Below are 142,687 nucleotides of genomic sequence, written 5' to 3'. Positions count from 1 at the left end.
GGACAGTGGTGGCTACCTTTTAGAGGCCGAGTGCCCAAACTGCAACCCAAAAGTCACTTATCTATCGCAAAGTGGCAACAGCAATTTAAACTACATACAAACGTTTTAACGCATACATGAACATTATGGAAAATCCAAGCTGAAAATAAACTCTGAAGATAAACAATTTCATCCATCCTACTCCTGAAAAATGTATATTTTTTTTAGAACCTCCCAGTTTTATTTTCCGTAGCTTTTCCATGGTCTCGCAGTTCGCAATCATGTGAGCCCCAACAAGACAAATTCAGCAATCATGAGGCCCCCAACAAGACAAATTCAGCAATCATGAGGCCCCCAACAAGGCACATTCAGCAATCATGAGGCCCCCAACAAGACAAATTCAGCAATCATGAGGCCCCCAACAAATCATGAGGCTCCCAACAAGACAAAATCAGCAATCTTGAGGCCCCCAACAAGACAAATTCAGCAATCGTGATGCCCCCAACAAATCATGAGGCCCCCAACAAGACAAATTCAGCAATCATGAGGCCCCCAACACTACAAATTCAGCAGTCATGAGGCACATAAATAGAGAGCATTTCACATAAATAGGCAGAAGATAGTGACAGGTGCCCCCCCAGTAAGTGACAGGTGCCCCCCCCCCCCCAGTTAGATAGTGACAGGTGTCCCTCCAGTTAGAGAGTGACAGGTGCCCCCCCAGTTAGAGAGTGACAGGTGCCCCCCCCCCCCAGTTAGAGAGTGACTGGTGCCCCCCCTCCCAGTTAGAGAGTGACTGGTGCCCCCCCCAGTTAGAGAGTGACTGGTGCCCCCCCCCCAGTTAGAGAGTGACTGGTGCCCCCCCAGTTAGTGACTGGTGCCCCCCTAGTTAGAGAGTGACAGGTGCCCCCTCCCAGTTAGAGAGTGACTGGTGCCCCCCCAATTAGAGAGTGACAGGTGCCCCCCCAGTTAGAGAGTGACTGGTGCCCCCCCCCCAGTTAGAGAGTGACTGGCGCCCCCAGTTAGAGAGTGACAGGTGCCCCCCCCAGTTAGATAGTGACAGATGCCCCCCCCAGTTAGATAGTGACAGGTGCCCCCCAAGTTAGATAGTGACAGGTGCCCCCCAAGTTAGATAGTGACAGGTGCCCCCCAAGTTAGATAGTGACAGGTGCCCCCCAAGTTAGATAGTGACAGTTGCCCCCCAGTAAGAGAGTGACAGGTGCCCCCCAGTAAGAGAGTGACAGGTGCCCCCCAGTTAGAGAGTGACTGGTGCCCCCGAGTTAGAGAGTGACTGGTGCCCCCCAGTTTGAGAGTGACAGGTGTCCCCCCAGTTAGAGAGTGACAGGTGCCCCCCCCCCCCCCCCAGTTAGAGAGTGACAGGTGCCACCCAGTAAGAGAGTGACAGGTGCCCCCCAAGTTAGATAGTGACAGGTGCCCCCCAGGTAGAGAGTGACAGGTGCCCTCCAAGTTAGATAGGTGTCCGCCTTACCTCATTGCAGCGCTGCCCGCCAATGCCTTCTCCTCTGTCCCCGCTGGGCTAGCGCTGCCTCACAGCTCAGACCTCACAGATCGCGGCGACTGAAACAAGCAGAGCGCGCGCATAACACCCGCGCGGCAGAACGTCGCATGCGGAAGGGACTTATTTCACTTCCGCATGTGACGTACTCCGTGCGGGTAATATGCGCACTCAGTCGCCGCGATCTGTGAGGTCTGAGCTAGTGAGCTGTGAGGCAGCGCAGCGGGGACACAGGAGAAGCCACACAAGAGGGAGCAGGCATGGCGCCCATAGCGCACGCCATGCCTGCATCTCGGGAAGAGGAGCGGGCCGCAACAGGAGGCCTGGCGGGCCGCCAGTTGGACAGCGCTGCCCTAGATAATGGCTTCAAACAGAGGCCTCAGGCAAATTAACCAAAGGCTGCAACTATGGAACAATGACCACCTAGCTTTTTTTGTACTGCGTTGAACTGCACAAGAGTAGTTGGAACAGAGCCGGGCTGAGGCAGAGGCGAGAGAGTGCAGTGGAAGAGGGGGCGCACAACTCACTCAGCTATCATTCCCCTATTGTGTATGAAGCAGAGAGAAATAAGAAAAGGGGATACATGGCAGTGACTGAAAGCCATATAACTGGAGATTAAGGTGTTGGGGGCCCTGGAGCACCTTTTAGTCTAATAGCAATCAGTGTGTGATGGCTGGGGTGGGAGGGGTGTAGGGGCGCACTTTGGTGTCTCAGCCTTGGGTGCTGGAGGACCTTGTCCCAGCTCTAGTTGGAAACAGCAGTTTCATTGATTTTCAATCAGATTATGAGATTTCTGCAGACGAATTCTCTGCTATAATCATGCTATAAACTGTTCCAATGCATGCTTGAGCAGTACAGGTGAATGACTGCCCCACATGATAACTTGAGGAATTAATGTTTCCAGAGTCTAATCACACATGACTATGCTGAGCCGGGTTAAGACCACACAGGGCCACAAGCAGAGCAATAAATTTGGGGGCCCCTTCCTCAGCCACCCTGTTGAAAGGATGCCCCTCCAATATAGGTGGCCGGATGTCCCCCTACTATAGGTAGTATCCAGATGTCCCCCAAGAATAGATAGCAAGACAACCCCCAGGAAAGGTAGCTAGATGTTCCCCCAGTATAGGTAGCCAAGTGACGTCCCACTATAGGTAGCCAGATGACCTCCCAGTATATATAGCCAGTTGTCAAGCCCCAGTATAGGTAGCTAGATGTCAACAGATGTATGGTCACTTTAATTCCCCAAGGTTCATCCCCCCCCCCCCCCCCACAAACACACACTTATGTACTCCCCTTCACCACCATCTCTACTAATCCCTCAAATATGCCCCTCTTCCATCTCGGATATCCCCTCCCTCTTTATCAGACCACCCTCAGTCAGGTAACACATCTTTACTGACCTCCCTCCTGGCACCATGATCCCTGCCTCGCTAATGCTAATTTCCAAAACTTTTGGTACCCCTCCCTCCATCACTGTTTTCACTCCAATCCCCCTGGTCCCCCCCCCCCCCCCCCTTAACATCCATGCCTTTTTGGTGGCCAGTGGCAGTGCATCACTGCCTGCACACAACCCACTTTATTATAATGAAACCCTATAGGCACCATCCATACTCAGTACCGACAGGTGGAAAAGCCATTATGATCCAATCATAGTGAAAGAATCTGCCTGTAACAATTGATGCATGCTTTAGAGTATGGTTTCTAATAACAAGATTGGAGAAGGAAGAAGGCAAAGCAGGCGGTTTTGGTCCACGGCGCTCAGCACCGGCTACCCAAACCAGGAGCCCCATAGCAGCAATAATATGCTGTGCGGGGCGCGCAAGGAAAATTCGGGCTCCGGTGATCGCCATACCCCAAATTACACCTCCCTTGTGACGACTTGGAGGGGGAATAGTATTTAAAGCCACCGGGAGTTTAGTGGCAGCAGGAAGAGCCGTCAGTTCTGCGCTCCCGGCGCCCAACTCACCTGCAGCGTACAAATACTAAGGGCTCAGAAACACTATAAGCGATTTTCTGAGCACTTTTAGCCATCAGAGCTTTCTGAGAGCTTTTAAAAAAAACATTCAAATTGACTTACATTAAATCATGGTAAAATTGCGATTGCGGTAAAATCCCTCAGAAAAGTGCTTATAGTGTGTCTGAGCCCTTATGCAGAGAAGGGAAGAAATGGTAAGGAGAGAAAAGCTGAAAGAGGGCTGGTGCACACCAGAGTGGTTCTGAAGCAGTTTTTAAAATGCTCGCAGGAGGTAAACCGCTTGGCTAATGAAAGTGAATGGGATGGTGCACACCAGAACAGCTCGTTTTTATTCCACAAAACGTAAACTCAGGGGCTGCAGCATTTTTTAGATTTCTGAGGCGTTTCTGCCTCAATGTTAAAGTATAGGAAAGTGGAAAACTGCTCTGAAAAACGCCAGATCAGAGCGGTTTTCCAGGCGTTTTTCTTACAGAAGCTGTTCAGTAACAGCTTTTACTGTAACAATATTTGTAATCTGCTACACAAAAACGCTCCAAAAAACGCTAGGCATATTTAGAAAACGTCTCCTAAACATGCCTAGAATCGCTCTGAAATCTGCTTCAAAAACCTCTAGCGTTTTGCAGATCTCACCAGGATTGCACTTTTATTTAGCTTTCCTGTATGACAAGAAGACACAGCCAGCCAGCACTAGGGAAAGCTGGAAATAAAGGTTAATGAGGGAGGGCTGGTGCACACTAAAAGCGATTTGAAAAACGCTTGGCTAATGTTACCCTATGAGGGTGTTCCCACAGCAGCGTTGTGATTTTTTCAAAGTCGTAAGCATGCTGCATGTAGCATTTTTTGGAGCAATTCATTCAAAAATCGCTCTGAAAACCGCTTCACAAAATCGCACTCGGAAATTGCTAGTAATTGCTATTGTGATTTTGCATTGCACTAGCCCAGAGGAGGAGTGGAGAGAAATTGAGAATAACCTGAGATGGAGCAGAGAGCTTATCTGTATTGCAGTCTCACATCACACAGAGGCTACTTGCCTGTAATAGGACTCCTGTCCCTGCTGATCTCTCTCACACAAGACAGAAAGCAGCCCTCCTGGAGTCTAGAGACTGTCAAAAACTTTTCAACTTGCTTAACACCTTATCAGCACATGCAGCCAGTCATTATCACAATGGGGAAAGACCAGACAGATTTTTGCCCACAGACATTCCAGGCAAGCTCTGCATCATGCTATGTATATTTACCAGCTTGCCTGTTCTCTAATTGCACTTTTATCAGCTACCCTAGTGTTTCACATTGCCTTACAACAACAAACCTGAATACACCAGGCATTGACCAAGCCCTATATCACTGAATGAAATCTCTATTACATCTATTACAGGGGGCTGTAATAGATATTTTGCTCCTCTCTGCTCACACTCTGCAAATAATGCCACAGTGTCAAACTATTAGGGCTCTTTTCCACTATGAAATGCGATCGCGATTGCGATTGCGTTTCAATTTCCACCATGCGATTGAGCTACTATACTCATTATAGTACAGCTTAATTGCATACAAAACGCGGCAGAACGACAATTGCGCTTTGACCAAAATCGCATCGCAATCGAATCGCACTAATGGAAATTGCTGCTGCAGTTTCCATTAGTTTAATGTACCTTGCGATTTGCGATCAGAATCAAATCGCAAATCGCAGGCTAGTGGAAAAAGGCCCTTACTATGTGTCAAAACATTTTTATTAGTGGAGAACGCTGGACAGAGATCACACAAATAACATTAGTCATTCCAGACCCCAGCCTGTGTCTGACAGGTAAACTAAGGAGGGGAGGGGAATATCCAGGAGGAAACACTGTATGGCCAAGTGCACACCAGAGCGGTTCGGCAGCGTTTTTTGATCCGTTTGCGGATGTGGAAATGCTTGGGTAATGTATTTCAATGGACTGGTGCACACCAGAGCGGGAGGCGTTTTGCAGAAACGCATACTCCCGGGCTGCTGCAGATTTTGGATCGTGGAGGCGTTTCTGCCTCCAATGTTAAGTATAGGAAAACCGCAAACCGCTCTGAAAAACGGCACTTCAGAGCGGTTTTTCAGGCGTTTTTGTTACAGTAGCTTTTCAGTAACAGCTTTACTGTAACAATACCTGAACTCTACTACACCAAAAACGCTTCACAAAACCGCAAAATGCTAGGAGAAACGCTACAGAAAAATAAGAAAAAGCGTTTCAAAATCTGCTAGCATTTTACGGATCTGCTAGCGGTTTTCGTCGTGCACCAGGTCAAAGTGTCTTATTATCTGTTACAGAGAGAAAACCTGAACGGACCATAAAGAGTTACATCAACAGGGGCAATAAATCTTTATTGGAGCTGCTGGGGCCCTGACCTTTCACTAGATCAAAGCAGCTGCCTGTGTTGCCTGTTGGATAATCCGGCTCTGTGACTATGCTGACAACCCAAGGCACAACAAGTCACGTTTATGTAGGAAACGAGCTACTATTTAAAGAATGAAATTCTTTTGAAATGCCACTTTAAAATGTCACAGAAAACGCATGCGAGTTGCCCCAAGCTCAAGGAAACATAGTAAACAAACATTATCACCGTTGCTGCTAAATAATAGTGAATTGAGCAATAGGAAGACAGAACATCAATGAAGCTCCACCAATTGTGGATGGAGAGCTTTAAAGAGACATGAAGTCTCCTAAAATTCAGCTTTTTATTCCAAAAACCTCTGTAACATTATTGCCCTAACTAAAACGCTGCATCCCTGCGGCTAAACTCTAACTAAATCCCCCCTAACTCCCCTCCGACTTTCTTGGTCGTGGATTTTGCTGCTCCGGGAGGCAGAGCTTTCAGCTGAAGCTCTGCCTCCATGCGGGTCTATCAGCGCGTATCTCCGCCTCTGAATGAAGACTGAGAGGGGCGGGCGGAGGCGGCGATCCGACGCGTGTAGAGGCAGAGCTGCAGCTGAAAGCGCTGCCTCTCATGGAAGCACTCCCCGCAGTGCAGGAGAGGACTGGGACCTTTAGGCCTGGGGGGAAAACACAAACTAGAGGCCCTCGTTCATGGCAGCCTCAGCCCAAATGGCGTCACACATGCGCCCCTCTTTCTATATGCCGCTAGTCACATGGGGTGCCCATACGGAAATACAGCAAGGACACTTGCAGGACAGCATGACAGGTAAAGTATAAATGCTCAGGCATTGGGGGTCACATAATACATTTGGAGGGATGACAGCCAGGGGTTTCCGTTGTGTCCGTTGTCTGTGAGTATCGCACGCGGTTACCGCTGCACACTGGATCAACCACATCAGCCTCAGATTCCCCAGCACTCAAATTCAACCAATTTCTGCCCGAAAACAGTCAAATCGTTGATTAGGCATGTTTGTGGCAGTACCGATTTTCATCCAATTGGATAGTAATTATCAAAACAGTTGAGTCAACAGATGTATGGCCACCTTAATTCCCCAAGACTCACCCACCACACACACACACGCACACACTTATATCCAAAGAGGGACTGGATTGTCCCTTCAAAAGAGGGACAATTGGGAGATATGATGGTGAGAGAGCAGACAATTTTTTTCCCATGGACCCTCCAGGCAAGCCTCTGCTCTGCATCATGCTGTGTATATTTACTACCTTTCCCACCCTCTAATTGCTAATTAGGCTTTTATTTTCCTCAGTCAGCCTAGTGGTTTACATTGTCTTATACAAAAACCTGAATGCAGCAGGCCATGCACCAGCCCTAAATCATTAAATGAGAGCCAGCCTGGGGGAAAATCTCCCCCCTTCCCCCCTAGCCAGTCCTCCCCTGCCGCAGTGTGCCCCGGGGAGTTTGAGGGTATTTAGTTAGTGTTCAGCCACGGGGATGCAGCGTTTTAGTTAGGGCATTAATGTTAACCACTTTCCCCACCACTACAGTATATCTACGTCAGCTGTGGCACTCTCCAAGCCACAGCGACGTAGATATACTGACCTGCCTTAAGCCCTTTTGTGCAGGGACAGGTGCGCTTCAGAGCGCACCCCCCGGCACTGTCGGTTGCCTTACTAATTGGCGAAAGGGAACATGTTCCCTTGTAGCCAATTAGTGACCCCCCCCGCGGATGAACGATCACCGCTGTAACAAACAGCGTGATCCTTCATCTCCCCCTCCTCCGTGCACAGATGGCTAAAAAAAATGTAAATAAAGCTGCCTCTCTCACCTTTCCTAGTTCCAGCGATGAGCCTGCATCCTGAGCATCCGATCCTAGCTCTGAACTCAGCCGCGTATTGCCAGTGACCCGGGTCCCGGCTTGATGACGTCATCAAGCCGGGACCCGGGTCACCGGCAATACACGGCTGAGTTCAGAGCTGGGATCGGATGCTCAGGCTGCAGGCTCATCGCTGGAACGAGGTAAGGTGAGAGAGGCAGCTTTATTTACATTTTTTTTAGCTATCTGTGCACGGAGGGGCTGCCTGATGGGGGGGGGGGGACATCTGGCTATCCACACTGGGGGGGGGGAGGGGGGTTTGGGGATGCAAACAACTGCCAGGCATCTGGGTAACTGAGGGGGATGACATCTGACAATGGGGGATCATTTGATTATCTGGGGGGGGGGAGGTAACCTAATACTGGGGGCACATCTGGCTATAATTGGTGGGGGGGGCAATTCTGGGGGCACATATGGCTATAATGGGGGAAATTTTATCCTGGGTACACAACTGCCTATAATGAGGGGTGCCAATCCTGGCGGCGTTACTGTCTCTCTGTACTGGGGGGTGGTAGATACATGGGACACATCTGACTATACGGGGGGGTGCTGATATTGGGGTCACATCTGGCTAAACTGGGAAGGTTAGGCTGATACTCGGGGCACATCTGACTATATTAGGGGGGACATTAACTGGTGGAATGGTTTTATCACTGTGGCACTTTTTATTTTTAAACTGGAATTGTTAAAAACTGAGAAATAATGCATTTTTTAAATTTTTGTTCCCTTTTTTCAATTAAAATGCCTAGAAAACAAAATTGTTCTTGGGACTAAATACCCCCCATTGAAAGCCTGGTTTGTCTTGAAAAAAACGATATATAGATCATTTAGGTGTAGTGAGTAGGGATAAAGTTATTGCTGATTGAATAGGGACACCGCTAAAGCGTCAAAACTGCTCTGGTCAATAAGGGGAAAACAAGGTCTGGATGCGAAGTGGTTAAAGAGGACTTTGCAAAAAAAATGGTTGAATTTTAGGAGACTTAAGAGTCTCTTTAAGGTGCACACACACACACCCTCTCTCTCTCGCAAAAGTGAGTACACCTCTTATTGCCCCCCCCCCCCCCCCCCCCTTCCCCCATGAAAACATCCCCCTGGTGCCTGTGCTCTTTACATGTCCGCCAGAGAAATTCATGGACTCCGAGATTGTAAAAAACTGCCCTCGGGCACGGAGGGACTCTTTACACTTGGGGGATAACGCCTGGGGTCCATCGGTCATCACAATATCCAACACCATTACCACTACACACCATTTCAAGCACCTGAGATTTTCCAGCATGCTCAATTGGCCCTTTGAATGAATTTTGGTCCAAAATCTGTTAAAACAGCAATCAGGCGGACATGTTAGTTAGGGCAGACATGGCGTAGCACCAATTTTCCTCAAATTCTATACAATTTACAAATTGGAAGGTTGATTGGTCTGCCAAAATCGCCTGATATAGGGCCACCTTAAGTTCTACATGGCACCTCATGGCAGATAACTCTCTGAAGATCTTAAAAAAGCATTGTTGCTCTACATAAGGATGGCCTAGGCAATAAGAAGTTTGCCAACATCCTGAAACAGAGCTGCAGCAGGGTCGCCAAGACCATAATGTGGTTTACCGAGACAAGTGCACGTGCTCAGCATCCTATCCAGAGGTTGTCTTTTTGAAATAGACAAGAGTGCTGGCAGCAAGCTGCAGAAGTTGAAGTGGTGGTAGGTCAAGCTGTCAGTGCGATGACTATACTCCACACACTGTATCAAATTGGTCTGCTTGGCTGTCATCCCAGAAGGAAGCATCTTCTAAAGATGATGCACAAGAAAACCTGTATGTAGTTTGCTGAGGACATAGAGCACTGGAACCTTATCCTATGGTCTGATGAGACTATGATAAATATATTTGGTTCAGATGGTGTCAAGTGTTTGTGGTGGGGACTGAGGAGTACAAGGACAAGTGTATCTTACCAAGCGTGGTAGTGGGAATGTCATGGTTTGAGGCTGCATGTGTTTTGCCAACAGTGGGGAGCTACAGTTCATTGAGGGAACCATAAAACGTGTACTGTGACAAACTTAAGCAGAGTATGATCCTCTCCCTTTGGAAATGGCCACAGGGCAGTGTTTCAACATAACAATCCCCTACACACCCCCAAGATGACCACTGCCTTGCTAAAGAAACGGAGGGCAAAGGTGCTAGACTGCCCAAGCACGTCTCCAGAACTAAACCCTATTGAGCATCTAAGGGGCATCCTCAAACATAAGGTAGAGGAGCATAAGTTCTCCAATGCCTGGTACACACCATGCAATTTCCCATCAGATCTACGGGTCAAATCGATAATTTCCAACAGGTCTTTCTGATTGATTTTTCGATCACTTCTGTGCAAATTGATCAGAAAAATGATTGGAAAACAGATAGAACCATTTGGAAATTATCGATTTGCCCCGTCAATCTGATGGGAAATTGCACGGTTATGTACCAGGCATAACATTCATCATACATTGCAGCAGAAGCCTGTGAAGCTCTAGTTAACTCCATGCCCAAAGGCATTAAGGCAGTGCTGGAAAATAATGGTGGGCTCACAGAATATTCACATTTTGGGCACAATTTTGGAATTTTTCACTTAGGGGCTTACTCACTTTTGTTGCCAGTGGTTTAGACATTAATGGCTGTGTGTTGAGTTTTTTTTTGTGATACAGCAAATTTCCTCCCACGAATACTTTTATTATGTTTTGTTACTGGTGCTGTGACTAGCACACAGCACCATCCTTCCCACTCCTGTGCCCCCCTTCTGCTCAGTTGTAATCTTTGACTGAGCCAGAACGTTGAATATGTGAGTGGAGGAAGTGGCAGTTCTTCCTACCCTCTGCCCGTCCATAATTTAGCCCCCTCCACTCCCCACTATAGTTCCCCTTATTATTCTCTGCACAAAGCGCGCAAGGGAGCTGTGCTGTGTGCGGGCTTGTGGTATTTGAGGTCGGATATCCTTCCGACCTCAATTAACTGCGTGCTGTGTGTTGAGTTTCATATGGGGAACTACAACGGCGAGTTGAAGGGGTGAGGCTAATGGCCCATACTCACGGGCTACAATTGTCGCCTGTGAGTATAAGGCGTTGCATGGGCGCGCACCCCGAACCGTCGCTCGTCGCTGATTTCGCCAGGCGATTGGCACGGTCAATCGCCTGGCAACAGTTGCCGCCGCAACTCCGCCGCAACTGTCGCTAGTCCGCGTGAGTATGCGGACTAGCGACAGCAACAAGCAGGGAATACCTTGCACTTCCGGCGGGGGGAAGATCAACAGTGACAGCTTCCGCCGCATAAGTTGCCAGGTCCCTCCGCCGTGTGTATGCGGAGGGACCTGGCGACGAGCTGTCGCCGGCCTGTCGCGCAAACGCTCCCGTGTGCTAGCGACAGGCCACAAATGTTGCCCGTGAGTATGGGGCATAAGGACTGGCAGAAGGGAGGAAGAGCTGCCACTTCCTCCCCCGCACATATGTATTGTCAGAATGGGGCCGCAGGGGGCGCTGGAGGTGGGAGGATGGTGCTGTGTGCTAGTCACACAGCACCAGCAGCAAAATATATTAAAAGTATGGGGGACCAGGTCAGGGCTACTTTAAATGAACTGGTTGTTGGCTGAGGCTGCCGGTGGCATCCATCTCTGCCAAGAATCTAGTGTGTCTACAGCCTCCCTGATGCATCGCCAAGAGATCTGGCATACCACATCATCTTGGCTGAGCACATTGTTTCACATTGTACTCCTCCCACTCAAGCCAGCTCCATTAAGCGCAATGCAGTTATCCCTCCTTGCATATCCTAGCAAGAGGAATGCTACTCAAGACTATGTGCAGCATGCGGCTCAAAATCTATCACCCTAGAGATCAAGTTCTGAACCCGGCAGGTGTAAGTGTCTCTTCACACATGATCTCTAGGGTCATTTTTACCACCTAAACTACTTAACCCATTGTTTTCAGTCTAAAACAAATATAAATGTACATGAAGAGCAGGGAAAGTATATCAACAAGGCACCTAAAGCAAACATGCATTTCAAAGTGGAGATATGTAAATCGTCCTTTGTTTTTTGGCATTAGCCTATCATGAAATGTCTACAATTGTCTTTACTGGAATGTCAGCGGTTGGTGGACAAATACTTTATATGTCCCCCACTTACTTATTTATTATAGCTTTGTCACAGTTCCCTCACTCAGCTTTTCTATAGCCATTGTCCTCAATTCATAAAGCTTTACTGCATGCGGTAATGCTAAAAACAGCAGACTTTCCCGAGCACTTAGCAACGTGTCAATTCATAAAGGCTGTTACCGCATGAAAAGCTACAAATACCGACCAGGGAGATAAATTACCGACTTGGCTGTAGTTACCTCCCCAACACATGTCAGTAAATTGTCAGCAAATGTCAATTCACAAAACCTTCAACAAGCAGTAAGCCTGACAATAGTTACCGACACCTTGTGAGGTCTTAATAAGTTACCGACAGCTCTGGTAAGGTGTTAGCAATGCAAAGAAGTGCAGGGAACCGAAGTCTGTGTGAGCCATCTGTGCAGAGAGCTGTCTGTGTTCTTAGCTGGTTTCAGACCTTCCTATCTGGCAGAACACAGCAAGTATGTCTGAGCACACACTACTCTAATCCAGTGCCACTTGCCTATGGAGTTCCACAGGGTTCTGTACTATCACCATTACTCTTTGCAGTTTACATGCTCCCACTGGGAAAAATAATCCAGAACTATGGCCTAGGATACCATTGTTATGCAGATGACACACAACTGTATCTGTCCTTCAAGCCTGGCACCCAAGACCCATCAGCATCCATAAATGCGTGTCTAGTGGATTTACAAAATTGGATGAACACCAGCTGGCTGAGGCTAAACTCTGACAAAACAGAGGTGTTGGTGGTAGGTGGTCCACACATGATGGATAAAGTTCAAAACGCTCACCACCTCAAACTAGCAATTGGGGGAGATACTGTACAGTATAAAGACTCTGTGCGAAACCTTGGGGTGATCCTGGATGGAAATCTAAAACTCAGACAGCAGGTATCAACTGTCGTCAAGTCTTCCGTCTTCCATCTAAGAAATATAGCGAAAATCAAACACCTTATCCCAGCTGAAGACCTACCTGCCCTGGTTCATGCATTTGTATCCTCCCGCCTAGACTACTGCAACGCCCTGTTCATCGGATCTACAGATAAGGTTCTGCGCCCCTTACAGCTAGTACAGAATGCTGCAGCCAGACTCCTAGCCAATGCCCCCCGCAGCTCACACATCACCCCAGTACTGCAAACTCTTCACTGGTTGACAGTAAAATGGAGAATCAATTTTAAGATTTGCCTGCTGACATTCAAGGTTCTACACCACATGGGACCCAAATACATAGCGGATCTATTGGAACTTTATGCCCCTCCACGCACCCTCCGCTCTGCCAACAAGATGTAGCTGGTTGTTCCCAGGATACACTTAACATTTGGTGCTCGGGCCTTTTCCTATGCAGCCTCTACTCTATGGAACTCACTTCCACAATCAGTACGAGAGGCTCCTTCTCTGGACAGCTTTAAAAAAAGGCTATAAACTCACCTCTTTTCCATAGCCTTTGAGACTGCATAATGCAGGATCACAGCGCTTTGAGTCCCCAGGGAGAAAAGCGCTATATAAATATTATTGTTATTGTCGTTGTTGTGCGAGTCATCTGTGCAAAGAGTCGTCTGTGTGAGTCATATGTGCAGGGAAAGTCTGTGTGAGTCATCTGTGCAGGGAAAGTCTGTGTGAGTTATCTGTGCAGAGAGCCATCTGTGTGATGCAAACCTGATCCTGGGAGCACCCACTTATGGGCTCAAGTTTTCAAGTGTGTGCCTTGATCCTCACCCCTGTACCATGGGGTCTCTATCCAAGTATTCAGCAAAGGATCGGCACCATACCCAGTATTAATAGCTCAAATACTTTATTTAATCATTAAAAAGACCAGCTGGTCTTTTTAATGATTAAATAAAGTATTTGAGCTATTAATACTGGGTGTGGTGCCGAGCCATCTGTGTGAGTCATCTGTGCAGGGCAAAAGAGAGATATCGCCACACTGCTGTACTCTACCGCTCAATGGGCTGCGGTAATTTACAGACCTTCAAAGGCAGCTGGGAAAATCTTTATGAATTAGCACACAGACCGGGAAAATACCGAGTGCGGTATTTTCCCTCCCAGATTTTTTTTATCGCACTGCTTTTTTATGAATGGAGGCCATTGTATGCAATCTGCCACTTCAGATAGGCAAGAGCATGGAGGAGATACTGGTAGACTGCTTATAAAGCCCCATACACACTGGGGAATATCTGATGCCCAGCAGGGATCCGGGACTCAATCCCTTCGAGCGACAGTGCACTACCACTGCTGTACAGACCTGTACAGACGTATTACCAGGCTAGCAATGGGTATGTTGCTATGGAAGGAGGCAGAGGAAGGACAAGCGGCACAATTATTTATTTAAGTATTTATATAGCGCCAACATATTATGCAGCGCTGTACAGAGTATATTGTCTTGTCACTAACTATCCCTCAGAGGGGCTCACAATCTAATCCCTATCATAATCATACAATAGGTGTCTATGTATGTATTGTGTAGTGCATGTATCATAGTCTAGGGCCATTTTTTTAGGGTGAAGCCAATTAACTTATCTGTATGTTTTTGGAATGTGGGAGGAAACCAGAGTGCCCAGGGTAAACCCACACAGACACAGGGAGAACATACAAACTCAGATGTTGACCTGCCTTGGATTGGAATCAGGGACCCAGCGCTGCAAGAGAAGAGTGCTAACCACTATGAGAAAGAAAAAAGCGATTCTCCAAAGTCTTCCCTGTGGCCTTCTTCCTCACCGTTCCAGAGCTGAGACCTCCACAAGCCCTTCAACAAGGGCTTGTCAACGGAGCTGTCCGCACTGCGCAGACAGCTTGCACCTGCACACAAGCACGGAGCAAAATGGGCTTGACTTTTTCCACTCGGCCCTAATGGTGGCTCCATGCTACTGCATAGGTGCAAGGAACTTTGGGGATCCCAGTGCTGGAACTAATGCACGGGGGAAGCATCTTGAGGATCCTGAGGCCTCCCTCTACTGAGCTCTGAATTAAAATTAAATTTGGACTTACCTGGGGCTTCCTCCAGCCCCTGTAGTCCCTTCCATGGTCCTGGTCTCGGCTCCGGTAAACCGCCACGCACGCTGCACAGCACCACGTCGGCCGGCACAAGAGGCATGTGCAGGAATGAACCGGGCATGCACAGTTCTCTTGCGCCGGCTGGAGTGATGACGCTCATCATGCACGGGGGGGGGGCCACGCATGGGCGGCTTCAGCCAATGTTGCTGGATTACCATAGCTGGGACCAGGACCATGGAGGGGAAGACGCCGGGGGACTTCACGGGCTACAGGGGGCTGGAGGAAGCCCCAGTTAAGTCCAAATTTCATTTTTGTTCAGAGCTCAGGGTCCCTTTAGGTATCCACATTTTTTTACCTAACGATCTCCCAAGATTACCTTAATATCTGACATGAATTGCCAGTTTATTGAGTGGTAAATGGACAATTCCATTGTGTAATGCTGCCCCATAAAGCAGGAATGCCAACTGTTGCTAGTTATCACTGTGTTTGTACTGGAAAGCAGAGCTCCTCAGGTACCACAATTAGAACATTTTTATATTTACAAATTTACATATCTAGAATCAGAAATAAACACCACATAAGCATCACCACTCAACTATCATAGGATACACAAAATTGTATTATATTCAATAATAAAAAAAAACTGTATTATTAAAAAAGTATCATAAAACTTGTTGCCTCCTATCCACCATATACCTGTATAATATGTCAATTTAATAATTACGGTATATGCACTGTCCCGCAGGTGTAAAGCTGTAATGAGCTAGTAAAGAACTAGAATTAAGGATCATGCATGGATCAAATTTACCCGAGTTCATATAAAGTCAAATATGCTCATAGAATTCATATGTATCTCCAGAAAGGTGCAAGTGCAAAATACATACAGAAACAAACAATTAATTCATGTGAAAAACAAAAGTAAATAAACCTTGCCTGTAGAGTTGTAGTTGGAGTCGGAGTCGGAGTTATTTTGGGTACCTGGAGACTGAGTAATTTTGTGTACCTGGAGTCGGAGTAGGGAACAAAATGCACCCGCTCTGATGATTCTTAATAAAATTCAAGTTCTTTTCAATACATTTCACTAATTACAAGAAAAAATATGTTAAAATGTTCTATTTCTCAAATAATAGACACCATAAATAACATATATATATATATACACCTACATATACAGTAATAGTAGTGCTTAGTCCACAAAAAATGAAATACTTGTGCTGCTGCAATAAAGCAGACACTGCATTTATAAAATCAGATAAGCATATCTGATTGTTACTGTACTGGGTGGGCCATTTATATGGATACACCTTAATAAAATGGAAATGGTTGGTGATATTAACTTCCTGTTTGTGGCACATTAGTATATGTGAGGGGGGAAACTTTTCAAGATGGGTGGTGACCATGGCGGCCATTTTGAAATCGGCCACTTTGAATGGAACTTTTGTTTTTTCAATAGGAAGAGGGTCATGTGACACATCAAACCTAATGGGAATTTCACAAGAAAAACAATGGTGTGCTTGGTTTTAATGTAACTTTATTCTTTCATGAGTTATTTACAAGTTTCTGACCACTGATAAAATGTGTTTAATGTACTGCCCATTGTGTTGGCTTGTCAATGCAACCCTCTTCTCCCACTCTTCACACACTGATAGCAACACCGCAGGAGAAATGCTAGCACAGGCTTCCAGTATCCATAGTTTCAAGTGCTGCACATTTCGTATCTTCACTACTGTAGGAGTAAAGCCCATATATGAAGTTGTGTCACTAGCGGGCATGGTCAAGGAGATGCAAAAATTCTCCATTGATGCAGGTTTATGCAAATTTTGTATGCAGATTTATTCACTCCCTTTGCTCATGAAATCAGTTAATTTGATATGTTGTTCAATTTGGAGTTATACAGTAGTACTATACTCTAAGTATGCACTCCCTGCAGAGCTGTTGTGAATCCACTGAGAATGTTGTGCACATTGAATACAGAGGTGTTGTCTATTACCCGCAAACCTGCTTCAGACTGTGCATGAAGAATGTGTAATAGAGGAAGAATGCCCTCATTCTCCAGCAGAGCGGCCATTAACGGTACAATTTTTAAATCAGATGCGATCTTTTAATGCACTTTTCACACTGGTAAGTAATCAAAAGGTAATTATCGATTGTTCCCATAAACAGGTCAATTAGGGCATTTTCTCTCTTCAGATATGATCGTAAAATCCAACTTTCGGATTACATTTTCTGTTCCAATCGACCAAAGAATCGTATTACATCGATTTTCAAAACACTCTGGGCAGTTTTCTGTACAATTCGTTCATAAAAAGTGTGTTGAAAGATTGCATGCTAAAAAAATTGTACTGTTAATGGGCACCTTAAGATGTACCCACAGTTAGACTGCCTAGTGCCCAATCAATGTTCTTTGTTCTTGTCTGTACCCTCTCCACGTACTCTTACCAAGGACTAGTTTTGATTTCTATTGAGCAGCTACTCTCCAGCTATATCCAAAGTTAAGTTAAAGTGCATCTCTGGTGTAAATAAAAACAGAGGTACATTAATGCTTAATAGAATGTCCCAACACATTGTCCGTATAATAAGAGTCGCTGGAAACCCGTATCAGCTGGGTTGTGATGCATAGATCTGCCCCCTTGCAGAAAATGGACCTGGTCTTTTCTATATCACATATAGAACAGGTAGAGGCCTTTTTCTGCAAGGTGGCAGGTCTACAAGCTGGAGCCCAGCAGATATGAGGCTCCTGTGAATCTTATTATTCAGACAACATACTGACAGACAGCATAGATATGAAATCACAGAAGGGAGACTTGGGCGCAGGATATAGCAGCTATATGGCTTACCCTGCTCCTGCAGGCGGCGATAATTACTATTCCCTCTCCAGGTCCGCGTGGATGGTGGGGGAAAGATGTAATTTGGCTTCCAGCTATTGCTGACGGCCGAATTACAGTGTTTTAAAAGTAACTTCAGCTCTGTCCGCTAACAGCGCCGAAGTTACTCACTGTGCGCTGCTATAGCCGTAATACCTATTATGGTCTATGGTGGTGCCGGCTGCGCCCAAATCTCCTGCGCTGTTATTACAGCGCTCGTGACATACAATATTCACAATGGCAATGACAGGCCAGGATGGCTTAAATGGGAGTGTTAGCTTCCTGGCTAGGAGCTTTTTGTTCCCAAAAGCAGATACCATCTTAATATAGCAATAAAATTCCTAAGCATTGGCAATGATGAGATGCCTTTTATGTTACCTACTTTCAATAAACAAGATTATAATATCCAAATTAGAGCAGTCAGAGTCGAGGAGTCGGAGTTGTTGGAATCCTAAACTGAGGAGAAAACCACTTCCCTATACAGAAAAAAATTGCAGGAAAATCGCCTTGGAAAACGCCAGTGTGAATAGGGCCTCAGAAACAATGGCAGTGCAGAGATTCAGTGCTTACAAACAGCATTTGAGCCAGCAGCAGAGGGCAGTAAACGCAATGAAAAAGTATTTGCTCCTAATCTTATATGCCACAATTTAGATCCAGACATGATTCCATTTCATCATGCCTGGAAAAAAAAAACATTGAATTCTTCATACAGTCTTATGCTGGAAATGTTCCCATCACTCCCCGTAGCTGGAACAGCTATTTGGATAGTCATGAAATGCCTTTTGGATTGCTCAAGAACTCCACTGGCATCTGACTTGCTTCTGTTACTCTTACACAGGCTCAGGTGGAGAATAACCAGGTTCTTTCATTAAGGCCTCTTTCACATGATACGCTGAAAAACTGATGCATTTTAACTTTCCATAGCAGTACACTGTGAAAAAGGTTTCAGTTAAAACCAGGGCCGGGCCGAGGCAGAGGCGAGAGAGGCTCCAGCAGGAGGGCGCAGTGCAGGAGGGGGCGCACAACTCACTCAGCTATCATTCCCCTATTGTGTTTTAAGAAGAGAGAGATAAGAAAAGAGGATACATGGCAGTGACTGCAAGCCAGATAACTAGAGATTAAGGTGTTTGGCGGCCCTTGGGCACCTCTTAGTCCAATAGCAATCAGCGTGTGAGGGCTGGGGTGTGATGGATGGAGGGGCGCACTTTGGTGTCTCAGCCTTGGGTGCTGGAGGACCTTGTCCCGGCTCTGGTTAAAACACGTATAGTGGGAACTGAGCCGTAGGAAATCATGGGCATTACTTTGAAAATCAGTTGTCTTTTCAGTTATAACAGAGCAACTGATCTAGAAGTTGATTCAGCAAGTTGCGTTAATGCAGCAGCACAAGGTAAAAATCAGCGCATCCACGCTACGCAGAGTCCTTCCTGCGCTTCTAAGCTACACACACTCCTTTAATTTGCTAGGATGCTGTCCTGGAGACAGCCCTGGGAAATGCCCAATAGTTAGAGAAGAAACTTCGATTCCAATGATGGTCAGCTGTCACAATTACCTGACAACTGGCACTCATAGTTTATTAGAATACAGGTAGTCCCCGACTTACAAACTACCCACCGATACGAATGGCATGGATTCTGTGGGAACAAGACAAAAATTTTTTTTTCTCAATTTGGACTTGTAGTTTTTGAGAAAATTGATTCTAAAAAAATTCAGAGAAAAAATGGCTTTTAAACTTCTATAAGCAGGTACAGGGGGCCGAGGTCACACAGAGGGGGGCACTGGAGGTACAGGGGACAGAAATGGCAGAGTGTTCCGACTTTAGAACAGATTCAGGTTAAGAACGAACCTACAGTCCCTATCTCGTTCGTTAACCGGGGACTACCTGTACAGTATGTCTTTAAGCCAGTGCCTCAATCTCCTAAAGTCTGGCACACACATCCAATTTTGATTGGCCAATTTTTTGAAACACGAGGGCCAACAGTTTAGAACATACTATGAACAGATTGTGCAGGTAAGCTCTCATACCACATGGAGGTGGTAATACTGGCCAATTATCATCCAATGAAAACTGAATGTGTACGCACCATTACTGGCAGGCAACTAGCTTCTCCCCAATTGTGACTGTCACTGGAGGGAAGTCTCATTTGTATTTTATTTTCATTCTATCCTTTCCTTTTCTTGATTCGAAATCTGTTCTTAACCAGATAGCACTAAACTGAAAAATCACAGAAAGCCATGATGAAGACAAATTGTGTCCAGAGATCTTCAAGTATCATCAGTGTGGATATGATGGGTGATCTGGCAAGCCTGGAGTGGATAAATCAGCAATTATATGTTGGTTTTTATTTACAATTCTTACCTTGGTGAATACTTTGGTGGAGGACGATAATAAAAGGGATGACCGATATGTGAAGTCTGCTTTTTTTTTTCTTTTAGGCTGGATTCACACTCTGTGTGTGGTCTAATGTATGCATTATAATACATGTTCCACAATGGACCCTGTGTGTGTAAACACACAATATTTCAAAGCCTGACCAACCTCTGTGCAGTGTGCACACACACACACACACACACACACACACACACACACACACACACACACACACACACACACTTTATCAAGCAACACACTGCATACAGCAAATTAAAGTGCCCATACATCATTGGACTTGGCAGCTGATCGACCATTTGAATCTATAATTACTATAGAATCGGATGAAAATTGGTGCCGCTAAAAGCATGCCCGATCGACAATACGACCAATTTCGAACCGAAATTAGTTGCATTAATCGATTGGACATACTAGTAAATCTCCAAGTGACATGCTAGATCGGGTGTGCGGCAGTAACAGCGTGCGATATCCGGACAAGCGATGAATGTGACGGAACCCACGGCGCTGACCCCCATGCCTGTCCGCTGTTGCCCATCCGTCTTCTGCTTCCTCCATTTGATTTCACACACCGATGCTGCATTGCACGTGATGTGTTCGTGATGTCACCCGCACCACGCGCTATACACCACCGGCGCATGAGGTGCAAATGGAGTAAGCGGAAGACAGATGGGCACAATGCGGATGGGCTATAGCGGACAGGTATAAGCCGGCACGCTTGGGGGCCACATTTACACAGCGACAATGTCACAAGGCCGATTCCCAGGCCTGTGGTGTATGGGCAGCTGACAGATCTCTCTTTGACCAGATTCAATCAGAGAGAGTTGTCTCTTGATGGAATCTGCCCATCACCGCTAGATGTAGGGGCACCTTTAGGATAATGCAATCAGTTACATTAACATTCTCTTATTAATTTAAGAATGTGCTGTTGAGTTTACTTGGGCTTTAATGGTGACCTGGAACAAGCCTGCGCAGTCAGAAGCCCTGGCCAGCATGCCTATGCTAGGTCCTGAGTTCTCATTACATGGCACCTGTAGACCAAGGGGTACATTGCCTATGATCGGGGGTACTTGAAACTGTCCTAGTCAATATATTATAGTAACTTTTCAGATTAAATCTGAATCCTAATTATGGAGTACTCCTAACAAATCTAAATTAATCAAGGGGTACTTGAGATGTTACTCAAGGTAAGGGGTACTTTGTTAATGCAGTCATTAATAAAGGGGTGCATGCTATAAGAATGATGAGAAGCACAGATTTCCTAGCTATTTCATTGCATATGTAAAATAACAACCATGTAAAAAAAATCCCAATCTCTGGCGACTGTGATTAGCGATTGCTAGTGGAAAAGGGCACTAAGGGACTCACAGGAGCTGTTTTAGCAGTGATTTGGAATCGCTAGACTAATGAAAGGCAATTGGGGTGATTGCACAGAACCGATTGCGATTTCCCCAAATGCAGAGATTTTACTACCCAGAAGTGCGCACGCACGCACGCACACACACACACGCACACACAGAGACACACACACACACAGAGACACACACACACACGCACACACAGAGACACACACACACACACACACACACAGAGACACAGACACACACACTGGCTACATGTTAACTGCAGTGCTTTTCCAGCGCTGCACTTCAATCTTTTGCAAACTTTCTGCATGCTGTATTTTTTCTCTGTGTGCAATTGGCCTGTTAGCCATTTTCAATACCCACTAAAAACATATTCATTTTAAATGGAGAAAATCGCTCTTGCATTGCAGCATGTTTGTGATGCGGATCACTATTTTCATTGAGAAAAAAGCCCCAATGCAGACTATCAAACTTTTTGACAAACTTATTTTGGGATGAAAATACATTACTACAAAAAAGTATCTACTAAAGAGCGACGACTTGTAAGTGTAGTGAGAATGGGGCCCTCACACAGCCTCTTGTAGCAATTAAAATTGATGGTATACTTTATCAAACTAGGAAAATCAAGTTACACTCCACAAACATAATACAATGTGGCAAAAAATAAATTTATTTACCTGGAAACAGTAATGGCTCACAAAATATAGATTACTCATGGTGCAAATCAGAATATTCCATAAAAGTTCTTACAATGCATGTGGAGTAAGATTCATAGCCTAGATTTACCGGTTTGTGTACAATCCAAGGATTCATGAATAAGGTTATTGCAAGTCCTAATATAATCATGTACAGACCAGTCACAAAGACTGAGACCTTTCCTTACTTGCTTTACATGAGCAGACATCTGCCAGCCAAACATAGTCAATACACTAACACTATTTCTTCTGACCTTTTAAGGAAAAAAGATTGGGGCTAAGAGACCCTGAAATGCCACTCAGTCATGCATTATGTACATAAATGTCTTCTCTAAGTTTTACTTAAAGGACACGTCTTAGGAATAAAACAAAAAGGAAATCTACTTACCGGAGGCTTCCTCCAGCCCCTGGCACGATCTGTCCCTTGCCGCAGCTCTGGTGGCCCAAGGTCCCCTCCGTTGGAGATGCTGATCTCTCCAGGTCGGCATCTTCTGCACCGCTCGTGACTGCGCTAACATGGTCTGGTGCGTTCTGTGTCAGCGAGGGACATATCAGCTGCCAGGGGCTGGAGGAAGCCCCAGGTAGGTAGATCGTTTTTCCCCCCTCACACTTGTTTTTTAAAATCATCACAATAAAAAACCTTTGCTCTACATGAACACGTTTATTGAGTTACTCAGCCTACACGCGTGAGAGGATAGTCGCCCAACGCTGTCATGTTGTCAGAACAGGTAATTAGCTCACTTCTGCAGACCATCTGCCAAATACACGAGTTGATTTTAGCAGAAGGTGAAGTGATCGTGCAAGTCGCTAAACTGGGCAGTCACTATTGTCTGTAAGCTGCATTACCCGATCACTAAAAAACAAGTAACTTTGCGTCTTCGTGCTCAGATGCAACTACATAGGGGGCTGCCTGTCCACCGCCCACTGCCTGCGCAGAGCACTAGCAAGAACCTGGCCGGTGGATGGGAGCAGCTGATAGCGGTGAATTAAGCTGCTCGTGGAAAAGAGGCTGTCTTCCTTATTCAGCCAGCTAAAAATGTTCTTGAAATTCAATCAAGCATGGTGAAACCTGCTGCTCTGTCTGGCCTCTGTGCTAATCTTCTCTTCCACGTCTAGTCTAATAAGTCATGCTGTGTGCAGTTCTCTGCTCTTCAGGCTTTTCAGGAGAGACAGTACAAACCACAGAGTAGCTGTCTTGGCACAAAGCGAGCAGACAGCATGACATCAGGAGGTGGAGTTGTGTCAGGGGAAGAGATGGTCAATGAGAGGTTAATAATTCCAGCTTGCAAGCACGTTTCAAGCAAATAGTCTGCAACTTGGAATTGGGCCCATCATTACTTCATGCTAATTTTAACTGACCAACTTCTAAGCGGCACAGTTTGCATAAAATGTGCATGTACATCAGAAATATTTGCATCTTACTGACCATCTCCATCAATCTGGATTGCTTTGAACTCAGTAGGTGGCTGGCTGTGACTGAATGCATCCTAGAACATGTTGCGCTGCACTTGTGTATTGTGTTGCACACAAGGCATAAGTAATATTCTTCTCAATGAGGCCAGTTTAAACAGTGTGACACTGGCAAGATTTCTTTAAATTCAAACTACAGACATCTTTGGTGGTATGTACAGTAAGTAAGAAATGGCCCTCCACAGGAGTCAATGGAAATAGTCTACAAATGCCTGCTAGAAAACGCCAGTCACAGCTTATAAAAGCCTGCAAGGTCACAGAATAGCGGCAAAACACCAGTCAGTATCTGACAATGCCAGTCACAGCCAGCCAAAAGCATTAGTCAGAACCAAGCAACTCCTGCTACAGCACTTATCCAACCACAGTTACCAAAGGGCTGCCAGGGTAAATGTGCTCTCAATAACCATTGGAGAGGCTTGAAGTGTTCCTCTTAACACTTAAGTTACAGCACTAATTTGTAAAGTAGACTCTTGGGTAAAGCTAAGGGACAGAACACCTTGTCATACATATTTCATTGAAGCCAAGCACCAATTATAAGATTTAGTATCACATGCTCAGGTTAAAGTTTAGTGCGACGTCAAGGCAGTTGAATGTGAAGAGAAGATGTTTCCGGTGAAGCATTACAGAGTTCAGTTGAGAAAGAGTAACAGGAAATCCAACTGCCCATCCCTACACTATGCACATGTACATTGAATAGTCCAAATAGATTTCCAAGAGTACAAAATTTGATGACTGAGCAACGATAAATAGATCTGTACATCTTCTATTGGTCAGGACTATCAGCTGAGCTCTTGGGTGCCTTTGAGACTTGATTTCTGCTTCTTCTTTTCTCTCTGTCCAATAGCACGGAAGAGCTTCTTTCTGGCCTCCTTCTGTCTTTTCAGCTTGTCCTCTTCCTCCTTCTGCTTGCTGCGCAGGAACTGCTTCCTCTGCTGTTTGTTCTTTGTCTTGGCCTTCTGTCTCTTGTAGTTGTTCACTGTGCCCAAAGCAGTGAGGAGGGCAGATATCTACGGGAAATGGTACCATTAGTGTTTTTTAGGAGAATAATGTCATGTTTAACTTAGATAGGTCTACAGCTACAGTACTAAGGCCTGGTTCACATTGGCACAAAAATTACAATGGAGCTGAACACATCGCTCCATTAGAACAGATCCGCTTGGCCCGTTCCGCCAAACGGACCGCAAGTTTCTTAGTATTTGGTAGCAACAGCTATCCTCAGTATTAGGGAGCCAGAGTAGCACCCAAGTATTAGGTACTGTAGCTAGAGGTGCCCCCGGCAGAAGGGTGATCTGGGCAGTGGAATTGCGAGACCCGGGTGAGTAACCTCTCATTTACACTCTACTCGAAACACTGCATAGGGTAAGGGGGGCACTTGAGGATGGGAGTGAGACGCCTATCCATCATCATGGCGCCTGCAGGCATATGTGCCTTATGGTAAATCCGGCCCAGAGGACTATGGTTGGTTGCTTTGAGCAACTTGCTACTATTCATGCTAAACAAACATGATCATTGTGCCTTCAGGATCTCACAACTAAAACTTTGGGTTTAGTCAGACATTCTATCCCTCAGTAAAAATGCAGCTTCATAACCACTGGTACAGCTGTTAGAAGAAATGAGTATAGTTTTACTGTCTATCTTTGATACAAGCCTGTCAGGACAGAATGGCAAATAGCTGACATGTACTGTATTTGAACAGTGTATTCAGACATTTGCCAACATTCAGAACCCAGGTTGTCAAGTAAATAGCATAAGGAGGGTTTCGTTTCGGTGATAACTAAGTAGTAGAAATTTACAGACGGGGGAATCTTTTTTAAACACAGTATAATAATGATGAGACGTGATGTATCAAACAAGAATGCCCCCTACCTTCCGTTCATGAGGTTCTTTTATAACAGCAGGCCGTAGTTTGTCCTTTGTCACCTTGGCCTTCTTCTCCATCATTTTCGGCTTACTCTTAAATGGCAGAGCTTTCTGCAGAGCTTTTGGAATGTGGAGTGGATTGAAGTGTCTTTCCTTTCTCACAACAGGCTGGAAAAGAAGCAGAATCGCGTTGCTTGTTTAGATAAACCATTTTTGTGCTGGTAATATTTTTGGATAGTATAAAATGTTTGTGTACCTTGTAGCGGGAATCTTTGCGCTGTTTCTGTTTGATGCCGAGCTCATAGCGGAGCTGTCCTACAGTCTTCATGCCAGTCCAGCTCTCTTTCTGCCCCACAGGCTTCAGCAGGGAGGTGACCGGATTATAGAAGGTGGGCACAGAGACTGGGAACCAGGTGCGCAGGAACACGATATCTGATTGAAGAAAAAGCAGTGGTTTATAGTGACTCTCTTATCTGCCAAAAGCATTGATGATCCATTCCCTGCAAGGGGTGGCATTATGAACGTCTGTGGAGGACACATGCTTTTCTGTTAACTCATCAATCACTTCTTGCCAAAAACACAATGCTGCAATACATAGGCAGCACCAGGGCAATCATACGCGAATCAGTTAATAGCGCGGCCAAATACCACTATTTAGCGGGTGGCCCTGAATAGCTGCAGGGGGGTATTGCCCCGGGGAGAGGTTATTATTCTTCCAGGGAAAGGGGAGGGGGTTATTAGCTTCCGGGGGAGGGTTATTAGCTGCCCGGGGGAGAGAGTCATTAGTTGCCAAGGGAAAGGGGGGTTGTTATTAGTTGTGTTTGCAACAGGGAGAGGTTATTAGTTGTCCAGGGAAAAGGAGGGCGTTTATTAGTTGCCCTGGGAGGAGGGTTCTTTATGAAAGTAGGGAGAGGTTAGGTCATAGTGAAATATCAGCAAGTACAGTATTGCCGATATTTCACTATAAATCTGATAAATCTACCGATATTCTACTACCACAATTAAATTGTTATTTACCGGGATCTTTTTGTATTTAACGTCGCACCCAAATTAGCGCGCAGCTTTTTCAAATGCATCACATCCCTCAAGTGGGATCACACGTATTGCATTACATTATAAAGAGCTTTTCAATTCACAAACACACAGAAAAGTGCTCCTCGTGGGTTCCAGACCTAACTGAGTATTAAACATGTTTAAAGCGAACCTTGCACTTGTCCAAAAATATCTGGCACTTTCCATAATCTGATTAAAGTTAGTTTTGGGAATTTACCGGCCTTTAAACTACCTGAAAGCTTGAGAGAAATTATTAATGAAAAGTATGAAAAATGGACTATACAATTGATGATGAAATGAAAGTGCTAAAAACTAAAATTTGTGCCCAAATAAAAATGTCACAATGTAAGATTTTGCAATTGGTTCTAATAATAGGTTTGAATAAAAGTATGTTAAAGCTATCCGCGCTTGCATTAATTTGCACAGGGAAATCACGTTACCCTCAGTAGGAGTACATGGTATGTACAGTGCTGCAACTCACCACTCATAAGGAGCTTGTCTTCAAATGTCGCTCTAAACGCCCCCTCAGGAGTTCGCAGAGCTTTCTTGATTTGTCCCCGAATACCACTGACCGTGCGCACGGCGGCGCCCTCAAATTTAGCCACTTCTAGGACCGAAGAGAACATCCCCTAGTGACAAAAATCAACACACATTTTTTTTTTAAAATACAAAAATTATAATAGAGAACTGCTACGAACCCTGAAAGATTATTATAAGGAAAACAGGTTTGATGAAAAGTGTTTGTAAAAAAAAACAACAGATTCTGAAGATTCAGATGTGTCACCTACCATAGACTGTCAACACCTGCTGGCCATCTATGGGAATTACACATGCTTTTTTTATGCAGTGTGGAATTAAGGTTTTTTTTTTTTACAGTACAAATGATTGAAGAAAGCATCAATAATCATACACAGACTGTGCAAACTGATGTACATATAAATACACAGTCACAACAAGATATCCTACGAGCAAGACATTTTCCAACTGGACAGAATCTTAAGGGGATACTGAGCAGCTTTGGAAAAAAAAAAAACAACACAATTTGTTTGTACTTACCTGGGGCTTTCCTCCAGCCCACCGTAGGCCGTGAGGTCCCCCGACATCCCCAGCCGCACGTGCTACGAATCATCACGGCAGCTGGCAGAATTGGAGAACCGCACATGCGCAGGACTGACACCGGCCGCTGTGATGACGCGTAGCGTGCGTGGCAGGGACTCGTACTGGCGACTTCAGGCGGAATTCACCGATTAATGGAGCTACCTGTGGGACCGAGAGAGGAGCCAGGACAACGCCGGGGGACCTCGCGGCATACAGTGGGCTGGAGGAAGCCCCAGGTAAGTATAAATTGTGTTTTTTTTAAAGCTGCTTAGTATCCCTTATAATCTACATCTAAGAAAATAATCCTTCAAAAATTATGTCATTTGTCATGTTACCCAATAATTAGACCTATCCCTACAATTACATAGGAGAAAAGAGATGCACAAACATCCATGAGGCATAAAATCTGGTACAATAAAGTACCGGATTTTATGTCTAACAAATGTCTGCGGATCATCTCATTTCTCCTCACAGAACTCTGCTAGGCATACCGGATCCTGCACCTGTGAGTGACACAGTAAGCGTTACAAGCTTTGTTCTTTCACCTACAATTACACAAGTGGAAATCAAATTTTTAAACTAACATGAATCGCGGTAGAAAAAGTCCTGAACGAACGCATGTGTCAGTACTGAAAAGCATTACGTACGATTTCACATTGCAGGAAATCCCAGTCTTAGAAATCCCTAACTTAACACATTCTGAAGATGACATGTGTGTCTCAGGGAGAAGAACCCACTGAGACTATTATTGTATGCAAAGAGATTTAAGCTCTCAAATCAGAATGGAAGAATTTGTTCCTGGAAAGCAAGAAACATCCGCAGGGAAGGAGCAACCTTTTCTTACCAATACCAGTCATCTGTAGGTCATACATGTACCTCATATGCAACATACACGCTTGTAGTAACTGTAGTCTAGAAAGGTCACTCTATGGAGAGGGGAGGGGGAGGGGTACTGCACTGCAGGGACAATTGTAGAACAACAATGGGGGTCAGTTGTTCGTGATACAACACTACAAGTCACCATCATTGGATGGCCATATCATCTTTCCGTAAAATATTTTTCCAGCTAACGGAAATCTAGTGTATGCGCGCAGCTGTTGGCTGTGTCTGCCAACTAATTTATTTCATTTAAGTATTTATTTAGCGCCGACATATTACGCAGAGCTGTATAGAATATATCGTCTTGTCACTAACTGTCCCTTACAGGGGCTCACAATCTAGTCCCTACCATAGTGATAGGTCTATGTATGTATAGTGTAGTGCATGCATCATAGTCTAGGGCCAATTTAGAAGGAAGCCAATTAGCTTATCTGTATGTTTTTAGGATGTGGGAGGAAACCAGAGTGCCTGGAAGAAACCCGCACAGACACAGGGAGAACATTCAAACTCCTTGCAGATGTTAACCTGGCTGGGAGGCTGCAAGGCGAGAGCACAAACCACTACGACACCGTGCTGGCCAACTAATGATACACAGCATTAACATGGCTGAACTAATAACATTGCGCAGTAAATGGTACCTTAATAAATGCTGTATTTTTATAGATTTTGCATGGATATCCAATTAGCTTTAACTTCTTCACCACGGTAATAGATTTGTCCAGATCTAGAACAACACCTGTTGCAGCTATCCGGAAATCTGCCTGTAAAAGAAGAAATAAAAATTAGTTTTCAGATAGAAATGACCAGTTATCACCAGGACTTAAGTGTGTAACTGCTGGACTGTAATTTAACCAAAGTTAGACTAAAAAAAAAAAAATTATAATTTCCCTGCATTAAACCTAAAGCTACGTTTCCACTGTATCATGACATTTTCGCAACCAAATAATCGTATAAGATTTTTTTGATTGGTGAAAAGTCGCTTGTAAATTTGTACGTGTTTTTAGTCTAATTTTCCTAAGCGAAAATTCGCATTAGTCAAATATAACAATCTGCCTAGTAACAGCTTAGTCATGACTGCTGAAAACTTCCTGTAACCATAGATTTAATGAGAATTTTCGTTTAATAACGCAAAAATTTGCGTTGCTATGTGTTGCCTATGCAAAGCATTGTACACAAATCGTACACAATGTCCAAAAAAATGAAGCAGGTCCTCAGATTTTATTTACGCGTATGAAAATTCACATTGAATGAAAACAGCCCCACTCACCACCATTAGTTGCCAAATCAATGCAAATTTTCTGAGAGAAAAATCTGACAACGCACAAGTGGAAACGTAGCCTTAAGCAAATCTGAAGCGAAAATAAACTTAAGAGTTAATGGACTGTATGTGTAGTACAGCAGCTAACAAAAAAACAACAACACATTAGTAGCAAACAAAAGAGTCATTTTTATTTTCAGTTCTATAGCCATTTATAAGCTATTTATAACATCAGATTTTCACAGTGGCACTTTAGAATCCACTCTCTGTATTAAGGGCAGGTTTCCATTACAAAGTGATGCAAATGCGGCTACGTAGACGCATCGCATCACTTCCACCGACGGCCGCATCACTTCAGCATCTCCCGATGCGGAAGTGAATGGAGGAGATGGGGCGCGGCTGCGGGCGGATGCGGCCGTGCGAAAATCTGCAGCATGCTGCAGATTTTTGGATCGCTCCACACCGCACAACATGCACACAGTGGAAACTCTTCCACTGGCGTGCATGTGTTTCAGCAAACCTGAGGTGCGATGCGGCTATGTAGCCGCATCGCACCGCTCTTAGTGGAAACAGGCCCTTAAAGAGACTCTGTAACAAAATTTTCAGCCTTAGTTCTTCTATCCTACAAGTTCCTTTGCCTGTTCTAATGTGCTCTGGCTTACTGCAGCCTTTCCTAATGGAACAGTGGCTGTGTTATCTCTGTTATATGATCTAATCTTTTTTCCTCTGTCGGCACAGTCGGGCTAAGGCTGGAATGTGTGGAATGTGCAGGGCTGATTGTGATTGGATAGAAGCGATACACACCCTCTGTAGGCTCTGTATGACTCACACACTCTGCTTATGTGAGCCTGTCACAAGCTGGTTAGTTTGTAAACACTGCCTAAAACTGGCAATTACAAGCCAGGTTTGCAGCAGAGAGTGGCAGAAACAGCACAGAGGGGCCCAGGAGAACATAATGAATAGAATGGTATGCTTTTTGCTGTAAAAATTTTAGAGTACAGATTCTCTTTAAGCTGTTAAACAAAGCAGATGTAATGACCCTTTGAATCTCCCTGCAGTAAAACCTTATCTCAAACTGTCTCTCAGTTTCTTGGCTGTTTAAGTTCTTCAGAAAATCAGGACTGACTTCCACCAAGTTGGTGGAATAGCTCAGAGAAGCTCTTTTGCATAGATAACACAAGTTTGTGTTTTTTTTACTCTTCCTATACTGAAAAACAGAAAGGGACTTCACATAATTTTTTTAGTAGGGCTAGTACTAGACATGAGCGAAGATGTTTATCTCATGTCACACATCGTTTCAGAGAGAGGAAGCTCATTGGTTGTAGCATAATACAATGCACATTCTGCACGTTATAGAGTGCACATTATTTTTCATACCATGAAGATTTCTATGGTAACTATGCTCATTAATGCACACATTATCCAGAAACGCAGTATAGAATATGCCATAGATAATAACATGGTCTCTTACAATGCCAAGATGTGAACATGCATATACAGCTGTATGCATGTGGCAACACGCATAGTGTTAACACACCCCATAGGGGGTGTTTTTTTTTTCTTCAAGTAAGCTTAAAGCTGGCCACTAACTGTCCAATTTCTAGCGAAAAATCGTTCGAGCGATCAGAAATTCTGATCGGATTGGTTGTAAATAATCTCCATTGGTGGACACAATCGATTATGAACGAGTGAAAAAAATGTCGCCCGAATGAATTTTCGTCCAACGAAAATTTGGATTTTCTTGGTGGTCGTGATAGATAGGAAGCAATGATTGGTTAGTTGATGGTGTAGTGAACGATTTTTCGTCCGATCAAAATTTCTGATCGCTTGAACGATTTTTCACTAGAAATTGGACCGTTAGTGGCCAGCTTTAGTGGATCTGCAGCCAAACATTTTCTTTTGTTTCTGACAGAATAATGAAGGGCAATACATTTTTGCAGGCTGATTATTTTCCCAATGGAGAGATTTCCACTGTCGTCCTGCCCCAGAGACACAACAGGAAGTTAGAAATATTCCCCAGTGGAATGGAAAGCCCATCAGCCATCAATGGAACAGGTCTTCTCATTGGAGAACTCTTATCTCAAACTCCTGTACTGAGAACTGTAACATCTTATATTCTAATCACCTCCTAATCCAGAGCATGAGGAGGATACACAACCACAATTAAAAAAAAAAAAAAAAAAAAAAAAAAAAAAGACTATTTGACTGGAGTTCCAGCCTTAAAGGGACTCTGAGCAGTGACTAGACTCAAAATCTGAACTTACCTGGGGCTTTCTCCAGCCCATGGTAGGTCGGGAGGTCCCTCGGCGTCCATCTGGCTCTTCTCCCAGGCCATGGTCAGAAATGGCTCCCCGGTGGCTCCTGGCGACACTGGGCCCGAGTGTTGGGCTCCTTCTTCCTGAACGGTGACGTCAGTCGTCACCACGCCGGCCGCCTCGCGTCATCACGGCAAGCGGCGTGACAGTACTGCGCATGCGCGGTTTAATCGCACATGCGCAGTACTGTTACGCCAGCCACTGTGATGAAGCGAGGCGGGCGGCATGGTGACGACTGACGTCACCTTTCAGGAAGAAGGAGCTCAACACTCGGGCCCAGTGTCGCCGGGAGCCGCCGGGGAGCCATTTCTGACCAGGGCCCGGGAGAAGAGCCAGATGGACGCCGAGAGACCTTCCGACCTACGGTGGGCTGGAGAAAGCCTCAGGTAAGTTGAGATTTTGATTCCAGTTACTGCTCAGAGTCCCTTTAAAGGACTACTGTAGGGGGGGGGGGGGGGGGGGTCAGGGAAAAATAGTTGAACTTACCCTGGGCTTCTAATGGTCCCCCACAGACCTCCTGTGCCCGCACAGCCACTCACCGATGCTCCGGTCCCGCCTCCAGTTCACCTCTGGAATTTACAACTTTAAAATCGGAAAACCACTAGGCCTGCGAGGTCATGTCCTCGCTTCCGCTGACATCACCAGGAGCGCACTGCGTAGGCGCACACTGTACTGGGCCTGCACAATACACTCCTGGTGACATCAGCGGGAGCGAGGGCTCAGCCGCGCAGGGGCAGTGGTTTTCCGACTTTAAAGTGAACCGGAGGAGGTGACCAGAGCATTGGAGAGAGAGAGAGAGAGAGAGAGAGAGAGGCTGCGTGGGCACAGGACATCTGCGGGGGACCATTAGAAGCTCCAGGTAAGTGCAACTCTTTTTCCCCCTACAGTACTCCTTTATCTCAGATTTATCCTTCCATATGGGATGTGTTTTCTTACACACTTTGGATTCTAGTGCAAGCTGAGAATTATTAGCTTCACAATAGCTGGAGATTTGTTACTCACTGCTAGTTGTGAAGAAATCCTAGGCTAACTCTTTGTGGTAATAAATGTTTCTATAAATACAGGTATACACTTACCTTGGTAGTGTTAACTGACTGAACAGCCAAGAATCCAGTCCCTTGAGGAGTGATGGGTCCTGCAAAGAAAAAGAAATGTGTAAGTGGTTGGATTAAACAACAGGTGACAGGATTCCACAAAATGGCTTGGTATGGCCATAACATAGCTAATCATGTGCTGTAGAGTAATGAATATACCAAACCACATATACTGCGCCTTGGAGGAATCATGAGGAATAAAACCTATACTCAACAGCTACAAAGAGAAGCATGATATATTGCCCCCAAGAGTCTAATGGTCACTAAATCGAATGTCGTCAGACCTGGCGTATCTAACCAAGCACCCCATATTCTTTCACATTTATGAACTCACAGCTTAACAGTCTCAGGCACATTCGTACTCCGTGTGCAATAAATTAATAACTCCCGCCCAGTACCTATGCAATTTATTGTAATGCCATAACACTGATCAATGTTTGATTAATAAAATGGTCAAATTGTAAGCCTTTTTTTCAATTGATATTCATTACATCTGTTTTTATTAAATGCAACAGCTAATCTATAAAAATGAAGTGTATTAAGGCATTGAAACAGTTACACTGCTCTGCAGCTTGCTTAAAGGGAAGGTTCAAGCAAAATAAAAAAATTAGTTTCACTTACCTGGGGCTTCTACCAGCCCCATGCAGCCATCCTGTGCCCTCATAGTCACTCACTGCTGCTCCGGTCCCCCGCTGGCAGCTTGCCGACCTCAGAGGTCGGGGGCAGCATTGCGTACATTTTTACGCATTCCCGCTAGTGCAGGAGCATTAACACATACATTTTTACGCGTTACTGGTTCAATGCGTAAATTTTTACGCATTGAACCAGCAATGCGTAAAAATGTATGTGTTAATGTTCCTGCACTAGCGGGAATGCGTAAAAATGTACGCAATGCGTCCCGCCGACCTCCGAGGTCGGCATGCTGCCAGTGGGGGACTGGAGCAGCAGTGAGTGACTACGAGGGCACAGGATGGCTGCATGGGGCTGGTAGAAGCCCCAGGTAAGTGAAACTCATTTTTTTTATTTTGCTTGGACATTCCCTTTAAGGCGGACCTGAACTCGGAACTTCCTCTCTGCTCTAAAAGATGAGCAACAGCATAATAACCTTTCTTTCTTTGTTACAGATGATACAAATCCTGCAATAAATCTGCAGAGTGTCTACTTCTTTGCTTTCATGGAAGCATTAGGGTTAAAATCCAGTGTTTACAAATTAGCTGCTCTGCCGAGGCAGCCAGTTGCAGATCAAATTACAGTTGTGAGGGAATTAAACAGGGTAAACTCTCTACATACAGGGTGCATTTCTCTGTTTCCTTATTTCCTGTGCAAGAGTCCGGGTCCACTTTACATTTAGGGAGAAGGTTTGGCCTTCTCTTAGCCTTTATGATTGGAGACAGCACTCACCCCAAATAGTGGCCCCGCAGTGCATATGCTCAGGTGTATACTTCAGTAGCCGGTGACGTCCATTGTGATCTTCAATATAATAAAGGGGGATAGTCTGGAATCGTCTCCAACCCAAGGAGAAGATCAGGGGATCTTTTGTCTTCAGAATTCTTTTGTGCCATCTGTGCTTTTTCAGCCTCATCTAGAAAGAGTTGGCATGACATGACTGTATAAATGCATCTATTACATACAATGCTGATCACTGAGAGACAATATGAAGTACTGCATCATTACCTGGATGTAGCCGACGTTTCCTTCACTGTTACCCAGACCACCAAGGATCATGGGATAATGAGGGTCAAAATTCACAACAAACTCACAGGGCATATTTTCAATTTCTATACGGAGGTACATGCCAGGCCGGAAGCCTTCATACTGTACACGGACGTCATCATCCTGGTCTTCAAATTCTGCACGATTGAGCTAAGAGAGAAAAAGCAAACAAGACACCATTTACAGCTATAGCAGAATATGCTGTTGGGAAACAATGGCTGCCTAAAAAGGAACTGTAGTGAAAAGAACATAATGCATAAAACTGCTTATTGTTTACAAAATTAATTTATAGATTATTTAGTCAGTGCTTGCCCATTGTGAAATCTTCCCTCTTCCAGATTTACATTCTGACATTTATCACTGGTGGTGACATCTTTAGCCTGCCAGGTGATCTGTATGGAATGTTTGTTACTAAGAGTTCTATGCATAGAGGGAGATGCTGCTTGCTTGGCAGTTGGAAAAAGCTGTTATTTCCCACAATGCAACAAGCTCCATAGACAGCAAACTGTCAGGACATTGGTCATGACATTACACTGTGGGAGGAGTTTCACCACAATATCAGCCACACAGTCCCCCCTGATGATATATTTGAAAAAGGTTTAAGAGGAAAAGGAGCATCATTAAAATGAATTACTACACAAAATCTCTGCTTTATAATTTAAACATCAATCAGAATAAATAAGAAAAAACAGAATTTTACAGTCAGTCTAAAACTCTGTACACATGCTAGAAAAAACAGCTGATTGTACAGCGCTGTCTCAGCCAAGAAGCTTGCATGTGTGAAGCTGTCCCATAATGTCCTATGGTTTGCTAAATTACAAACAAGTGCATTTTTTTTCTTTTGTTTCCCGTGCCCGCTCATTCATCACCCATCAACCTCCTCCTGTCCACTGAATAGTACAATCTGCTTAGTTACAGCTGAACAGCATGTTTGTACAGTGCTCATTCCCAACAATATCATCCTAACCATCAATGATCATTTATGGCAACATTAACAGTGTGTACCAGGCTTTATGTATTTCAAGTGTCGACGTCAGCAAAATGAGATTTCTGTAGAGTTACGGCTTACCTCTGCTTGTTTCTGCATCTCCCCTTTCAGATCATCAAAATACGTAGCGTCAGCATCCCCATCATCATACTCCGAGTCAAAGCGCTCCTTCAGCTTCCGCTTCCTCTCCAGACGCTGCTTCTGCTTATCCTCCTCTTCTGGAGCAGCAGCTTCTTGCAGTGGTTCCTCATCTCCTCCTTCATCCTCACCTTCACTCTGTGTGACAAAAGACAGGTGTTTGGTTTGAGCCTTCTTGTCTCAGAAACATCAGAGGTATTTTGAAGTAAGTCTCAACTCCATGACAAAACCATAGTCAAAAAGATGACTGTATAATAACATCACCCCCACTTGTGTCTCATTGGTGGGTAGGAAGGTCTCACTTACCAAGAAAGGGAAAAAGGCGACTAAGAGGTGACCTGATTAACATGTATAAATACATCAGAGGGCAAAACAAAAGCTTGGCGGATGAGGTTTTTTTTCATAGGGTACAACAGACAAGGGGACATGATCTGCATATGGGGAAAAACATTTTTTGCCATCTATTTAGAAAGGGGTCCTTTACAGTAATAGTTAAAATCTGAATTACCTTACCTCAGGAAGTAGTTATGGCAAACTCTATATCTGCATTTAAAGAGGTCTTGGATGCTTTCCTTGCACTGAAGAGCATCCACGGCTAGAATTTCTAGGTCAGTGGTCCTCAAACTAAGGCCCACGGGCCAAATGCGGCCCCCGAGGCTTTTTCACCGGCCCTCCACTCACAACCTGTATTACTTATAGATGCGGCCCACAATATCGGTGGCTCGCATATAGAATATCAGTGCTGGCACCACTAATCCACAGGGAAGCCAGTGAGCAGTTATTCACTGGCTTCCAATTTCTGCATCAGGTGACACTGCTGTCCAATTGGACGACAGGTTGTCCCCTGGGTATGCTTCACTGTCTGGCGCAAAGAGGTTTTTTACTATATGCACATGCTGTGTTGGGGGCATAATATTTGCACATGCTGTGTTGTGGGGGCATACTATCTGCACATGCTGTGTTGTGGGGGCATACTATCTGCACATGCTGTGATGGGGGCACAATATCTGCTTTGGTTGAATGGAAGACTAAAGGTGGCCATACACTGGCCCAATTTGCGCCCGTTTCGACAGCAGATTCGATCACTGGGATCGAATCTGCTGCCAATCGTTCACGCTACACGCCGAATTTCGATCCATTCCGTCCGATCCAGTCGATCGCGCCGTGTGGAAAATAACCGTCGATCGCCCGCGGGTAAAGAGCGCATCGCTAGCGGCGTTCGAGTGCCCGACGACCGACGCAATAGAGCCGCATACATTACCTGCTCCGCCGGCGCGACTCCCGGGTCTCCGCTCTTCTCCGTCTCCGCTCTGGTCTCCGGCATGCTTCCCTTCTTCCTGTCCCGGCAGGAAGTTTAAAGGCTCTACTGTTTAAACTTCCCCCAGACAGGAAGAAGGGAAGCATGCCGGAGACCAGAGCGGACCAGAGCGGAGACGGAGAAGAAGAGCGGTGACCGGGGACAGTCGCACCAGCGAAGCAGGTAATGTATGCGGGCGGGGGGAGCGGCGGCAGCACCACCACAACAGATTGTGATCGGTTTCAGGCTGAAATCGGTTCACAATCTGTTTGCAGTAAAGGTAGCCATACGATCCCTCTCTGATCAGATTCGATCAGATAGGGATCTGTCTGTTGGTCGAATCTGATGGCAAATCGACCAGTGTATGGCTACCTTAAAGGGCTGCACATGTTAACAGGTAATAGTTTACAATACCTAGGTTCAATGTAATGTTTTCTACGTCATTATGTATGCTCCGGCCCCCCATTAGTTTGAAGTATGTTGACCCATCCTTTGAGCGAAAACGTTTTGGGACCCCTGCTCCAGCCGATTCCCGGGAGAGTTGATTCAGGGATTTATCTGACTGCCATCTGGAGTTGGGGAGGAACTTTTCCCTTTTAAGGCTAATTGGCCCAGGCCTTGTAAGGTTATTCGTCAATTCCTGGATCAACTGGGATATGTGAATGTTTAGCACGGTGTTTTTTTCTGGTTGAACTTGATGGGTGGATGTCTTTTTTCAACCAAACTATGTAACAAAAAACAAGTAGGTTGATATTTAGTGCTGGGGATACACGGTACGTTTCTGTACCGTGTATCGACCAGCTGATCTGGCCAGCTGATAATATTCAGCTGGCCCGATCATGCCGCTCGACCCGCGCCCGCTCGTTTCCCGCCGGCGGACAATGGCAGGGAACAGAGCTGTGATAAGCAAGCGTGGGCGGGGACGAGCGGCAATCGATCCGCGCGGACGAGCGGGGATACGCCGGCATCGAGCCTCTGGCTCGATCCGGCGCAATAAACGAGCCGTGTATGCACGGCATAAGGAAGGTGGACATCGCGAATTCCGCCTTGCACTCGTATGTCCCGATATGCGGGACATTTGTTCAAGCGATGTTTGCTGCGCACCCGGACCCCTGAAAACTCCGATCTTGCTTCTCACCTTGGTGGGTAAGTAAATCTACATGCCCACACAGTCAGTGCCCTCCAGCCCCAAACCGGAAATCCGCGATCCTGGCCGGCAGGAAGTGACATTTATATTTAAATGTTACTTCAGTTTCCTGGCTTTTTTTTTTTTTAATAAAAAATAGTTCCTGATTCGTTTAGGCAGATTCCATTCTGCAGATTCTATTGCAGATTGCCTGCAAATTTGCATAGGGAATCAATGGAATCCTATGGAATGGACTGGGGGAGGGTGTAAATAGTAGCCAGTATTTTATTGCTAATCTGCCCAATCGAAATACCAACGATTGCATTGTGTGTAGGGACAGTAAGACCCCGGGTGGCGGGCATAAAACCACCTATTATTGCGAAACTTTCTCACGCAGGCCCAGATTACAGCCAGGAAACTGTTTTTCAATTTACCATACCTTGGCTTTCTCCTCTGCTACCAGCCAATAGAAGATGCCAAACTGTCCAAATAAGGTATCAAATTAAACGTTATAATGTGTTCTTTAAAATAAGATATACCATTTACGGTGTTATGTTCCATGTTAAAATGAGAGAGAGAGTAAAAGGGAGAGCGCATTTCTTTAAAAAAAAAAAAAACTCCGAGCAGAAACGACTTCCTTAAGGAAAGAACTCAAAGTGGAAAGGGTTAAGAATGACGACCGGAATGGATTCATGCCTGTAAATGGTAATCATCATCCTAACTGGATTAGGGGAACACCTTAGGGACAGATGACTCGCATTAGAAGGAACTGTACATGGAAGGCTATGTCGACCAGGCTCACCTTATGACAGAGAGATTTAAAGCTAAGGGCTATGATGAGACAGAATTGCAAAGATGTATGATGGAGGTGGGAAGAGGGAGTAGGGAAAAATATCTTCAGAACCTCAATAGAGATCAGAAACATCCATCAGGAAGTGGCATTCATCACTGGAAACACTGAGAAGTAAGAAAGAGGACCCTGGACTCAAGAATGTGATACCTGATAGACCTAGGGTTTTTTTACCGAAAACGTGAAAAATATATTGGTACCAAGCTGTGTCGATCCCCCAAAAACCTCTTTAGGTCCGTTCTGGCAAAAGGAGGGCTTCTTCCCATGCAGGGACTGCATGGGGTGTAGGGAAGATAGGAGAACTAAAATGTCTAAAGTAAAATATCAGTCAAAATGGAATAGAGAAAAAAATTAGCCAGAACATTACATGTAACACAAAGGGGGTTGTATACCTACTTTGGTGTACATGTGGTATACAGTATGTGGGACGCACAAAAAGGTCACTACAGGCTAGAATAGGTGAACATGTCCGCAACATAAAAAATGGGGTTAAGGGACATAATGGCCTCAATTCACTAAGCAGTTTGGACTAGTCTACAGATATTTCCGTTTTTAGTCTACTGATGGTTTGGTGTAATGTTTTAGACCTGTTTATAGACCTGGTCTAACATTCAGTAATTACACAATTCACAAAGGCAAACAATGAGTAACCACGCTCACTTTTTCTGACAAAGATGAGACCAGCTGATTTCTGTCGGTAAAGTAATTCTATGAGGTATTTTAGACGTGAGAATGGAACCTTTTGAGTTAATTATGCAGGAGTTTACTTGTATCCAGAGGAGAGCTCATCAAAGGAGAAGGATGTCAGTCATAGATACTGGTTTGTGAATTGCATCTTTTGATCATTTCCCTTGCTTTACTCAACTAATTACCAAATGGTTTAGACCAGGTCTAAAAACAGGTCTAAAACATTTGGTAATAGTGAATTCCCCTTTGACGCAACTGACCAAACTATTGGTAGACTAAAAAACAGCAGTAGACTAGTCTAAACTGCTTAGTTAATTGAGGCCATTGTGTCCTCTCACTTTAGATGGAGACATCAGCAAAATCCAGCTCATCTATTCTTCTGTGGACTTGAGAAAGTAAAAAATCATTGGAGAGGGGGTAACTTCATTAGATTGTTGTCCCAAAAGGAAACAAAATGGATATATGAACTTGAGACACTAACACCAAAAGGGTTTAACATTGATATTGACCTAAAATGTTTTATTGAACAAGGCTAGATGGGGGAGGTTCACTGAATGACTGCCTGCATGGAAAGCAGCCCATACCTATACTTATTGTCCGGAATGTACCTTCCTCCTTTAATAAAATTATAACTGGATTAAAAAAAACAACATTTTACCCTAAGGAGCAGGCATCCCTTAAATTGAATGGAACCATATAATATTACCTATATTATGCATCCAATTGAATGTACAATTTCACTGCAGTGTAGTAACAACTTTGCCCCAGGCAGTGTTGAATTTTATTAAGAAAGCAAATATAGTAGGTAATGTGTGCTGCAGGATATATTAATATGGGAGTGGATATGAACTTATGCTTTGATTTATTATATAGAGTCTTGAATGTAGCACATCTCTTAATGCATATTTATATAGGGCATTTTATACAATGATAATGTTATGTAAACTGCGGGGTCTCATTTGCGAAACCTGACAGGATGTCCGTAGTTATCTAAATTTCACTGGGGATCTTCCCTTTATAATCTCAAAATACTTCAATGGAATATACTTCCTCATTTTAACTAAATGTCATTTTAACCTTCATCCAGGCGTGAGTTCCAGCAAAATGTTCTTTGTTAACCACGCTGGATTGCATAGTTTAATAAAGTTTTGTTGAGGGGAGGGGACACGGGCAGCCCTGAACCAATCATAGAGCACGAGTATAATATATGTAACAACAGCACCGCCGTAGCTCCGTGCCCCTGATGAGTCACGTGTATGTGACGAAGTCAATTGGGCGGAGCTGCTGACGGCGTTCTTCTTCAAACAAGCAAGTGGTGGGAGGCCAGAGCGGGTCCATACAAACAGGGATTGAGGAAACCATTCGGCCATACCGGGAGGCAGAGCGGGGGAGAGCCCACAGGACAAAATAAAGTAATATGAGCCAAACATATTCAGTAGCTACTGACAGGGGATTTTTACTTTCTCAATTTCAAGCCGCACATTATGTGCAATAAGTCTCAGTTCACATTGGCACAGACGGAAGACTGATCCATGTAAAAACATATCTGTGGAACAGACCAGTTCTTAAAGGCATCAGTTTTCTATCCGTGACCCTCCATTCAGTTAGCGTGCGGTCAATGCGGCGCATCCGTTGATACAGAAAAATCACTGCTGAGCCTTTCAAACGGACCGTTGTGAACAGATCCTTTGGTTAACATTGGAACCGTTGTAGTCCGCTCAGTACTGTCTGCTAAAACTTTAGGTTTTTTTGGCCAATGTGAACCAGGCCTAAATATGAAACAAACTCAGAAGATGAGCATCTCAATAGACACTGGTCTGGGTGTTACAAGAAAGTGGTTCCTGGAGGGGCAACTGAAGTTTCCTGATCTCTTTCGAGATCCGGAGGGCCGACAAGATGGGTGCTGCAGATAGAGATGGACAAATTGAAAAAGATAAAACTTATCTTGCACTTTTGTGGGGGGTTAAAAAAACGTTAACATTATGTGTTCTGTCATTTCAGAAATAAGGCTTCTTAAATATGCTGGGATGCAATTCAGCTCTTTAAACCATTTTTTTCCTTTCTGCTAGAATAAAAATTGATTAATAATGAACTGAATCAGAAAGGGATTGTGGAGATTACCTCTTCATTCTTGGACTCCGGTTTGCCTCTGTGCACTTCTCCTGTTTCCAAGTCTTCAAAATCGCCATATAGCTCGTCTGTAAACACAAAATACATTCTCAAAAGACAAGATTGTGAGCTCCTGCGAGGGATAGTTTCAGTGGCCATACTGTAGGTTTGGCAGTATTTTTGCCAAAAGTATGCTTGATCAATGATGCAACCAACTTTGGGCTGAAATTGGTCCCAAGTATTGATTGGACACCCTGGAAAATCTCGAGCCAACATGCATGGGGTCAGTAGCGGTAACGGTGTACAATGATTGTGAATTACCCTCGGCTGCGTCCCCCCGAATGTATATGTACCCCCCCCCCCTTCATCCCCGGTGCCACTGCATTAATACCTTACATTTCCAGTGTCTGCACTCCTTTTCCGTGTTAGCTCCTTCTGCAGTATGCTGGCGACCAGTGCGTACACCGGACAGGTAAAGTATTAATACAGGGGCACCGGGGGTAAATCTACATTTGGGGGGATGCAAATGGGAGAAAATCCTGAAAGATTCCCCCACACATCAAACGCAGATACCATGTCCCCCACACATCAAACGCAGATACCATGTCCCCCACACATCAAACGCAGATACCATGTCCCCCACACATCAAACGCAGTTACCATGTCCCCCACACATCAAACGCAGATACCATGTCCCCCACACATCAAACGCAGTTACCATGTCCCCCACACATCAAACGCAGATACCATGTCCCCCACACATCAAACGCAGATACCATGTCCCCCACACATCAAACGCAGTTACCATGTCCCCCACACATCAAACGCAGTTACCATGTCCCCCACACATCAAACGCAGATACCATGTCCCCCACACATCAAACGCAGATACCATGTCCCCCCCACATCAAACGCAGTTACCATGTCCCCCCCCACATCAAACGCAGATACCATGTCCCCCACACATCAAACGCAGTTACCATGTCCCCCCCCACATCAAACGCAGATACCATGTCCCCCACACATCAAACGCAGTTACCATGTCCCCCACACATCAAACGCAGATACCATGTCCCCCACACATCAAACGCAGTTACCATGTCCCCCACACATCAAACGCAGATACCATGTCCCCCACACATCAAACGCAGATACCATGTCCCCCACACATCAAACGCAGTTACCATGTCCCCCACACTTCAAACGCAGTTACCATGTCCCCCACACATCAAACGCAAATACCATGTCCCCCACACATCAAACGCAGTTACCATGTCCCCTGCAGGTCAAACGCAGATACCATGTCCCCCAACACATCAAACGCAGATACCATGTCCCCCACACATCAAACGCAGTTACCATGTCCCCCACACATCAAACGCAGATACCATGTCCCCCACACATCAAACGCAGATACCATGTCCCCCACACATCAAACGCAGTTACCATGTCCCCCACACATCAAACGCAGATACCATGTCCCCCACACATCAAACGCAGATACCATGTCCCCCACACATCAAACGCAGTTACCATGTCCCCCACACATCAAACGCAGTTACCATGTCCCCCACACATCAAACGCAGTTACCATGTCCCCTGCAGGTCAAACACAGATACCATGTCCCCCACACATCAAACGCAGATACCATGTCCCCCACACATCAAACGCAGATACCATGTCCCCCACACATCAAACGCAGTTACCATGTCCCCCACACATCAAGCGCAGATACCATGTCCCCCACACATCAAACGCAGATACCATGTCCCCCACACATCAAACGCAGATACCATGTCCCCCACACATCAAACGCAGTTACCATGTCCCCTGCAGGTCAAACGCAGATACCATGTCCCCCACACATCAAACGCAGTTACCATGTCCTCCACACATCAAACGCAGTTACCATGTCCCCCACACATCAAACGCAGATACCATGTCCCCTGCAGGTTAAACGCAGATACCATGTCCCCCACACATCAAACGCAGATACCATGTCCCCCACACATCAAACGCAGATACCATGTCCCCCACACTTCAAACGCAGTTACCATGTCCCCCACACATCAAACGCGGATACCAACTTCTAGTCATTATCCACAAACTAATTTCTGTAGGAAAATTTTACACAGTGCAGGAAGGTGGGGTGGGTGTGGGGAGAGACAGGGCTTGGAAACTTGGTGCCTGGATTGTTTCTTAAGCAGCCCATACACTCAGCCGATTTTCTGGCCGACCGATCGATCCCGATCGATCGATCGATCGCAAATCGGTTGGCCAATCGACCGATCGACGGCCGATTTCGATCGATTTCGATGGATTTCCATCGAACTTGCAGGGTGGAAAATTTAGGTCGATCTGATGAGATTGCTTATCAGTTTGCATTGGCCTTAATGGAAATCTGATGGCAAAAAAATGCCATCAGATCGAATTTCAATAGATTTCAAACTGAAATCTATTGGAATTCTATCCTGGTAAAAAATGTTCTAAAAACGCATCAGATAGATCATCAGATGCATTTCTTATCTATCTGCTGCCAATCTGACGAGTGTATGGGCACCTTTAGTCATGTGTCTGGGATCCCTGAAAGCACAGTCTGCATTCTTTGCTAGGAGGACATCACAGTAAAAGTGAGATAACATCTCCTGTGTGTTTGCTGCCTCTGAGTATAAAGGTGCCCATACACTCGTCAGATTGGCAGCAGATAGATAAGAAATGCATCTGATGATCTATCTGATGCGTTTTTAGAACATTTTTTACCAGGAAAGAATTCCAATAGATTTCATTTTGAAATCTATTGAAATTCGATCTGATGGCATTTTTTTGCCATCAGATTTCCATTAAGGCCAATGCAAACTGATAAGCAATCTCATCAGATCGACCTAAATTTTCCACCCTGCAAGTTCGATGGAAATCCATCGAAATCGATCGAAATCGGCCGTCGATCGGTCGATTGGCCAACCGATTTGCAATCGATTGATCGATCGGGATCGATCGGTCGGCCAGAAAATCGGCTGAGTGTATGGGCTGCTTAAGAGTGCTGATTTTCACCTTTTAATGATTTCACACAGACAGAACTGACTGACTGACAGCAGCTCCATCCGTGCACAAATCACAGTCAAAACAGTGCATTGTGTAGTAACATGATGCCTGCTGTTTCTGCTCACACACCTGTTACTGAAGTTCTCTGCCTGTCTGCCTGCTCCTTCTCACAGTGCAGGCCACACTGACTCCTCATGTCTCCCCTGCTGCAGGCTGCATCTCAGCCCCCTCACCTCTCCCACCCAGGTCAGGCTCAAGGTAGGGGATACAGGAGGCATGCTGGCTTAGGTAGCCAGACTGGAACCCCGAACTTCCGGCTGGCGGGGGGCGGAGCTTAAGGCCACACGCAGGCAGTACTAGACACTGCACTGTGCCTATGGCTGTCAGGGAAACCAGAAAGGGGTGGCCTTAGAGGAGGGACAGAGCGTGCTTGCTCTCTCTCTATTGGCCAGCGGGGGAAGAAAGGGCGAGAAAAGGCTGTGCAATTATGCAGGACACTGGGAGCCAGAGCAGCGAGCCCTGCAGCGTGCACAAGCCTCAGCCTGCAAAATGGGGAGATTAATGAAGGCCACCAGCGCCTAGTGACAGACATGCCGCCCCAAGTGGCTGCCTGTAGTGCCTGTGCCTCCAGGCGCCCCTGTTACAGGCTGCACTAACGTGCGCCTGTAACGTCTTACTGTGAAAGCAGCCTAAAAGGCAGAAGGGCGTTAGTAATGGCACAGATGTTTTTTTTTTTTACTACCACTGTCACTTTATTAGATCTTACATTTGCAGTGCTTGGAGTGGAGCCAGTTGATGGGCTGTGCATGGCATGGCAACAAGATTAGAAGCCACCCAACTTCACTCCTAGCACTGCATATGTAAGATCTGATAAAGTGACAGTGGTAGTAAAAAAAAAGAAAAAAATATCTAGGTTTCATTACTAACTCTTCTGTCTATTAAAGGGGATCAGAAAAAAAAGTAAAAAAACTTTGATAGCGTTCCTTTAAGGAGTACCCCAGCCCAAAGCTCGGGTACAAAATGAGATACTTACCTAAAGAAAGAGAAACCTCAGGATCGTGCTGAGCCTTCCCTTCCTGCTCTGATGTACTCCGTCGCTGAGCGTGGCCCCCAGAAAATTATATCAATGCCGCGCAGCTCTTCTTCCAGAAGCGTGGCAGCGCCATTGCCAACCGAGCCTGTCCGCGTATGTGCAGTAAGCCGGAGGCACGGGCTCCAAGGTACTGGGCCTGCGCAGCTACGTTTCAGGAAGAGGAGCTGTGCGGGCCAGATGTGAAGTGGGGCCATGCTCAGCAACGGGGAACAAATAGTAGTGAAGGAAGCCTCAATACAATCCTGAGGCTTCCCTCTCAAGGAAAGGATCTGATTTTGATCACAAGTTTTTTTTTGTTTTTTTTTTAAAGCTGTGAGCCTTAGATGGGTGACAGTAGGGTGAGGCTGCCACTCATACCTCAGGCAAGTCAGAACAGCAGGAAATATGTAACATCCCTCATACTGACACTGACACATATAGGCAAGTTTGCAGTGTAGACTGTGTAAATGGCACACACAACTTGGTTGGTCTTAACACCAACTTGAATTGTCCAAATGGTTCCACCTATCCCATGATCACCCGCAGATAGTAGTCAAAAAGCGGGAAGAAAGTGCCAGCCAGTCTTTTCCTGTAAACACAAAGCTGCCCCTGCCAATAAGAGCAAGGTAGTGGGTGGAGACAGGTGATCTGCTCTGCAAAAAAGAAACTCCCACAGTACTTTGGTATATATCAACACAAGAGACCATTTTCAGTGTGATGGCCACAGATTTGCTTTAAACCCACATCACCAGTAGGCCTGCCTACTTTTGTATGAGCAGATGCTGTAGCAGTCTATGCTTACCATCTTCTTGCAGCAATTTTTCTGCATCTTTATCAGCTTCCCAATTCCCAGTCACAAAACAGTCTCGGATGCAGTCCATGACCTAAGAAAGACCCACAAAAAATGTTCAGTCTACCACAATTACAGATAACGGTTTATGACCATGATTATTGGTTATATGGAGCAATTTCATCTACATGGTACAAACCGCTCTAATGTTTGTATTTTTTTTTATAAGAAACAAACAAAATATGGTTTTGTAAAACGCGCCAAATGATGGTAATGCACACGGGAAAAGATTTCTGCACAACTGTGTCAATCAATGTGTGCTAGGTCATGAATGAACATACATCAAGGAAGGATTTATGACCAAAAAGCAGCACCACAAAGGTATGTAAACAAAAATAACCACAATTTTATTAAGTACATATTGCACACTATATATAAAAACATGTTGTTGGATCCCTCTCTCTTGACAAAGCGGCGTGACTGCCGCGATACTGGTAGAGCAGTCAGCCGGGAACATCCCTTCCCTCCTGCTGGTAACCTCGATTCTCTCCATCTCGGGTCACGTAAGCGCTCCCTCTCTGCACATTGCACCTTTGCAGTTCAGCATCATAATATGCAGGGTATACAGCATTCAACTCTGCTTTGTTTGCACTAGTGGCATTTGTATTTACATGTGCCCTTGTCATATGGTTATGCACTTTATTTATTCATGTGGATATTTATGCACTTTCTTGTATTATTACACATTGTTTGCACTATTTATTTAGCTCACATGAGCACTTTCTGAACCCGGGTTCTTCTCTGTGGGAGCTCTTATCTGAGCACCATAAGGTGAAAATATTTGTCTTATTTATATCTATGCCATCTATTACAGGTGTCATATTGATCATATTTTATATGAAGTTTACCAGCAGATGTGTTTTTAATGGTTTTTATATATAGTGTGCAATATGTACTTAATAAAATTGTGATTATTTTTGTTTACATACCTTTGTGGTGCTGCTTTTTGGTCATAAATCCTTCCTTGATAAATGATGGTAATGGTTTGGGACCACAATCCTAGTAAGGGAATCAGTGAGTGCGCCTGTAATAGAACCAGGAAATAGAAGCACACTATACAACTGATGATTACTAGAAAGCTATTAGAATGAGGAAGATGATAAAGGATGGTGTCACAGCAGCTGCTATGGGGTCTGGAATATGGGGGTGGGGCATCCAAGTCAGGTGGATCACTGCCCTTTGAATTTTTCTGCACCTTGTACGCAGAGCCGGGACAAGATCCTCCAGCACCCAAGGCTGAGACACCAAAGTGCGCCCCCCCATCCCTCCCAATCCAGCCGTCACACACTGATTGCTATTAGACTAAGAGGCGCCACAGGGCCCCCAACACCTTAACCTCCTTGCCGGTTATCCCGAGCTCAGCTCGGGGTAACCAGCGTAGGAGGATTTCTCAGGCCCCGCTGGGCCGATTTTCAAATTTTTTTTTATTGCACGCAACTAGCACTTTGCTAGCTGCATGCCTATCTCGATCGCCGCCGCTCGCCGCTACCCGCCGCCACCCCCCCTCCAGACCCCTTGCGCAGCCTGGCAGCGCTGAGGGGTGGATCGGGATTCGCTCTGACACTCTGAACGGGATTTCCTGCTTGCAAAGATCGCCGGTGGCGATCGAAGTACGTAGGGGCATGCCGCTTGTCAGCGGCTATCATGTAGCTAGCGCTAGGCTAGCTACATGAATGGAGAAAAAAAAAAAAAAAGTGCTGCGCCGCCCCCTTGTTGATATAATTGGAATGGCAAGGGGAGGGGGGGGGGGGTGTTAATCCCTAGTTATCTGGCTTGCAGTCTCTGCCATGTATCCCTTTTTCTTATTTCTCTGCTTCAAACACAATAGTGGAATGAAAGCTGAGTGAATTGAGCACTGCGCCGAGGCTGGAGCCTTTCTCGCCTCTACCTCGGCCCGTAAATGGGGGCATGTTAAGTATACATGGGGAGTATTTAGTATAAATGGGGGAGTATTAAGTATAAATGGGGGAGTATTAAGTATAAATGGGGAAGTATTAAGTATAAATGGGGAAGTATTAAGTATAAATGGGGAAGTATTTAGTATAAATGGGGAAGTATTTAGTATAAATGGGGAAGTATTTAGTATAAATGGGGAAGTATTTAGTATAAATGGGGGAGCATTTAGTATAAATGGGGGAGCATTAAGTATAAATGGGAAGTATTTAGTATAAATGGGGGAGTATTAAGTATAAATGGGGGAGTATTTAGTATAAATGGGGAAGTATTTAGTATAAATGGGGGAGTATTTAGTATAAATGGGGGAGTATTTAGTATAAATGGGGGAGTATTTAGTATAAATGGGGGAGTATTTAGTATAAATGGGGGAGTATTTAGTATAAATGGAGAAGTATTTAGTATAAATGGGGAAGCATTTAGTATAAATTGGGAAGTATTTAATATAAATGGGGAAGTATTTAGTATAAATGGGGGAGTATTAAGTATAAATGGGAAGTATTTAGTATAAATGGGGGAGTATTTAGTATAAATGGGGGAGTATTTAGTATAAATGGGGAAGTATTTAGTATAAATGGGGAAGTATTTAGTATAAATGGGGAAGTATTTAGTATAAATGAGGGAGTATTAAGTATAAATGAGGGAGTATTAAGTATAAATGGGGAGTATTAAGTATAAATGGGGGCGTATTAAGTATAAATGGGAAGTATTTAGTATAAATGGGAAGTATTTAGTATAAATGGGGGAGTATTTAGTATAAATGGGGGAGTATTTAGTATAAATGGGGGAGTATTAAGTATAAATGGGGGAATATTTAGAATAAATGGGGGAGTATTTAGTATAAATGGTGGAGTATTAAAGAGTAACTGTCAGGCTGCAGAAGCTAATTTAAACCTCTATTCTCCTGTGTTAAACAGTTTAGAAGGAAGCCCAAAAGCCATTAGTGAAGATAAAAATCTCAGTTACCTTTGATGTGTGCTTATCAGCAAGTCTGTTATAGACCCATAAGGACGCAAGCCGCATACTAAACTGCAAAGCATTCTGGGGCCCTCCCCTCGGCTGCTAATGAGACGTTACAGAAGCTTGTAATCAGTCCAGCGTGTAGCACTGATAAATCTCGGGGCAGAGTACTCTGCAGGAGTCAGCTATTGTTCCTAGCCACATGGCTCATTAATATTCACCGCACACTGTGTTGTTCAAGTAGGAGCTTATCTGTGATCAGGAAGCAGCCAGGACATGACGACACATTTGACAGAAAAACATGGAGCCTGCCATGAGCTGGCAGGAGCATCTATCTCTGCATATACTATATACAAATTCTGTGAAATCCAAACGTGGACAGTGAAATGCATATGTAATGTAAGTACAGCCAATCTTTAGCTACTGATATATGTGTTTATTTTCTCTGAGACCTTATACCTAACAGCTCCTCTTTAAGTATAAATGGTACGTATTATACATAGCTATGAGTGCATGCTGTTATGTCCACTCATGTATGTGATGGAGTTATAATTGCTCTAGTGTACTTCTGACTGGGAGATGTGGGAACAACAAAATCTTTCTGTGAGGCCTCTTGAAATGTTGTTAAGCCACTGGTCTGAGCGCTCATTCTGGGAATATTCTATTTAACAAAAAAGAATGGTTGTAGCACTTAACAATAATATGAAGCAGTTAGAAGAATTACAAGAGAACGACTCGTGTCTGACAGAAAAAAAACAAGATATAAATATAATGCCTGATCTTCAAAATAACTGTTTATTGACACCCTGATAGTACAGCACTGTATCTAGATACAGTATTTATATAGTGCTGTACTATCAGTGTGTCAATAAATTATTTTGAAATGCAGAAGTTACATTTATTTCTAGCATATTCTATTTAACACATAATTGTTGACATATCACAGACTTGCTTTGATATGTATGCGATATGACAACAAATTCCGATTAGTACAGTTTGTTGTTTTTTACAAGTGGGATCACAGCTCTACCCACTATGATTAATGGTTAACATTTCAGGTTAATAACCTTTTCTTTTTTTGTAGTATAAAAACACAACCATTCTCCAGACCTCCTAACAGACTGTTAAAGAACAAGTGACACCCATGCTAACCTAGAAATATAAAACACATATACAAGTAGATAAATACTATTTCTACTTGTATAACAGATGTATTGCACTGTCTGCATTATGCTTCATGTAAATTATATAAAGGAAAAGCAGAGAATCCTATTCTAGACAGTTTCCATATTGGTTACCTTTGACCTCCTGACATTTCCTCCCTCACTCTTTCCTCCTCTTGCTAATTATGTATTCGTGACCCGCCCTCCTCCCAGAGTCTTCAGACACTCCCACTGAGGTCTATACTAGGAAGTGCACTGTCATAGGTCATTAAAAGGAAGGGGAAATAAAGGGAAGAGGAGGAATATATTTTAGATAAAAAGACTACCCAGCATGCAACTGTTTGGCAATGGCAATTAAAGGGTCAGTGCTTCTAAGGTATGTGATAACTCCAAACCATAACAGCAGAAAAAGTTTTGAAAGTTTTGAATGCAGGATTAGCATCTTTATTACTTAATACACTCAGACCAGTTGCTGTTGAAATTTTATTTTTATAGTGACAATCCCGCTTTCAGGTAAGCTAATGATCCAATCTTTTTCATCCAATTTTACCAAATCTATGAAGTATAAGGGTATTGAGTCAATATATTGAATGGATAATTTAGGCAGTTCCCTTATATAATGCTGGGAATAGACGGTGCGTTTCTTCCTTTATAATCGAGCCGCTGATGGCTCGATTGATAATTTCCGACGTTTCCGTTCATGCGGCGGATCGATTCCACGCTCTATTCCCGCGGGCGGACAATGGAAGAAAACGAACCGCTGATAAGGAAGTGCTCGCGGGGACGAGCGGAAATCGATCTGGGCAGCCGCAGGGACGCGCGGCGGGAGTCGATCTGGCGGCTAATCGAGCCACCGGGTCGACGTGTGTATTCCAGCATTACATAAAAATGGTAATATTGGATGAAAGAGATTGGATCATCAGTGGCCACCATTAGGTGGAAGTGTAAACAATCGGGTTCAATCTGCACTCCCTTGGTGTATGCCATAAAGAAATAAACAGAGTGCTGAAGCCAAAATTTTAGGGGCAATTGACAGCACCTTCTTTTACAGTCCATTAACAAATGCAGCAGACCAGCACTTTCACCATTAGTAAATTTACTCAGCAAACAATGGCCAAACGTTCTGACACACAGAGGTCCCTTCTTTAGTGCAATCAAGTCTCTCAAATACCATACTTTCAGAATATTTTTGGAATATAAAACACTTTTTCTTCCCTCAAAAAGTGGGTGCGTCATATTCAGATGATATGGTAAAAAAAAAGTGCAGAGTGCGAAGGAAAGGTCTAGTTAGTGTAGTGTAAGTACAGTGTTGTGTTAGTGTATTGTAGTGTGTAGTGTAGCTTAGCTGGTAGAGCAGCAGGAATTCGTGTAGTTTAGCTGATCGGTATAGCTTAGATAGAGTTAGCGGAGATACAGTTTGGAGGGCAAAAGGTTCATAAGATGCCCCTGCATTATAGACAGACCTAGGTTTAGTAGTTGATTTTTGCTCTTATTCCTAAGTGCGTCTTATAGTCCGGAGCGCCCTATATTCTGAAAAATATGGTATATCTAATGATGTCAAACAGGCATATAATTGCCACTCGCTTGCAAGCTATGAAATTCCTCTGGAGGCCACAGCACAGCGCTGGAACCACCAGAGAAATCACATCCATTGCTAATGGAGAAACAGATTCCATTGTCTGTTACAGCGGTGCAAAGTAATAGACACATTCATGAATGCATAAAATATTTTTGCACAAATTTTCATTTGTCCTGAAACATTCCCTGTGCACAAAATTCATACCCAAACAATTAAGTCTACCAAGGAATTACAATAAAGGCTACAAAGACATTAGGAGGTTGATTCACAAAAGGGCGGTAACACTGCCCATCGTGTGGTTATGTAACTGGCCTGTACTGAAAATAGTAGTGCTCTTTGTGTAAAGAGTGTTACCACAGCAACACATGCAAACAGTGTACCGTGCGTTAAGCAGTAGCATAGAGCATGATACATCACTTTCGTAACACGTATACACGCATTGCTAAGGTAATGCTCGTCACACTAAGGCGCAATGAGCTTTAATATTTTCAGTACAGGCTGATAACACTGTCGCCCGGTGGGCACATTGTTACCAGCATTTTTTTAATCAACCCCTACATTTGATATAAAGCTAATTATAACGTATTCTGCGCATACCTCCTCATCATCCCAATCCTGAGGACATTCAGTCACAAACTTGGAGCAGTCTAGAGCATTTGCCGCTCTTTTGGATGCCTTCTCTGGCCGACTCACGTGAAAGAGGCCACCCAGTTCCTCTCCCTCATCTCTATCCTCGTTTTCCTTGGTGTTGGCCACTGAGCGAATTGTGAAAAGTAGCAAACAATTAGTGAGCAAGGAAAATATGAAAATACATAAAATGTATAATCAGATGACAAATATTTATTTCCTCGCGTAGTGGAAAACATTGGCTTTTAAGCAGTTCGTAGGGGCAGGTCGTTCGTAAGTCGATGAATACCTGTATATACACCCCTGCAAACAATCTATGGGGATATCTGGTGTTCATGCAGCTATATAAAGGAACAGGAACTCGCAATTTAAAGGGAACCTACACTGAGAAGGATATGGATTTTTCCTTGTCAAATAATACCAGTTGCCAGATTCTCCTGCTGATCCTGTGTCTCTAATACTTTCAGCCACGGCCTCTGAACACGTTTGCATATCAAGCTGCATGCTTGTTTCAGGGGCGCGATTCAGCCACTACTGCAGCCAAAGAGATCAGCAGGACTGCCAGGCAACTGGTATTGTTTAAAAGGAAACATCCATATCCCTCTCAGTTTAGGGTCCCTTTAATTAAATAAGTCAGTTCAAGCCAACGTACCAGTTCCATACACGAGTTTTCGGAGGTTAGGAACGGAATGCTGATGACGGAGAAAAACCTCAGCTGCCTTCTTCTTCAGGTCTTCTTTCCACTTTAAAGCACCTGAAAAACATATTCTTTGTTAAAGCCATACAAATTTAATGACCAGTCTGCAACCTTGTGTAAGAAGCTAGGACTTACAAGGGAAGAGTCAGACAATTTTATACAGACTAGAATGACTCACCAGTTGTGTCGTCAGAAATATCATGATCTTCCGAAAATGCATCATCATCCTTGAGCAAGTCTTCCTCATCATCACTTTCCTCATCAGGGGAACCTTCAGAATCTTCTTCCTCCTCCTCAGAGCCTTCATCATCAGATTCCTTATCTTCTGTTTCATCTCCCTTCTCCTCAGTCTCACTGTTTTCCATTTCTTCAGAAGATGTCCCATCTTCCCCAGTGCAGTTCCCACTGTCCAATACTGGCGGTTTCCTACTTCTGTCCCCAATTTGTGCTGAATTTGTACGGACACGCCCCTTCTTTACATGTACTTCCTCATCACTTTCTGATGCATCCTCATTTTCCACATCATCATTCCTTGTTGTGCCATTTTGTTCATCATCACTATGCTCTAGGTCGTCATCACTATCAGCAAAAATTGGCAACTCAGGTAAAGATGGCTCTTTTCCCCCCTCAAGTTTCATACGTTTAACAGCTCTTGGGGCAACCTGCTCTGCTTTAGGTTTTTCTTCATCACTCTCCTCCTCAGACGCTTCATCATCCTCACCACTTTCTTCACCACCATCATCTCCATCTATCTCCTCCTCCTCTTCATCATCATCATCCTCCTCCTCTTCATCATCATCATCCTCCTCCTCTTCATCATCATCATCCTCCTCCTCCTCCTCCTCCTCTTGTTCCTCCCCAGTCCCATCATCGGGATTATCTTTAAACACTGCTTTGCGACGAACGCGTCCAGTTTTAGCATCAACCACTTTCTCCTCAGTAGGCATTGCAAAACTGATGTACAGCAGAAATAAATATAGATTACAAATCATAAGGAGGAGAATAATACTATACTTAAAATGTTCTATAACCTGCATTAACCAATCATATTTTAATCATATTCTAATCTGAAGAACATGAAATCTGATGAGCAGCTTTTTGCTTCTCTCAAACATTACGTACAAGAGAAGAAGAAGAAATAAAATCATGTGTGAATGTATTAGATACGACAACACTCACTCTTTTCTTTCGATATCCTCCATGCCCAGGGGTTTGGAGTCTGTGAATAGGGACACTTTGCTGGTGGACATCTTGGAATCAATTGTGACATTTGTGGATTTCAGACTCTGGACAAGTTCATGTGAAGGCTTTGCTGCTCGCTGAAATGATATAGGTGATATTTTCACAATTAAGTTAATTATTTTCACAAATAAAGTTAAAATGCCTTTTAAACTGCCAGCAAATGCTCAAAATAATTTGTACAGTATTGTTTCAACTACTTTTTGGTACTTTTTCAATTGCAAAGTGCTAAAAACATGTTTTAAATCAAAGATGAAAACTTATCTCTCAGGGGAAAAAGTGAATTGCATATGAACCTGTATGTCTTACCTGCTGCTCCCATTGAACGTGATGAGGTCCAAGGTCAATGTAAACGGCATCTTTATCATACACAACACCACCCACACCCGATAGAGGGGCATAGATTGTCTTCTCCTTTTCATTTAGCGAACGCTTTTTTAGTTTATCAGGGAGAGGACACGGGTCCGGCAAGAAGCTCACCTCCGAGAGTGCAAAGTCACCCACACCTAACGGGAGAAAAAAAAAAGGTTTACTTGATATAATAAGAATCAGCATGAGTGCTCCTATACTTATAATTTAGACAAAGATAACACAATTATGGATTTACTAAGATGAAAAGTTACAAATTGTGATATTTTGGATCAGTATGCTGCAGATTTGTTTATTTCCAACCCAGATAGCAAACAGTGGACTCACAGGAGCCATCAGCTCCACTGAAATGAATGGGAAATAGTGAATACACATGCACATTGTTTGCCCATCGCCAGACAACGCAAGGCACAGCAGACAGGCCACTTGCATCAGGAAATTAATTTATGGTTATGTCAGGGCTTTTGGTCAGTTGGCTGCAGGAGCATACTAAACCGAAGGATCCCTTCCTACATCTTATATAATAGCTCTGTGTACCTCAATGTCCAGCCTAAAATTAGAAACCAATTTCCACTGCTTTCATTTAACCCTTTATACTCATTGCTTTTTCTTCTACTAGTTAACCCTAGGAGATAAAAAAAAGGTAAGGAGCAAGAGGAATTACTGCAAGTTTCACCAGGATGAACTGGAAACCCAACTTCATAAAGACAGAATGACAAAGAATCTTCTTCTAGCAAGGGAGAAATGTATTATTAACACGTTTACTGCTGAGGAGATGCGGTGCATAAGGACTCCCTATCAGAATACAGAATGGTATGCCGTTAGAGCTGTGTTCCCCAACCCTGTCCTCAAGTACCAACAACAGTGCATGTTTTGTGGAAATCCACAGAGGTAGTTAATCAGCTCTTCTGAGACACCAATTGCCTCGCCAAAACATGCACTGTTGGTAGGCCTTGAGGACAGGGATGGGGAACTGTGTGTTAGAGAACTCCAGGCCAAACTGGAAGCTTAATGGCTAATGGGGATGCATCTAGACTACAGGTCTTTAGGGGTTGGTTCACACGGACGCTTGGCGGCATTTACTGTTTGGGACTTGTCGGCTAAACGCTCCCATTCAAGTGATTACCGTTGATTGTGCAAACACAGCATTCCCATCCCGATTTACTACGTCGTTTCAGCCAATCGCAACGGGAAGCCGACAATCGCCATACTACCGCCCCCGAACGAGACGCCACAGGACGTTGCGGCTTCCAGCTGCCCCAACGCCTCCTGCCATCCATGTGAACCATCCATTATTCTGGTACATTAGTAAATTGGTTTTCTGCAGCAGAGATAGTGATGGAGTGGTTGAGCTGGGGTTGGGAAGGGTATGTTTTATGTAACAGGTTTTTTTTTTTTCGTACAGAAGTCCTATTTTGTGAATGGAACAGTGAGATGAGACATGTTGATTTGTGAGTTGTTTAACTGTAAAATCTTTTGAAATGAAATATGATTAAAAATAAAAGGTAAGGAGCAGAAATGGAGTACAGTTACATCAGACGTCTCTTCATTGGGACACCTGGTGTTGCCAACGATTTGAATATCAGTAATGTAGAGTAACTACAGACTTACATGATCCCTAACACTAGCTAAACTCCCCAGTCAAACTGCAGCGCTGTTAGCCAGCCACCCAAAACCGATACCCAGAGCTCAACTGATAATAACTTAACCTGGAGAATTTACCCAGTTCACTAGCACCCAACAGAAGCAGATATCCAGAGCTTGGCTAATAATAATAACCAAACTCCAGTGCCCTACCAAAGCGCCAAGTGCACCATAGCTGCAAATTTACACTGAGGTTAATAGCTTCACCTATTGTGCTGAAATGACCTGATTAGGCTGTAATGACCCCTTTTATCTGGGTCGGTATGGCTTAATTAAGAAATGGATAGCTGACGAGGGAAGTATAGATGGAATGGGACTTGTAAAATGTGAGATCATTCACAAACTAATTGGCTTGTTCTGTAAAGGCTCTGTGGCCCAGGTCACACAGCAGAAGGCATGGTAAAGCCTATGAGCAGCAGAACAGTGTATTGTGCCATTGCTGACAGCTGAATATCAGCAGTGTTTCAGCCAGCGATGGAGCAGCAATGCTCTCTCTATATACTGACACTATGTTGATGAGTATTAAGTACCCCTTTATGATACCACACAAGCAACAATCACATTGAGTGTGTCATAGGCCTTAGATACCTGCAGGAGTTACAGGCAAAGGGATCTATTCACAAAACTTCTCAAACATGACTTATTTATCACCTATTTGATAAAAATAAACTTTCAGCACATTTACAAGCAAAATAATCACTCAAAGTAAGTTGTTCCTGATTTACTTCATTTCAATAGTACGTTTCTTACCTTAATTATATTATATTTTTGGTGTATGGAAGCTTAAAAAAGAAACATAGATAAGGTGAAAAACGGAGGAAAAAGCTTTGTGAATAGAGCCCAAAGTCTCAAGCTCCGTACACGTTAGATGAAACTCGACCAAGGTAACCAATAACAACTGCCTCTTTCGAGAATCTAGCTTGTATTATGGCAGCCTCCAACCTCTTTTTGCTGCTCAGCCAGTAAACCATCCTAGCGTATCACTTGTGAAGCGACAGCATTGTCCTTCCTACTTACCCGCCCAAACGATCACACTTTTGTGCCACTTTTTGCTCAATCCACTTCTCCTGGCCACATATTTGTGTTAATACAATAATGCAGCCGAGCTTTGAGCACCCACATCTCCAACCTATCTCCCTTATACATAATATGACAAACATTTAAAAAAGCAATATTGAAACACGATTTGCAATATGAAGCAAAATATAACCTGGTATGTGAACTTGGCTTTTATTCTTCAGATAGGCCCCCCGCAGGTACCCATACAGAGATACCTTCCGATCACACTTAGGATTAACTCTCATATCTTCTGGATTCGTTAAATCTTCCATTCTAAGAATTAAACAAGACAGAGTGCATAATAAATAAATAGTAAAAAATTAAGTATAACCAAAACAGAGAAAAACTTCATGTCTTTAAATTATTATTTTCTTACGCAAAATACATTTACATTCTCAGCTATCACAAATAGTTCATGCACAGTTTTTAGAGACAAATAAGTAGCTCTGCTTTCTTTATATGCACTGCAACAGATTTATATACTGCAATATTAGGTAAAATTCAAAAAGCTGTGCGTCTTAGGTGCCCAAGAAGTAAGACAAAGCAGAAAAGCATGATGTCTGGGTCATGCCTCAAGATGCTGCTAATTCTCTTATAAAAATGTCAGGTATACTTCATTACAGTAGTCCTGGTTATCTGGAACTCAACTAACCTGCAGTCTCAACAAACCATCACAAATTGCCAGGAGGTTTCACAGAGGAGAAGGGTGATTTGTGATGCAATTGTTGAGCTCTGCTGGGTTCCAAGGCTCCACCACCTTTTCACTGGTCAGAAAAGTGCTACATTAAGCATGTTTTCGTAAATTATGTCTGGCACGGAGCATGCACCATCTGCAGCTGCCCACAATGAATTTAGTCCCGCCTTCTGAATTGTGGCTATGCCAAATTATGCAGAAACAATCCTCAGCTCTGTGCCCTCAACACTGCTCCCACTCTCCTGGGGTCCTGTTAATGGGCTTAACTGCGAACCGAGACTCTCCCGCATTGAACTGCCATAACTGATCAGACTTCATGGCAAGCTTCTGCCGACGTGTCTATCAAATGCTTTTCTGCAACCATTTGTTAGCATTTGATAGCTTCTGGTAGCTTCAGGCTTTTTTCACCACCACTGCGGGACACAGAGAAACAGCGATAAGCAACCCTAGAAGGAGCACGTTGCTACCAGGATCGCTTGAAATGACAAGAAAAATTGGGATCAGAACACGGCTTTTGCGCAAACGACAATACAGATGCTGGCCATTCACTTGAATAGGTAGCGATTTAGCGATGAGCATGTTTAGTGGTAAATATTTATGTGAACCTGCCCTTAATTTTTAATTAACTCAGATTCAGGCCAACTATTTAGCTCAGACTGCATTTATATTCAAGGTCACATAATTTGATAATATCAAAGATAAACAATCTTCATTACAACAAACAAGCAACATTTTTAAAAGGGGGTCACTAATGGCAGCCTCCCTATTTCTGAGTTCCTTTAAAACTCATATCCAGGTACTGTTCTAAGAATTTCATGTAATAGTCTACCAATCAGAGTGCTTAAACGTTACCCATGTGTGTTAAATGATGAATCTGTAGCTAAAATTTCTGTTTTTTAAGATCATGTTATCAGAAGTGGCGAGTTTTCAGACGGGGCTGTAGATTGAATTGCATCAGCCCACTGTTCAAACTGCAAGAGGGCAAGCACAAGCTGAATCTCTCTAAGATGATTGTCACCTGTAGCAATACTGCTCTGTGGAGCAGGAAGTGGCCTGTGTCTGGGCTCCTAACCAGGTATTTTGAAGTCATTAATTTGACATCAGCTGATCAAGGAGTTCAGGAAGAAATGAAAGAAACAAGCTCTGCAAGTGAGAACCTGTACAGCTTTAGGAAAATATCTGAGCCCGGAGTGGGGCTGTAAAATCTATGACATGGTCTTTCCTGTGCATTTCTTTAATTGTTGTACCTACCACTAATAAGGCCTCTCATGCAGATCATAATGACTTCAAAGGCTTTGAGGGAAAAAAAAAAAAAAAAAAACAAGATCTCACCTGTCTGCAAGAACATATGGATGCGATGTCTGCCAGATCAACGGGCGAAACTTCATAACGGAGATGAATCTGCCCAGATTACGGATTTCTTGTTTTTGATACTCTGCATACACCATGCCAGAGAGGTAGAAAAGCTTGGCACCCTAAAAGAAAGAATTCATCAGGTTATAGATATTATGTTATGTTATTTCCTCACACATTCACCAATAAAGCTGGCCATAAACTGCACCGCAAATGACATCACCAAGAACCAACATTGCATTTCTGTATTTCAATCATCATGTTGATCAGAAACACCAAAAACTACTACAATTTTTGCGTTTCTCTAAAAATCACATCGCTCTGGTGTGATCCAACTCATAGAAAACCATTAAGCAAGAGCTTTTTAAAGCGTTCTGAAAAGCGCTCAGAAGCGCTCTTGGTGTGCACCAGGCCAGAGCTGGCACTTTGCATACAAGTAAGCAGACCACACAATAGATCAAAACAATCACACTCAAACTTTGGCCTTTAGAATTACTATTAAAGGAGAATTGTCATCGTTGTGGGCACTGAATAGAAACAAGACAAAAACATTTAATGTGTACCTGAAGCAATTGGAAAAAAAAGGAGTTACTTACCCAAGTAGGGGGAAGCCTCTGCTTGGTCCATAGGCTTTCCCGATCTTCCTACACCCCTACATTGTTGAGCTGGGACCCTCTTTTAGAATATTCAACAATAACATCAAATACTGCTTGTGACCATGCTCCCACACTGCACAGGTGCAAAGCACAGCCTGCTCAGTAGCTTGGAGCCACTCATGTATGACCGTGCACAGGCAGCTCCATGCTACTGCGTGGGTGCAAACCCTACTGGCGCCTGCGCAATGCAGCCACGATTGAACACGGAGGGGAGCGTGTCCAGGAAAAAAGTCCAGCAGGCAATGGAGGGGTCATAGACATTGGGGAAGCCTTTGGGGCATCCAGAGGCTTTTCTCTAGATTGGTAAGTAACTAACTTTATAATTTTGTTTAACCGCTTATTACTTACCTAAAGAGATTGAAGCCTCAGCCTCAGGTTCCTATTCACTGTATTCTAAAGGTTCCGTCGCTGAGGGAAGGCATTGTCACTATGCACATTGTGGCCGCGCAGCTCTTCTCCCTGTATCTTGGCCATGCAGTAGACGAGCCCACACATGCATCTGCAGTAAGCTGGACCCACAGGCTCCATGTTACCCGGCAAGCACGACCATGCTCATGTTTCTACTGCATGGCCACATCTGCAAGACGGGAGGAAGCGCGGCCCCGATCTCAAGGTGAACCGCACACAGTGACGGGGGACATCGAGAAGTGAGGGAAGCCTCAATAGTATCCTGAGGAGAACATCTGATTTTGATCTTGAGCTTTGGCTTGGGATTGCTTTAAACACAGTCCAATGACCGCGTTGGACACTGTGGAAATTTGCTCATCATGTTTACCACAGCAGGAGTAAAAAAGTATCTTCTGGCAGTTCAGATAAACTTGAAGGAGCTAATGATTAATACACACAATGCAATATTCCATCAGATTGGCGGTCTTAACGATTATTTCCTACAGGTCCGATCTGATTCTCGATCGTTTATTTCATCGATTTTGTATAGGAGTTATCAGGAATCAGATTGGACCTGCCAGAAATCAATCGATTTGACCATCAATATGACCGAAAAATGCATTGTGTGTACTAAGCGTAAAAAACTGTTTAAGATATCTTCCTGAGCAGATTAAAAGCAGTGGGAAAATATATCAAACAACTGCAGTAAATCTGGCCATAAAAACATATAGATTGCCACCCAATTGCTGAAAGGAACGGATTCAGGAAGAAATCGATCATTAACACACACTGCACATTCATTTTCAAGATTCCAGCAGGGAATATATTAAAATTGATCAAATCACTGCGTTGCACTGTTCAATGCATTGCAATGCTATGGGTCATCAATCTAGCAGTGCTCCCACCCCAAATCAACCTAGATCCTCCATCTTGTCCGATCGCTACTGTCGATACATATATTTTTTTTGTCACAATCGACCACAAGACATTTAGGGGAATAGATTCCCTGCACAGCAATTAAATCTGCAGGGAATTGAATGGAAAATCGACAAGTGTATGGGCATCTTAAGAAGTATTTTGGCGGTATATGAAATCATTACATTGGTTTCAATTCATAAAGGCATGTTCGGTCGATTTTTTTTCCTTAACATTTCCGAATGCCTGTTCGTCAGTTACCACCTGCTGCAAGCAGGTCTTAAATAGCAAATACTTTGATTGCTTTACTAAATGCTCTAATTTTTGACATTTTAAATTGACATTTACTGACATTTTAGTTATTACGGTAACCATACAAGTCGGTAATTTACCTCACTGGTCGGTAATTTTACTTTTCCATGAGGTGAAAGACTTAATGAATTGATTTTACCAAACATATTTTAAAACTCTGTTTTCTGCATTACCACATCTAGGTAATGCTTTGGGAATTGAGGCCAATGAGTATTTCTTAGTTAAACTCAAGTCTTGAAAGGATTACAAGAGTGACTAATGCTGTCTTGGCAATAATCCAAAGAGAATAATAAGCAAGGGGAGAAGTAACTGATAACTAGGAAGATTACTTGACACATCCGGGAGTCTTCCAATAAGAACTAGAAGTACCTGATACACTTCAGTCCAGAATCTGTGCTTAAGCCTTTTCTTGACCTTGCGCAATTGCTTGTTGTTCTTGAAGGAATCCAGATGAGTGAGGACCCCCATTATTTTAGGAAAACCATGGACTTGGCAAATGTTGAGGAACTCAAATGTCTCCATCTCAAATCCAAAACTAGCATCAATCAGCATCAGGACCTATTTATAGAGAGAAGGGACAACGTTTACAGATACCCAGTATACATCTCTGTCAGGTATTAAAAGTCCCCACAAAACCAAAACCCCACATCAGTGGTTTGCGGAAGAAGGTTTTGCTTTAATTATGCACTTTGGGTCCTCTGGAAGAAAAGCGCTTTACAAATGTTTTGTTGTTATTATAGTCTGGAGTTTGTTGGGATACTTCTCTACCAACTTTGCAGATCTAGACTGTGAAATATTTGTCAACTTCTCTATACAGAACTGTTCAAGCTCAGTAAAACTCGATAGTGACTATTGGTGGATTACAATCCACAGATTTTCAATAGAGTTCAAGTCTGAGCTCTGACTAGGACAAGGAAACCCACCTTTACCACCTTCATACACTGTTTGCTCAATTTTGCTTTGTGTTTCAATGAATGTGTCCCACTGAAAACTTTCTGGAAGAGAGCAACAGGTTGCTTCTGGTATTTTATGGTATTTTGTAGTGTTGGTGCTCCAATTCAGAACACCTGCATACTCGCCAATGCTCAGCACCAAACAAGCAAAAAGGTCAGGATGACGTCACTGTCTTGTGTGTCATGTGATTCCGATACTTTTTCCTTCAGATTTCAAAAGGGGAAGCGTCAGAGTCACATTAAACGTAAAGTGACACGCAAGGCGTTTCTTCGGTGTTGAATAGCGGCAATCGTGACAATTCGGGTTTACGCAATTGGAACACCAACACTCGTTTTTGACCCTTTCCTTTTTTCTTTTACTCACTCTTTGCCATAAATTGGTCTTTTGTTAGCCTCTCTGACCAGTTTCCTCCTTGCTCTTCCATCCAAATCGGATGGATGACCTAATGCAGGACGGGCCTAGTAACACCAAATACTTTCCAATTTGAATGGACGTGTATTTATCAGGGTCGCTGAGAAATGGGGAAAACGACAAGCGTCACATATTTTATTGCTTCCAAAGACAAAACAATTTTGTTTTTACCAGGTCTGCAACTTTAGCCAGATCTATCATGGTGTTGATGTCAGAGCCGCATTCTATTATAGTCAGACGTCGCTTTTTTCCTAAAAATACAAAAGAAACCATCAAAAGTGAAAAATTCAACAAAACTTTAAAAAAAGGACTACTTCGGTGAAATCATTGACATGAAACATTGGGGTTACTGCACTGCTTCACTCAGACAGAAATATATTTCTATATATTCTGTGTCTGGTAAGCAAATTGCAGTGAGGCTGCAAAATCTAAACACGTACATTGCTGCCCATAATTATTCATACCCTTAGCAAATGTTGACTTAAAGTTACTTTTATTCAACCAGCAAGTAATTTTTGATGGGAAATGACACAGGTGTCTCCCAAAAAATAATAAGACTATGTACAAGAGGCATTATTGTAGAAAAAAAATATATATATTTCTTAGCTTTTATTTACATATGAGCAAAAAGTGCCCAGTCCAAAAGTATTCATACCCTTCTCAAACTGACACAGTCTGTGGGAAAATCCAGAGTTCTATTGCATTCCAAATAGTCCAAGCTGTTCTAAAGCATCCTAATTACCTTGATTAGTTGGGAACCGCTGTTTTAATCAACTTAACAGGTGAACAACAGCAGCTCTCTGCAGATGGATTGTGAATAGTCATGGCTAAGACAAAGGAGCTCGGTGAGGACCTGCGGCTGCGCGTTGTGGCAGCTCACAAGTCAGGAAAGGGCTACAAGGCCATTTCTAAATGTTTTCAAGTTCTAATGGCTACAGAGCAAAGTATTATTAAAAAATACAAGATGTTCCGCACTTTGGAAAATCTCAGAGGACGTGGTTGGAAGCCAAAAGTGACACGTGTGCTGGCCAGGAGGATAGTGAGAGAGGTGAAAAAGAATCCAAGTATCACCACCAAGGCCATCCTGGTGAATATGGGCTCTGCTGGTGGCAATGTCTCAAGGCAGACAATCCAATGGACACTGCACACTGCTGGGTTCCATGGATGTAGACCAAGGAGGACATAACTTCTCCAGATAAGGCACACAAAAGCTCGCTTGGCCTTTGCAAATGCCCATCTGGACAAAAAAGAAGACTTTTGGGCTTCTGTGTTATGGTCAAATGAAACACAAATTGAATTGTTTGGTGACAATGATGCTTACTTCATTTGGTGTAAGAAAGGAGAAGCCTTCAACCCAAAGAACACCATCCCCACTGTCAAACATGGTGGTGGTAAACTTAATGCTTTGGGGGCGTTTTTCAGCCAATGGACCAGGGAACCTAATCACAGTAAACTGCACCATAAAAAGCAGAGTTAGTACCTGCTAATGATGTTTTCAACAATCCTTCAGGGCAAAGGTGAGACGTCGCTCCCCCCAGGAACAGGAACAGACAGCACTTCCCCTATAAAAAAGTCAAATGGTTAGTCCACCCTCAGTGCGTTTAGCCAAGTACCCGACAGGTGAACATTCCACTAACCCATAACCGTGCAACTATCAGACACAGACAATTAACACCCGGGTGGGATCGTTGCCCTGAAGGATTGTTGAAAACATCGTTAGCAGGTACTAACTCTGCTTTTTCCCCACAATCCTTCAGGGCAAAGGTGAGACAATTAACAAGTAATACAACCTCAGGGTGGGACCACTGCTTGGAGAACCTTTCTACCAAACGCTTGGTCGTGTGCAGACATTGCATCAATTCGGTAAGGACGGATGAACGTAGAAAAGCTTGACCACGTTGCTGCCTTACATATTTGCTCAGGCGAAGCCCCTGCATTATTAGCCCAAGAAGCTGCCCTAGCTCTAGTAGAAAGCGATTTAAATGAGGCAGGAGCTTCACTTCCCATAACTCTGTAAGCTTCTATAATAGCTAACCTAATCCAATTAGCTATAGTAGATTTAGAAGCTCTCTGACCTACAGTTTTCCCTGAAAATAAACCAAAGAATCTGTATTCCTGACATCTGCAGTTCGGTTCAAATATTCCAGAACACATCTTCTAACATCTAATGAGTGAAAAATCCTCTCTTTTCCACACTTTGGATTCACACAAAAAGTAGGCAAAATAATATCATGCGACCTGTGAAACCTAGACATAACCTTCGGACAAAACTCTGGATATGTCTGTAACCCTAATGTATCCTGAAAGTAAGGACTTTCCATAGACAAAGCTTGTAGCTCAATGACCCTTCTGGCTGTAGTGATGACTACTAAAAAATACTGTTTTTAATGTAAGATATCTAAAAGAACTGTCCTTAAGAGGCTCTAAGGAACCTTTGGACAGTCCCTTTAAAACCCCTGATAATCCCAAGGAGAAACGTATGGTTTATAAACTGGCAGTTTCCTAGAAAAAGCCTTCAGAAACCTCACTATCAAAAGGAGAGGAAGACAAGGGGATAACTGAAAAAGCAGATAAAGCAGCAATCTGCACTTTAAGCGTACTTACAGAAACATTTTTATCCCAACCCTCCTGAAGAAAATCCAGGACTGCTGGAACTGACAGGCTATCAAACTTAAAGCCGGACAGCCGAAGATGGAAAGTTTTCCAGTATTTCAAGTAAATCTTCCTAGCAACTTCTTTACGGATACCAATCAATGTAGAGGCTGCCTTGTCAGATACTCCCAATTTTTGAGTAAGGATCCAGACTGACAGATTCAATCTGCCTGGATGTGGATGCCACAGGTACCCTTGCAGCAGCAGATCTGGCCTGCAAGGAAGTCTCCAAGGGTCCCCTAAGGTGCAATCAAAATCATCCGATTTTGACAACCTCTTGCTGATAACTGCCGGAATCAAATTGAGAGGAGGAAATGCATACCGAAGTGGAAAGTTCCACTCCTGAATGAATGCAGTCACCCCCAAATATATGCTTTTTTGGATTGAGGGAGAAGAAACTCTGAATCTGGCCATGGTCTTCTGTTGTGAACAGATCGATTGACTGTGTTCCCCATCGTTTTGTGATGTCTGGGAACACCTCTCTCTGTTTAGAGACCACTCTGATGACAGAATCCTGCTTCTGCTCAGTTTGTCTGCCTCTATATTGAGTTTTTCCTCGAGACGAACAGCTCTCAAGGATAACACATTCTTTCCTGCCCAGGACAAGATCTCCTCCACTTCTTGCAACAACAGGGATCTCGTGCCTCCCTGTTTGTTGACAAAACGCTACTGCCGTAACATTGTCAGAGTGGATCAGAACATTGGACTGTGACAGTATCGATCGCGCCTGAAATAAGGCCCGCTTTACTTAATTCCCTCCAGTTGGATGACCTCAGACTCCAGTTCTGTCCACTTCCCTTGAAAGGCTCTGTGAGCTATACGAGCTCTCCAGCCCCAATCGCTTGCATCCGTACTAATTACCTTGTCTACAGGCTCCTTCCAAAGCCTTCCTTTCACAAGGTTGGATTCCTCCAACCACCACTGCAGAGACAACACCACAGTTTGAGGAATTGTGACTTTGAAATCTTATGTTTATGGACGACCGTCCCAATTTCCTAGAAGGAAACTCTGCAACTTCCTGATGTGCGCCAGTGCCCAGGGTACTGCCACCATTGTGGATGACATCAATCCCAGCACAGACAAAATCATCCTTAGGGAAACCTTGTCTTCCCTCTGTAATGATTTCACTGCCAAATTTATCTTTAGGATATTTTCCGGAGGAAAGAAAATCCTCTGTTTTAATGAATGCACTAGCATGCCTAGAAAAGGCGTTTTCTGACTTGGAATCAAAGAGTACTTCTCTAGGTTGATAATCCAACCTAGGGATCGGAGATGTTCCGATACCAGATTTAAATGGTTTGTCAGTTGATCTGCTGAACTTCCGAGAATAAGCAAGTCGTCTAAACACGGAATGATTAAAATCGACTGCTGTCTTAACGGAATCAATGCTTCTCCCAGCATCTTTGTGAACACTCTTGGGGCAGAAGTGATCCCAAAAGAAAGGCTAACAAACTGGTAGTGTTCTACCCTCCTATTTACTCCAACTGCAAATTTTAGGAATTTTTGCGATTTTTGGTGAATGCCAATATGCATCTCTTAGATCGAGAGATGCTATAAAGGCCCCTGGAAACAGTAGCTCCCTTACTGAAAAAATGGATTCCATCCGAACTTTTTCTGTCTCATAACAGGTTAAGTATTTTTAGGTTCAGAATCAGGCGGAACTTGCCCGACGACTTTTTACTACAAAAATAGTGAAACAGAAGCTTTGCTTTTGTTCCTTTACTGGCACAGGATACAGACTAACCAGCAAGCTCATGGTGACCCAGAACTCAGAGTGTGTAAGAGGCTGCAATGGTCTTAAAAGCCCTCTTACTAAAATGCTAAGAAAAGCAAAAAAGTTTGCTTTCTTCAAACAGAAAGAATTTGCAATAATTCAGGTTGGAGTGAGCTTGAGATGTCTCTCAGTGCATCACTGCTGACTATATGCAAATTAACCATTGTTACCCTTAGCAGCTACACACCGCTGGAATGCAATGATGTGTCAGCTTGTTAATTTGTACAGAGCCCTAATAATCCAACATGCATACAGACTGTTTCGGATTGTTTGATCCGGCACAGGATAAAATACATTCTGTTTTAGCATGTTTTGCAATATACTCAAAATTTCTGGAAACAGAGTGGGATCTCCTGGGGCCTTTGAGACCACAAATCTTGACGATGGATGGAGCGCAAACTATTTGGTAACCAAACTTTATTGTTCGGCAAATAAACGGGCTTTTTTCCCCTTTTGCCCACCTGAGAGAGAAGCATATTAGCCTCCCCCCACCGCCTTACACGAGTCATTGGGATTTTGACTGAGTTTTTTTATATTTAAAGCCCCTTTTCCCGGACTTGTCAGAAGTCCACTTTCTGCCTTTTCTCTGATCTTTAGAGGCATCTCTTTGATCACACAAAAAAACTTTAGTTGCAACAGCTTTTTTCTTTTTAGGAAATTTTTTTTTTTCTTTTTGTTCGATGTACTTTCCAAAGCTGATCATTAATTTCAGCAGTGGGTGTAAACCTAATTGCCTCAGCCGAGGAATCAGCTAAATATGCAGCAGATTTAATGAGAATCGCAATAGAATTCAACAAATGCTCAACAGGTGCCAGTATATTAGCTCTGAGCTGATTAACCCACAGCTCCAAAGCTCTGACCACACATGTAGAGGCAACAGCCAGCCTAAACATAGCCACACTAGCCTCCAAAGACCTCTTCAAATAAGCATCCACTTTTTTATCTAGTGGATCCTTTAGCTTTGTATAATTGATCATGAATAGACAAATTAGCTACCACATCCTTACTCAACTCCAAAAGAGTAATTAATGGCAGCAATCAACGCCTCCGTATCCTCAATACGGAATTTAAACTTTGGAACAGACTCAGATTTTATTTCTCTAATGTCTGAATCCTCAGAACTAGCTGCAAACTCAGCCTAACATCAACCTCAGTCACAGATACTCCAGATACAGCAACCTGAGAAGTAGATGGATTAGCATTCAATAATGAAGACTTAATTGATTCCAATGAAGCATTAATCTCCTCTCTAAAGGATCTCAATGTATTCTGAACAAAGTGACCCGGCTCCTCCCTCATAACCCTCTCTATGCACAACTGACAGAGTCTTTGCATAGGGCAACATTAGCTTAACATTGCACAAAGGGCATCTCTTATAATTAGGAGGGAGCCTATGCTTATCTGCAGCAGCAGCCTCAGCAGATTTAGCAGCGGCCTCAGTTTTGGCCTGCAAACAAACAAAACCAACAAGGCATGTAACTCTGTACAGCTTTAGCACATTTAGCCCAGAAAGAGAAGCCATTATCTCACCTTCTGGGCGGCCTGGTTGCTCTCAATCCTCACAGCGTCTGACATGTCTCCAAACTTTCATGTCCAGCGCAGGACCAAACTCCCTCTGAGCAACAGTGCAAACAGGCCTGCGCAGCCTCCCTTTTAAAACATATCCGGCCTGCCGCAATTGGATGAGGGGCGGACCGGAGGTTCAGAAGGAGTAATGAACCAGCTCTACAAATTGCTACATTCGGCATACCCACCGGAAATTATGCATCCGGATGCAGCCAAGCGTCCTAATGGCCGCAATGCGCTCCCCCCCAAATACTCCAGGATAACTTGGTTGGCCTCGGTGTCCACCCCACCCTACGCCATTGGATCACAGACTTCTTGAGCAACAGATCCCAGGCCGTCAAGCTGGACACTATCATCTCGCAGCCAAGGACCACCAATACAGGTGCCCCTCAAGGATGTGTTCTGTCCCCATTCTTATTCTCCCTATACACCAACAATTGCAGGTCCACGGGGGACTCTGTCAAAGTCATCAAGTTTGCTGATGATACAACAATAGTGGGCCTCATCTCCGGAAATGATGAGCAAGAATACCGCAAGCAGGTTGACAGAATCTGCCTCTGGTGCAGGGAAAATGGCCTAGTCCTCAATACTGCAAAAACAGTAGAGATGATTGTGGACTTTAGAAAACGTGCTGCCACCCCTCCTCCAATCTGCATTGATGGTACGGAAGTGGAAAGGGTGCCCTGCACACGCCTTCTAGGCACTACAATCTCCAAGGACCTAACTTGGAAAGCCAACACGTCCTCCACTCAGAGGAAAGCCCAGCAGAGGCTATTCTTCCTACGGCAACTGAAGAAGTTCGGGATGGCCCGGGAGCTTCTCACGAACTTCTACACAGCCACAATTGAATCTGTCCTCTGTTCCTCCATCCTTGTCTGGTACGCTGGCGCCTCCGCCAGCGACAGGCACAAATTACAGAGGGTCATAAGATCAGCTGAAAAAATCATCGGGAAATCACTCCCCGCACTAGACCAACTCTACAACTCCAGACTTTGCTCCAGAGCTCTGAGGATCGTCAATGACCCGTCCCACCCAGGCTTCCGCTTCTTCCAGCGGCTCCCCTTGGGCCGGAGATTCCGGTCCATCTACACCAAGACTGAAAGACACAGGAATAGCTTCTTTCCCTCAGCTGTAAACTCTTTGAACTCTACGAACTTCTTACCTGCCCCATTCAGGTAGCATTCGGTAGCACACGACATGACTGCACTGCCGCACATCTTACATGACTGCACTGCCGCACATCTTACACCTTACTTCTTGAGCTCTAACTTGTGTCAACATGTATGGTTAATCGCTGTATCTGTATTGTTTACTGTATTGTTTTCTTTTTGTACTGTATTATATTGTATGTTTTATCCCACACATAGCCCTGTACATGCCAAAACCAATTCCGGGTTCGACCTAGTCGTGCTTGGCGAAATAAATGATTCTGATTCTGACGCTGCACATGGCCGCTGGCTTACCTCCGTCCTGCTCCTCTGTCGCAAGGCCGCCAAGGGGAACCCACGCCTTCCACACTTGCTCTCCCTGGCAGCGGGAGAGAAAGGTAGGCAAACCCCAGAAAAGATCCAGCCTGGGGCGCACGGCCAGACTGCCTCAGTACCACAGTCTCAGCCACCCAGAAGGATCCACCTGCAGCCCAGCACACAGGCTTCACCCAGAGGGGAGATGCCGACCTGCCTGGACGCAGGAACAAACAGCACTGAGGGTGGACTAACCATGTGACTTTTTTATAGGGGAAGTGCTGTCTGTTCCTGTTCCTGGGGGGAGCGACGTCTCACCTTTGCCCTGAAGGATTGTGGGGAAAAAAAGCAATACATAATGATTCTTAATGACATCATCAGGCAGTCTGCAGAGAAACTTGGCCTTACCAGTGGACATTTCAGCATGACAATGAATCAAAACACACAGCAAAAGTGGTGTAGAAATGATTAGCAGAACACAACATTAACGTTTTGGAGTGGCCCAGCCAGAGTCCTGACTTGAATCCAATTGAGAATATGTGGAGGGAGCTAAAGATCAAGGTGATGGCAAGACCACCCTTCAACCTGAAAGATTTGGAGTTCATTGCTAAAGATGAATGGGCAGAAATACCTGTGGAGACATGCAAAAAGCTGGTTTGCAATTATAGTAATAGTTTGATTGCTGTAATAGCCAAGGCTTTTCTATTGGTTATTGAGAAGGGCATGAACAATTTTGGACTGGACACTTTCTGCTTAAATGTAAATAAAAGCTGAAAAAAATGTGATTTTTTTTCCCCACAATAATGCCCCTTGCACATCTTTTGGGAGACACTTATGTCATTTCCCATCAAAAAATTACTTGCTAGTTGAATAGAAGTAACTAAGTCAAAATTTGCCAGGGGTATGAATAATTATGGGCAGCACTGTACATACTTGCTGCTGCATGCTGGTCTATAACCATTGTATTTAGTTAACCTCCCTGGCAGTAAGCTCGAGCTACACTTGGCTGGGCTAGCCGCCGGGAGCTCAATGCAGAGTATAGCGTGCAGCTGGCATGTTTACTCACCTCCCGAGGGATCCAGACGTCTGTAGCCACTCTCCTTCCTGTCCTCTGAATCACTCTAGTGAGATCGCCGTCAGTGATCTCACTACAGAGTTACAGCGCCGCCCAGGGGACAGAGAGAAAATTGCAGCGCTGGAGTCCAGGGAGGTGACTAAGTGCTGGGGCTGCTGTAGGTATTCTGACTTTTTCCTGATTTTAGGGTCTGAAACTTGATGAAAAGACCCTAAAATCTGGAAATAAATCATACCGCCAGGGAGGTTAAAGAGGTATTAAACTCAGCATTTCTTCTTTGCTTAAAAAGATTATTTACAGCATAAAATATACAACCTCAAAAACTGCATTCAAACAGTTAAACACAGTTCTTCAACTTCTTTAAGAAAGCTTGCTGCTGCATCCAAAGAGATGATAACATTAACTTTTGTTTACATTCCTTTATTCCTAGATGTGCTGAAAATCACCTCTCCCTGCTGTAGAAGCAGAGAGCTGAGAAAAGATCTCAATATAGATTTTACTATATAAATACAACAGCTATGCAATAAAATGCAATGGCAGCTTTCAGAGCACATAAACTGTACTTTGGGAACTTTTAAATTTGTAAACAGACAATATTACTTGTGCACAAAAGCAAATACAACTGTATGGGTAGTAAAAAGTAGGAAAACTTATTTTGATTGAATGTTACGTCACTGTTTTCTCCCACTTTAAATATTTTGTCAGAGGATCACTATATGAATCGTTATACAACTGAGATCTTGTTGGACATCTTCCATTGTTTTGAACACCTATAAATACTGAGAGTATAGAGAAAATCTGATAAATGTTTTTACAAAGCGACTATACTCTTTTCTGGTAAATACAATAGAGTAAAAACAACCGATCCCTATGAAGATCCATTATTCTGGCAGGCTTGGAATGAGTGTCACAGGATGTGCACTTATTAGGGCCACAGAGGGCCCCTGAAGAAGTGTGACAGGAAGCAGAAGAGAGTAAAGATGCTCAGATCCAGCCTATTTACACCACCTCCTCCTCCTTCTGGTTTCCTACAGTTGCATCACTCTGAATCCCGCTTCCTGTGCCTGCCAACATACAGAGAAAACTAGGAGGTGGTCCAGTTGCCCAACTGGGAGAGAAAACCAAAGCAGACAAATAACTATTCTTCTCAGCTACCGCCCTGCAGATGAAGGGTAGAGGAAGAACAGGGGTCAGTGCTGGGGCAGCATAGCAAGAGGAAATAGGAAATAAGTCAGCAAATCACCTGGGGCAATATCATGCTTCAGCATGTTTTATAGGCACTTTCAGAAGGCAGCATAAAAAAAAGAAAAAGACAAAGACAAACACTTATATCGCGCTTTTCTCCTGGCGGACTCAAAGCGCCAGAGCTGCAGCCACTAGGACGCGCTCTATAGGCAGTAGCAGTGTTAGGGAGACTTGCCTAAGGTCTCCTGCTGAATAGGTGCTGGCTTACTGAACAGGCAGAGCCGAGATTCAAACCCTGGTCTCCCATGTCAGAGGCAGAGCCCTTAACCATTACACCATCCAGCCATGCATAACACAAATGGCACCATTAGGGAACACATCAAGGGACACCATAACAAAGGGAGCAATATCAGGGGCTGCTACATAACACACGGTGTTCTGTAATAGGACATTACAACACAGGGCACAATCATGTGGCAGCATCACAATAGTCGCAAAATAAGCAAAGAGCAGGATTAGGTAAAAGCATAACATGGGTCAAAATGGATGGATAATATATTACAGGGCATTATATAAATAAAAAGGTACTACTAGTTGGCAACATAACACAGGGAGCTCTACCAGGGGGCAATACACAAAGAGTAATAAACGGAAAACGCACACTAATATTGCTGCTTATACATGAATGTCCATACAGGGTAGCAAAATGTGGAAATGTACACTTTAGCGGATATTTAAAGGAACAATACTTTTTTTTTAAACTGGAGGCAGTTAATGACTTTTATGACTGTATAAAAAGTAAAATTACAGATATTTTAATTTGTATTCTTTTAAATCAGGGGTAAGGAACCTTTTTGTCTGAGAGAGCCATAAACGCCACATATTTTAAAATGTAATTCCGTGAGAGCCATACAATATGTTTCAAACTGACAGCAGGGCTCACGTCCCTGTAGCCATGGTGATGTGTATGGAGTCGATTCGTCAGGCAGCGGCAGGGTCAGGCACGTCTTCAGCTTCTCTTGGGGTTCAGCAACATCAGCAATTTCCCCGAGAGCCAGACAGGAGAAATGTACAATTAGCTACAGTGGAGGAAATAATTATTTGACCCCTCACTGATTTTGTAAGTTTGTCCAATGACAAAGAAATGAAAAGACTCAGAACAGTATCATTTCAATGGTAGGTTTATTTTAACAGTGGCAGATAGCACATCAAAAGGAAAATCGAAAAAATAACCTTAAATAAAAGATAGCAACTGATTTGCATTTCATTGAGTGAAATAAGTTTTTGAACCCTCTAACAATAAACGACTTAATACTTAGTGGAAAAACCCTTGTTTGCAAGCACAGAGGTCAAACGTTTCTTGTAATTGATGACCAAGTTTGCACACATTTTAGGAGGAATGTTGGTCCACTCCTCTTTGCAGATCATCTCTAAATCCCTAAGGTTTCGAGGCTGTCTCTGTGCAACTCTGAGCTTGAGCTCCCTTCATAGGTTTCCTATTGGATTAAGGTCTGGAGACTGACTAGGCCACTCCATGACCTTAATGTGCTTCTTCTTGAGCCACGCCTTTGTTGCCTTTGCTGTATGTTTTGGGTCATTGTCGTGCTGGAACACCCATCCACGACCCATTTTCAGTTTCCTGGCAGAGGGAAGGAGGTTGTCGTTCAGGATTTCACGCTACATGGCTCCGTCCATTTTCACGTTAATGCGATTAAGTTGTCCTGTGCCCTTAGCAGAAAAACACCCCCAAAGCAAAATGTTTCCACCCCCATGCTTGACGGTGGGGACGGTGTTTTGGGGGTCATAGGCAGCATTTTTCTTCCTCCAAACACAGCGAGTTGAGTTAATGCCAAAGAGCTCTATTTTGGTCTCATCAGACCACAGCACCTTCTCCCTCACAGAATCACAGAGTCACTCACAGAATCATTCAGGTGTTCATTGGCAAACTTCAGACGGGCCTGCACATGTGCCTTCTTGAGCAGGGGGACCTTGCGAGCCCTGCAGGATTTTAATCCATTGCGGTGTAATGTGTTTCCAATGGTTTTCTTGGTGACTGTGGTCCCTGCTAATTTGAGGTCATTCACTAACTCCTCCCGTGTAGTTCTAGGATGCTTTTTGACCTTTCTCAGAACCATTGACACCCCACGAGGTGAGATCTTGCGTGGAGCCCCAGAGCGAGGTCGATTGATGGTCATTTTGTGCTCCTTCCATTTTCGAACAATCGCACCAACAGTTGTCACCTTCTCTCCCAGCTTCTTGCTAATGGTTTTGTAGCCCATTCCAGCCTTGTGCAGGTCTACAATTTTGTCTCTGACATCCTTGGACAGCTCTTTGGTCTTTCCCATGTTGGAGAGTTTGGAGTCTGCTTGATTGATTGATTCTGTGGATAGGTGTCTTTTATACAGGTGACTAGTTAAGACAGGTGTCCTTAATGAGGGTGACTTATTGAGTAGAAGTGTCTAACCACTCTGTGGGAGCCAGAACTCTTAATGGTTGGTAGGGGTTCAAAAACTTATTTCACTCAATGAAATGCAAATCAGTTGCTATCTTTTATTTAAGGTTATTTTTTCGATTTTCCTTTTGATGTGCTATCTGCCACTGTTAAAATAAACCTACCATTGAAATGATACCATTCTGAGTCTTTTCATTTCTTTGTCATTGGACAAACTTACAAAATCAGTGAGGGGTCAAATAATTATTTCCTCCACTGTAGGTAACTCAGGGGTTGATTCACTTTGTAGGACGAGATCCCTGCACTTTGGCCCAATAGGCTGCCTGTCAAGTGACAGACAGCCTATTGGGCCAATCAAAGTGCGGGGATCTAGTTCTACTAAGTCACTGGACCTGACAGGGTCCAGAGTGGGACAATTGGAGCAGACGGCCATTTTGGGGTTGCACGAGTAAGTTAGTAGTGCAAGCTACATCAGTAGCGTGCGCTACTTTGGAAATTTTACTTGCGCTGCCACACTAAGCTGAGCTGCTTGAGCGGTGCAGCTTAGTGAATCAATCCCTACTGATTTGTCTGGGTGCCAGATGTAGCCATCAAAAGAGCCACATCTGGCTCCAAGCCATAGGTTCCCTACCCGTTTTAAATAGTGTAAGATTATACTCAACTGAGTAAAATAGAAACCTTATGTACACATGACCATACAATTTTCTGGCAGATTTACCTGCCAGACGATTATTTCCAACATGTCCAATCTGAATTTTATTTTATTGTTCGTTTTTCCCCAAAAAAATTTTAATAGTTTTTTTTAAAAAACTTTTGTATCCATTTTCATAGAACTTAAAGAGAACCAGAGATGAAGCACCCTCATGTATTTTATTACATTTATCAGTGGGAACATGACAGTAAACACCTACCCTGCTTTTAGTTTCATTGTTATCTGCTTAATTAGTCTATTAGCAGCTGTGATAAGAATCCACCGACTATTCAGTTGAGGTTTGACCTGGAATCATTATAGCTGAGTCACTCTTCTGTGAAGTGTTTTCAAGCCCAAGCCTTCCCCTCTCCTGGCTTAGATTTCCTGCTTTGCATACTGAGAGCTGTGATGACTGGGAGGGGCTGCTCTGCTGAGAGAGAAGCTCTGTGGCTGCAATATGATCCCTGTGTGCTCTGTGTGCACTAGATACTGATAATAACGGCAGTTTCATTCCTATGAGAGACACTTCCTACAGGCAGTACATCATACCAAAATGAAAGCACACAGCAGCCTTTCTCATATAGCCTAGATAGCAGCCTAGTCTCATATAGCCTAGACAGCACATCCAGAACAACTCATATAACCCGGAAAGAGAAGGGATATGAGCTGGCAGCCATATTTGATTTTTCCTGGAGCAATAATGGATAAAAAATACTAAAAAAGGCACAACAGAGCGGCAAAATTATCAGGTAGAGCATTTATTCTTTACAAGCTATCAACTGATATGTTTATTTTGTGTGAAACGTTCATCTCTGGTTCCCTTTAACGAAAATTGATTAAAAAAAAAAAAGGGATTGAAAAAAAACGATCAGAAAATTGAAAAATCTATTGAAATTCAGGCCAGACAAGTTGGAAATAATCGCTGTGGCAGGTAAATCTGCCAGAAAATTGTATGGCGTGTACCTAGTATTAGGTTTTCCATTCAGCATTCACAGGGGATTAATATGTCGCTTAGTTAGAATATCTCACCAGAAACAATGGTCACAGGCCCCCGGATCTCACTTAGCTTCTGCTTGGTGAAGTTTTTAATCAAACATCTGATCAGGGTACTCTTCCCAACCTTTGGGGGTCCAACAACTACCACAACCACAGGAGGGGGCTCTAACGGAGTGCGATCAACAACTGGAATATGATGCTTCTTTGTTTTCAGATCTTGCGCTCTGTAACGGAATAGCATTATATACAGATTAATACGTTGTGCTAGAAAACTGCTGATTGATGCAGCAAGATGTAAAGGAAGCCTGAAATGACATAACTACAGAGGCTGTCATCTTCATCCCCTTTCCAGAAATGCCAGTTGCCTGGCTACAGAGGTCTACTGTGCATAAATAAATAACTTCCATTAATAATTGGTTTGTCTTTTAAGAAGGAAAGACATTACACTTCTCACCTATATAGTAGCTTTAGTTGATGTATATCATCAAGAAAGTCTCCACCAGTGTTTTTAGCACACTCCACACCCTTTGGGGTTTAGGCCCCGTTCACATCACAAACGCGGATGGCCATGCGTGCGGAACGCAACGCATGCGAACGCACACCATCTGCGTTTGTGTGCGATGCGTGGCTGATCCCATCACTGAAAAGTGAATGGGACAGCCACGCGTTTTTGCAAAAAAAGCGTGTAGCATGCGTTCCCGGACCGCACAGGTCCGGAACGCATGCAGTGTGAACATCAGACAGTGCACTCTTTGCACTGTCTGATGTCGTGCGTGTCGGCCACCTGCAAGCGTTTCCAAAACGCGGCTGGAAACGCGTGCAGTGTGAACAGGGCCTTATAGTCACGAAGACTCTGCAGTCCTCACAACTATCCAAGGAGAGCGACCAACTACCATCAGCTTCAATAGATCTGGAAAACGGAGTGGGAATGGTTATATTCCCACAGGCTCCGACAGTGGTTGCAAGTTCTTGTAACCCACTTTTGCGAGTATATTTCTTATACTTTTACATATACCAACTCATCCTACGGTACTTGGGTTTCTGGTCTCTCTCATCCTATAGATACTTGGAGGTTACAGGTAGCCATTAGGAATCGAAAAAACCTTTCTGGATAGAATGCTGATCTTTCACCTTCCGGCATTTTTTTTTCCAATAACTTTTTATTAAATAAAATTTGTCAATACAAGTGAATCAGACTCATTGTAAGTTGCAATGTAAGCAAGTTTTCCTTATGCTATACTAGTAACAAAGCATTCATCGTAGCAGAATTTGAGAACATAGTACAACATTCTACATTATTCCACCTTCAAAATATAAACAGAAAATAAGTTTGTAGAACTAATATAACTGAAAATTAAGGGTTCTTGAACAATTAGAACATCTAATGGTGGTAAAAAAGTGGAGAATACAACATCTAGATGACAGTGTAACTTTTACCTGTGATATAGAACTAAACACCATCACCAGACCATGTCTTCTACATTATAGACAAGGACGTGCTATTTCTAAAAGAGGCCTACCAGGCCAGAAGGAGAAAGGGGGGGGGGGGTTGGTACAACAGGAGGGGAGAATTTTTTTTTTGGGTTGGATCTGTGGATCATTTTGCGTGGGTATTTTCTTACCGTATCTTATCTTATTTGGCTCAGATATATATGTTTGGGATTATTTATATATCAGTTTGAGGGGAGAATTTATCCCAGTCTACTATTAAATGATCTGAGGATCTTCCAGGGCAGTGACGTCTTAGGAATAAGGATTCCATGTGAAGATTGAAATTTATGAGATTTTTTTCCGGGCAGTTTTTAAGACACTTCGAGTGTACCTGAGATAAAAGACATCTCAGCTACCATAGTTACCTGGGGCTTCCTTGAGGCCACTCAGTCCCTTGCCGTCTCCCCGGGTGGCTCCTGTTCCCCGCAATACAGCCAGAAAGCCTTTCTGAGTCACGCTTCGTCGCGCACGCGTTGCCTGGTGCCCTCCCGTGGTTGGTAGCGTTTTGCACTTGTGCGGGACATTCACAGGAACAGGAGCGCGACAGGGGAGTGTGCCTGGCCTGTCATGTGTGATGAAGCGCAACTCGGTAAGGCTTTCGGGGGACAGGAGTCACCTGGGGAGACAGCAAGGGAGTGAGCGGACTCAAGGGGGCTTAAGGAAGTATAGAACCTGAGATGCCTTTCATCTCAAGTTCACTTTAAAGGGAAGGTCCGAGAAGGAAAAAAGAAATCTACTCACCCAAAGCTTTTTCCAGCCCCAAGCAGCCGGCCCGTGCCCTCACCGCAACTCCGGTGGCTTCCAATCCCCTCCGATGCAGATGTTGACCTCGCCAGCCATTCCATCAATTAAACCCAAATGGAAAAAAGTGCCCCTGGGAGATACTTACCTCCAGAGGAAGAATCCTCTGGGTTATAGTGCATTTTTCCCGTCTCTTTTTGCCAGCCCGATCCAGAAATGGCAAACCGGAGCAGAAGCCAACCTCAATATTTACATCTGCGCTCCTGTGCAGGCGCATCTCTCCGCTCAGTAGCTGAGCCCGGTTGAATCTGCTCTACTGCACCTCTACTACGGCTCAAGCCTGCTCAGTACAGTGGACCCGATCAAGCTTAGCTATTTCCGCCAGAGAAAGTCCACACGAGTGGAGAGCGGCTACTGACAATGCGTGCACATCAACAAGTGCGGACAAGAAGATCTTCGGGGGGGGGGGGGGGGGTCCCCAACGATGAATACCTTCTGCTACGTTGGACAGGGAAGCCTCTTTAGGATTAAGAGGCTTTCCCCTCCCTAGGTAAGTACACTCCAGGGACTTTTTTTTTCCCTAATAGGTTTACTTCAAAGTAAACTTGAGATAAATACAGTAAAAGGATTTATACTTACCTGGGGCTTTCTCCAGCGACCTGCAGTCTGTCCAGTCCTGTCCGCTCTCCCACTGTCAGTCCAAGTAGTTACTGACTACTGCGCATGTACAGCCCTGGCCCCACAACTCCATGGTCACGATCCTGTGGCTGTTCTGCCCTTGTGCAGTTAAAGTTTGTAACTGCACAGGCGCAAAACTCTCCTGGCCAAGGGAGCGTGACCAAAGAGGCGCATGGCAGAGTCGGGGGCTTTACCACAGCTGACTACAGTAGAATGGACAGGATAGGATAGGCAACGTGGGTGCCTATGAACTAAAGTAGGTCACTGGAGGAAGCCTCAGGTAAGAATAATTCCTTTTGTTGCATTTATCTCAGGTACACTTGAAGATCCATAAAGGATAATCTATGTTACCATTTGTTACTGTGTGCTCTTTTTGGGCTGCAAACTTTTTCATCATGGGGGGGGGGGGGGTCCCCAACGATGAATACCTTCTGCTACGTTGGACAGGGAAGCCTCTTTAGGATTAAGAGGCTTTCCCCTCCCTAGGTAAGTACACTCCAGGGACTTTTTTTTTCCCTAATAGGTTTACTTCAAAGTAAACTTGAGATAAATACAGTAAAAGGATTTATACTTACCTGGGGCTTTCTCCAGCGACCTGCAGTCTGTCCAGTCCTGTCCGCTCTCCCACTGTCAGTCCAAGTAGTTACTGACTACTGCGCATGTACAGCCCTGGCCCCACAACTCCATGGTCACGATCCTGTGGCTGTTCTGCCCTTGTGCAGTTAAAGTTTGTAACTGCACAGGCGCAAAACTCTCCTGGCCAAGGGAGCGTGACCAAAGAGGCGCATGGCAGAGTCGGGGGCTTTACCACAGCTGACTACAGTAGAATGGACAGGATAGGATAGGCAACGTGGGTGCCTATGAACTAAAGTAGGTCACTGGAGGAAGCCTCAGGTAAGAATAATTCCTTTTGTTGCATTTATCTCAGGTACACTTGAAGATCCATAAAGGATAATCTATGTTACCATTTGTTACTGTGTGCTCTTTTTGGGCTGCAAACTTTTTCATCATGTTTTTGTGAACCTCAAGTTTTAAATATTGTATATACTCAACTAGAAGTCAGAAAATATATGTCTGATTCAATATCAGACAGTTAGGGGGTCCCCTTATCTACGAGTCAGACCGAAATGTCTGACTTGTAGCTTTAATAATAATCAGAGTGGCCACCTCTCTCTAGCCCTATGTTCCCCAAGGGTGCTCGCTTCTTTCTTCTCCCCAGTGCCTATATGCCAGCGCATACCTATGCCACCACCGGGCCCTCCACACCTCTTTAGTGCACTTTGTACACATTAACGTCTCTGTCAGAGGAATGCTAGTGCTTGCTGACCGAGCTACACTGAAGAGATGATGTTCCCGGCTGTGGAATGTGTATGCTCGTTCCGTTGCGCTAGCTCTGCATATAGGCAAGGGGGAGAAGAAAGAGGCAGGTGTGTGTCCTCTAATTCAGACCTGTCTTTTTTTTCTCCCCACTGATGATACATATGGGGCTGGCTCCTCCTATGTTTGTTGTCCCCACTCTGGGATTGGGACAGGAGCAGTATCTTTCTTCTATACAGTGCACTGTCAATAACAACAGATTGGAGTCACATTACTCCATGGTTCCATAGTCAGGCTTTTTATCTATCTTGCTTTACCAGCATTAACCACCAGGGCGTGAAAGTCTGTGATAATTGTAAATACTCTGGCCCTTATTTTTAGGTAGTTAAAGTGAACCTCCGGACTAAAAATCGACTCAGCAGCACTGAAAAGGCCTGGTGTTTCTTTAACAGTTTCACAGCATCAGAACCTTGTTTCTCTTACACAAGCCTCATTTTTAGCTGCACAGGAGAAAACTGCCCGGGCTTTTTTCCCCTGATGCTGTGCAAAGCATGATGGGATTTCTGGTGATGTTGTTCTCGTTCTGCTATTTTGGTGCAAAAAATTTTTTTTTTTTAACATTTTGAATTTGACATTTGAAGCAGCTGTGTGTGCATGTGCAGCTGGGAGCCCCTGCCCCAATCAGGACACAGGACAGTTGGAATTGTGTCTCCTGCTCCTTGTCACCTCCTTTCAACCAAAAAGATGGCTGCCCCCATGACAAAGATGGCAGCCGCCATGAATCACAAACATTTGCCTGTTCTTTTAAAACAGGGTGGGTAAGAGATTATATTACCTATCTATTCTAATTAACATAACTAATGTAACTTGATGACAGTATGTTTGTTTAGGCTGAAGTTCCCCTTTAAGACATATTGCTTGGTCATGTAACTCACCTGTGTGGATGCGATTATTAGTTCTGTACATTGCTCATCAGACTGAAGTTATTTCAACCAATTTGGCTGTTGTATATTAGTGTATAGTGTACAATAATATATTGTTTAATATTGTACATAGAAATTCAATTATATTGTAATGTACAACTCCCTTGTCTAGGAAATTATTGTAAGGGTCGTTATGGTTTTATTGGCTGTAATAAAATGTATATTTAGCCGGCTCTCATCCCGACTTGTTACCCCTGAAGACGGCGAGAGCTGAAGCTAGTCGAGACGAGAGCGGGTACTGCCTATCTTTAACCAGGTGCACAGAGTTCGTAGTACCACGGAAGTGGGAAGCGGAGTTTATCAGAGAGGGTCTTAAAGCGGACCCAAACCAAACTTTTTTAATTCAAAATATTTAGTTGCACCACTCTGAAACATACAAAGATAAATAAACACTCCTTCAAGCCTATGAGCATTTCAGTGCATGCTTTTCACCCTTCTCTTTTCATAACTAGGGTTATACAAGTGGCAGCCATTACTTCTGAGCTTAGTAGGAGGTTTTAGATCATGGGTGTGTTTGTCATCAGCTACCCTCCCTCACAGGGGCGTCGTCTATGTGAAATCTAACACAAGCTGAGATCACCTTCCCTGTGACATCAGTAGCAGCCTGTGTTTTGTTTTTTTATCTCCTCCACCAGTTTACCGGAAATTCCCGGCAATATGAAAGGAAGGGAAGGGTTCCTCCAATAAATGTAAAATATTTTATATTTGTCATCATGCAGCTGAAAAAAGGCTACTGTTTATCACTATAATTTAGAAAATAGATTTTATTTCTGAAATCTTCTATTTTTAATTTGGGTCCACTTTAAGTGGATTAGGACCCACGTTATTGCTTATACAGGCGGAACAGCAACCATAGAGGGGCATCACAAGTGGAGTTTTTGTGGTCTTTGAAGAGCACAACCCTCCTATGTATCCATAACGCGCCACAGTACACAGAACTACACAGTGACTTTGTTGGATAGAGGAATATATTAGACTGGTTGGTTTTAGACTAGATTGGTTTTGTGGGCTAGGCAAGAGCCCTTAGGTGGTATAGTATTGGGGTGCCTCAGATTTCTTCAACTTATATTTGATTCAGAAAGACATTCCAGCTTAAGAGGGTCACATATTGGGGTCGACTTACAGTCTATGATATACAGAATGCAAATTACTTACTGCATGAAGCTTTGTAATACTATATGTGGGTGCTTTATAAAAGATACCTAACAAGGGATTACACTGAGCTCTTCTGAGGGACAATTAGTGACATGACATGACTATATATGTAAAGCACTTCAGAAGATATCAGTATTATATAAATGTATAATAACGATAACATGCATCTTTTTAGCCTGGCGTCACATCAGACATGTGCAAAGTGTACACGGTCAGTGGCTGGGAATGCTTTCTTAGATCACCTGTGAAAGGTTCTCGCCATGCGTACTGCAGACTGCACTGCAAAAGCTTTAGGGTTCCTTTTTCTTGCATCGTCTTCGGTGGGAATTCCAGCCTCTGTCTGCTGACGATTCTTCTTCTTGCTGGCTTTAGGACCGCTGTTTTTCTTGCGGTGTTTCTTCTTGTCTTTTTCCTCCATCTTTAAAGCTGCTTAGTGTTTTCACTGCCTGTGGAAGAAAAACCATCATCAGAACAAGAGCTCAAAAAAACAAAAAGGACCTCAAGAGATGGACAAAGTAAACACTGAACCAATGTAGAAAATTTCTCGAAAATCACTATTCCACAAGACTTAGGCTAGGCACACAAGCGCTGCCGGAAACGCTGAGTTTTTGCCTCTAATGGAAATCTATGGACCGCATGAAAAACCGCATATGCGTTTTGTATGCGTTTGCGTTTTTAAAAAACACTAGTTTTGTTGCAAAATATTTAAAAGCACACATAAGGAAAGTCAATGGGAATGCAATGTATTGCGTTTTGTATGAGTTTTTATATGCATTTTTTTTTGTGATGCAGTTCCGCTTCCTGTTTTCTTCCAATTGATTTGCATAAAACGCAATGTAAACACGAATACAAAATGCATATGCACATTAAACTCCTTATCTGCACACAGATGTGTTTCTCAGCCACACAGAGTTTTACAATCTCTAATTATTTTTCAGTGAGAATTATGCAATGGTTCTGACCCACAAAGTGGCATGACCAGTACTGACGTCGGTACAAAAAGTCGATTTTATTCACTTGCAGAATGGGAATAAACAAAGCCAGGACATCCAACATAAAGGTCAAGATGTAACTATAGCTCCATATATACAATATGCAATGGACTATCGCCGTTTCGAGTGAACAAACCGTTCTTTGTCAAGTGATGGCATGATGCCATCACTTGACGAAGAACAGTTTGTCTGCTTGAAACCGCGACACCATTGTGCTTAGAAGACCTACACTGCATTGTAAACATGGTCCTGTCCTGGAGTATACCCTCTGTTTACAGCATGTAGCAGGAGCTATATCTTACAGCTACAGTTACATCTTGATGTCAAATGTCCTGGCTTTGATTATTCACATTCTGAAAGTGAATAAAATCTACTTTTTGAACCGCTCGTGCAGGTCATGCAACTTTGTGGGAATTTAAAAGTCTGTTGCAGTCTGATGGACTAGACCCTGCACGACAATAGCAAGTAAGGAGGCGTCTATTTGAAAAGGGCGCCTGGAAAAAAGGGCACCTGTTGTAGCCCATATATGCAAAATTCAGCTACAAAAAGGGCGCCTGGTGTAGCCCGCATACCAACATCGGCTACAAAGGGCGCCTGGTGTAGCCTATATATTCCAAATTCGGCTACAAAGGGCGCCTGGTGTAGCCCATATATGCCAAATTTGGCTACAAAGGGCGCCTGGTATAGCACATATATGCCAAATTCAGCTGCAAAGGGTGCCTGGTGTAGCCGAAAAAGCTAGTTTTAGTTTATAAAAAGGATGCTGTTATAGGCAAAATTTGTTGGGCTATAAAAGGACTCTAGATATAGCTGAGAAAAGTGATTACTATGACCTAACTTATCCCTACTCTCACACAGAACCCTCTCCTGATGGTGCCTAACCCCAAGACCCCCCCCCCATCAGGTGGTGCCTAACCCCAAACCCCCCCCCCACCCGGTGGTGCCTAACCCCAAGACCCCCCCCCCCGGTGGTGCCTAACCCCAAGAACCCCCCCCCCCAGGTGGTGCCTAACCCCAAGACCCCCCCCCAGGTGGTGCCTAACCCCAAGACACCCCCCCCCGGTGGTGTCTAACCCCAAGACCCCCCCCCGGTGGTGCCTAACCCCAAGACCCCCCCCCCCCGGTGGTGCCTAACCCCAAGACCCCCCCCCCCCCGGTGGTGCCTAACCCCAAGACCCCCCCCCCCAGTGGTGCCTAACCCCAAGACCCCCCCCCCCCAGTGGTGCCTAACCCCAAAACCCCCCCAGCTTGTGATACCTAATGCTAACCCCCCTCTGCACCCCCGAATCAAAAATCTTGGCTATAAAAGGGTGCCCTTTTGTAGCAGAATCAAAAACCTTGTAGCCAAAAACCTTGTAGCTGAATCAAAAATATGGGCTACAAAGGGGCACCCTTTTGTAGCAGAACCAAAACCTTGTAGCCAAAAAAATATATGGGCTACAAAGGGGCATCCTACTGTAAGCCGAAAACCTTGTAGCTGAAAAAAATATGGGCTACACATAAGTGCCCTACTGTAGCCGAAAGTAGCCAAATAAAATATGGGCTAACAAGGGGCCCCCGCTTGTAGCCTATATCAAACCCTTTTTCACCACCTTGTAGCACCAGCATGGGTGTGCCATTGGAAAATAATTGCATCATGTTGTGATTATATTGTCTGTTGCACAACAACACAATGGACGTAGAATGGAAGGACACTTAAAGCGGATCTGAGATGAAAAACTAACTATAACAAGTAACTTGTCTATATATCTTATCTAAAGTCTAGATCGTTTACACAACAAATCTAGCTGCAAACAGCTTATGATTCTTCCTGTGATACAATGACAGCAGCTATGTTGTTTGTAAACATTACACAGAGGCAGGCTTATCTGCATCTTGAAGAAAAAAAAACATAATCCCCCCTCCTCCCCTCTGCCTCTGAAATCTCTGGCTAGTAATACCTCCCCCTCCTCCTGCCCAGACTGAGCTCTCATGAGCCCTTGCTACTGTATGAAAGTGCCTTGGCTCTCTGAAAACCTGTGGGCGTGGCTTGTTTAGTTTATAGGGAATTACAGTATTAAAACAAAAAACAAAAAAGTATTTGGCTTGAGGAATGCCCTATAAACAATAGGAAAGGAACCCAATTATGCAAGGTGTAAAAGTTAATCTCGGATCCACTTTAAGCCCAATCTACACGCTACGATTCTATTTACGATCCGATTAAATCCAGCATGTCCGATCAGGATTCGATTCAATTTGCCATTGCAAAACAATGGCAAATTGAATTGAATCCAATCCCTATCGGACATGTTGGATTTAATCGGATTGTAATCGAATCGTACAAAGAATCGTATCGTGTAGATGGGGCTTTAGGCCTGGTTCACATTACAAATCGCTATCGCAAGCGCTGACCAATTTGGTTAGTGATTTTCTAAGAGATTTTCCCTGTGCTTTGAAAAGAGTTTTTGTGGAGCGATTAATGAGGTCTAAACTACTGGTGCTGTAACCACTGTTTTGGTCCACTAGACTCTTAAAGGAAACATCAAGCAAATCGTGCCTCCTCATGATATTTTACCGGGGGCTTCCTCCAGCCCCTTGCAGCTCACATCCCACGCTGACAGCTCCGCTCGCAGCACCCAGCCTGGGGTCCCACCAGTGCAGAAGCCGACCTCGAGGTCATGTTAACTACGCCTGTGTGGAGCGTCACTGTCAATCAAGCCCATGTTGTCCACAGCGTACAACGCAGACAATGTGAACTTGATAGACAGCGGTTCTCGCGCAGTCGCAGTACAGGTCAACCTCTGCACTGGCGGGGACCCCGGGTTGGCAGCTGCAAGCGGAGCTATCAGCATGGGATATTTTAGCTGCAAGAGGCTGGAGGAAGCCCTACGTAAGTATATCATGGGGAGGCACGATTTGCTGGATGCTTCCTTTAAGCCTGGTACACACCTCCAATTATAATTGCCCAATCGCTGACCAACTTTACCATCTCCATGTAGCATTAGGGTAAACAGATAGCGTAGTTAACCACTTGCCGACCGCGCACTCATAACGCGCGTTGGCAAAGTGGCAGCTGCAGGACCAGCGACTGCAGGCTAATTAATCAGGAAGCAGCCGCTCGCGCGAGCGGCTGCTTCCTGTCAATTCACGGCAGGGGGCTCCGTGAATAGCCTGCGGGCCGCCGATTGCGGCTCGCAGGCTAAGTGTAAACACAAGCGGAAATAATCCGCTTTGTTTACATTTGTAAAACGCTGCTAACAGTAGCAGCGTTGTACCAGATCAGCGATCCCTGGCCAATCAGCGGCCGGGGATCGCTGTCACATGACAGGCAGAAGCCTGTTAGAGGCTGCACAGGACAGATCCGTTCCTGTGCAGCCTCGGATCTCCGGGGAAGGGAGGGAGGAGAGGGAGGGGGGGAATTTCACCGCGGAGGGGGGCTTTGAGGTGCCCCCCCACGCAACACCCAGGCAGGCAGGAGCGATCAGACCCCCCCAGCACATCATCCCCCTAGTGGGGAAAAAAGGGGGGCGATCTGGTCGCTCTGCCTGGTGTTTGATCTGTGCTGGGGGCTGCACAGCGCACCCAGCACAGATCAGCTAAAACAGCGCTGGTCCTTAAGGGGGGGTAAAGGCTGGGTCATCAAGTGGTTAAAGGGGAACTGAAGTGAGAGTGATATGGTGGCTGCCATATTTATCTCCTTTTAAACAATACCAGTTGCCTGGCTGTCCTGCTCATCTATTTGGCTACAATAGTGTCTAAATCAAACCAGAAAAAAGCATGAAGCTAATCTTGTCAGATCGGACAATGTCAAAAACACCTAATATGCTGCATGCTTGTTCAGGAGCTATGCTTAAAGTATAATGCTGGGCATACACGGGCTGATGCACCCTTAATAATCGAGCCACTGATGGCTCAATTGATAATTTCCGACAGGTCCGATGACCCGCCGGATCGATCCCCCGCTCGATCCCCGCAGGCGGACAATAGTGGGGAATCGAGCGGAAGATAAGGCGCGCCCGCGGGGACGAGCGGGAATCGACCCGGCAGCCCGCAGGGACGAGGCTGGAGTCGATCCAGCGGCTAATCGAGCCCAGCATTAGAGGCAGAGGCTCAGCAGGGTAGCCAGGCAACTAGTATTGCCTAAAAGTAAATAAATAAATATGTCAGCCTCCACCTATCACTTCAGTTGCAATTTAAGCTTACACCACATAGAGGTAGTAAAATGTCAGTAATTGGCCAATTATAATTGAAGGTGCGTACAAGGCTAAAAAAAAAAACTTTTGTACATTACAAAGCTGATTTATTTTCACTGAGACTGCAAGATTCTGCTTCCTGCTAAAGAGGGTGAATAAACAATTGAATCTTCAGAAATGACTTGTGGTAATTGCTCAGCATCTGCCTAAACTTAAAACTAGCAAACTGTGATTTAACATTGTATAAGGACATTTTCATTCCCAAAACTATTTTGGGAGACCCGAGGGCTCAGATAGATTTAGTTCTTTGGAAGCCAAAAAGTAACTCCCGAAACCACCATCCCTCCGTTCCTTCCCTCCCCCACTCCCTCAGCAGCAGGGAACGGGCAACACAGAACATTCATTCCCCCATCAGTTTCCGCTCACCTCCACCATGCACCATAAGAATTTCCTCCAGTCCACACTAGTCTACAGCTGCCACATGCTTCCCACTTCCGCTGGAAACGTTACCTACTCTAATATGACTCGTGAGGAAACTGAGCAGCCCGGAACCTCTCTGTCTGCACAGTGTTCACTGCAGTTCCAAGCAGCACTGGTGCAAAACTATTGTCATTTGTCAAGTAGTATTTTGTCTTTCAGTTATTCCCTCTACTCTTCTTGTGTCTAAGGATGGGTACAGACATTATATAATAGTTTGTAGGAAAAAAGCATTCATGAATCCGTTTGCACACATACATGCTCTTTTATAGTTCCCAACTGTCCCTTTTTCAGAGGGAACAACAAGTTTTGAAATCAGAATCATACCATTTATTTGTAACTTCATAGCTCACAAATGGGCTCAAGTCACTAAGGCAGGGAACACACCAGCTGCAAAAGGCACACATTTGAAACACACACAATTCCACAGGCTATTGAAGTCAATTGCCTTGCTGGAAAAACGCTCATTCCGACCATTAGCGCCCATTCACACTTGAGCGTTTTGCCGGAGATTTCGGGCAAAGCACTGAAACGCTAGCGCTTTTCAAAGCGCTAGTGTAATAAAAGTCTATGGGCCCGTTCTTACTTGGACGATTTGCGCAAATCACCCAGAAACGCAAATGCTTTGCCTGCACCATTTTCAGGCGATTTCCCAGCGATTGTGTTTCAGTGCTATAGAAGCGCTACATGCAATCGCGGAAAAATCGTTGCAGTGTTCAGTGATTTTTCCGAGTGAAATTGCGGAAAAATCACTCCTGCAAAACGCCGGCAAAAATCACCGGCGTTTTGCAAACGCAAGTGTGAATGGGCCCCTAGTTTGTGTTTTGGATTCACGATTTTTCACATGTTCTTTTACCGCACAGCTTTCCATTTTTTCCTACATGACCTGCATGTTTGCAATTGCAGTATATGCCGTAGCAAATGGAAAATTGCAGAACCAGTGTGGAAAACGCAAATGCAAAAGCCACAGAGATTGTAGGAGAAAATGGCCCTGCAAGTGTCCCCACCCCCCAGGTGTTCTTAGTGGTGATATCATTTCTGGAGGTATTTGCTCATTTCATTTGCATATGTTTATCACTGAGGTGTATTCACTAAGCTGTTTGTTCTTATTTTACCAACTTTGGTACCAAAATAAAGACGATGCTCAAAGAGGAACTTTAACCAAGGATTGAACTTCATCGCAGTCAGTAACTGATGCCCCCTTCCCCACAAGACATCTTTACCTTTCCTCAAATAGATCATCATGGACATCTGTATGGCTGATATTGTGGTGAAACCCCTCCCACAGTATGATGTCATGACCAAGGTCCTGACGGTTTGCTGTCTGTGAACCTCATTACACTATGGGAAATAACAGCTTTTTCCAACTGTCAAGCAAGCAGTATTTCCCTGTGTGCATGGAACTCTCAGTAACGAACATTCTGCCCAGATCACCTGGCAGGACTAAATATGTCACCACCAGTTACACATTTCAGAATGTAAATCAGGGAGAGGAAATATTTAAAAATGAGCAAACACTGACTAAATAATCTGTAAATTAATATTTTATTCATTGTTATTATCTCTGCAGTTCCTCTTTGAAATACAAACAAATTACAGACGAATTTCATAAAATAAAGCATGTGTGTCAATTCACTAATGCTATCTTAGGTGGTAATAAACTCTAAGGCCTGGAACCCCTAAACGCTCTGTCAATGTAAATAAATGTAACAAATTCCACAATAGCAATTAGCAAAATAGCAATCGCAGAACATGCAGCATTTTGGGAGCGTTTGTGCTTCAATGTAAAGTATTGAAGCGCTGGCAAATCGCTCATGAATCGTTACACATAGCGATTTGTGTGGGATTTTAAATTGCTGCACACTGTAAAAAAAAAATTAAATACATTGAAAGGACCAATCAGAATTAAAATCGCTAATCACAAATCGCTATCACAATCGCTGGCAAAAAGCTTACACTTTTTTTGAATCGCTACCAAAATCGATGGAAAGCGCTCATGAAATTGCTTATAAAGTACTAATTAAAAATGCTAACGATTGCGCTAGCGATTTGCGCAGTGTAATGGGTTCCAGGCCTAAGCCTGTTCTTGTTTATCACCACTGTCAGCCTGTTATTATTTTATCTCACCTGTAGAGGTAAGAGGAAAAAAAGTGTTACGTGGGAATGGGGCCTTTTGAGCCTATCTGAGGGCTGTTTTTTTGTTTTGTTTTTTGATCGTTTAGGGATTGCTTTAAATCGCTAGCAATATCCCTAAACGATTTGCCAATGTAAATGGATGGGGCAGATTCCACTGGAGCAATTGCGGTTAGGCAAATCGCAATCGCAGGACATGCAGCATTGTGGGAGCATTTCCATTCTAATGTATTCTATAGGAGCAGGGAAATCGTTCCCAAAATCGCTTGTAAAGCGATACAACAAATCGCTAGCGATTGCTATAGTGCTTTGCTATTTGTAGTGGGTCCGAGGCCTCAGACAATTTTAAAAGACTGTAGAGGAAGAAGGTCTTTGTAATTACTGCTACACATATATTTTGTTCAAGTCTCCAGTTTATACAAAACTTCAATAGCCAAGTGCATCCATATATAAGAATGAAGTATTCACAGAGGAAGTCCGCAACAATCATTTGGGGCCCCAGTCTGGGACCTCTTCTTCAAGGCACAGGACACCAGTTTTTGTTTTGCTCCTTGAAGATCATTGGTGAGCAGCCTGACGTTATAGGTGTGATGAAAGAAATAGAGTCAAGGTTACTGTACAATGTAAACTCATTCTGTTAACATTTGGCTGTCGTGTATGACTCCTGCAACTGAACTCCATTAGGTGTGAGATTGTGTGGATTGTTCATAAGAATAAAATACTAGTGATGGGCTCACGGGTAGAAAAGTATCCGAATCCGTGATTCTAATGAGGCTTAATTGCCTCAGGTGTGTGCATGGGGGACGGGGGTTAATTACCCAGATGTCCGGGCACTTCTATGCGTATCAAATGCTCACACGTGTCCAATGGGACGCGTTCCACGACTCAATACTGCCCACTTCCTCCTTCGGCCGTAAGGAGGAAGTGTGCGGTATTGAGACGTGGAACGTGTCCCATTGGGTGCGTGCGAACGTTTGATACACATAGAAGTCAAACATAATGGTGGCAACCTAATGCTTTGGGGGTGTTTTTCAGCCAATGGACCAGGGAAACTTATCACAGTAAATGGCACCATGAAAAAAGAGCAACGACAACATCAAGCAATCTGCAGAGAAACTTGGTTTTGGGCAGCAGTGGACATTTCAGCATGACAATGACCCAAAACATTCAACAAAAGTGGTGAAGAAATGGTTAGCAGACAACACCATTAACGTTTTGGAGTGGCCCAGTCAGAGACCTGACTTGAATACAATTGAGAATCTGTGGAGAGAGCTGTCTGTAATTATAGGAAGCGTTTGATTGCTGTAATACACAGTTCTTCAACCCTGTCCTCCTCAAGGCCCACCAACAGTTTTGCAGGAAACCACAAACATTCACGGGTGAGGTAATTAGTGTCTCAGTAGAGCTGAGTAACTACCTCTGTGGATTTCCACAAAACATGCACTGTTGGTGGGCCTTGAGGACAGGGTTGGGGAACACTGCGACAACAAAGGCTTTTCTATAGATTATTGAGAAGGGTATGAATAATTTTGGCCTGGACACTTTTTGCTCAAATGTAAATAAAAGCTGAGAATTTTTTTCTCCACAATAATGCCTCTTGTACATCATCTTATTATCTTTTGGAAGACACCTATGTCATTTCCTGTCAAAAAATTACTTGCTGGTTGAATAAAAGTAACTTTAAATCAAAATTTGCCAGGGGTATGAATAATTTTGGGCAGCACTGTATATCGCAAAGGTGCACTGCATGCAACATTTTGGCGGCAGTTGGGATGCCATTCTCATTCTCTGGAACGGGAATCAAAAAACGCAATCACTGCAAAATGGAGCCACAATCGCATGGCAAAAACACAATCACACTCCCTAGGCGATTGCGTTTTGCGATCCGAGTGTTGAACCAGGCCTAAGGGGAATCAACTGGATCCCAATAACTTTTCAGGTGGTCAGCGTGTTCCCACTCAGACTTTTCTCATGAGGGCGTAAGAGGGGTACCCATTACGACCACCTATCCCCCTCATCCCTCTCCAAACCCCTATCCCCTATACCTGTAAGGCTTGGTGGTGTATTCTCCACAGTCAGCATGCAACGCATGAGCTGGCGTGGAGGAGGTACACACACTAGCACAAGGAAACAGGCTATCCCTAGTATAGTGGAGGGGAGGACTGACTCCAATAGGAGATTGTGGCGCACAGAGCCGGTGCAGATCTGACAGCCACAAACAATGCTTTCGTTATAACGTCTCAGCGCAAAGTAGCGCTGAGCGCATAAACCAGAACTGAGGAGATCAGGACAGGTAGACAGAATGAACGCTTGCTAGCTAGCGGCTACTTAGCGACAGCAAGCGTCCAAAACCAGACAGACTGGAATGAGGCAGCCAATGCGATGCGGCGATGGCGTGCCTCACAAAGACAGGACAGGACAGTCAGAAAATAGCAGGATTAAGATAGATGAACGTAACACAGATAAATATACAATAAGTATGTTTTCCTAGCGTATTACAATTACAGCTATCAATGAAACTATTTGTAACGTCTGACTAACATATGTATATATCGGCAATGAACCGATATATGACATAAGCAGGAACGCTGACTAGGAATGGAGTAACACAGGGAACAGGACTCAGAAGGATTCGCTATCTCTTCACAGAGATGAACGCAATCCACAAACGGTAACAGAACAGGATTCAGAAGGATTCGTTATCTCTTCGCAGAGATGAACGCAATCCACAAACAGTAACAGAACAGGATTCAGAAGGATTCGTTATCTCTTCGCAGAGATGAACGCAATCCACAAACGGTAACAGGACAGGATTCAGAAGGATTCGTTATCTCCTCGCAGAGATGAACGCAATCCACAAACGGTAACAGAAGCAGGGTAACTACCTCAGCACGGGTGGTCACGGTACGCGCAACCTACCAATCGTGCTGGAAAGCTGACTAACTGCACACAGGATATAAACAGTTCGTGTACGTATACATCAGCGACACTGATGTATCAACATAACACAAATACAAGGAAAATAATAAACGTGCTGGTATGCATATATATTGGCAATGAACCAATATATGATGCAAAGACCAGCAAAGTATCTTTAGAACAAGAAACACGATCGGGGGCTGAAGCGACAGCAAGACAGGCTTAAGCTGAAGCTATGAAAACCCAAGGAAACCCTGCAGGAAGCAGATCTTTATACTGAGGTCATCCAATGGGAGCAGACATGCAGATTCCCACACAGGTGAATGATAATCAGTCACAAGCTGACAGCAGGGAAAGACAGACAAAGCTATGCAGCTTGCATGGAAAGACATCAGAACTGCCTGAGCTGCAGCACTACTACTTCCAGCAACACCTGCTGCAGCAGCGATCATTACAATACCTCTCTTACTCCCATCGCCCCAACCCACCCTAAAATAGTCTACCTTGCCGCGGTGGACGGGCTTACAATCTTATTGGTCAAAATGTGTTTTACTTTTAGCCAACTGGATTAGCTAAAGTACTCTGCCTCCAAAAATATAATTAAATATCTTAGAGCAGCCTTTCTCAACCTTTTTACCCTGGAGGCACCTTTCAAATAATTTTTTGATCTCAAGGAACCCCTGCATTTATTTTGAAGCATGGTATTTAAAAGTAGGTGTGGCTAGAATTTTCTATGACTGGTTTCGTACCCCTGCCCAGCTTGCTAAATGGGGACTAATCCCCACTAGCTTATGCTATAGGGGTTGCCAGGCAGAGGCGGACCAAACCCATTGCTGGTGGTCTGGCCCGTGTGTGGCAAACTTCTGGGACATGAGCTTTTCCCTAGCATCCGAAGTATTGGGCCTAGAAATCCAACCAAACCCCTGGTCAGCCCTTTTCCACAAACCCCTTCCCCAACTCAGCAAACCCCAAAACAAATGGCTGGGCCAAGTATGCAACGCAGCTAAAACCCTCTTAGCCAAAAATTGGAAGACACTTCCCCCTTCTAAATCTGAGCTAATTAACAAAATCCAATCGATTTATATAATGGAAAAACTAACCTCCACACTTAGAGAAACTACCCCATTATTTGATAAGATTTGGGACCCTTGGGAAACTTGGCTCTCTTCTCGGCCCTGAACCTCCCCTATCTCACTTCTCTTACCCTAAAATACTATGGCGAATCCCAATCCACTGGCCCGGATTGAACCCCACCTGATGTTAGTTCTCTCCCTTCCCCCTCCCCCCCCCCTCATTTGTCCGCTTGGTTTAATGCGGCCCTAACCACCCTGTTAAATTTATATCACTACGATATTTGTAATAACTATGGATAATGTGCCTGAATATAATGTTGTAGTACTGTTGATATAATGTATAGTACCAACTGCTTCCTCCCAGGTTTTCTGGGCCCTTATCTGTACTTGTTATATTTAAACTCAAATAAAAACAAATTTGAAAAAAAAAAGTAGGTGTGGCTGTTTATGTCACTTCCCCCTATTACACTGCCACTCATTATACTGTCTCCTTCTTCTAGTGCTTTTTATTAATGTGCTCATTATTATTCTGACCCCCAATTTAGTGTTTTCTTTTACAGTAGCCCCTATTATAATGTGCTCTATCATACTTCCCCCACACAATGGGGGGAAATACCAAAGAACTCCTGCAGAGTCCTCAAGGAACCCCGGGGTTCCAGGGAACCCTGGTTGAGAAAGCTTAGAGGGAGAACAAATAATTAGAGCCCTTTTCCACTAGGCATATTTTGATCCAAAAATCGTATCATGCCTGTTTTGCCAATAGCAACAGCAAGGCGTTGAACATATAAATTGCAGTGCCGGGTTTTTGCTAGTGCGATTGGTATTTTCCGGGATTGCAATTCTCGGCCTGCAGCTTTTTTATTTTGTTTGTTATTCTATGCTTTACACCTTTTTGGTGAGGATTGGTATGGCTGTAGGGGAGGAGGAGGCCATAAGTATAAATTAGGGGTATATTTAAATAATTTTAAATATGCCCCTGAGTGCTACTCTGCAGATTGCAACAATTTGTAATCACTAATCACCGATCGAGTTCTCTCAAGGGCCAATTCACAATTGGGGTGCTTTTGGTTGGGAGCGTTTCTGCTCTTTGCTGATAGCTGGTATTCAGCAAAGCACTGTGGTAAATCCCTGCAGTGCTTGGGATGTGCATATATCACAAAGGTATACATTTTGGTGACAGTTGGGAGGCCATTCTCATTCTCTGCAACGGGAATCGCTGCAAAATAGAGCCATAATTGTGTGGCAAAAATGCAATCACACTCTCTAGGCGATTCGATTTGCAATCCAAGGGTTGAACCAGGCCTAAGGGACCAAATGGATTCTAACTCCTTCTCAGGTGGTTGGCGAATTCCTGGCCTTTTCACTTGAGGGTGTAAGAGGGGTACTCATTATGACCACATATCCCGCTCATCCCTCTCTACACCCCCATCCCCTATACCTCTCTCACTCCCATCCCCCCAACCTGCCCTAAAAGGGTCTACCTTACCATGGTGAGCATGGCTTACAATCCTATTGGCCAAAATGTGTTTTACTTTTAGCCAACAGGATTAGCATTTGAGCATTTGGAGCATCTGGCTACCTATAGTTTGGGGTGGCGGGAGCATCTGGCTATATATATGACGGGGGGGGGGGGGGGGTATTGGTTGAGATGCTGTTGGAATTGGGACGGCTGTTATCAGTTGGACTTTAGGCAGTAAAAAATACCAACCTGCCCCTGGATATTGTCGATAGTGTGCAGGGGCCATGTATGATTATCACATAAGGTCCCTGCACGTTGTCTGCAATACTATCCCCCTCACCCGTCTGTGCATTCGTACAACTGTAAAGTGGGAAAGAGGGGCTACCTGCTTTATGGAGGATAGATAGGCAGTACCCGATCGCTCTGTGTGAATGGGTAGGTTTTATTTTATTATTTTTACGTCCACTGACTCTTATTCAGGCCCGGAATTATGTCATAGGAGCCTATAGGCACAGATGTCCTGGCACCCTAGAATTCACCCACAAACCCCCACCGAACTGCACTGCAAGTGGGCTGGCTGGCCCAGCTGTCATCTCTCTCTTAGTTCCCTTGTCCATCATAGGTAGCTAAAGGTGCCCCAAGCAGGGCCGGCCCGCCCATGAGGCGGGGTGAAACTTTTGCCTCAGGCGGCACTTCCCCGCCCGTCCGTGGGTGTGGGGGGCCGCCCGAGCTGGAGGGGATAGCGGGCAGGAAGGGGGTATTGGGCCTAGCGGCGGGGAGGGGGTCGGACCCCCCTCCCTCGCCTGGGTCCCCCGTCCTCCGCTCCCCTCCAGCTTTAAAAAGTTACGTCGCGGGCTGCAGCTATTGTAAGAGGCAACCGGCGGGGATCACTCACCTCTTCCTCGTTCCAGCGTGCGCTCCACTGACGTCACTTCCTGCTACACCGCAGGAAATGACGTCAGTGAGTGGTTAGGGAGGGGACTGTGTGGGAGATGCCTACACGTGGCGGTCCCTGTAAAAGATGTAATCAATGATTACGTCCAACCAAGCCTCCCACCTGAATGCTAATTTGTGCAGATCCTGCTAGATCGGTATGGCAGGCAAAGGGTGTATGACCATGCACCTGATTGGCTGACTGGCGCCTGCTGGCCAGATAGAGGTAGGAAAATGCCTGAACTGGTAGTGAGCTATTGTGTGTGTTGCAGTTTGCATTCAGTTTGGAGGTGATGGGGGTGAAGTCCCTGGAGGTGAGAGAGCCAGGGCTCGCCCACATTTCCCTCTGGGTATCGCATGGTGGTTTGGGGGCCCCAGCAATTGAGAGAGGCTGGGGCCCCAGGCTGTCGTGCGAACCAGTGTTTTATACATACCTAATCTTCATAGGCAGCCGGCGGTAGAGGCTTCCGTCTTCTTCTGCGTCATGTGACTTCATGACTAGTCACATGACGTGCTATGTAGTCACAGCGGAAGAAGAGGAAGCCTCTAACGCCGGCTGCCTATGAAGATTAGGCAAAGACGGCCTTTGAGGGGGGGTAAGTGGGGCAATCGCCCCAGGCCCCGCACCTGAAGAGGGCCCCGCACCTTCTGCTGGGTCTGTGCAGCCAGCCCGACCCAATCCGCAGCAGCTCTGCTTCAGAATTTGCTGCAGACGGCCACGGACTGCCGTTTCAGGCAGTTGGGGATGTAAGGAGGCAGTGGGAGGTGATAACGCTGCAGGCTGCTGACAGTCAGTGACGTCCTCTATGCCTGCAGCCTGTCGCTCGGAGTCCTCCCCCCCCCCCCCCCTCTCTCTTCTGTACGGACTGTATTCTGCAGCCAGCCACACGCCCTTCCTCTCCAGGCTGCTTGTCAGATTCAAGAGCCAGCGCTGCTATCAGTGGTAAATATTGGAGGAAGCTTGCCTGTCACAGGCAAGTAATAAACAAGAATAGATAACAGAGATAGCTGCAATAAAGCCAAGCAGGGTTCATGCCAAACCACCGCACAACCGACCACATCTACACACTGCACAGCCTCATCAAGACCCATGTCCACAGCTCACGTGGCAAAATACACGCTTGCTTTGTTGATTTTAAGAAGGCGTTTGACTCAGTGTGGCACCCAGGCCTTTTCCTAAAACTCCTAGAGAGTGGAATAGGAGGAAAAACCTATGATGTCATCAAAAGTTCATATACTGGGAACCAATGCAGTGTGAAAGTAGATGGGAAGAGAAGTGCGTTCTTCAAGCAGGGTCGAGGAGTCAGGCAGGGCTGCAGTCTGAGTCCAACACTCTTTAACATATACATTAACCAACTGGCTGTAGCCCTGGAATCCTCCCCAGCTCCAGGCCTCCTCCTGCATGACCGTGAGGTGAAGTTCCTGCTGTATGCAGATGACCTTGTGCTGCTCTCCCCAACAGAGAAAGGACTACAGGACAGCCTGTCAGTATTGGAGACTTTCTGTACCACATGGGCACTGCCCATCAACCCAAAGAAGACAAAAGTGATGGTGTTCCAGAGGAAGAATGGAAATAAAACCCCCACCTCCTCATTTATATTAAATGGCTCCCCACTGGTGTCCACTAACAGCTACACCTACCTGGGGCTGGAGATCAACCAATTAGGAAGCTTTAAACCAGCAATACAGGCCCTGAAAGACAAAGCCTGCAGAACATTTTATGCCATCAGAAGACAGCTTTACCACCTAAAACCACCAGTGAGAGTGTGGGCAAAGATATTCAACAGCATCATCACCCCAATCCTGCTCTATAGCAGTGAGGTATGGGGCCCGGTCACCTACCCTGACCAATCAAAATGGGACTCCAGCCCAACAGAAATCTTCCATCTAGAGTTCTGCAAGTATCTCCTCCAAGTCCATCGAAGCACTTCAAACTCAGCCTGCCGGGCAGAGCTAGGCAGATTCCCACTATGGCTTACTATCCAGCAGAGGGCACTCTCATACTGGGCGCATATACAGAGCAGCAACCCCAGCACTTACCACCATAAAGCCTCACTGAGCCAGGGTGGCGAGGCCATACCACGCGCTCTCAAGCAAAGCATCAGCAGCCAGCCCAGCCAAGGACACCAACACAGGCTGACAAAAGCCCAAATAAAACGGACTATAGAAAGCTGCAAGGAACGATACATAGAGGAATGGAGAAGTGACATAAAGAATTCCAAGAAACTCGCTGTCTATCAATCACTACAGAGGGAGTACACAATGGCTCCATATCTGGGGAGGCTACATCACCACAAAGACAGACAGGTCTTGAGTTTGTACCGTCTGAGTGCCCACAGCCTGGAGATAGAGACAGGGCGGCACAGACAGACATGGAAGCCCCGGGAGGAGTGACTGTGCAGACAATGCGACCAGGAGGTCTTGGAGGATGAGGCCCACTTCCTGCTACACTGCAGCAAATATGCACCTGTGAGGACCGCCCACTTCCAGAAACTCTCCGCCCACATCCAGGATTTTACCTCCACAGATGAGGAGAGGAAACTCTACATCCTACTGGGGGAGGAGGAAACAACCGTGCAAATAGCTGCCCGATATGTCACAGCCTGCCACCAACTGAGAGGAACATGATACCACATGGACTGTATTCCCCCCAATACCCCCCTATAGACTGTATATCCCAGTCCCCCATGCTGTCCCTTACATCCTCCACACACCTATGGACTATATACCCCAACCCCCTTTATCCTACCCTTATTCCCACAATCCCCCCCCCCCCCCCATGTTAATGTTTTGTTTTGCTTTGGCAATGCTAAATGTATTTGGTCCTGCCAATAAAGCTTTTTTGGATTTGGATACGTCCACTAATGGGAGGGAATGGGGGGGGGGGGGGGGGGGTGTATGGGGGCTGCTGCTGAATGTTTACTTGTCTGTCCTCCCCAGCATGTCAGAGTACTGCTCAGGCTGCAATCCTGGTAAGGAATGTCTCTTTCACTCCTCTGTTTCCACTATCCTCACCATCACATTCTCTGTATTTTCCTCTCCCCTCTCTGCTATCTAGTGTTCTCTACTCCTTATCTTTCTATCCTATCTTACAGTCTGTATCACCCTCTCACACATGTTCTGCAACACTTTACAGAGTACATTGTCATGTCACTGACTGTCCTCAGAGGAGCTCACAATCTAATCCTACCATAGTCATAGTGTAATGTCCTGCCATATTATTATTATTATGTATTTATATAGCACTGACATCTTCTGCAGCACTGTACAGAGTACATAGTCATGTCACTGACCTCAGAGGAGCTCACGATCTAATCCCTACCATATTCATAGTCTAATGTCCTACCAAATTGTTATTATGTATTTATATACCATTGACATCTTCTGCAGCACTTCACAGAGTACATAGTCATGTCACTGACTGTCCTCATAGGAGCTCACAATCTAATCCTACCATAGTCATAGTCTAATGTCCTAGTCTAATGTCCTACCAGATTATTATTATGTATTTATATAGCACTGACATCTTCTGCAGCACTGTACAGAGTACATAGTCATGTCACTGACTGTCCTCATAGGAGCTCACAATATAATCCTACCATAGACCTAGTCTAATGTCCTACCAGATTATTATTATTATGTATTTATATAGCACTGACATCTTCTGCAGCACTGTACAGAGTACATAGTCAAGTCACTGACTGTCCTCATAGGAGCTCACAATCTAATCCTACCATAGACCTAGTCTAATGTCCTACCAGATTATTATTATTATGTATTTAATTTATATAGCACTGACATCTTCTCCAGCACTGTACAGAGTACATAGTCAAGTCACTGACTGTCCTCAGAGGAGCTCACAATCTAATCCATACCATAGTCATAGTCTAATGTCCTACCAAATTGTGATTATGTATTATATAGCACTGACATCTCCTGCAGCACTTTGCAGAGTTCATAGTCAAGTCACTGACTGTCCTCAGAGGGGCTCACAATCTAATCCTATCATTCATAACCGAGTGCCCGTAGGAAACCCATGCAGACACGGGAAGAACATACAAACTACGTGCTAATGTTGACCTGGCTGGGGACCCAGCGCTGCAAAACGAGAGTGCTAACCACTAGGCGTGTGTGTGTATCTATCTATCTATCTATATATAGAATATCTATGTGTGTGTATTCACAGCATATGTGTCACCTCTAGGCCCCGCATCTGACACTTGCCCCAGGCCCCGCGTTCTTTAAGGCCGCCTCTGAGATTAGGTATGTATTGCCGAGTGAAAACGGATCCGATCAATTATTGATCAGACACGTTTTTTTACAAATGTGAACCAGGCCACGGACTGAGCCATCCGGATCCGGAGACGCGGAGACCGGATCCGCTCACCGGATCCTTTTGGCTCATTTTGTTAATGTGAACCAGGCCTAAAGGCTGGTGCTCATTGGAGATCTATAACAAGCATTTGGAAATTGCCAGCGCTTGCAATAGCACTAAGGTAATGAAAGTTATTGACGGTGATTCCACAGTAGTGATTGCAATTTTCCGCAAATGCGGTGGCTGCAGCATTTTTTAAGCAATTGTGCTTCAATGTAGAGTATAGGGTTGCTGCAAAATTGCTTTGCAAATGCTGTACAGAGCAATGTTGTAGCACTTTTACTACCCAGGCCAAAACCAAAATAAATAAAATCGCTAGTGCAAATCGCAATTGCTATAAAAATTGCTTGCTTTAAATTCAAAATTGCTTCAAAAACATCGCTCTGGAAGAAGTTGCAAAAATCGCTCATCGATTGCGATTTCAATGTTTTTAGGAAATGCAATTTTAAAGTGCTGCTGGTAACAGGCTATACCAGGCAGGCCACAGTCCCCCGCTGTGTGACATTATCATCTGCTTGTTTTGCTTTTGACGTGTCTTTAAAATAAAATTAATGTGACCCTGTAGTGTGAGGGATATGGAGGCTGCCATAATTATATCCACTTAAAAATACCAATTGGCTGTCTGCCCTGTGGCTTTCTTTGGTTTTAGTAGTGTATGAATCACATACATGGAACAAGGGATTGACTTGTGAGCCCCTGAACTGCGTAGATCCAGGATTGCCCAGGGCTCTTATCCCTGGGCAGAATGACTGTGGGAGACTCCCTCTAGAGCTTGCCAGGAACAGGGGGTGGATTAGCTGGGGGGTGGAGTTTAGAAGGATCAGGAAGGTGGGGAGGAGTATTTGGAGAGGTTAGGCAGGGAAGGAATTGACTGTGACTGCGAAGTAGATGCAGCAGAGGAACATCTGTATTGACTTCTCCCTGCTGCTCTGTGAAGCAAGATTGCAGCTACCAGCGACCTTTGGCAGCGGCTCCAAGATGTGGCAGCTGTGCATGGGGATACCTGGCTCCAGCAGTTCATGGACCAGCTTCCCCCCATTTCTGCTCCTTCTCCTGCAGCTGTGGCAGATCCAGTGCAGGCCCGCCCACAGAGGACCCGGCGTGTGACAGCATGGCTCTCTCCCTCACCCCCTGCAAGGTCACATAGGACATCTGTAGAGCAGGGAACATCTTCCGGTGGGTGGTCGGCCCCTCCTCCCAGCCTACTCAGCCCAGTGACTGCTAATGTTTTGGGTCGGGGGCGGGCTTACTACCAGCAGCATGGCGCGAACTCCTGGGCATCTGTCGATCTCTGCTAAGGGCGGGAAACGGAGGCCCCAAAAGGGGGAGGCTGCAGTGGGCAAGAAGTAAGGGAAGGCCCCTATGACTAAACTAAACACAAGCCCGGGGGAGGGCGACCCCTCCCCCTCTTTGCAACCCAGCACAGTTGAGCCACAGGGACCTCCTCAGGTACTGCTACACATGGGTTTGGATGCAGCAGGGTCCCCTATCTTGGTCCCTTGGACGGCTTCACAGCATTCGGTGTTGCAGTGCATGCGGGTGGTGCAGGGGTTGCGGGTTTGGGGTCTCCAGGGATTAGCACGGTCCCTGGCCCTGTTCTTCTGTGATTACAGCCACCTTCAGCTGGATATGGTGGAGGGAGTCCTACAGTGGTCCAGGCACTGGGGCCTGCAGATGTGAACATCCAGCCAACTGGTGTATCAGATGGCGGAAGTGATACCCCCGCGCATCCCGCGGGTAAGTCACAGCTTTTGTCATCGTTAAGAAGTTACTCCTACATCTGGGATGGTGCCTCAAGGAGGCAGGGATTCTGCACTTACGGAAAAGCTTAAGCGATTTATTAGTTTTTCGACACACCGGCAAGCTCGGAGTGCTTCTCGGCACCCCGGCAGGGTCACTAAGAGTATGGACTGACAGTGGGGATTTGGGTACTCAGGTGGTAAGCCCACCTTTGGTGCCAGTGGAATCCCCCGTGGCCAGAGGGGCGGTTCCGGATTTGGCAGTGGCTGCAGTGTTGGCTGTGATAGAGGATTCAGGCAAAAAGAATACTCCCATTTCGAATACGGCCAAGGGTCACTTACTCCTACATTTGTTTTGAGGGGTCTTTGGGGGCACAACTGAAGCTGGAAGTCTGGGAAAAAAATTTGGGATAGGTAATATTTCAATATCCTCATTCGGGTGCACAACGTGGCTCCTGTATTATGAGCAGTTTGCTCCTCACTATTATTTATTGCTGAAAGCACCCCAAAAAAGCCCTTTTGAGGGCTAATATTGTTCTGATGTGTGTTTTTTTTTGTGTGACACACTGCATACAGCCCACAGTCCCAGCTGGCCCTTGCTGTAGTCTGCCAGCACACTGTATTACCAGTGCATACCTTTCAACTGTATTTGTGATTGAACTTACTATAGCATAGCGCTCTGTGTGGGTGACACACTGCATTCAGCCCACAGTCCCAGCTGGCCCTTGCTGTAGTCTGCCAGCACACTGTATTACCGGTGCACATCTTTCAACTGTATTTGGGATTGAATTTACTATAGCATAGCTCTCTGTGTGGATGACACACTTCATACAGACCACAGTTCCAGCTGGCCCTTGCTGTAGTCTGCCAGCACACTGTATTACCGGTGCACATCTTTCAACTGTATTTGGTATGGAACTTACTATAGCATAGCTCTCTGTGTGGGTGACACACTTCATACAGACCACAGTCCCAGCTGGCCCTTGCTGTAGTCTGCCAGCACACTGTATTACCAGTGCATATCTTTCAACTATATTTGTGATTGAACTTACTATAGCATAGCTCTCTGAGTGGGTGATACACTGCATACAGTCCACAGTCCCAGCAGGCCCTTGTAGTCCACCAGCACACTATCAGCACAGCAGTGCATATCTTTCAACTGTATTTGTGATTGAACTTATTATAGCATAGCTCTCTGTGTGGTTGACACACTGCATACAGCCCACAGTCCCAGCTGGCCCTTGCTGTAGTTTGCCAGCACACTGTATTACCAGTGCATATCTTTCAACTGTATTTGTGATGTATGGGTTTTTTTTTCAATTCTATTGCAGGTTCAATTAATGTACTTTCCATGTTTGTGTTTTTCTTTTAGAGCAGAGACAGTTCGTTGTTTGGTTCATGGGCAATTCGTTCATATACTGGGTGGCTCGGCGAACAAGCATTCGGTGCAGCGGTCTGCGGTTGGGGATGCCAACACAACAGGCCCAGGTGAAGTGGTTGGGAATGAGAGGCCTCTGCTGGGAAGAGCTGCCTGTGCAGTTCTTTGATAGAGTCATGGTGCAAGGCTTTCTGGATGTGTTGGTCATCCATGCTGGGGCAACGCTTTAGTAAGGGGACTGATGAGAGTTCTGATTAGGTCAATTAAGAGGGACTAGTCACACTTTTGCACCATTGTCTTCGATATGGTGATCATATTGTCGGAAATTATGCCCAGATTTTATTGGTGTAACCTGCACAATATGGGGGGATTGATCGAGCACGTATTAAGGTCAGCAATTTCGCATCTGGTAGCCGAGCAAGGGGGGATGGTGGTCTTGCATATGGTGTTTGAGGGGGATGCTTTGTTACTTTCACGCCAATGGGGTCCATCTCACGGATGTGCAATCTCACCTATGCACAGGTGGGATAATTAGTGTCTCAGCTAGGTGGATTCAAAGTAGCGGACACACTAATTACCCCCAGGGGCGTATCAAGGTAATATAGAGCCCCCTTCCCCTCTAAAAATAGCATCCTTTCCAATTATAGTTGCCTATAAACTTCAGCAGTATCTTGGCTCAGGATGCTGCTGAAGTTCCTCTTTTGGAAATTTCTCATCTTATCTACTCTCTGTCCTCTTTTCTTACACTAAGCCAAGTGTGCCCTACATACATAAATGAAGTAGCCATGTTCCCTATATAACAGAATGAATCTGATCTGAGGTCTGAGTGATGGGCAGGCATGGCGGCACAGCACAGGGGCAGGCGCCCATGGTTCTGTGGTGCCCATGGCACGTGCCATGTCTGCACCCCTCTAGATACGCCTCTGATTACCCCACCTGGGCATAGGTGAGGTTGCCTGCAAAACATGCAATGTTGGGGAGTCACGAGGACAGGTTTGAGAAGCACTGGATTAGACTGTAAGCTCTTCTGAGGGCAGTTTGTGACACAACCACAGGGATTAGCAAGTGAACTTTCAGAGAGAGCACCGTGAAGCATATCGGAAGGGAGGCAACCCGAGCTTCCTCACACAGTCCAGAAATAGGACAATTTTGTTTTTGCTCATCCCTGTCAGAACACTATAAAAACAAAAAACAATGTCATGTTCCATGACATAAATGAATAACCAATAGCACACTGCATACCTCAAATATGCTACTCAGTTGCCTCTGTCTCCTCTCTTCTGCAGTTCAGACTCCCACGTCTATGCTTGAGTTCCTGATGTATGATGTCACCCAGCGCCATGTACCTTGCAGCTCAGGGAGTTTGGGTCACAGGGACGTCATTCCCACTGCCCCAGCTTCACTTATAAAGGAATACTAAGGTTGGGATGGGAAGATCACATTTACTTACCTGCAGGGCCGGTTCAAGTAACAATGGGGCAGGGGCGTACCTAGAAATCCCCGGGCCCCCCTGCAAAAAAAAAAAAATCCACAACACCCCCCCCCCCCCCCCCCCAGGGCCCGCTCAGGGACTTTTGGGGGCAGGAGGGGTCGCAGCATAAGAGGAGAGTGTGGCAGATCGGTGGGGAGGGGGGAAATTCCCCCTCTCCCTCACCTCGGGCTCTCCTCTCAGCGCTCCCACTCCTGAAATCATTGGTGGCAGCGGGCAGGCAGCAGCGGTGGCGGCAGGATGACACATTACCTCCTTCTCGCTGGAGGACTTCCGTTCTAAGAGCTTCTTGCAACTTCCTGTGTAAACAGGAAGTCTTCCCAACTTAACAGACTCTGCAGAGTCCCTGAGGAGCAACAGTTAAGATGGGGGAGGGACACCTTGGGGGCCCCCACAGGCTCTGGGGCCCTGGGGCAATTGCCCATTTTTTCCTATGGTAGCTCTGGCCCTGCTTACCTGGGGCTTCTTCAAGCTCCCAGCAGTCTATTTGGTCCCTTGCTGTTTTTCTGATTCCCTCCATAATGCTGATGTCCCCTCAAAGACATCCAGCTACTGTGCATACGTGGGCCCATCCACACGCCTCCTTGTAGCCAGGAGTGTTCTGAGCAGTTTAAAGAAAACCTGTAATGGAAAAAAAAAATCCTCGGGGGATACTTACCTCAGGAGGGGGAAGCCTCTGGATCGTAATGAGGCTCCCCCCCGTCTTCCTCCGTCCATGTGCCAGGGTTACCTAAAAAGCGGCGAGGTAAATATTTACCTACCGCAATCCCGGGCAGGCACACTAGCCCCTCATCATTCGGGTTAAGGCGAAAATAGCCGAACCCAATCAATCTGCCCTAGTGCACAGTGGCGAGTTCTTTTGCGCCTGTGAAGTAGCGGATATGTTCAGGCTTGGCAATTTCCGCCTAGCCAGAATGAAGAGTCGCTACTGTGCCTGCTCTGGGTCCTGCCATGGTAAATATAGAACACCTTGTCAAGCTTGTCGGGGGGAGGATTGGGGGAGTATTCGGGGGTGCCAGTGCTGGACTCCCTGAACCTACAGGGGAGGGGGAAGCCTCATTGAGACCCTGAGGACTCCCTAGGTAAGTATGCCCCAGAGGGTTTTTTTTTTTTTATTACAGAGTCTCTTTAAGTCTGTAAATTGCGACCGCTAACGGGTATGGATGGGAGCGTAATTGGTAAAGCACACAGATGGGCTCGTGCATGCACAGTAGCATCTGACAATGAGTGACTAGTGAGTTTGGAGGGGCCAGTGGCACCCTAGAAAACCCTAAGAATTACAGCAAGAGAGGAGATAGCCTGCAGGAGGGGGTGGAAGAAGCCCCAGGTAAGTAACTGACCAAGTTAAGGTTTACTGTAAGCAAAACAGACAGACTTCTGCCTTGGCTGAAATCCGGCCCTGTTTTTAGCCATAGACCCTGAACAAGCATGCAGCAGATCAGGTGTTTCTGACATTTTTGTAAAATCTGACAAGATTAGCTGCATGCTTGTTTCAGGTGTGTGATTCAGACACTACTGCAGCCAAATAGACCAGCAGGGCTGCCATGCAACTGAAATTGCTTAAAGAGACTCTGAAGTCTCCCTTAAATGAGGTTTTTAGTTTAAAAACCTCATTACCACTATTGTTCCACCTAAAAAGCTGCAAAACTACGGCTGAAAACACCCTCGATCACCCGAAACTCACGGGGGTACACGCAGGCAACTGCCGCATAGAGGCAGCGCGGCTCTACCTCTGTGCGCGACAATCAGCGCAGATCGCCACCTCTCCCCCGCCCCTCTCAGTCTTCCTTTACTGAGAGGGGCGGGGGAGAGGCGGAGATACACGCTGATTGCCGCGCATAGAGGCGGCAGCAAAATCCACGACCAATCCGTACAGGGCAGGCAAAATCCAGAGTTCGGGGTGATCAAGGGGGTTTTCAGCCGCGGTTCTGTGACGTTTTAAGAGAGACTATAATGTTAATGAGGTTTTTAAAATAAAAACCTCATTTTAGGGAGACTTCAGAGTCTCTTTAAAAGACCACTATTGTGAAAAATTGTACAATTTAAAATAGATGAAAACACAAATAAAAAGTACATTCTTAGTAAAATGTGCCATAAATTACTTTTCTCCTAAGTTGCTGTCATTTATAGTAGGTAGTAGAAATGTAACATAACTGACAGGTTTTGGACTAGGTCATCTACTCATGGGGGATTCTCAGTGTTTTCTTTATTTTCAAAAGCATTTCCTGAACGGCCAGAATAGTCTAACTGTACAAACAGGTGGGGAGGGGGGAGAGGCAGCATCTTTGTATACAGTAGATCCTTTCCAGGGAGTGCTTTCATAAAAAATAAATGAAATACTAAGAATCCCCCAAGAGGAGATGAAATACTAAGTATCCGAAAGAGGAGATGGACTGGTCAAAAACCTGTCGGTCCCATCAAATTTCTACTAGCGTCTGTAAGTGACAGCAACAAAGGAGAAAAGTTATTTATTGCTCATTTTACTCTGGAAGAGATATACTTCTTATTTGTATGTGTTTACATATATTTACAATTCTACAATCCTTAACCACTTCAGGACCACGGTGTTAAACCCCCCTGAAGACCAGGCCTTTTTTCTGTTAATTGGCCACTGCAGCTTTAAGGCAAAGCTGCAGGGCCGCACAACACAGCACACAAAATACCCCCCCCCCCCCCCCCCCATCCCTTTTCAGAGAGCTCTGTTGGTGGGGTCTGATCGCCCCCCCCCCCCCCCTTTTATTATATATATTTGGGTTTTTTATATAAAATGTATTATTTATTTATTTGTGGCTTCCCCTTAACCACTTGAGGACCCACCCTTTACCCCCCCTTAAGGACCAGCACTGTTTGTTTGGATCTGTGCTGGGTGGGCTCTGCAGCCCCCAGCACAGATCCGCGGCCACACAGAGCGATCAGATCGCCCCCCTTTTTTCCCCACTAGGGGGATGATGTGCAGGGGGGGTCTGATCGCTCCTCCTGTCTGGCATGTTGCGGGGGGGGCACCTCAAAGCCCCCCCCGCGGCGACATTCTCCCCCCTCCCTCTCCTACCTGCTCCCCCCGGAGATCTGGGCTGCACAGGACGCTATCCGTCCTGTGCAGCCAGTGACAGGCTGTCTTCTGTCACATGGCGGCGATCCCCGGCCGCTGATTGGCCGGGGATCGCCGATCTGCCTTACGGCGCTGCTGCGCAGCAGCGCCGTACAAATGTAAACAAAGCGGATTATTTCCGCTTGTGTTTACATCTAGCCTGCGAGCCGCCATCGGCGGCCCGCAGGCTATTCACGGAGCCCCCCGCCGTGATTTGACAAGAAGCAGCCGCTCGCGCGAGCGGCTGCTTCTTGATTAATTAAGCTGCAGCTGGCGACGCAGTACTGCGTCGCTGGTCCTGCAGCTGCCACTTTGCCGACGCACGGTATAAGCGTGCGGTCGGCAAGTGGTTAAAACCCTCCCTCCCCACAGCCAGCCAATGACTCGATCGGCTGTCATAGGCTTTAGCCTATGAGAGCCGATCGCTCTCCTGTGTGCCAGGGGGACAGCCGTGTCACACGGCTGTCCCCAGTACAGCGCTGCTGATTGCAGCGCTGTACTATATGTAAATACGGTGGTTTCGCCATCTAAGTCTCCCAAGCAGCGATCGCCGCTCAAAGACTGAAGGCGGGGCAGAGCTCCGTCCCCCCGAGTAGGAGATGCGTGCGCAGCCTGCGCGCGATCTCCTGCAGTAGCTGGCCCCAGGACTTGACGCCAATTTCGCTACATACAGCTCCGGTATTCTGTCCACAGCAGGGGGACATGGCTTGACGATGTCCTCAAGCTGCGTCCCGCTGCTGTGGACAAAGAAGGTGCTGAATGAGGCAGAGGTGGTGTGATCAACACCGTAGAGGCACAGTGATTAACACTCACACATGCTCTTCTCACAGCTCTGAGGATCACTGCGGGACTGGGGGCACCTATACCTGACTACCTATACTGGGGGCAGCTATACCAGGCTACCTATACTTGGGGCACCTATACCTGACTACCTAGGGATGGAGGGAGGAGGGATTTTGACTTTGTAATCGATTTCGGATAGCTGCAATATCCGCGGATATCCGTGTCATGCGTCCAAATATCCACAGACGGCAATTCGGATTTTTTAAAAAAAATCCAGAATCCGAATCGGATAGCGTAAAAAAGTTCTGATATCCGGGTTACCCGAATACCCGGTTGAGCATCCCTGATGAGGAAGGTGTTTCTTTGGAGGAGGAGGCAGAAGAACAACCGCAGCAGGCGTCACAGGGGGCTTGTGCTGCTCAACTTTCCCGTGGTATTGTTTGTGGCTGGGGGAGGAGGAGAACTTACTTGACATCACTGAGGAAGAGCAAGAGGAGATGGATAGTACGTCTGCATCCAAATTTGTGTAGATGGCTTCTTTCATGCTGTCCAGCCTGTTGAGGGACCCCCGCATAAAAAAACTCAAGGGGAATGAGCTGTACTGGGTGGCCACGCTACTGGACCCTCGTTATAAGCAAAAAGTGGCGGAGATGTTTTCAAATCACCAGAAGGCAGAAAGGATGCAGCACTTGCAGAACAAGCTGGCAACCATGCTTTACGGTGCGTTTAAGGGTCACAGCACAACGGAATAAAGGTACCACTGCCAGTAATCCTTCTCCCATGTCCGCAAAGGCAAAGACAGGACGCTCTATCGATCTCATGGTGATGTCGGACATGCGGACATTCTTTAGTCCAACGTCTCGCCTTAGCCCTTCCGGATCCACCCTCCACCAACGCCTCGACTGGCAGGTAGCCGACTACCTGGCCTTAAGTGTGGATGTAGACACTGAGCAGCGATGAACCCCTGGACTACTGGGTGCGCAGGCTTGACCTGTGGCCAGAGCTGTCACAATTTGCCATCCAACTTCTGTCTTGCCCTGCCTCAAGCATCCTGTCAGAAAGGACCTTCAGCACAGCTGGAGGCATTGTCACTGAGAAGAGAAGTCGCCTAGGTCACAAAAGTGTTCAGTACCTCACCTTTATCAAAATGAATGAGGCATGGATCCCGGAGGGCTACTGCACGCCCGAAGACTAAGTCAGGCCCCACACACAGCATCTCTGCCTGCACGCCATGTAACTACTTGCCCCAAGACTGAGTCGCTCCCCACACAGCATCTCTGCCTGAAGGTTGCTTGACTGCCCTCTCCCCCACCACCAACAGGGTCCAATACTCAGGGCGGATTCCTGAATTTTTCTGGTGCGTGTACATGCCTGCCTAATTCGATCAGCTGGACAGTCACTGTTGTTCTGTCATTGAGCTACCTCAGCCCGGCGACCATATGAGCTTGAAAACCGCTATCGCCTGCACTCTGGCCATGGTGCGCACCAGTCCAGCACGGCCGTCACTACACAGACAGCTGTTTGCGGTGTGTTGCACAGTGAGTTTGGTCTGTCAGTGTGAAGCAGTACTCTAATTATTTACACTACCTGATTGATGTATACACATGCAAGATGTTTTAAAGCACTTTAGGCCTGCAATGTGATTCCTGCCTTTAAAACGCTGCTGTCCAGATTTTTCCCTGGGACTTTTGGCGTGTATCCCACTCCGCCATGCAAAACCTCAGGTGTTAGACCCCTTGAAACATATTTTCCATCACTTTTGTGGCCAGCATAAATGTTTTCAAAGTTTGCCTCCCCTTTGAAGTCTATTGCAGTTCGCGAAAGTTCACGTTCGAGGTTCGCGAACTGAAAATCGGAGGTTCGAGCCATCTCTAGACCACGCAAATGATAAATCTGAAAGACATTGATCATTCACCTAACTGCATACTACAAAGTGTACAGCCTGGATTAATTATTTGTGGTACAGCTGAGTCACAATCATCCGGAACTCAACTAACCAGCACAAATCATCTGCAGTACTCACTGTGGTGAAGGCCACATCCTTAGGCTGTTGTGGGCTCTGCTCTGCCTAAAGACTGGGTACCATGGCTCCAAGAAGGATAATATACTTTAACTTACTGTAGTTAACCTCCCTGGCATTTAGCTCGTAATGGTTGTGGGCAAGAAAAAGAAGAGGAAAGCAGTATGCCTGTAACCATTACGGGCATACCACCAAAAAGGTTTCCTAGAATACAGGCATCCCCAGTATAGGTTAGAACATGAGCCCTTGATCCCCTGAACCACCCGACCCCCAGTGCTTTTACTCACCTTCGACCTCTCTCCAGCTATTGCAGAACCCTACAACCACAGCTCCGTTCTTCTCTATGCGTAGCTTCTGGACCCGGCATCATGATATTACCTGCTGGGTCCGGATCACCCGCCGGAGAAGAACCAAGCTGAGCGATGTGGTTCTGACATTGGCCTCAATTCACTAAGATCATGCTGGAGATAATAAGGCAAGAGAAAACTTGCCACCACATAGTGAGAGCGTTATCTTATCTCTTCATTCCTTAAAGTGGAATATAACCCAGTATTTCTTCTTTGCTCTAAAATATTATTTACAGCATATAATATACTAACAATTTTTTTTTTTAGTAAAACAGCATTTAAAGGGTTACATCACAGGAGTGACTTTCTCCTGCAAGGGCTGCCGCATCCAAACTGGTGATTAGTTTATCTTCTGTATACATTCTTTACTTGAAACAATTAAGTAAACATTCTATGGCTGTGCAGAACCTTATGCTAATGAGTCCTGGAGTGAAACACAGGTCAGAAATCACTGATGGCTGCATTTAAAACATAATTACAACAGTTATGAATAAAATGCACCAGCAGCTTTTAAAGTAAATAAACTGAACTTTGGGAAGTTATAATTTATACATGAATAATACTTGTGCACAAAAGCAAATATAATAACTGTATGGGTTATAAAAGTAGGAACACACATTTTTGTTGAATATTTTGTCAGAGTTTTAAACCGCTTTAAAGAGGAACTCCAGTGAAAATAATGTAATAAAAAAAGTGCTTCATTTTTACCATAATTATGTATAAATGATTTAGTCAGTGTTTGCTCATTGTAAAATCTTTCCTCTCCCAGATTCACATTCTGACATGTATTACATGGTGACATTTTTACTGTGGGCAGATTATGTAACTGTTTCTAGCTCTAAATAGCCATTTCCTGTCTGTGAATATTGTTACATTGTGGCAGTTTGCCCAGAGTACCGTACGGTACCAGAGCCTCTTGTGGGAGGGGTTTCAGCACAAAATCAGTCATACAGCGCCCCCTGATGGTCTGTTTGTGAAATGCAATAGATTTGTCATGTAAAAGGGGGTATCAGCTACTGATTGGGATAAAGTTAAATTCTTGGTCGGAGTTTCTCTTTAAGTTACCTCCTCTGTAGTGAAGTTACCTCCTCTGTAGTTATTTTCACATGCAGTTAATTAACAGCCTGTCTTTAACTTTATAATTCTGGAGTTATTTTAAGGATTGAAGAGTTAACTTAAAGACAGAAGAGTTAACTTTAGGTTTAACTGATGTAAAATGTTTCCTGAATACTACATGCCTCATCACCATGGTGATAACTCTAGAAACGTTATTAAAGACAGGGGATAAGCTTAGTGAATTGAGGCCATTAAGAGAGATGAAGGGGAGTAAAAACGCTGGGGATCAGATCAGGGGGTGAGGGGCACATATATTAACCTAGCTTCCTATACTGGCCACACCTGTACCTGGCTTCCTATACTGGCCACACCTGTACCTGGCTTTCTATACTGGTCACACCTGTACCTGGCTTCCTATACTGGCCACATCTGTACCTGGCTACCTATACTGGCCACACCTGTACTTGGCTACCTATACTGGGGAACACTTTTACCTGGCTTCCTATACTGGTCACACCTGTACTGTACCTGGCTTTCTATACTGACCACACCTGTACCTGGCTACCTATACTTGCCACACCTGTATCTGGCTACCTACATTGGCCACACCTGTACCTGGCTTCCTACTGGGGAACACCTAAACCTGGCTAACAGGTTTATGGGGGGCAGCGGCGAGGCTGTGGGCTCTGCCTATTCCCAAGAGATTTCATGCTGAAATCGATAGGGAATCAGCCTGCGGTGTATGGGCAGACAACAGATCTTTCTCTAATCAGATTCGGTCTGAGAGAGATTTGTCTCTTGATCGAATCTGCTCATCATCGCTAGATGTATGGTGATCTTTACATTTGTATTAGTGCACGTTGAGCAGCTTCAGCTCAGGAGTTTAAATGATCAAAGATTTATTTTGGGGAGTAATTTTAAAATTTAGATTTGATTTGATTTCATGTTTCAAACTTTTATTATATTCAAAATGTATACTAGACCTTTGCTTGACACTTTTTGGTAAGTTACAGGAAAAAAAAAGGTTCTGAAAATTAACTGAAACGCTTTTTGCACAGAAATCCAGGTAAAAAAAAATGAACGCTGAGGAGGTTAAAGGGAACCTGAAGCGAGTAAAATTATTTAAAATAAATTCCTGACATAGTTGCAAATGATTATTACATACTAACCTCACCGTCAGTTCCTCCCAGAAGCTCACCATTTTCTTCTTACAGTGATCCCTTCCAGTTCTGACAATATTTTGTCAGAACTGAAAGCGGATCTGAGATGAAAAACTAACTATAACAAGTAAGTTGTCTATATATCTTATATAAAGTTTAGATAGTTTATACAGCAAATCTAGCTGCAAACAGCTTCAATAGAATATGATTATTTCTTCCTGTGATACAACGACAGCAGCCATGTTGTTTGTAAACATTACACACAGGCAAGCTTATCTGCATCATCAGCCCTCAGCCTGTGAAAAAAACCTAATCTAATCCCCACCCTGAAATCTCTGGCTAGTAATACCTTCCCCTTCTCCTGCCCAGACTGAGCTGCCATGAGCCCTTCCTTGCTACTGTCTGAAAATGCCAAGGTTCTCTGAAAAACTGTGGGCGAGGCTTGTTTAGTTTATAGGGAATTAGAGTATTAAAACAAAAACAAAAAAGTATTTGGCTTGAGGAATGCCCTATAAATAATAGGAAAGGAACACAGGAACACAGTTATGCAATGAGAAAGAATTATGCAAAGGAAGGAAAAACACAATCGAGAGCCCCCCAATAGTGCATTATTGATGATAAAGGAATGCCAAGGTAGCAGCAAATAGAAATATACTCACAAGTGTGGGTTGCCGGTTTCAGGCAACCACTTAAAGTACTTGTCACGGACGGTTGCAGGGCCGCAGGCGCGTCCTGTAACCGCCCGTGAAGAAAAAGCGATCGCACTCGATTCTCGATTCCCTGCATCGATTGCGCTTCAAATCGATACAATCTGGGTTGAGTGTGTAGGGGGAGCTGAAGTCCTTTTCTTAGCAGAGAGAGCACCATCCTAAAGGCTGGATGGCTCTTTTGATATGCTAATGAGCCTGGGCCCAGAGAGTCCCTGGCTTCAAGCTGTGCGGATGGCCAATCCATCAGGTATAAGGTGACACCTAGCTGATCTCATGTAGATGTTAATTAACCAAGGGGTGATCAGGATGCCTAGGTGCAGCCAGGCAGGCTACAAATCTCCGGGAGGTCTTGACACCTTGCTCACTGGTAAAGATCAAAGGGAAGTTAACAGCTAGAACACATCCTGAATAAACCTGAGTCTCATAGCATAATCCATAACTTCCCAGATCTGTCATATTTCTGGGGTTCCTGAGATGGCAGCTTCGCCAAACGTGGGGGAAGTGTAGCATGAGCCCCGGTGCTGGTTCTGAGGAAGTTTCAGAACATTCTGAGGTAAGGACTGCCAGTTAGGCAGTTTGAAAATGCCCTGATGATACCACAGGGGTCCCACCCCTCATGTCTGGTATCAGGGCGCTGGGTAAATCGAGACAGACCTGAAAATGTTAATAAATCTGCCCTGACCTGTACGGTTCGGTGAGATAGAGCCCATATATGGGTAGATATGATTTCTAGCCCCCAGGATAAGGGGAGGGCTCATCTCATCTTCTAAGGGGGTGTATGGCTCCCCGCCCTCACTCCCTCCTACTGAAGCAGGGGCATAAGAATGGCAGAGGACCCAAACTCAGTGTCCTCCACACTGAAACATCTTGAACTCATCAGATGCCAGCTTGAGGATATGCTGGCATCCACCTGGTCTGAACTCTGAACTCAAATTGAAACCCAGAACTCTGTTTTCCCACAAAAAGGACATCTTTCCCGGAACTAAGTATTTTTCTCCCTTCTTTTATTTTTTATACTGGCTATTACTCTCTTAATAATTGTGATTTTAATAATTGTCTGTATATATTAATTATTTATATTGCGTGAATAAAAGACTTCCTCCAAGTCATTCACTGTCCGCTACCCTGCTTATCAGCACACACAGAACTGATCCCGGGTCTCTGAAGATACGCTACTGTTTGTTTGTTGTTGGCTAGACAGAATACCGTGTGTTTAACCGTTTTATTCGCAGGACTAGTCAGCCAGTTAGTGGGCTCCACGGTCCCATGGTAACCGCGGTGGTGGCAGTTTACTCTGAACCAGTAGGTGACGTTGTAATTACCCGTGTCTCACAGGCTCCCTTCTGAGTTGTCTGCGGCTAATTCTTAACGGTTCCTGCGCATTGACTGCGACCAGAGTTCGCACGATCTGTGCGCTGGCACCGTTTAGAAGGCTAAGTGCGGTCAGCCACTAGGGCTCTTGTGACAGTGTTAGGCAGCGGTTGGGACCTGTGTTGTGCTGAAAGTATCTAAGATAGCGCTAGCGCTATCAAGAAACGAACTAATTCGTTGGTGTAGCTGGAAGGCAATATTTTTTTTATATATACAGAGAGACTGTGTAGCCAGTACCCCTCCCCAAAAGTTTTATTTTATTTGGCGTGGAAATGTCCGGGAACTACAAGAAAATGTGCCTGGCGGACCTGCAAAATCTTTGCCAAGAGAGAGGCATTGATGTCGGCCGCAAGAAACAAGGGGACCTGGTAACGGAATTGTTTCAATGGGATACCCAGCAACTGCAGGAGCTGGATGTGTCTGCTGAGGTAGACGCTGACCCATCTGACTCAAGGCAAGGGGAACCAGAGACTGAGACTCCTGACCGTACAGAGGTTGTGCATCCTGAGGGCCCTGCATCAACAGTTACGCAGGAGAATGTCAGTGTGGACCCCAATCCCAGAGTTTCTGAAAGTACTCGCCTGGAACCGGCCAGTACTGGACTGTCCGTTTGTACTGATCCGCTAATGCAGCAGGCATTACAAAAGCTGATGGACACTGACCTGGACAAGTACCTGCAGTACATGCGTGAGGAGCGCCAAATGCGGGAGGAACGGGAGCGGCAAGCCGCTGCTGCTGCAGCCGCAGAACGCCACGCAGAGAGGGATGCCGCTGAGCGAGAACGGGAGCGCCAATCTGCAGAGGCGCGGGAGAGACGACAGCATGAGCTCAACATGGCAAAGGTTCAACAGGCCAGCCGGAGTTCACCGCCCAGCCTCCCTGCTGAAGGAGCTGCACCACCCGTAAGTGCAAAATTTAAATTTGCTAATATTGAAAAAGACACAGACATTGACTTGTTTTTGCGGTCTTTTGAAAAAGCATGCCGTCAGTATCGTCTGTCCCAAGACCAGTGGGCCAGACATCTGACACCTTTGCTGCGCTACAAAGCGCTTGATGCCTTCGCAGAATTGCCTGCGGAGAAGGATAATGATTATGCTGCTATAAAAGACGCTATCATTACTAAGTACCAGCTGACGCCAGAAGCCTATCGGAAAAAGTTCAGGGCCTGGCAGAAAAAGCCTTCGGATTCGTACCGAGATGTGGCCAGCAGCTTGCTCACCACACTCCGCCAGTGGACACTAGGCCTCACCAAAGGGTCTTATGATGTCCTGGAGGACTTGATAGTCCTGGAACAATTTCTGAACATTTGCCCTGCTGATGTACGCCAGTTTGTGCTAGAACGCAGGTCGGCTTCAGCAACTGTCGCTGCAGACCTTGCTGAGACTTTTGCAACTACCCGGGTGGCTGATACCCGCAGAACTGTCCCATCCAGCTGGAGAGGAGGTCAGCCCAATACCTCGGCAGACCCTCCTGCCCCTGTGAGCCGTCCGCCACAGAGGCCACCCAGCGCAGCTGCTGCACCCAGGCCTGCAGCGCCTGGAGAGGTCACCTGTCACTACTGCCGCCAGCCCGGACACATGAAATTCGACTGTCCGGAGCGGAGACAGACACCACCAGCACCTGGATCATCTGCATCACCTGCACCTCACCCACAGCAGAGGCAGCCCGCCAGCGAACCACAGCCTGGATCATCAGATTTTGTCCTGTTTGCCCGCGGAAAGGAAATCCGCGACCGAACCGACCAGCAGCAACTTGTTAGAGTGAACGGCAAAGTTGTCACCGGATTTCGAGACACCGGAGCTGACATCACGTTAGTTCACTCACATCTTGTGCCAAAGGAGAGCATCAGCTCCAGCCGATCCCTTGCCCTTACTGGAGTAGAGGGCACCCTTTTTCACATAGCCCATGCGACAGTGAAGCTGGATTGGGGAGTGGGAGGAATCCAAGAAAGGGTTGTTGGGGTTATGAAGGATCTCCCAGTTCCTGTGTTGCTGGGGACTGATTTGGGCAAGCTTGTGTCCTACTATGAACCTGCCACGACCGCCTTGTCGCTCACGGAAGGAGACGGACTCTCCACCCACCACCAGGTACTTTATACACTTGGGGGAGCACCAGGGGGAGGTGGGTTGAATGTGCCCAGTTCAAGGGTACCAGGTTCAATAGTGCCTGCTTCAAAGGCACCTGAGTTTGAGGTACAGACTGTCTGTTGTGATGATGCTGTAACTGTACCTGAGTTTACTGTACAACCTGTCTGTAATGAAAAAATGTCTATACCTGTCAATGTCATTACTGCATGCAATGATGATTTGAGTAATGTCCGTCTGTGCCATTCTGACAGTGTACCTGTGCTAGCAGTACCGCGCAGCTGCACTGCTCAGAACCCGAGCTCAGAACAGGTGGAGGGGGTTCCGGCCTCCTCCCCCTCCTCTGACCGCAGGGATGAGACCTTTCAGCCGCTGGCCTCGTGTGACATGAGCCAGTTGGCTGAAACTGACAGCGCCGTATTCTCAGCCGCACTACAACGTGACCCAAGCCTGGAGGTGCTCAGGCAGCAAGCCGCTGAGCCCCTCGCAGACGGGGCCGCTTTCAAGGTGTACTGGGAAGGTGGGAGACTGTACAGTGAGTCTGTACAGCCCCCTACAGGTAGATCCCACGCGAATACCAAATGGCTTGTGGTCCCGAGTGCGTTCAGGGAACATGTGCTGAAATCCGCACATGGTAATCCTCTGACAGGGCACTCAGGGGTCCGCAAGACACTTGCCGGTATTCGGAAACAGTTTTATTGGCCCCGGATGAACAGGGATGTAGCAAACTACTGCAGAGCATGTGCCGTCTGTCAGGAGCTGGGAAGGTCCAGGGATCCCCGCGGGGTTCCCTTAGGTCCACAGCCACTTAGCAGGGGAACCCTGCGTGGGCTGGCTGTTGACCTAACCAACCCACTGCCCGTTGTCAGCAGTCCCGGCAGACACCACGTCCGACTGCAGTGGCGCAAACGCCCTGTCCAGAATGGTCCATGTCGGGTCAACCCTGAGGGTAGCAGACCGCGCCCGGTCCAGGGGAACCGAGCCACAGGCTCCAATAGGTTTTCCTGCCGCACCGGCAACCCGAGACCCGTCAGCCAGGTTGGCCGACACGCAGCGGGCAGCCGACCCCAGAACGCCAACGGGGAACTAGATCAGATCTCGCAGGTTAGCGGCAACGACACACATCTTGCTGATGAATGTCTATCTGCCTTCTCCCCAGGGAGGGCTGTCACGGATGGTTGCGGGGCCGCAGGCGCGTCCTGTAACCGCCCGTGAAGAAAAAGCGATCGCACTCGATTCCCTGCATCGATTGCGCTTCAAATCGATACAATCTGGGTTGAGTGTGTAGGGGGAGCTGAAGTCCTTTTCTTAGCAGAGAGAGCACCATCCTAAAGGCTGGATGGCTCTTTTGATATGCTAATGAGCCTGGGCCCAGAGAGTCCCTGGCTTCAAGCTGTGCGGATGGCCCATTCATCAGGTATAAGGTGACACCTAGCTGATCTCATGTAGATGTTAATTAACCAAGGGGTGATCAGGATGCCTAGGTGCAGCCAGGCAGGCTACAAATCTCCGGGAGGTCTTGACACCTTGCTCACTGGTAAAGATCAAAGGGAAGTTAACAGCTAGAACACATCCTGAATAAACCTGAGTCTCATAGCATAATCCATAACTTCCCAGATCTGTCATATTTCTGGGGTTCCTGAGATGGCAGCTTCGCCAAACGTTGGGGAAGTGTAGCATGAGCCCCGGTGCTGGTTCTGAGGAAGTTTCAGAACATTCTGAGGTAAGGACTGCCAGTTAGGCAGTTTGAAAATGCCCTGATGATACCACAGGGGTCCCACCCCTCATGTCTGGTATCAGGGCGCTGGGTAAATCGAGACAGACCTGAAAATGTTAATAAATCTGCCCTGACCTGTACGGTTCGGTGAGATAGAGCCCATATATGGGTAGATATGATTTCTAGCCCCCAGGATAAGGGGAGGGCTCATCTCATCTTCTAAGGGGGTGTATGGCTCCCCGCCCTCACTCCCTCCTACTGAAGCAGGGGCATAAGAATGGCAGAGGACCCAAACTCAGTGTCCTCCACACTGAAACATCTTGAACTCATCAGATGCCAGCTTGAGGATATGCTGGCATCCACCTGGTCTGAACTCTGAACTCAAATTGAAACCCAGAACTCTGTTTTCCCACAAAAAGGACATCTTTCCCGGAACTAAGTATTTTTCTCCCTTCTTTTATTTTTTATACTGGCTATTACTGTCTTAATAATTGTGATTTTAATAATTGTCTGTATATATTAATTATTTATATTGTGTGAATAAACGACTTTCTCCAAGTCATTCACTGTCCGCTACCCTGCTTATCAGCACACACACAGAACTGATCCCGGGTCTCTGAAGATACGCTACTGTTTGTTTGTTGTTGGCTAGACAGAATACCGTGTGTTTAACCGTTTTATTCGCAGGACTAGTCAGTCAGTTAGTGGGCTCCACGGTCCCATGGTAACCGCGGTGGTGGCAGTTTACTCTGAACCAGTAGGTGACGTTGTAATTACCCGTGTCTCACAGGCTCCCTTCTGAGTTGTCTGCGGCTAATTCTTAACGGTTCCTGCGCATTGACTGCGACCAGAGTTCGCACGATCTGTGCGCTGGCACCGTTTAGAAGGCTAAGTGCGGTCAGCCACTAGGGCTCTTGTGACAGTGTTAGGCAGCGGTTGAGACCTGTGTTGTGCTGAAAGTATCTAAGATAGCGCTAGCGCTATCAAGAAACGAACTAATTCGTTGGTGTAGCTGGAAGGCAATATTTTTTTTATATATACAGAGAGACTGTGTAGCCAGTACCCCTCCCCAAAAGTTTTATTTTATTTGGCGTGGAAATGTCCGGGAACTACAAGAAAATGTGCCTGGCGGACCTGCAAAATCTTTGCCAAGAGAGAGGCATTGATGTCGGCCGCAAGAAACAAGAGGACCTGGTAACGGAATTGTTTCAATGGGATACCCAGCAACTGCAGGAGCTGGATGTGTCTGCTGAGGTAGACGCTGACCCATCTGACTCAAGGCAAGGGGAACCAGAGACTGAGACTCCTGACCGTACAGAGGTTGTGCATCCTGAGGGCCCTGCATCAACAGTTACGCAGGAGAATGTCAGTGTGGACCCCAATCCCAGAGTTTCTGAAAGTACTCGCCTGGAACCGGCCAGTACTGGACTGTCCGTTTGTACTGATCCGCTAATGCAGCAGGCATTACAAAAGCTGATGGACACTGACCTGGACAAGTATCCCCCTTAGAAGATGAGATGAGCCCTCCCCTTATCCTGGGGGCTAGAAATCATATCTACCCATATATGGGCTCTATCTCACCGAACCGTACAGGTCAGGGCAGATTTATTAACATTTTCAGGTCTGTCTCGATTTACCCAGCGCCCTGATACCAGACATGAGGGGTGGGACCCCTGTGGTATCATCAGGGCATTTTCAAACTGCCTAACTGGCAGTCCTTACCTCAGAATGTTCTGAAACTTCCTCAGAACCAGCACCGGGGCTCATGCTACACTTCCCCCACGTTTGGCGAAGGGGACTTATGGGGATATTAGGCCTGTCCTCACTCAGGCTAAAGAGAGTCGCTCTCTGTAGAAGAAAAGGGGTGTTCACCCATCCACCAGGTGGATAACAATAACTGCAATGGAAACAGAGGCGCCAGCAGAATAAAAATTGATCATAGGTAAAAACAGATAAAAGTTGGGGGGCAAGGGTGGACTTACCTCCCCAAAACCAAACACAATCACTATCAGGGTCCCCAACCGTCCCGGATTCGTCGGGAAGGTCACGGGTTGGGGGAGGGGTCCCGCTGGCCCGGGATACCCCCCCTTGTGTCCCGGCAGGCAGAGGTGAGGCGTGAGGAGAGAAAGAAAAGATCGAGGCACCAGCTGCAAAACAGTGTACTAATGCGGCGGTGAGCAGAGCGGACATCACTCCTTTCTCCCTCCCTCCCTCTCCATCATGCCCCCCTCGTGAGTCCCCATCATGAAATGCAGAGATCGTGCGCAGCGGCCAGCGGGTGTTTAGTTTACATGCTGTTCGGTGACTGGCTTCCTACTTCCTGTTTCCGCGAAACAGGAAGTACTAGGAAGCCGGCCGCTGGAACGGTATGTAAACTAAACACCCGCTGGCCGCTGCGCACGATCTCTGCATTTCATGATGGGGACTCACGAGGGGGGTATGATGGAGAGGGAGGGAGGAAGGAGTGATGTCCGCTTTGCTCACCGCCGCATTAGTACACTGTTTTGCGGCTGGTGCCTCGATCTTTTCTTTCCTCTTCTGCCCAATACCCCTGGCTACATATACTGGGGACATATACCCCTGGCTACATATACTGTATGGTTTAAACAAAATTTAATTCATACTCTGTAGAGGCGCTGTACTTGGCTACACAACTTCTGAGTTACTCCTACCTGTATTATTGCCTGAGGAAGCGGGCTAGAGACCCACAAAACGTGTTGCATTTGTTCTGAAGTTCTGAGAACTGCAATGCCAGTTCTCTTCCTGCTAGCAATGATTCATATGAATCACTCAGTTCTCTTCCTGCTAGCAATGATTCATATGAATCATTGCCGGTTCTATAGAATAAAAACGGGGCACCTAGAGCCGAATAACGCGGCTCTACGTAGTGTCCACCTTTAGCACCACCATGCGTTGCGTTAGGGGAACATTATGCGACCTTAACGTCCCCTGCAACGCAACATCCCACTGTGTAAGAGCCCTGAGTCTCAAGCAACCAGAAAGCATACTTATCTGGTATCAGCTGATCCTGTCAGTGCCGGATAACCAAGACTCTACTGTATATACAGTATATATTTATTTTAAAAAGGTGTGTTTTTTTTTTAGAATAGTATTACATTAGAATTGGCCACAAACCACTACATTACACCTTTAATATTGATTTTAATACAGAGCAAAACAATGTGGCCAAATAAATCCGGTAAGCCATTCTGGGACACAAGTCATAGTTTCCTGCACGGGACACCGTGTCAGAATTGATACTGCGACAAACGCGGCTACACCCTCCTATTTGTCTGGCTTCTCTTGTGTCAGCGTCACATCTGCAGCCTCTTTTTTAGTCCACTGCACTGTGTGCTGCCTGTGCAGTTCGCTGTGGAAGCTGCAGTATAGTGCGTGCTTGTGTTATGCCCTGCAGCATATGTGCATATTGTACTCCAGCTATTCTGTTCCAGTAGCCAGTCTTCACTGATCTCTCTCTCCTTTTATCAGTGGAAATATGTGTTTCCTGTCATGGGCGTCCGCACATATGGCAAATTCGGGTGTCTGACTGACCTTGGCCGCCCGCTGCCCCCCCTGGCCGCGTGCCTGTGCGGCTAGCAGGAGGGGAGCAGCGCAGAGAAGAGGGAGAACTATGGGCACAGTGGGAAAGGGCGGACGTCTCCCCCCCCCTTCCCTCACCTTAGGGGGCTCTCCCTCCCTCGCTCTCCTCTCCGGAACAAAGTGTTGTGCAGTGCTGGGCAGCGGGCGCAACTCACCTCCGTCTCGCTCCAAGCGCCGGAAGTTCTGGTGCTGCCGTCTGGTCTGGTCCAGACCAGACTAGTGGCAAATCCATCCAGCGCCTGAACGAGACGGAGGTAAGTTCCGCCCACTGCCCAGCCGCTGCACAAAACTTCGTTCCGGAGGGAAGAGCGAGGGAGGGAGAGCCCTAAGGTGAGGGAAGGGGGGGGGAGACTTCCGCCCTTCCCCACTGTGCCCATAGCTCTTCCTCTTCTCTGTGCTGCTCCCCTCCTGCTAGGGGCACACTTGGCTACTTATTCTGGGGACATATACCCCTCTCCTGCCTACGTATGCTGGGCACATATACCCCTGGGCTATATATACTGGGCACATATACCCCTGGCTACATATACTGGGCACATATACCGCTGACTACATATACTGGGCACATATACCCCTGGCTACATATACTGGGCACATATACCTCTGGCTACATATACTGGGCATATATACCCCTGGCTACCTATACTGGGCACATATACCCCTGGCTACCTATACTGGGCACATATACCTCTGGCTACCTATACTGGGGACATATACCGCTGGCTACATATACTGGGCACATATAATGTGCACATATACCCCTGACTACATATACTGGGCACATATACCCCTGACTACATACACTGGGCACATATACCCCTGACTACATATACTGGGCACATATACCCCTGGCTACATATACTGGGCACATATACCCCTGACTACATATACTGGGGTCATCTATACCCCTGGCTACATATACTGGGGACATATACCCCTGGCTACATATACTGGGAACATACACCCCTGGCTACATATACTGGGGACATATACCCCTGGCTACATATACTGGGGACATATACCCCTGACTACATATACTGAGCACATATACCTCTGGCTACATATACTGGGCACATATACCCCTGACTACATATACTAAGCACATATACCCCTGCCTACATATACTGGGCACATATACCTCTGGCTACATATACTGGGCACATATACCCCTGCATACATATTGTCACGCTTGGAGGTGTATTCTCCACGGTCAGCACGTGATGCATAAGCTGACGTGAAGGAGGTACACACACCAGCACAAGGAATCAGGATATCCCCAGTTTAGTGGAGGAGACTGAGGACTGACTCCAATAGGAGATTGTGGCGCACAGAGCCGGTGCAGATCCGAACAGCCACAAACAATACTTTCGTGATAACGTCTCAGCGCAAAATAGCGCTGAGCGCATAAACCAGAACTGAGGAGATCAGGGCAGGTAGACAGAATGAACGCTTGCTTAACTAGCCACTACTTAGTGACAGCAAGTGTCCACAACAAGACAGACTGGAATGAGGCAGCCAATGCGTTTACAGCGATGGCGTGCCTCACAAAGACAGGACAGGATAGTCAGGAAATAGCAGGATCAAGATAGATGAACGTAACACAGACAAATATACAATAAGTATGTTTTCCTAGCGTATTACAATTACAGCTATCAATGAAACTATTTGTAACGTCTGACTAACATATGTATATATCGGCAATGAACCGATATATGACATAAGCAGGAACACTGACTCGCACTGGAGCAATACAGGGAACAGGACTCAGAAGGATTCGCTATCTCTTCGCAGAGATGAACGCAATCCACAAACGGTAACAGGACAGGATTCAGAAGGATTCGTTATCTCCTCGCAGAGATGAACGCAATCCACAAACAGGACCAGGAGCAGGATACTAGCTCAGCACGGGTGATCACGATACGCGCAAACTACCAAAACGTGCTGGAAAACTGACTAACTGAACACAGGATATAAACAGTTTCGTGTACGTATATATCAGCGACACTGATGTATCAACGTAACACGAATACAAGGAAAATAATAAACGTGCTGGTATGCATATATATTGGCAATGAACCAATATATGATGCAAGACCAGCAAAGTATCTTTAGAACAAGAAACACGGTCTGGGGCTGAGCAACAGCAAGACTAGCTTACACTGAAACTATGATAGCCCAAGGAAACCCTGCAGGAAGCAGATCTTTATACTGAGGTCATCCAATGGGAGCAGACATGCAGATTCCCACACAGGTGAATGATAATCAGTCACAAGCTGACAGCAGGAAAAGGCAGACAAAGCTATGCAGCTTGCATGGAAAGAGATCAGAACTGCCTCAGCAGCACTACTACTGCCAGCAATACCTGCTGCAGCAGCGATCATAACACATATACTCCTGGCTACCTGTTCTGGGGACATCTCTACCCCTGGCTACCTGTTCTGGGGACATCTATACCGCTGGCCACCTATTCTGGGGACACCTATAGACCTGGGGCTACATATTTTTGGGCAACCACTGCTGTCAGATTGAGTGTATTTTGGGGAACTGCTGCCAGGTGAGAGGTGTCCACCATATTAAGGGGGTATTCTGCCTATTTATGTGAAATGCTGTCTATTTATGTGCCTCATGACTGCTGAATTTGTGTTGTTGAGGGCCTCATTGTTACTGAATTTGTCTTGTTGGGAGCCTCATGATTTGTTGGGGGCCCCCAAGATCGCTAAATGTGTCTTGTTGGGGGCCTCATGATTGCTGAATTTGTCTTGTTGGGGGCCTCTTGATTGCTGAATTTGTCTGGTTGGGGGCCTCATGATTGCGGAGTTGGTCATATTGGGGGCCTCATGATTGCTGAATTTGTCTTGATGGGGGGTCACATGATTGCTAACTGCGAGACTATGGAAAAAGCTGAACAAGAAGAAGAAAGTAGTCCATAATCCAAATACAACAACTGCACACATATATGAAAAATATACAATGGTTTATTAAAGGACTTATCCCAAAAATTAAAAACAAATGTACTGCCTAATTGGCCAGATGGGGTGTGCAAATGTACAAATCCATAAATATATGTTCATATAAAGTGCCAAAACATTGGTAGGTACAAATAAAGGATATTGGTACAATCATGTGCAAATCCTAAGATGCTGTCCGCTGCTCCAATTGTATATGCAGACAGCAACTGGGTATATGGAGCAATAACCAGTGGGAAAATACACAGATAATGGTGTGAAAAATAATACTAATAATAATCTTACCGAGTTGCAGCAGCGCCACCCCCAGGTCCACAAGGCAGAACAGACCTCACATGTATCGCACCTTAACAGATGCTTCTTCGGAGAAGCATCTGTTAAGGTGCGATACATGTGAGGTCTGTTCTGCCTTGTGGACCTGGGGGTGGCGCTGCTGCAACTCGGTAAGATTATTATTAGTATTATTTTTCACACCATTATCTGTGTATTTTCCCACTGGTTATTGCTCCATATACCCAGTTGCTGTCTGCATATACAATTGGAGCAGCAGACAGCATCTTAGGATTTGCACATGATTGTACCAATATCCTTTATTTGTACCTACCAATGTTTTGGCACTTTATATGAACATATATTTATGGATTTGTACATTTGCACACCCCATCTGGCCAATTAGGCAGTACATTTGTGTTTAATTTTTGGGATAAGTCCTTTAATAAACCATTATATATTTTTCATATATGTGTGCAGTTGTTGTATTTGGATTATGGACTACTTTCTTCTTGTTGTTTAGCGTTTATTATATAGTCCAGAGAAATGGATTTTTTAGTGCTCTGTCTCTTCGTAACACATTATGGAAAAAGCTGAATCATCATCATATGAGATAATAGCATTAAACCTACTTTTTCAGCTTTTTAAAACTGAAAATGAACCTGGGAGGTTCTAAAAAAAAATGAACACATTTTTCTGAAGTCGGATGGATGAAATGGCTTATCTTCACAGTTTATTTTCAACTTGGATTTTCCATAATGTTCATGTATGAGTTAAAACGTTTGTATTTAATTTAAATTGCTGTTGGCACTTTGCGTTAGTAAAGTGATTTTCGGGTTGCAGTTTGGGCACTCAACCATCAAAAGGTTCGCCACCACTGTCCTAATCTAATGTCCCACCATTGCTAAGTTCATGTAAACTTGTCTCCACCCACGACCACACCCACATTGTAGTTCATGACCACACCCATTTCTCAGCGCGCTACGCACGCCGCATGACGTAGCCCCACCTCTGGTGCGCGCCACACAACTCCACCCCAAAATTTTGGCGTGACTTCTTCCTCCCTCCTTTTTGCCCCCCCCCCCTGGAAAATTTTAGTCACAGACCCTGAACAAGCAAGCAGATCAGATGTTTCTCACAAAAACATGACAAGATTACCTGCATGCTTGTTTAAGGTGTGTGATTCATACACTACTGCAGCCAAAGGCCATGCTGCCAGGCAACTGGTCTATTTAACCACTTCCTTACCACAGGTTATTTCCCCTTAAAGAGACTCTGAAGCGAGAATAAATCTCGCTTCAGAGCTCATAGTTAGCAGGGGCACGTGTGCCCCTGCTAAACCGCCGCATACGCGCCGCTAAACGGGGGTCCCTTCACCCCCAAACCCCCCACTGCGACACTTGGTCGCAGGCTTGGTCGCTCCTGGAGGCAGGGCTAACGGCTGCAGCCCTGCCTCCAGTCGCGTCTGTCAGCCGCGCATCGCCGCCTCTCCCCCGCCCCTCTCAGTGAAGGAAGACTGAGAGGGGCGGGGGAGAGGCGGAGATACGCGCTGACAGACGCGCGTGGGGCAGGGCTGCGGCGGTTAGCCCTGCCCCAACCAGGAAGCGCTTCCCAGTGCCCCTGCTATATATGAGGTCTGAAGCGAGATTTATTCTCGCTTCAGACTCTCTTTAACCTCTTTACGACCGCGGTGGCTCCCCCATGACCGCCTAACACCGATTGGCATCAAGTCCTAGGGGCGTGTTTTGCAGGTTGAATGATGGAGTGGAGCGACATCTATTTACAATGTACAGCACTGCGATCTAAGGGGACAGTACTGGGGACAGTCGTGTCACTCGGTGGTCACCTCTGGAGGCACAGGAGTGATCGGCTGTCATAGGCTGATGCCTATGACAGCCGATCGCTGTCATTGGCTAGCGGAGGGAGGGAAGGTGGGGATAAAAATAAAAATTGTAAAATTGATTGGAAAAAAAACATACATAAATAAACAACAACATACATAAATAAACAAACAAACATCCCTGCAGAAATCATAGCCCAACAACAGAAAGCTCTGTTGGTGGACAGAAGAGGGAGGGGGGGGATTACTTGTGTGCTGAGTTGTATGGCCCTGCAGTGAGCCCTTAAAGCTGCAGTGGCTTAAATTGTAAAAAAAAAAAAGCCTGGTCACTAGGTAGGTGTAAGCCTATGGTCCTGAAGAGGTTAAAAGCGAACTATTTTCACATTTCACTCCTCCCATTCATGCGCCAATAACTTTTGTCACTCATCACAACTAAAGTGTCTATACATATTTTTTAGGTTTAGGTTAGGTTTTCTTTCTTTTTGCTAATAATTATTATATTTTCGTCTATTATTTCAAGCTAGGAAACCAATTTTAATGAAATGGAAGGATTCAAATCCTCCAACTGTTGATACTTGGATCAAACAGGTCAATGCCTATTTAAAGATGGAAAAACTTATTTATGTGCATAGAAACGCTTTACACAAATTTCATAACATTTGGGCAGGTTGGCTAGATACACCTGGTTTACCAGATTTTTCTTTAATTCAAGATAGGATATTTGGCGGCCTTACTTGATAGATGGCTTTGTTGCTTGATTTGTTACATTTATTTAATCGGTCTTGTAGTTCCTCACATTTGAGCAGTATCTTTTACTGGGGAACTATAGTCAAGGATATGTCTTAGCTACATGGGTTTCAGGTCGATCACACTACTGACTGGTTATATAACTTAAAAAAATGTTGTTTGTAAGTTGTGTTTATCTGCTGCATTCAATGATAATTTGATATATTGATATTTGTATTTGATCATCTTTGTTTAATAAAGGCTGATTTAAAAATATATATATATTTTCTATGAATTTTAAAGGAAAGAAGAAGTAAAAAATAGAAAAAAGTCATTTCTCAGTTTTCAGCCATTATAGTTTGAAAATAAAAAGTGCTACTGTAGCTAAAACCCATACAATTTACTTGCACATTTGTCCTGGTTACTACAACATTTAAATTATATCCCTAGTTCAATGGCAACATTTTCTTTGGAAATAAAGGTGTGTTTTTTTCAGTGTTGTGTCTGTTTATACTATTGTAAACTATTGTATTGTTTGGTTTTTTTTTGCTTGCAAATAAGGGCTTGTACTCATTTGCAAGCAAAAAAACAAACAAACAAAAAAAAAACCAAGTAATTTACCCCCATAACATACATATAAAATAAGCAAAGTCCCTAAAGAAACTACTTATGTTTTTTGTTTTTTTAATACAGTCAAATGCATTTTTTTTTCACAAGTGTTTTATTTTTTTAACTATGGGGGAGGGGGTAGTAGGGGTTAACCACTTCTCAACCACAGGGTTTTTCACCTAAAAACCACAGCAATTTTAACATTTCAGGGAGGCAAGGGTTAATGGGCTTAATGGGGGTATACTTTATTAAAATAAAAAAACCTCACTGGTGCTGATCACTCACTTATGCTGTGTTAGTTATCTGAGATCCTCTCACGAGTGATCTTAGTAACAGCATAGTTACTGATACAATGTTTACACACATTCTGAATGAATGAGCACTGTCATTGGCTTTGGCAGTGCTCATTCAGGGCTCGTTTCCACTATAGCGAATCCGCATGCATTGTCCGCATGCGGATTCGCACAGCCAATACAAGTGGATGAGCCTGTTTCCACTTGTGCGTTGTGCGGAGCGTTTTTGTGTGCGGGGAAAATCTGCATGGCAGACCCCTCAGAATTTGCCTGCGTGTGGAATGCAGGCAAATCGCACACAATGTATTTAATAGGGAAATCGCATGCATTTTCCCCATGCGTTTTTTGCCGCGATTTCGCATAGGTACCCATGTTAATTCACACAGGCAGTGACAAGGTTAAAATCGCATACTTACTACCCTATGCGAAATCGCATGCGAAATCGCGTCAAAAAACGCATGTGGAGTCGCACCCGCATGCGATTTTGCCTGCGGTGATTCGCTGGCGATTCCGCAACGCAATAGTGGAAACGAGCCCTCAAACTTGCAAGCACTTTGATTGGCTTTGTGAACACATGCTCACATCAGCCAATCACGGAACAGCGGGTGCCCGATGCGTACGCGCATCCGCGTGCATGCGATCGCGCACAGCAGGAAAATAAACAGGAGTTGCTTATCTACGCCCCTGTGACTTTTAAAGGGGAGAATTTTACAGGGGCGTAGATAAGCGTGGCAGAGGTTGCTAAGTAGTTAATCATTCAGGGAGATTACATTTTTTTTAAGTATTTTTATTTTAGTTATACTTTTGTCCACTAGATGTTCCCACACTTTATCCTGTGTACTGTGAACAGTACACAGGGAGTGAGTATGTGTGTGTTTACTTTCATTTTATGAATGATCACTGGCATCTCGCTGATGCCGGTGATCATTCATTCACAGGCACTCTGAAAACACATGTTCCTATTCACCAACCAGTGCTCAGCAGAACGGTGACATCTCCTAGCAATCCTCAAGACTGCATATAGCATCAACCCCAACTCTGTCACCCTAGAGATCAAACTCCATACCATACAGGTGAAAGTAAGTGTGTGTGTGTGTGTGTGTGTGTGTGTGTGTGTGTGTGTGTGTGTGTGTGTGTGTGTGTGTGTGTGTGTGTGTGTGTGTGTGTGTGTGTGTGTGTGTGTGTGTGTGTGTGTGTGTGTGTGTGTGTGTGTGTGTGTGTGTGTGTGTGTGTGTGTGTGTGTGTGTGTGTGTGTGTGGTGTGTGTGGTGTGTGGTGTGTGGTGTGTGGTGTGGTGTGTGGTGTGTGTGCGTGCGTGTGTGTGCACCCTAATATATGTTCATTTTTATAATTACCTAACCCATTGTTTTCAGTCTAAAGCAAATGCAAATCTATATAAAAGGCGGTTAAAATATATCAACAAGGCACCTAATTAAACAAACATGCATTTTAAAGTGGAGATATGTAAATCGCTCTTTGTCTTTTGGCATTAGCCTATCATAAAATGTCTACTATTGTCTTTACTGGAATGTCAGAGGTGGGTGGACAAATACTGTATACTGTATGTTCTCCTCCCCACTTATTCTCTATAGCTTTGCCACAGATCACTCACTCAGTTCTTCTACAGCCATTGTATGCAATCCGCTTAGCATTTTACTGATAGATGAGGACATGGAGGAGTAATGGTCAGACTGCATATTAGAACATTTAAGGAAGAAAGAAACAGGACCACAATTTATTATCTGACATGAATTGCCAGTTTATTCAGTGGTAAAATGGACAGTTCTAATGTGTTATGCTGTCCCCTAAAGCAGGAAACGCTAACTGCTGCTAGATATCACTGTGCTTGTACTGGAAAGCAGAGCTCCTCAGGTACCACAAATAGACCATTTTTATTTAGGAAAATACATTTCATACCTGCCCCATGTGTCTTTTCATATTTACAAATTCACATATCTAAAACCAGAGGCACAACTTTTTCCTTTTTTATAAGCCAGGAAAGGATTACCGTCACTTAGGATTTTATTACTGTCTATGTAGTTCCAGGGAAGATTTTTTTTTTCACCGAGTAGATCCCTTTCTGCAATGTATTTTCACATATTTTTATGCAAAGTCAAATATCACTGTCCGAAACTTACAGTGCATTATGCATGGGAATATACATTACGAAATATATCTACATGAGGGAAAACAGTATTGTCTGGGGTGTCACCAGGACAGGCTGTGAGGAGACAGCCCTGCAGCAGGGACACAGCAATAAACATCTGAGTCTGTAACCTTAGTTCTTGATACTAGAGAAACATTCAGTCTGTATTAAAGGGCCACAGTCCAAAATCTGACTCTTTAACGCAAACTACGGGTGGGTAGGTTGAACAGAAAAAACCCTGAAAGGAAACAAAAGACATGGAGACAACAAGCGCCCCGATGGTGCATTAAGTCACAGAATTGAAGTAGAGTAGGTAGAGGTACTCACAACGGGAGGTTGCAGGGGGGCAACCAACCAATCGTAGACAGGGGAAGATGCACAAACCCGACTCCACTCGGGTGTCCAGTCAAACTGGACACGGTCGCTCTCTTGGTGCAAAAAGTTCTAGATGGTTGTGGGGGTGGTATCAGCCACCTGACCAAATAGAATACCCCTCCCGAGGGAGAGTAGGTAACACAAAGGTGGAAAAGAGGTGCCCAGGGTATGATAAAACCAACTAAAATGAAAAAAAAAAACCCACAAAAAACAACGAACTTCAATATGCACTTGGCAATACGTTTCGTGGGTCTCAGCCCACTTCCTCAGGCTGAATAAAGTGCCAGAAAGATCAAAGCCACAGAGGCACCTTTGCTCTGACTTTGATCTTTCTGGCACTTTTTTTTTCACTTTTGCTGTTTTTAACGTCGTTTAATCATACCCTAGGCGCCTCTTTTTCCCCTTTGTCTTTAAAGAAAAAATGCTTAATAGTACCATCTATACAAATTCATACAGCTTTAAAAATAAATAATATACTTGGATTAAAATTAATATACCGGTACTAGGATTCAAAAAATAAAAGTGATGAGAGCAGGCTTATTTCCCAATAGCTCTGCTCAGGTGGTGAGGGCACGGCTAATCTAGTATCAAAGTAGTTGGACTGGGGTCCATGGAGGGGTGAACTACCCTCCATGTCAGTAGTTGCTGATGCATCGTTATGCATTGATAAGGCTCTTGCAGACCCCTGTACTAACGCATGGCAAGACCACAATTCCTTTTTTTAAAGTATTAAAGCAGCTACTTTTAGGGCTGGTTCATACGACAAGTGCTTTTTAAGCACCAGCGATTTAAAAAAAAAATGCAATGGGTGAATTTTTTTTTCTTTTTAATGAGAACCCGAGGTGGGTTTGAAAAATCCTATTAAGACACATAGGCACATTCTGCATACAATGCCCAGCCTCTGTGTCCTTACAGTGTTCCCTCAGTCTCCCCCCGTGCTCTGCTGTCCCCCATAAAAAACAACGCTAGGCTAGCGGCACGCAGATTGTCGCTAGCCAGCTGTTTACTTAAAGTGGACCCAAATTAAAAATACAAGATTTCAGAAATAAAATCTATTTTCTAAATTATAATAATAAATAGCAGCCTTTTTTCAGCTGCATGATGACAAATATAATATATTTTACATTTATTGGAGAAACCCCTCCCTTCCTTTCATTTTGCCGGGAAATAATCCGGCAAACTGGTGGAGTAGATGGTGTCCAGCAAAGGAGGAATTGCTAATGGCTGCCACCTGTATAACCCTAGTTATGCAAAGAGGAGGGTGAAAAGCATGCACTGATATGTTCATAGGCTTGAAGGAGTGTTTATTTATCTTTGCATGTGTCAGAGTGGTACAACTAAATATTTTGAATTAAAATTTTTTTTGGTTTGGGTCCACTTTAAGGCTGTCAGTCACTGCCGCTCCCCCACCTCCTGTATAGCGCGTCTCCCAGCATGTGTCCTTTTCCTCCCCACCTCTGTAAGCCGATTGGAGGAAGCTTACTGAGGCGGAGAGGGGATGGAAACAGGTGGTGAGCCGCGCTATACAGGAGGCGGGGATCAGCGGTGACTGACCGCCTTAAAGAGACTCCGTAACAAAAAATGCATCCTGTTTTTTATCATCCTACAAGTTCAAAAAGCTATTCTAATGTGTTCTGGCTTACTGCAGCACTTTATACTATCACTGTCTCTGTAATAAATCAATGTATCTTTCCCCTGTCAGACTTGTCGGCCTGTGTCTGGAAGGCTGCCAAGTTCTTCAGTGTTGTGGTTCTGCTATGAACTCCCCCTTCCAGGCCCCTCTATGCACACTGCCTGTGTGTTATTTAGGATTAGAGCAGCTTCTCTCTTCTCTTTTACAAGCTGGATAAATCCTCCTCTGAGCTGGCTGGGCTCTCACATACTGAAGAATTACAGACAAGGGCAAAGCTGTTTGCAGGAAGAAACAAGCAGCCTGAAACTTCAGTGCATGAGAACAGGGGGAAAGAAACACACAAATGATCTCTTGAGATTCAAAAGGAAGGCTGTATACAGCCTGCTTGTGTATGGATGTATTTTCTATGTGTGGACATACTGTACATCAACCTACTTCCTGTTTTGGTGGCCATTTTGTTTGTTTATAAACAAACTTTTTAAAACTGTTTTTAACCACTTTTAATGCGGCGAGGAGCGGCGAAATTGTGTCAGAGGGTAATAGGAGATGTCCCCTAACGCACTGCTATGTTTACTTTTGTGCGATTTTAACAATACAGATTCTCTTTAAGTAAACAACTAGCTAGCGACAATCTGCGTGCTGCTAGCCTGGCGGGTTTTTTTTTATGGGGGACAGCAGAGCAGCAACGGATCTAGGGGGGAGGGGGAAAGGCGGGTCTCTTGCCCCAGGCTCAGTTTGTTGAATTCTTAAAAAGGCGGCAAAATGTATGGCCGTTTAGGCACAAAAACCTGACCTTGCCCCAGGCGCAGCTTGGTCTAGATCTGTCACTTCAGCAGAGCAGGGAGACTGAGGGGACACTGTAAGGACACAGAGGCTGGGCATTGTATGCAGAATGCGCCTCTGTGTCCTAATAGGAATTTTCAATCCCACCTCGGTTCTCTTTAAACCCCATTGCTCAAGTGAGGACACACACATAACATTGCATTAGATTTTGAAATTGCTGGCACTTAGAAAAGCCCTTGCAGTGTGAAAGCCCTTAAAGCTTCCTGCATACAAATAATACTTTTCTTGTATTACTGATGTGGCAATACCTTTATAAAAGCTTTAAGGCTGAGCAGGTAAAAATTAAAATATATAAAATATACTCCAAGGACTACATTTCCCGGCATGCATTGCGGAAGTCACCCCTTCACCAGGAACTTCATAATACGCCACAACTGTGGGTTCTCCTGGGGAAGATAGTTGGTCCCATATGGATTGGGGAGGGGAGGGGAGGGGGAGGTCAGAAAAGCAGCTCCCGTAGGGTTGTAATGACCATAACCACAACTCCCACCTTCTCAACAGCACACTCTAGTACAAACTTCCCTTACGAGGATGTTCATTTTATATATTTTAATGTATAGCTGCTCAGGCATTTTAAGCTAAAATGAAAAATAATGTCAAATTGAACATATTCCATTTTGACTTTTTTTTTTTTTCCAAACATAGCACAAGTCTTGCTAATGCCAAAGTGATGTTGGTTCATTTCAAGTATGCAAGTGCACATAATAAGCTACCAGTATATGGCAGGTCAAATAAATGAAGTATATGGAGAACAGAGACGCACTCTTTAATCTTGTAGGGAATCTGGTTAGAGCACCACGTTTGGGTGGCACCATTGCCTTCAGAAAGAGCTGTACCCTCTATTCATCCCGGTACTATATAGGGCCAATTGATCAATTATAACCATAACAGACCATGTGACGTTTGTGTGCCCCACCAACACAGGAGCTGGAACATTGGAGGACTGTCTAGCTAATAATTTATGCAAGCACCAAAATCCACCATATACAAATTTATCAAATAAAAATAGAGTATTGAACCCTGAGGTTAATCCAACAGAGGCATGGGCCGGAATAGAATTTTACATTTGGAGCTGGGGCCATTTTGCAGTTATTAACTCTGCAACCTCTATTCATACATCATTGATAGAGCCTTGTACAAAACTGACAAAGAAACAATTTATATTATATTCGGTAGTGTTCCATCATGCTTTGCAGTGGAACAAATTTTAACAGCAGTCTCACTACCCAAGGTGATATAAGCTGGAAAATCAGGACAGCAGGGCATAAGGAGGAACTGGTTATGGAGCCCAGTTGTGCTTAGTTATAAAATCCCTGAAAAGGGCAAGTATAAGTTGTATTTTCCTGAAAACAAAATCTGCAGCAGGACAGTGGTTTGCTCCAACGAAGTCTCCTCCCTCTTCACCTCAGACAGTTACTCTGAGGTGACGGCAACAGTCCAATGAGGCTCAGTCATGTACAACTGCATACTTACAGACAACTTATATCAGAATGAATCATACAAAACACAACTCCAAAATGACAATAAAATTATGTTTAGTGAACAAAAATAAATATTGTGTTAATACATTTACAAAGCACAACATAACATTTTTCTTTGGTACAGTTCTCTACTGGACAGAATAATGTATTCACGTTGTAGTACAGCTCTTCAATGGCATGACTCATGGCAGAAAGAGGGAATGGTACGGTGTTTATATTGCGCAGCACTGTGGATCACAATCTAGTATGATGACAATGAGGAGCTAAGCATGCCTGAACCCATGAAGGCTCCTCACATAGAAGACAAAAAATAGCTCTAGTATAGGCTCAGGTTTGGCAGAACATGTAAAACATCAGCAAAAAAGTAATAAAGCATTAACAAGTTAATATATATAAAATAAGTGATCACTATGGACATTGGTAAGGCATCTTCCAACAGGCCATCCTCACGGACAGTCAGTCCCCATACATTTCATGTAACAACAAACTGAAATTATATCCAAAATATACACTTTCTGTACTTAAAAAAATAGATATAAAAGGAATACAAAACTGGAAAAAAAGAAGTATTTGAGAAAAAAAAATTAGGTATCTGGCTTTTTCTTGTAAATCAAGTGTATTTTTTATGCTTTGATTTAACATCTCTCCTAAAGAGACCAACCTTACTCAGAACCAGACGTTTGTTGCCTAGTGGCCAGCAGACAGATGCTCAGCAGTGCCCCTACTGGTAGCATAAGGTAGGCTTCTAGGTGCATCTGTGCTAAATGTGCTATAGACTATGCTGCAGAAACTGAGGAGCAGGAGATTTTGAGAATGACTAAATAAAACATCATTACATACACATATTCTTCTATATGTTGGTCTATATTTTCTGTGATCTTCACAAAGGATCATGTATTGTAGTAAAGGCCCCTTATAGTTGTTTTTTTTAGGAAATAGATTTAACTGACTAATCTTCAATTTTCATGTGCAGACACTTTTTTTTCCAGCCAGATGCTTAAAATAGTCCAGTTTTAGGAATTAACATCAATCAATTCATTATTATGTGTAATAGTCTATGTCTGATTCTCCATATACAACATATGCATTATATACATACATATACACTCTTTTTTATGTGTAACCTGCTTACACATAAGCAGGCCTGACATTGTAACCCCAAAGACAGAAAACGAAGGAGAAATGACATTAAAAACAGTGTTTAAATTATACAGTAATCGGATCATAAAACCGAAATGGAGATCATCATAACGACACATCCGTAAATTTGCTGAATACAGACATTTTGTGCAATAGCTTATACAAAAGATTTTGTGGTTTGATATGTCTTGGGATGGGGGGGAGGGGGGGGGGGAGAGAAAGGAAAACACACACACCCCACTTCTGCTACTGCCGGGGAGAACAGCATTCCATTATACATTTTGTGCAATCCTCTCCTGCAGCCATAGAGGTAGGTCAGGCCATAATAATAATAATAAAAAAAAAATGTGGTGCATCTGACACACATAAGCAACATTGGTTTGACCACAACTTGCACTGGCACAAAGAACCAGGCAACGGACTTTCCATTTATTCTCTGTGTGTAGCATTTTTAAAACATTTTTGTGTCCCATTAACAAGATTGTGTTACCTTCTAGGGGAAATAAATTGATATTTAGCTATCAAACTTGTCCATAAATTTTGCCGTTGAGGGTGGAATCATCCAATTAGAATAAACACAGTCATTGGCATATCTTGAAAAAACAGACTTATTGGCATCGAATCTCGGGATTGGAACGGGGCTCTCTTCAGGCCAGTTCGGATAAGACATGCCTAAAAATGAAAAGACATCATTTGTTCTGCACTGAAGAACCCCAAAAAATTAGATAGTAAAAGCTTCACGTGCAGACAGTAAGGCCCTTGGCAAAACTCCCTTTGACAAGAAAAGAAAGATCAAGCCATTGGTGTTGCTATAGAAACAAAAAAACTAATTCAGTAATGTAAGGTACTGTGCGCTATATGTATAGTATTCTATGAACTAAATACTTTCTTGATTGAAGTTAATGGTTAAACAGAATTATTTGGGCAGGTTAATAGCCCAGCCCTATAAATAGACTTTCACAGACAAGATCTTTCCTTATGTATATAGAACAGATTCTAGCTGTTGGATAGAAGGACCTCGTGTTCTTTTTTTCTTGCCCATCATGGGCTTGTTTTCCCACGATAGGCAACAAAATCCAATGTGAAAATTGGGATACAAATCCATTTCCGAAAGTCCAATGTGAAAATTGGGATACAGAATTTCAGCATCATGCTAAATCTTTTCAGGCTAATTTTTTGCCTAAGCCTAGTCTTAAACCAAAGCCTAAAGCTAATCTTAACCCCTTAACCTGTTTTTATGACTAAAACAGCTAACTGTTAAGAATTGTGGCCTCTATTCATCAATTTCAATTATCATTTGAAAGTAGCTACAGGAAAAAAAGTAAATATTACTGATTACTTGCAGAGAAGAGCAGTGGGGGATTAACGGCCACAGAGCTCTGTGATTCATCAAGCGTCAGTTTGACTGATTTTTAAGTGAATTGTTGAAATCTGATTAAAGGCACCAAAATGAACACTACATCCCAATCAGGTACTACACGCCATTTGTCATGCAGGACCGCTATCACATGGTAAATGGCTGGCAGCAGTGATCATTCTGTGATCACTTTGAGTACGTTTATGCCTGTGCCAGTGTACGGAGGTGCTGTCTGGATTTTTTCTGAGAAGCTCATTCTGTTATATAGAGAGGGGGGGGGGGGGGGGGGGGGGCAGAACGAGAAAGCGGCATCTCACTGCCAAACGCAATAAGAAGTACAAGAACAGTCAGCCCTGAAGGATCTCACTGGATCCCTGAAGGTTAGGTACACCTGAGCGGATACTGGTTGTTCACCAGAAATGATTGTGATCATTTAGGGTGAAATAAATGTAATTAGAGATTGAACTTTATTCTCACTGTATGACTAGCATTCATTAAAAATCAATTCTCCCAGATATTAAGCCTTCTCTCTTACTAGTCATCCTAACTCACTGCTCCAGTGATGTTGGTTCCTAATACATGCTGAAAAGTCATACTGGGTACCAGAAAGGAAAAGCCCCCAAATCGCACGCGATGAAGGCTGATGACTAGTAGGCTCTTAGTTGGTCAATCTTTCAAAATTATAAAGTGGAACATTCAGTGCTGATCTGTTAATATTTGTACTGGGGAAACAGCACAGGCTAGCGTTAAATGACCTGCAGACAAAAATGTAATTGCCTGGGCCAACATCCTTCTATTGATTTAAAAAGTATATATTGCTTGCAGCAGCATGTTTATTCACAGTTCTCAGGGCTGTCCTGCTTTCATCTTTTGCATTATTTTGCATTGCTCTATCCCAGCATCTGCATTTGGTGAAAGACCCTTTTACCACCTAAAGTGTAAGCTGTGCTGGAGGCACCCGGTATATCTATGGTAGGGCTAAAGATCTATATGCTGTATATGACCATATTAGGTAAAAAGAGGCAATCAATTACCTCTCTAGATGATATGACATCAGCATACTGGAAAAAGAATTTATTCAACATAAAAAGAAGAAGGTAGGGAAAGAAGGTGGAATGAAGGTATGACAACTTTCCGGGAAGTACCCGTGAAACGAGTTGTCAAACCTTCTTCCCAGATACTATAAATTAGCATTTTTTAAATTTTGTAGTCATTGTACAGCTGCGTTGTGTCTTAACACATTTTGGAACCTTTTTTGGAAAACACATTGGCCCGGGTGATGTGCGCGACTATACAGACGGATGCTGGCTAGCCACTTACTCTATCCCTGCCGTATGCGAGTGACCTCAGGCTTAATGAAGCTTGTGTGGCCTTTTGTATGTCACCCTCTGCTTCTAATAGGGAAGATCAGTTAGATGCAAATACGTCCAGGTTCATGCAGAATTATGTACATTTTATGCAGATATATGCAGCTTGGAAATGGACCAGTTAAGTCCCACTAAGGTTTAAATGGATTGGTCCATTTTCAAGTTGCATATATTTGCATAAAAATTTACATAATCTTGCCTGAACTTGGAAATATTTGCATCTTATTGATCATCCCTAGCTTCTAAGATGTCACTGTAAAAAAATAAAAATAAATGCCTTTTTTTGTATTATTTTTAGGGTTCCTGAACCTGTAGATGCAGTTTCCATGACAAGAACAATGGC

At 44.9% G+C, this 142,687-nt stretch overlaps 2 protein-coding genes across 3 annotated transcripts in view; both read right to left on the bottom strand.

Moving 5' to 3' along the window:
- Positions 1 to 22,085: 22,085 nt before the first annotated feature.
- On the bottom strand, positions 22,086 to 89,899 carry LOC137534108 (ribosome biogenesis protein BMS1 homolog). 2 transcript variants are annotated; one of them, XM_068255472.1, is made up of 23 exons: positions 89,815 to 89,899; positions 84,467 to 84,670; positions 77,893 to 78,083; positions 64,177 to 64,256; positions 63,010 to 63,198; positions 60,350 to 60,492; positions 58,475 to 58,596; positions 55,561 to 55,757; positions 55,192 to 55,331; positions 54,191 to 54,966; positions 53,968 to 54,069; positions 53,286 to 53,443; positions 46,986 to 47,067; positions 42,081 to 42,157; positions 35,943 to 36,137; positions 34,835 to 35,023; positions 34,562 to 34,742; positions 33,143 to 33,201; positions 29,132 to 29,254; positions 26,998 to 27,145; positions 25,720 to 25,895; positions 25,470 to 25,631; positions 22,086 to 24,610 (listed from the first exon to the last, which is right to left on the bottom strand). In XM_068255472.1, the coding sequence occupies exons 2-23, from the start codon at positions 84,640 to 84,642 to the stop codon at positions 24,383 to 24,385; spliced, it is 3,894 nt and encodes a 1,297-aa protein (XP_068111573.1). In that variant the 5' UTR covers positions 84,643 to 84,670; positions 89,815 to 89,899; the 3' UTR covers positions 22,086 to 24,382. The 2 variants fall into 2 exon arrangements, with proteins under 2 accessions (XP_068111573.1, XP_068111574.1); XM_068255473.1 differs by lacking the exons at positions 77,893 to 78,083; positions 84,467 to 84,670; positions 89,815 to 89,899 and adding exons at positions 65,486 to 65,567; positions 65,796 to 65,967.
- Positions 89,900 to 139,999: 50,100 nt separating this feature from the next.
- Positions 140,000 to 142,687, bottom strand: part of LOC137534107 (proto-oncogene tyrosine-protein kinase receptor Ret-like) — a 172,366-nt gene continuing 169,678 nt past the window's right edge. Inside the window, 1 exon segment of the mRNA XM_068255471.1 lies at positions 140,000 to 140,292. Within this exon segment, the coding sequence (XP_068111572.1) occupies positions 140,135 to 140,292 (158 nt within the window). The 3' untranslated portion in view covers positions 140,000 to 140,134.

Source organism: Hyperolius riggenbachi, chromosome 10 (genome assembly GCF_040937935.1).
Source record: "Hyperolius riggenbachi isolate aHypRig1 chromosome 10, aHypRig1.pri, whole genome shotgun sequence".
NCBI classification, from domain to species: Eukaryota; Metazoa; Chordata; class Amphibia; order Anura; family Hyperoliidae; genus Hyperolius; species Hyperolius riggenbachi.
The sequence above is the reverse complement of the archived record's forward strand: the minus strand, read 5'-3'. Positions and strand labels throughout refer to the sequence as shown.

Coding starts and splice junctions, on each gene's coding strand:
- LOC137534108 (XM_068255472.1), bottom strand. CDS start 84,642: ATGGAGGAAAAAGACAAGAAGAAACACCGCAAGAAAAACAGCGGTCCT. Junction 29,255..33,142: donor AGTCAGTTAACACTACCAAG/GTAAGTGTATAC, acceptor CTTCTTTTACAG/GCAGATTTCCGGATAGCTGC. Junction 27,146..29,131: donor AAAATACAGCATTTATTAAG/GTACCATTTACT, acceptor TTTTGTCACTAG/GGGATGTTCTCTTCGGTCCT.